Consider the following 144,179-nt stretch of genomic DNA (forward strand, 5'->3'; position numbering starts at 1 on the left):
GTCTTCAGCCCTCAAACATCAATACTCAACTCTCAGTCCTCGTCCTCAATCCACAACACTCAATCCTCAATACTCAACCTTCAATCATCAATATTCAATCTTCAGTCCTCAATCCTCAATCCTCAGTCCTCAATCTTCAATCCTCAATACTCAATATTCAACACTCAATCCTTAATACTTAATCCTCAATCCTCAATCCTCAGTCATCAATACTCAATCCTCAGTCCTGAATCTTCAATCCTCAGTCACAAATCCTCAATCTTCAATCCTCAGTCCTCAATCCTCAATGCTCAATCCCCAATACTCAATCTTCAATCCTCAATACTCAATCTTCAATCCTCAATCCTCAATCCTCAATCCTCAATCCTCAATCCTCAATCGTCAGTCCTCAATCCCCAATCCTCAATCTTCAATCCTCAATACTCAATCTTCTATCCTCAATCCTCAATCCTCAATCCTCAATACTCAATCCTCAACCTTCGATCCTCAATACTCAATCTTCAATCCTCAATCCTAAATTCTCAATCCTCAATCCTCATTCTTCAATCCTCAATACCCAATCCTCAATCTTCAATCCTCAATCCTCAGTCCTCAATTCTCAATCCTCAATCCTCAGTCCTCAGACCTCAAACATCAATACTCAACCCTCAGTCCTCGTCCTCAATCCACAACCCTCAATCCTCAAACCTCAATCGTCAATCCTCAGGCATCAATGCTCAATCCTCAATCGTCAATCCTCAATCCTCAATCTTCAATCCTCAATACTCAATCTTCAATCCTCAATCCTCAGTCCTCATTCCTCAATCTTCAATCCTCAGTCCCTAATCCTCAATCTTCAATCCTCAATAATCAATCCTCAATCCTCAATCCTCAATCCTCAACCTTCAATACCCAATCGTCACTCCTCAGTCCTCAATCCTCAATCCTCAATCCTCCATCCTCAATCATCAATCCTCAATACTCAATCTTCAATCCTCAATCCTCAATTCTCAATCCTCAATACTTAATCCCCAATCGTCAATCCTCAATCCCCAATCCTCAATCTTCAATCCTCAATCCTCAATCCTCAATTCTCAATCCTCAATCCTCAATCATCAATCCTCAATCCTCAATCGTCATCCTTCAATCCTCAATACTCAATCTTCAACCCTCAATCCTCAATCCTCAATCCTCAATCCTCATTCTTCAATCCTCAATACCCAATCCTCAATCTTCAATCCTCAATCCTCAATCCTCAATTCTCAAACCTCAACCCTCAGTCCTCAGTCCTTAAACCTCAATCCTCAGCCATCAGCCCTCATCCTCAATCCTCAATCCTCAATCTTCAATCCTAAATCTTCAATCCTCAATACTCAATCTTCAATCCTCAATACTCAATTTTCAATCCCCGATCCTCAATCCTCAATCCTCAATCATCAGACCTCAAACATCAATACTCAACCCTCAGTCCTCGTCCTCAATCCACAGCCCTCAATACTCAATCCTCAATCTTCAATCCTCAATCCTCAATCCTCAATCCTCAATCCTCAATGTTCAATCCTCAATACCCAATCCTCAATCTTCCATCCTCAATCCTCAATCCTCAACCCTCAATCCTCAGTCCTCAAACCTCAATCCTGAATCCTCAATCCTGTAACCTCAATCTTCAGCCCTGAGTCCTCAACAGTCAGTTGTCAATCCTTAGTCCTCAACAGAATATCCTCAATTCACAGTTTTCAATACTCAATACTCAGCCTGCAATCCTCAAATCTCTATCCACAAACATCAGTTCTCATCACTCAACCCTCAACGCTCGGTCCCCAATCCTCAGTCTTCAATCCTCAATCCTCAATCCTCAATCGTCAATCTTCAATACTCAATCCTCAATACCCAATCCTCAATCCTCAATCCTCATTCTTCAATCCTCAATACCCAATCCACAATCTTCAATCCTCAATCTTCAATCCTCAATACTCAATCTTCAATCCTCAATCCTCAATTCTCAATCCTCAATACTCAATCCTCAATCGTCAGTCCTCAATCCCCAATCCTCAATCTTCAATCCTCAATACTCAATCTTCTATCCTCAATCCTCAATCCTCAATCCTCAATACTCAATCCTCAACCTTCGATCCTCAATACTCAATCTTCAATCCTCAATCCTAAATTCTCAATCCTCAATCCTCATTCTTCAATCCTCAATACCCAATCCTCAATCTTCAATCCTCAATCCTCAGTCCTCAATTCTCAATCCTCAATCCTCAGTCCTCAGACCTCAAACATCAATACTCAACCCTCAGTCCTCGTCCTCAATCCACAACCCTCAATCCTCAAACCTCAATCGTCAATCCTCAGGCATCAATGCTCAATCCTCAATCGTCAATCCTCAATCCTCAATCTTCAATCCTCAATACTCAATCTTCAATCCTCAATCCTCAGTCCTCATTCCTCAATCTTCAATCCTCAGTCCCTAATCCTCAATCTTCAATCCTCAATAATCAATCCTCAATCCTCAATCCTCAATCCTCAACCTTCAATACCCAATCGTCACTCCTCAGTCCTCAATCCTCAATCCTCAATCCTCCATCCTCAATCATCAATCCTCAATACTCAATCTTCAATCCTCAATCCTCAATTCTCAATCCTCAATACTTAATCCCCAATCGTCAATCCTCAATCCCCAATCCTCAATCTTCAATCCTCAATCCTCAATCCTCAATTCTCAATCCGCAATCCTCAATCATCAATCCTCAATCCTCAATCGTCATCCTTCAATCCTCAATACTCAATCTTCAACCCTCAATCCTCAATCCTCAATCCTCAATCCTCATTCTTCAATCCTCAATACCCAATCCTCAATCTTCAATCCTCAATCCTCAATCCTCAATTCTCAACCCTCAACCCTCAGTCCTCAGTCCTTAAACCTCAATCCTCAGCCATCAGCCCTCATCCTCAATCCTCAATCCTCAATCTTCAATCCTAAATCTTCAATCCTCAATACTCAATCTTCAATCCTCAATACTCAATTTTCAATCCCCGATCCTCAATCCTCAATCCTCAATCATCAGACCTCAAACATCAATACTCAACCCTCAGTCCTCGTCCTCAATCCACAGCCCTCAATACTCAATCCTCAATCTTCAATCCTCAATCCTCAATCCTCAATCCTCAATCCTCAATGTTCAATCCTCAATACCCAATCCTCAATCTTCCATCCTCAATCCTCAATCCTCAACCCTCAATCCTCAGTCCTCAATCCTCAATCCTTAATCCTCAATTCTCAATCCTCAATCATCAATCCTCAATACACAATCTTCAATCCTCAATCCACAATCCTCAATCCTCAATTCTCAATCCTCAATCCTCAATCATCAGACCTCAAACCTCAATCCTCAACCCTCAGCCCTCATCCTCAATCCTCAATCCTCAATCCTCAATCCTCAACCATCAATCCTCAACCATCAATCCTCAATACTCAATCTTCAATCCTCAATCCTCAATCCTCAATCCTCAATCCTCGTCCTTCAATCCTCAATACCCAAACCTCAATCTTCAATCCTCAATCCTCAATCCTCAATTCTCAATCATCAATCCTCAATCCTCAGCCCTCAAACATCAATACTCAACGCTCAGTCCTCGTCATCAATCCACAACACTCAATCCTCAATCCTCAACCTTCAATCATCAATATTCAATCTTCAGTCCTCAATCCTCAATCCTCAATCCTTAATCCTCAATCTTCAATCCTCAATCCCCAGTCCTCAATCTTCAATCCTCAATCCTCAATCCTCAATTCTCAATACTCAATCCTCAGTCCTCAGTCCTCAAACCTCAATCCTCAAACCTCAGCCCTCATCCTGAATCCTCAAACCTCAATCCTCAATCCTCAATCGTCAATACTCAATCCTCAATCCTCAACCTACAATACTCAATACTCAATCTTCAATCCTCAATACTCAATCCGCAATCCTCTATCCTCAATCCTCAATCATCAATCCTCAACCTTAAATACACAATCCTCAATCCTCAGTCCTCAATCCTCAATTGTCAATCATCAATACTCAACCATCAATCCTCAATTCTCAATACTCAATAGAATATCGTGAATTCTCAGGATTCAATACCCAAACATCAATCCTCAACCCTCGGCCCTCATCCTCCATCCTCAGCCCTCTATCCTCAATCCTCAATCTTCAATCCTCAATACTCAATCTTCAATCCTCAATCCTTAATACTTAATCCTCAATCCTCAATCCTCATTCATCAATACTCAATCTTCAATACTGAATCCTCAATCCTCAATCCTCAATCCTCAATCCTCAATCCTTAATCCCCAATCCTCAATCCTTAATCCTCAAGCCTCAAACCTCAATCCTCGACCGTCAGTCCTCGTCCTCAATCCTCAAGCCTCAATCCTCAATCCTCAATCTTCAATCATCAATACACAATCTTCAATCCTCATTCCTCAATACTCAATCCTCAATCGTCAATCCTCAATCCCCAATCCTCAATCTTCAATCCTCAATCCTCAATCCTCAATCCTCAATACTCAATCTTCAATCCTGAGTACTCAATCCTCAATCCTCAATCCTCGTCCTTCAATCCTCAATACCCAAACCTCAATCTTCAATCCTCAATCCTCAATCCTCAATTCTCAATCCTCAATCCTCAATCCTCAGCCCTCAAACATCAATACTTGACCCTCAGTCCTCGTCCTCAATCCACAACACTCAATCCTCAATACTAAACCTTCAATCATCAATATTCAATCTTCAGTCCTCAATCCTCAATTCTCAATCCTTAATCCTCAATCTTCAATCCTCAATCCCCAGTCCTCAATCTTCAATCCTCAATCCTCAACCCTCATTCTTCAATCCTCAATACCCAATCCTCAACCTTCAATCCTCAATCCTCAATCCTCAATACTCAATCCTCAATCCTCAGTCCTCAATCCTCAATCCTCAGTCCTGTATCTTCAATCCTCAGTCACAAATCCTCAATCTTCAATCCTCAGTCCTCAGTCCTCAATCCTCAATGCTCAATCCCCAATCCTCAATCTTCAATCCTCAATACTCAATCCTCAATACTCAATCCTCAATCCAAAATCCTCAATCCTCAGTCCTCAATCCTCAATCCTCAATCCTCAAATCTCAATCCTCAACCGTCAGTCCTCGTCCTCAATCCTCAACCCTCAACACTCAGTCATCAATACTCAATCATCTATCCTCAATCCTCAATCCTCAATCCTCAATCCTCAATCCTCAATTCTCAATATTCAACTCACAACCCTCAACCATCAATCCTCAATACTCAACCATCAATCCTGAATTCTCAATACTCAATAGAATATCCTGAATTCTCATGGTTCAATACACAATCCACAATATTCAATAGTCAAGTCTCAATCCTCAAACATCAATTCTTAACACTCAATCCTCAACACTCAGTCCTCTCTCTTCAATCCTGCATCCTCAATCCTCAATCCTCAACCGTCAAGACTCAATCCTCAATCCTCAATAGAACATCCTCAATTCACAGTTTTCAACACTCAATCCCAAATCTTCAATCTTCAAATCTCAATCCACACACATCAACTCTCATCAATCAACCCTCAACACTCAGTCCTCAATCTTCGATCCTCAATCCTCAATCCTCTACCTTCAATCCTCAATACTCAACCTTCAATCCGCAATCCTCAATTCTCAATCCACAATCCTCAATCCTCAATCGTCAATCCTGAAGCTCCAATCCTCAATCTTCAGTCCTCAATCCTCAATCCTCAATCCTCAATCCTCCATCCTCAATACTCAAGCTTCAATCCTCAATCCTCAATCCTAAATTCTCACTCCTCAATCCTCAATCCTCAATCTTCAATCCTCAATAGTCAATCTTCAATCCTCAATCCTCAATCCTCAATCCTCAATCCTCAATCTTCAATCCTCAATACTCAATCTTCAATCCTTAATCCTCAATCCTCAATCCTCAATCCTCAAACCTCAATCCTCAATCCTCAATCTTCAATCCTCAATACTCAATCTTCAATCCTCAATCCTCAATTCTCAATCCTCAATACTCAATCCTCAATCGTCAGTCCTCAATCCCCAATCCTCAATCTTCAATCCTCAATACTCAATCTTCTATCCTCAATCCTCAATCCTCAATCCTCAATACTCAATCCTCAACCTTCGATCCTCAATACTCAATCTTCAATCCTCAATCCTAAATTCTCAATCCTCAATCCTCATTCTTCAATCCTCAATACCCAATCCTCAATCTTCAATCCTCAATCCTCAGTCCTCAATTCTCAATCCTCAATCCTCAGTCCTCAGACCTCAAACATCAATACTCAACCCTCAGTCCTCGTCCTCAATCCACAACCCTCAATCCTCAAACCTCAATCGTCAATCCTCAGGCATCAATGCTCAATCCTCAATCGTCAATCCTCAATCCTCAATCTTCAATCCTCAATACTCAATCTTCAATCCTCAATCCTCAGTCCTCAATCCTCAATCTTCAATCCTCAGTCCCTAATCCTCAATCTTCAATCCTCAATAATCAATCCTCAATCCTCAATCCTCAATCCTCAACCTTCAATACCCAATCGTCACTCCTCAGTCCTCAATCCTCAATCCTCAATCCTCCATCCTCAATCATCAATCCTCAATACTCAACCTTCAATCCTCAATCCTCAATTCTCAATCCTCAATACTTAATCCCCAATCGTCAATCCTCAATCCCCAATCCTCAATCTTCAATCCTCAATCCTCAATCCTCAATTCTCAATCCTCAATCCTCAATCATCAATCCTCAATCCTCAATCGTCATCCTTCAATCCTCAATACTCAATCTTCAACCCTCAATCCTCAATCCTCAATCCTCAATCCTCATTCTTCAATCCTCAATACCCAATCCTCAATCTTCAATCCTCAATCCTCAATCCTCAATTCTCAACCCTCAACCCTCAGTCCTCAGTCCTTAAACCTCAATCCTCAGCCATCAGCCCTCATCCTCAATCCTCAATCCTCAATCTTCAATCCTCAATCTTCAATCCTCAATACTCAATCTTCAATCCTCAATACTCAATTTTCAATCCCCGATCCTCAATCCTCAATCCTCAATCATCAGACCTCAAACATCAATACTCAACCCTCAGTCCTCGTCCTCAATCCACAGCCCTCAATACTCAATCCTCAATCTTCAATCCTCAATCCTCAATCCTCAATCCTCAATCCTCAATGTTCAATCCTCAATACCCAATCCTCAATCTTCCATCCTCAATCCTCAATCCTCAACCGTCAATCCTCAGTCCTCAAACCTCAATCCTGAATCCTCAATCCTGTAACCTCAATCTTCAGCCCTGAGTCCTCAACAGTCAGTTGTCAATCCTCAGTCCTCAACAGAATATCCTCAATTCACAGTTTTCAATACTCAATACTCAGCCTGCAATCCTCAAATCTCTATCCACAAACATCAGTTCTCATCACTCAACCCTCAACGCTCGGTCCCCAATCCTCAGTCTTCAATCCTCAATCCTCAATCCTCAATCGTCAATCTTCAATACTCAATCCTCAATACCCAATCCTCAATCCTCAATCCTCATTCTTCAATCCTCAATACCCAATCCACAATCTTCAATCCTCAGTCCTCAATCCTCAATTCTCAATCCTCAATCCTCGACCCTCAGACCGCAAACATTAATACTCAAACCTCAGCCCTCGTCCTCAATCCACAACCCTCAATCCTCAATCCTTAATCTTCAATCATCAATATTCAATCTTCAACCCTCAATCCTCAATACTCAATCCTCAATCCTCAATCCTCAATGTTCAATCCTCAATACCCAATCCTCAATCTTCAATCCTCAATCCTCAATCCTCAATCCTCAATCCTTAATCCTCAATCCTCAATCCTTAATCCTCAATTCTCAATCCTCAATCATCAATCCTCAATACACAATCTTCAATCCTCAATCCACAATCCTCAATCCTCAATTCTCATTCCTCAATCCTCAATCATCAGACCTCAAACCTCAATCCTCAACCCTCAGCCCTCATCCTCAATCCTCAATCCTCAATCCTCAATCCTCAACCATCAATCCTCAACCATCAATCCTCAATACTCAATCTTCAATCCTCAATCCTCAATCCTCAATCCTCAATCCTCGTCCTTCAATCCTCAATACCCAAACCTCAATCTTCAATCCTCAATCCTCAATCCTCAATTCTCAATCATCAATCCTCAATCCTCAGCCCTCAAACATCAATACTCAACGCTCAGTCCTCGTCATCAATCCACAACACTCAATCCTCAATCCTCAACCTTCAATCATCAATATTCAATCTTCAGTCCTCAATCCTCAATCCTCAATCCTTAATCCTCAATCTTCAATCCTCAATCCCCAGTCCTCAATCTTCAATCCTCAATCCTCAATCCTCAATTCTCAATACTCAATCCTCAGTCCTCAGTCCTCAAACCTCAATGCTCAAACCTCAGCCCTCATCCTGAATCCTCAAACCTCAATCCTCAATCCTCAATCGTCAATACTCAATCCTCAATCCTCAACCTACAATACTCAATACTCAATCTTCAATCCTCAATACTCAATCCGCAATCCTCTATCCTCAATCCTCAATCATCAATCCTCAACCTTAAATACACAATCCTCAATCCTCAGTCCTCAATCCTCAATTGTCAATCATCAATACTCAACCATCAATCCTCAATTCTCAATACTCAATAGAATATCGTGAATTCTCAGGATTCAATACCCAAACATCAATCCTCAACCCTCGGCCCTCATCCTCCATCCTCAGCCCTCTATCCTCAATCCTCAATCTTCAATCCTCAATACTGAATCTTCAATCCTCAATCCTCAATCCTCAATTCTCAAACCTCTATCCTGAATCTTTAATCCTCAGTCCCAAATCCTGAACCTTAAATCCTCAGTCCTCAATCCTCAATGCTCAATCCCCAATCCTCAATCTTCAATCCTCAATACTCAATCTTCAATCCTCAATCCTCAATCCTCAATCCTCAATCCTCAAACCTCAATCATCAATCCTCAATCTTCAATACTCTATCCTCAATCCTCAAATCTCAATCCTCAATACTCAACCATCAATCCTCAATTCCCAATCCTCAATCCTCAATCGTCAATCTTCAATCCTCAATACTCAATCTTCAATCCTCAATCCCCAATCCTCAATCCTTAATCCCCAATCCTCAATCCAAAATCTTCAATCCTCAATACTCAATCTTCAATCCACAATCCTCAATCCTCAATCCTCAATTCTCAAACCTCAATCCTCAATGTTCAATCCTCAATACCCAATCCTCAATCTTCAACCCTCAATCCTCAATCCTCAATCCTGAACACTCAATCCCCAGTCCTCAATCCTCAATCCTGAATCCTCAATCCTGAATCCTCAATCTTAAGCCCTCAGTCCTCAACAATCTGTTGTCAATCCTCAATCCTCAATAGAATATCCTCAATTCACAGTTTTCAATACTCAATCTGCAATCTTCAATCTTCAAATCTCTATCCACAAACATCAATTCTCATCACTCAACCCTCAAATCTCAGACCCCAATCCTCAATCCTCAATGCTCAATCCTCAATCCTCAATCTTCAATCCTCAATCTTCAATCCTCAATACTCATTCTTCAATCCTCAATCCTCAATCCTCAGTCCTCAATCCTCAATCATCAACCCTCAATCTTCAATCCTCAATCCTCAATCCGCAATCCTCAATCCTCAATCCTCAATCCTCAATCCTCAATCCTCAACCATCAATCCTCAACCATCAATCCTCAATACTCAATCTTCAATCCTCAATCCTCAATCCTCAATCCTCAATCCTCGTCCTTCAGTCCTCAATACCCAAACCTCAATCTTCAATCCTCAATCCTCAATCCTCAATTCTCAATCATCAATCCTCAATCCTCAGCCCTCAAACATCAATACTCAACGCTCAGTCCTCGTCATCAATCCACAACACTCAATCCTCAATCCTCAACCTTCAATCATCAATATTCAATCTTCAGTCCTCAATCCTCAATCCTCAATCCTCAATCCTCAATCCTCAATCCTCAATCGTCAATCTTCAATCCTGAATACTCAATCTTCAGTCCACAATCGTCAATCCTCAATCCTCAACCCTCATTCTTCAATCCTCAATACCCAATCCTCAACCTTCAATCCTCAATCCTCAATCCTCAATTCTCAATCCTCAATCCTCAGTCCTCAGTCCTCAATCCTCAATCCTCAACCCTCAGCCCACATCCTCAATCCTCAATACTCAGTCATCAATCCTCAACCTTCAATCCTCAATACTCAATCTTCAATCCACAGTCCTCAATCCTCAATCCTCAATTCTCAAACCTCAATCCTCAATGTTCAATCCTCAATACCCAATCCTCAATCTTCAACCCTCAATCCTCAGGCCTCAATCCTCAACACTCAATCCCCAGTCCTCAAACCTCAATCCTGAATCCTCAATCCTGAATCCTCAACCTTAAGCCCTCAGTCCTCAAGAATCTGTTGTCAATCCTCAATCCTCAATAGAATATCCTCAATTCACAGTTTTCAATACTCAATCTGCAATCTTCAATCTTCAAATCTCTATCCACAAACATCAATTCTCATCACTCAACCCTCAAATCTCAGACCCCAATCCTCAATCCTCAATGCTCAATCCTAAATCCTCAATCTTCAATCCTCAATCTTCAATCCTCAATACTCAGTCTTCAATCCTCAATCCTCAATCCTCAATCCTCAATCCTCAATCATCAACACTCAATCTTCAATACTCAATCCTCAATCCGCAATCCTCAATCCTCAATACTCAATCCTCAATCCTCAATCCTCAACCTTCAATCCTCAATACTCAATCTTCAATCCTCAATCCTCAATCCTCAATCCTCAATCCTCGTCCTTCTATCCTCAATACCCAAACCTCAATCTTCAATCCTCAATCCTCAATCCTCAATTCTCAATCCTCAATCCTCAATCCTTAATCCCCAATACTCAATCCAAAATCTTCAATCCTCATTCCTCAATACTCAATCCTCAATCGTCAATCCTCAATCCCCAATCCTCAATCTTCAATCCTCAATCCTCAATCCTCAATCCTCAATACTCAATCTTCAATCCTCAATCCTCAATCCTCAATCCTCAATCCTCGTCCTTCAATCCTCAATACCCAAACCTCAACCTTCAATCCTCAATCCTCAATCCTCAATTCTCAATCCTCAATCCTCAATCCTCAGCCCTCAAACATCAATACTCAACCCTCAGTCCTCGTCCTCAATCCACAACGCTCAATCCTCAATACTAAACCTTCAATCATCAATATTCAATCTTCAGTCCTCAATCCTCAATCCTCAATCCTCAACCCTCATTCTTCAATCCTCAATACCCAATCCTCAACCTTCAATCCTCAATCCTCAATCCTCAATACTCAATCCTCAATCCTCAGTCCTCAATCCTCAATCCTCAGTCCTGTATCTTCAATCCTCAGTAACAAATCCTCAATCTTCAATCCTCAGTCCTCAATCCTCAATGCTCAATCCCCAATCCTCAATCTTCAATCCTCAATACTCAAACCTCAATCCTCAACAGTCAGGCTTCGTCCTCAATCCTCTACCCTCAATCCTCAACCCTCAATCTTCAATCATCAATACTCAATCTTCAATCCCCATTCCACAATACTCAATCCTCAATCGTCAATCCTCAATCCCCAATCCTCAATCTTCAATCCTCAATCCTCAATCCTCAATCCTCAATCCTCAATCTTCAATCCTCAACACTCAATCTTCAATCCTCAATCCTCAATCCTCAATCCTCAATCCTCAATCCTCATTCTTCAATCCTCAATACCCAATCCTCAATCTTCAATCCTCAATCCTCAATCCTCAATTCTCAACCCTCAACCCTCAGTCCTCAGTCCTTAAACCTCAATCCTCAGCCATCAGCCCTCATCCTCAATCCTCAATCCTCAATCTTCAATCCTCAATCTTCAATCCTCAATACTCAATCTTCAATCCTCAATACTCAATTTTCAATCCCCGATCCTCAATCCTCAATCCTCAATCATCAGACCTCAAACATCAATACTCAACCCTCAGTCCTCGACCTCAATCCACAGCCCTCAATACTCAATCCTCAATCTTCAATCCTCAATCCTCAATCCTCAATCCTCAATCCTCAATGTTCAATCCTCAATACCCAATCCTCAATCTTCCATCCTCAATCCTCAATCCTCAACCGTCAATCCTCAGTCCTCAAACCTCAATCCTGAATCCTCAATCCTGTAACCTCAATCTTCAGCCCTGAGTCCTCAACAGTCAGTTGTCAATCCTCAGTCCTCAACAGAATATCCTCAATTCACAGTTTTCAATACTCAATACTCAGCCTGCAATCCTCAAATCTCTATCCACAAACATCAGTTCTCATCACTCAACCCTCAACGCTCGGTCCCCAATCCTCAGTCTTCAATCCTCAATCCTCAATCCTCAATCGTCAATCTTCAATACTCAATCCTCAATACCCAATCCTCAATCCTCAATCCTCATTCTTCAATCCTCAATACCCAATCCACAATCTTCAATCCTCAGTCCTCAATCCTCAATTCTCAATCCTCAATCCTCGACCCTCAGACCGCAAACATTAATACTCAAACCTCAGCCCTCGTCCTCAATCCACAACCCTCAATCCTCAATCCTTAATCTTCAATCATCAATATTCAATCTTCAACCCTCAATCCTCAATACTCAATCCTCAATCCTCAATCCTCAATGTTCAATCCTCAATACCCAATCCTCAATCTTCAATCCTCAATCCTCAATCCTCAATCCTCAATCCTTAATCCTCAATCCTCAATCCTTAATCCTCAATTCTCAATCCTCAATCATCAATCCTCAATACACAATCTTCAATCCTCAATCCACAATCCTCAATCCTCAATTCTCATTCCTCAATCCTCAATCATCAGACCTCAAACCTCAATCCTCAACCCTCAGCCCTCATCCTCAATCCTCAATCCTCAATCCTCAATCCTCAACCATCAATCCTCAACCATCAATCCTCAATACTCAATCTTCAATCCTCAATCCTCAATCCTCAATCCTCAATCCTCGTCCTTCAATCCTCAATACCCAAACCTCAATCTTCAATCCTCAATCCTCAATCCTCAATTCTCAATCATCAATCCTCAATCCTCAGCCCTCAAACATCAATACTCAACGCTCAGTCCTCGTCATCAATCCACAACACTCAATCCTCAATCCTCAACCTTCAATCATCAATATTCAATCTTCAGTCCTCAATCCTCAATCCTCAATCCTTAATCCTCAATCTTCAATCCTCAATCCCCAGTCCTCAATCTTCAATCCTCAATCCTCAATCCTCAATTCTCAATACTCAATCCTCAGTCCTCAGTCCTCAAACCTCAATGCTCAAACCTCAGCCCTCATCCTGAATCCTCAAACCTCAATCCTCAATCCTCAATCGTCAATACTCAATCCTCAATCCTCAACCTACAATACTCAATACTCAATCTTCAATCCTCAATACTCAATCCGCAATCCTCTATCCTCAATCCTCAATCATCAATCCTCAACCTTAAATACACAATCCTCAATCCTCAGTCCTCAATCCTCAATTGTCAATCATCAATACTCAACCATCAATCCTCAATTCTCAATACTCAATAGAATATCGTGAATTCTCAGGATTCAATACCCAAACATCAATCCTCAACCCTCGGCCCTCATCCTCCATCCTCAGCCCTCTATCCTCAATCCTCAATCTTCAATCCTCAATACTGAATCTTCAATCCTCAATCCTCAATCCTCAATTCTCAAACCTCTATCCTGAATCTTTAATCCTCAGTCCCAAATCCTGAACCTTCAATCCTCAGTCCTCAATCCTCAATGCTCAATCCCCAATCCTCAATCTTCAATCCTCAATACTCAATCTTCAATCCTCAATCCTCAATCCTCAATCCTCAATCCTCAAACCTCAATCATCAATCCTCAATCTTCAATACTCTATCCTCAATCCTCAAATCTCAATCCTCAATACTCAACCATCAATCCTCAATTCCCAATCCTCAATCCTCAATCGTCAATCTTCAATCCTCAATACTCAATCTTCAATCCTCAATCCCCAATCCTCAATCCTTAATCCCCAATCCTCAATCCAAAATCTTCAATCCTCAATACTCAATCTTCAATCCACAATCCTCAATCCTCAATCCTCAATTCTCAAACCTCAATCCTCAATGTTCAATCCTCAATACCCAATCCTCAATCTTCAACCCTCAATCCTCAATCCTCAATCCTGAACACTCAATCCCCAGTCCTCAATCCTCAATCCTGAATCCTCAATCCTGAATCCTCAATCTTAAGCCCTCAGTCCTCAACAATCTGTTGTCAATCCTCAATCCTCAATAGAATATCCTCAATTCACAGTTTTCAATACTCAATCTGCAATCTTCAATCTTCAAATCTCTATCCACAAACATCAATTCTCATCACTCAACCCTCAAATCTCAGACCCCAATCCTCAATCCTCAATGCTCAATCCTCAATCCTCAATCTTCAATCCTCAATCTTCAATCCTCAATACTCATTCTTCAATCCTCAATCCTCAATCCTCAGTCCTCAATCCTCAATCATCAACCCTCAATCTTCAATCCTCAATCCTCAATCCGCAATCCTCAATCCTCAATCCTCAATCCTCAATCCTCAATCCTCAACCATCAATCCTCAACCATCAATCCTCAATACTCAATCTTCAATCCTCAATCCTCAATCCTCAATCCTCAATCCTCGTCCTTCAGTCCTCAATACCCAAACCTCAATCTTCAATCCTCAATCCTCAATCCTCAATTCTCAATCATCAATCCTCAATCCTCAGCCCTCAAACATCAATACTCAACGCTCAGTCCTCGTCATCAATCCACAACACTCAATCCTCAATCCTCAACCTTCAATCATCAATATTCAATCTTCAGTCCTCAATCCTCAATCCTCAATCCTCAATCCTCAATCCTCAATCCTCAATCGTCAATCTTCAATCCTGAATACTCAATCTTCAGTCCACAATCGTCAATCCTCAATCCTCAACCCTCATTCTTCAATCCTCAATACCCAATCCTCAACCTTCAATCCTCAATCCTCAATCCTCAATTCTCAATCCTCAATCCTCAGTCCTCAGTCCTCAATCCTCAATCCTCAACCCTCAGCCCACATCCTCAATCCTCAATACTCAGTCATCAATCCTCAACCTTCAATCCTCAATACTCAATCTTCAATCCACAGTCCTCAATCCTCAATCCTCAATTCTCAAACCTCAATCCTCAATGTTCAATCCTCAATACCCAATCCTCAATCTTCAACCCTCAATCCTCAGGCCTCAATCCTCAACACTCAATCCCCAGTCCTCAAACCTCAATCCTGAATCCTCAATCCTGAATCCTCAACCTTAAGCCCTCAGTCCTCAAGAATCTGTTGTCAATCCTCAATCCTCAATAGAATATCCTCAATTCACAGTTTTCAATACTCAATCTGCAATCTTCAATCTTCAAATCTCTATCCACAAACATCAATTCTCATCACTCAACCCTCAAATCTCAGACCCCAATCCTCAATCCTCAATGCTCAATCCTAAATCCTCAATCTTCAATCCTCAATCTTCAATCCTCAATACTCAGTCTTCAATCCTCAATCCTCAATCCTCAATCCTCAATCCTCAATCATCAACACTCAATCTTCAATACTCAATCCTCAATCCGCAATCCTCAATCCTCAATACTCAATCCTCAATCCTCAATCCTCAACCTTCAATCCTCAATACTCAATCTTCAATCCTCAATCCTCAATCCTCAATCCTCAATCCTCGTCCTTCTATCCTCAATACCCAAACCTCAATCTTCAATCCTCAATCCTCAATCCTCAATTCTCAATCCTCAATCCTCAATCCTTAATCCCCAATACTCAATCCAAAATCTTCAATCCTCATTCCTCAATACTCAATCCTCAATCGTCAATCCTCAATCCCCAATCCTCAATCTTCAATCCTCAATCCTCAATCCTCAATCCTCAATACTCAATCTTCAATCCTCAATCCTCAATCCTCAATCCTCAATCCTCGTCCTTCAATCCTCAATACCCAAACCTCAACCTTCAATCCTCAATCCTCAATCCTCAATTCTCAATCCTCAATCCTCAATCCTCAGCCCTCAAACATCAATACTCAACCCTCAGTCCTCGTCCTCAATCCACAACGCTCAATCCTCAATACTAAACCTTCAATCATCAATATTCAATCTTCAGTCCTCAATCCTCAATCCTCAATCCTCAACCCTCATTCTTCAATCCTCAATACCCAATCCTCAACCTTCAATCCTCAATCCTCAATCCTCAATACTCAATCCTCAATCCTCAGTCCTCAATCCTCAATCCTCAGTCCTGTATCTTCAATCCTCAGTAACAAATCCTCAATCTTCAATCCTCAGTCCTCAATCCTCAATGCTCAATCCCCAATCCTCAATCTTCAATCCTCAATACTCAAACCTCAATCCTCAACAGTCAGGCTTCGTCCTCAATCCTCTACCCTCAATCCTCAACCCTCAATCTTCAATCATCAATACTCAATCTTCAATCCCCATTCCACAATACTCAATCCTCAATCGTCAATCCTCAATCCCCAATCCTCAATCTTCAATCCTCAATCCTCAATCCTCAATCCTCAATCCTCAATCTTCAATCCTCAACACTCAATCTTCAATCCTCAATCCTCAATCCTCAATCCTCAATTCTCAATCCTGAATCCTCAGTCTTCAGCCCTCAAACATCAATACTCAACTCTCAGTCCTCGTCCTCAATCCACAACACTCAATCCTCAATACTCAACCTTCAATCATCAATATTCAATCTTCAGTCCTCAATCCTCAATCCTCAGTCCTCAATCTTCAATCCTCAATACTCAATATTCAACACTCAATCCTTAATACTTAATCCTCAATCCTCAATCCTCAGTCATCAATACTCAATCCTCAGTCCTGAATCTTCAATCCTCAGTCACAAATCCTCAATCTTCAATCCTCAGTCCTCAATCCTCAATGCTCAATCCCCAATACTCAATCTTCAATCCTCAATACTCAATCTTCAATCCTCAATCCTCAATCCTCAATCCTCAATCCTCAATCCTCAATCGTCAGTCCTCAATCCCCAATCCTCAATCTTCAATCCTCAATACTCAATCTTCTATCCTCAATCCTCAATCCTCAATCCTCAATACTCAATCCTCAACCTTCGATCCTCAATACTCAATCTTCAATCCTCAATCCTAAATTCTCAATCCTCAATCCTCATTCTTCAATCCTCAATACCCAATCCTCAATCTTCAATCCTCAATCCTCAGTCCTCAATTCTCAATCCTCAATCCTCAGTCCTCAGACCTCAAACATCAATACTCAACCCTCAGTCCTCGTCCTCAATCCACAACCCTCAATCCTCAAACCTCAATCGTCAATCCTCAGGCATCAATGCTCAATCCTCAATCGTCAATCCTCAATCCTCAATCTTCAATCCTCAATACTCAATCTTCAATCCTCAATCCTCAGTCCTCATTCCTCAATCTTCAATCCTCAGTCCCTAATCCTCAATCTTCAATCCTCAATAATCAATCCTCAATCCTCAATCCTCAATCCTCAACCTTCAATACCCAATCGTCACTCCTCAGTCCTCAATCCTCAATCCTCAATCCTCCATCCTCAATCATCAATCCTCAATACTCAATCTTCAATCCTCAATCCTCAATTCTCAATCCTCAATACTTAATCCCCAATCGTCAATCCTCAATCCCCAATCCTCAATCTTCAATCCTCAATCCTCAATCCTCAATTCTCAATCCTCAATCCTCAATCATCAATCCTCAATCCTCAATCGTCATCCTTCAATCCTCAATACTCAATCTTCAACCCTCAATCCTCAATCCTCAATCCTCAATCCTCATTCTTCAATCCTCAATACCCAATCCTCAATCTTCAATCCTCAATCCTCAATCCTCAATTCTCAAACCTCAACCCTCAGTCCTCAGTCCTTAAACCTCAATCCTCAGCCATCAGCCCTCATCCTCAATCCTCAATCCTCAATCTTCAATCCTAAATCTTCAATCCTCAATACTCAATCTTCAATCCTCAATACTCAATTTTCAATCCCCGATCCTCAATCCTCAATCCTCAATCATCAGACCTCAAACATCAATACTCAACCCTCAGTCCTCGTCCTCAATCCACAGCCCTCAATACTCAATCCTCAATCTTCAATCCTCAATCCTCAATCCTCAATCCTCAATCCTCAATGTTCAATCCTCAATACCCAATCCTCAATCTTCCATCCTCAATCCTCAATCCTCAACCCTCAATCCTCAGTCCTCAAACCTCAATCCTGAATCCTCAATCCTGTAACCTCAATCTTCAGCCCTGAGTCCTCAACAGTCAGTTGTCAATCCTTAGTCCTCAACAGAATATCCTCAATTCACAGTTTTCAATACTCAATACTCAGCCTGCAATCCTCAAATCTCTATCCACAAACATCAGTTCTCATCACTCAACCCTCAACGCTCGGTCCCCAATCCTCAGTCTTCAATCCTCAATCCTCAATCCTCAATCGTCAATCTTCAATACTCAATCCTCAATACCCAATCCTCAATCCTCAATCCTCATTCTTCAATCCTCAATACCCAATCCACAATCTTCAATCCTCAATCTTCAATCCTCAATACTCAATCTTCAATCCTCAATCCTCAATTCTCAATCCTCAATACTCAATCCTCAATCGTCAGTCCTCAATCCCCAATCCTCAATCTTCAATCCTCAATACTCAATCTTCTATCCTCAATCCTCAATCCTCAATCCTCAATACTCAATCCTCAACCTTCGATCCTCAATACTCAATCTTCAATCCTCAATCCTAAATTCTCAATCCTCAATCCTCATTCTTCAATCCTCAATACCCAATCCTCAATCTTCAATCCTCAATCCTCAGTCCTCAATTCTCAATCCTCAATCCTCAGTCCTCAGACCTCAAACATCAATACTCAACCCTCAGTCCTCGTCCTCAATCCACAACCCTCAATCCTCAAACCTCAATCGTCAATCCTCAGGCATCAATGCTCAATCCTCAATCGTCAATCCTCAATCCTCAATCTTCAATCCTCAATACTCAATCTTCAATCCTCAATCCTCAGTCCTCATTCCTCAATCTTCAATCCTCAGTCCCTAATCCTCAATCTTCAATCCTCAATAATCAATCCTCAATCCTCAATCCTCAATCCTCAACCTTCAATACCCAATCGTCACTCCTCAGTCCTCAATCCTCAATCCTCAATCCTCCATCCTCAATCATCAATCCTCAATACTCAATCTTCAATCCTCAATCCTCAATTCTCAATCCTCAATACTTAATCCCCAATCGTCAATCCTCAATCCCCAATCCTCAATCTTCAATCCTCAATCCTCAATCCTCAATTCTCAATCCTCAATCCTCAATCATCAATCCTCAATCCTCAATCGTCATCCTTCAATCCTCAATACTCAATCTTCAACCCTCAATCCTCAATCCTCAATCCTCAATCCTCATTCTTCAATCCTCAATACCCAATCCTCAATCTTCAATCCTCAATCCTCAATCCTCAATTCTCAACCCTCAACCCTCAGTCCTCAGTCCTTAAACCTCAATCCTCAGCCATCAGCCCTCATCCTCAATCCTCAATCCTCAATCTTCAATCCTAAATCTTCAATCCTCAATACTCAATCTTCAATCCTCAATACTCAATTTTCAATCCCCGATCCTCAATCCTCAATCCTCAATCATCAGACCTCAAACATCAATACTCAACCCTCAGTCCTCGTCCTCAATCCACAGCCCTCAATACTCAATCCTCAATCTTCAATCCTCAATCCTCAATCCTCAATCCTCAATCCTCAATGTTCAATCCTCAATACCCAATCCTCAATCTTCCATCCTCAATCCTCAATCCTCAACCCTCAATGCTCAGTCCTCAATCCTCAATCCTTGATCCTCAATTCTCAATCCTCAATCATCAATCCTCAATACACAATCTTCAATCCTCAATCCACAATCCTCAATCCTCAATTCTCAATCCTCAATCCTCAATCATCAGACCTCAAACCTCAATCCTCAACCCTCAGCCCTCATCCTCAATCCTCAATCCTCAATCCTCAATCCTCAACCATCAATCCTCAACCATCAATCCTCAATACTCAATCTTCAATCCTCAATCCTCAATCCTCAATCCTCAATCCTCGTCCTTCAATCCTCAATACCCAAACCTCAATCTTCAATCCTCAATCCTCAATCCTCAATTCTCAATCATCAATCCTCAATCCTCAGCCCTCAAACATCAATACTCAACGCTCAGTCCTCGTCATCAATCCACAACACTCAATCCTCAATCCTCAACCTTCAATCATCAATATTCAATCTTCAGTCCTCAATCCTCAATCCTCAATCCTTAATCCTCAATCTTCAATCCTCAATCCCCAGTCCTCAATCTTCAATCCTCAATCCTCAATCCTCAATTCTCAATACTCAATCCTCAGTCCTCAGTCCTCAAACCTCAATCCTCAAACCTCAGCCCTCATCCTGAATCCTCAAACCTCAATCCTCAATCCTCAATCGTCAATACTCAATCCTCAATCCTCAACCTACAATACTCAATACTCAATCTTCAATCCTCAATACTCAATCCGCAATCCTCTATCCTCAATCCTCAATCATCAATCCTCAACCTTAAATACACAATCCTCAATCCTCAGTCCTCAATCCTCAATTGTCAATCATCAATACTCAACCATCAATCCTCAATTCTCAATACTCAATAGAATATCGTGAATTCTCAGGATTCAATACCCAAACATCAATCCTCAACCCTCGGCCCTCATCCTCCATCCTCAGCCCTCTATCCTCAATCCTCAATCTTCAATCCTCAATACTCAATCTTCAATCCTCAATCCTTAATACTTAATCCTCAATCCTCAATCCTCATTCATCAATACTCAATCTTCAATACTGAATCCTCAATCCTCAATCCTCAATCCTCAATCCTCAATCCTTAATCCCCAATCCTCAATCCTTAATCCTCAAGCCTCAAACCTCAATCCTCGACCGTCAGTCCTCGTCCTCAATCCTCAAGCCTCAATCCTCAATCCTCAATCTTCAATCATCAATACACAATCTTCAATCCTCATTCCTCAATACTCAATCCTCAATCGTCAATCCTCAATCCCCAATCCTCAATCTTCAATCCTCAATCCTCAATCCTCAATCCTCAATACTCAATCTTCAATCCTGAGTACTCAATCCTCAATCCTCAATCCTCGTCCTTCAATCCTCAATACCCAAACCTCAATCTTCAATCCTCAATCCTCAATCCTCAATTCTCAATCCTCAATCCTCAATCCTCAGCCCTCAAACATCAATACTTGACCCTCAGTCCTCGTCCTCAATCCACAACACTCAATCCTCAATACTAAACCTTCAATCATCAATATTCAATCTTCAGTCCTCAATCCTCAATTCTCAATCCTTAATCCTCAATCTTCAATCCTCAATCCCCAGTCCTCAATCTTCAATCCTCAATCCTCAACCCTCATTCTTCAATCCTCAATACCCAATCCTCAACCTTCAATCCTCAATCCTCAATCCTCAATACTCAATCCTCAATCCTCAGTCCTCAATCCTCAATCCTCAGTCCTGTATCTTCAATCCTCAGTCACAAATCCTCAATCTTCAATCCTCAGTCCTCAGTCCTCAATCCTCAATGCTCAATCCCCAATCCTCAATCTTCAATCCTCAATACTCAATCCTCAATACTCAATCCTCAATCCAAAATCCTCAATCCTCAGTCCTCAATCCTCAATCCTCAATCCTCAAATCTCAATCCTCAACCGTCAGTCCTCGTCCTCAATCCTCAACCCTCAACACTCAGTCATCAATACTCAATCATCTATCCTCAATCCTCAATCCTCAATCCTCAATCCTCAATCCTCAATTCTCAATATTCAACTCACAACCCTCAACCATCAATCCTCAATACTCAACCATCAATCCTGAATTCTCAATACTCAATAGAATATCCTGAATTCTCATGGTTCAATACACAATCCACAATATTCAATAGTCAAGTCTCAATCCTCAAACATCAATTCTTAACACTCAATCCTCAACACTCAGTCCTCTCTCTTCAATCCTGCATCCTCAATCCTCAATCCTCAACCGTCAAGACTCAATCCTCAATCCTCAATAGAACATCCTCAATTCACAGTTTTCAACACTCAATCCCAAATCTTCAATCTTCAAATCTCAATCCACACACATCAACTCTCATCAATCAACCCTCAACACTCAGTCCTCAATCTTCGATCCTCAATCCTCAATCCTCTACCTTCAATCCTCAATACTCAACCTTCAATCCGCAATCCTCAATTCTCAATCCACAATCCTCAATCCTCAATCGTCAATCCTGAAGCTCCAATCCTCAATCTTCAGTCCTCAATCCTCAATCCTCAATCCTCAATCCTCCATCCTCAATACTCAAGCTTCAATCCTCAATCCTCAATCCTAAATTCTCACTCCTCAATCCTCAATCCTCAATCTTCAATCCTCAATAGTCAATCTTCAATCCTCAATCCTCAATCCTCAATCCTCAATCCTCAATCTTCAATCCTCAATACTCAATCTTCAATCCTTAATCCTCAATCCTCAATCCTCAATCCTCAAACCTCAATCCTCAATCCTCAATCTTCAATCCTCAATACTCAATCTTCAATCCTCAATCCTCAATTCTCAATCCTCAATACTCAATCCTCAATCGTCAGTCCTCAATCCCCAATCCTCAATCTTCAATCCTCAATACTCAATCTTCTATCCTCAATCCTCAATCCTCAATCCTCAATACTCAATCCTCAACCTTCGATCCTCAATACTCAATCTTCAATCCTCAATCCTAAATTCTCAATCCTCAATCCTCATTCTTCAATCCTCAATACCCAATCCTCAATCTTCAATCCTCAATCCTCAGTCCTCAATTCTCAATCCTCAATCCTCAGTCCTCAGACCTCAAACATCAATACTCAACCCTCAGTCCTCGTCCTCAATCCACAACCCTCAATCCTCAAACCTCAATCGTCAATCCTCAGGCATCAATGCTCAATCCTCAATCGTCAATCCTCAATCCTCAATCTTCAATCCTCAATACTCAATCTTCAATCCTCAATCCTCAGTCCTCAATCCTCAATCTTCAATCCTCAGTCCCTAATCCTCAATCTTCAATCCTCAATAATCAATCCTCAATCCTCAATCCTCAATCCTCAACCTTCAATACCCAATCGTCACTCCTCAGTCCTCAATCCTCAATCCTCAATCCTCCATCCTCAATCATCAATCCTCAATACTCAACCTTCAATCCTCAATCCTCAATTCTCAATCCTCAATACTTAATCCCCAATCGTCAATCCTCAATCCCCAATCCTCAATCTTCAATCCTCAATCCTCAATCCTCAATTCTCAATCCTCAATCCTCAATCATCAATCCTCAATCCTCAATCGTCATCCTTCAATCCTCAATACTCAATCTTCAACCCTCAATCCTCAATCCTCAATCCTCAATCCTCATTCTTCAATCCTCAATACCCAATCCTCAATCTTCAATCCTCAATCCTCAATCCTCAATTCTCAACCCTCAACCCTCAGTCCTCAGTCCTTAAACCTCAATCCTCAGCCATCAGCCCTCATCCTCAATCCTCAATCCTCAATCTTCAATCCTCAATCTTCAATCCTCAATACTCAATCTTCAATCCTCAATACTCAATTTTCAATCCCCGATCCTCAATCCTCAATCCTCAATCATCAGACCTCAAACATCAATACTCAACCCTCAGTCCTCGTCCTCAATCCACAGCCCTCAATACTCAATCCTCAATCTTCAATCCTCAATCCTCAATCCTCAATCCTCAATCCTCAATGTTCAATCCTCAATACCCAATCCTCAATCTTCCATCCTCAATCCTCAATCCTCAACCGTCAATCCTCAGTCCTCAAACCTCAATCCTGAATCCTCAATCCTGTAACCTCAATCTTCAGCCCTGAGTCCTCAACAGTCAGTTGTCAATCCTCAGTCCTCAACAGAATATCCTCAATTCACAGTTTTCAATACTCAATACTCAGCCTGCAATCCTCAAATCTCTATCCACAAACATCAGTTCTCATCACTCAACCCTCAACGCTCGGTCCCCAATCCTCAGTCTTCAATCCTCAATCCTCAATCCTCAATCGTCAATCTTCAATACTCAATCCTCAATACCCAATCCTCAATCCTCAATCCTCATTCTTCAATCCTCAATACCCAATCCACAATCTTCAATCCTCAGTCCTCAATCCTCAATTCTCAATCCTCAATCCTCGACCCTCAGACCGCAAACATTAATACTCAAACCTCAGCCCTCGTCCTCAATCCACAACCCTCAATCCTCAATCCTTAATCTTCAATCATCAATATTCAATCTTCAACCCTCAATCCTCAATACTCAATCCTCAATCCTCAATCCTCAATGTTCAATCCTCAATACCCAATCCTCAATCTTCAATCCTCAATCCTCAATCCTCAATCCTCAATCCTTAATCCTCAATCCTCAATCCTTAATCCTCAATTCTCAATCCTCAATCATCAATCCTCAATACACAATCTTCAATCCTCAATCCACAATCCTCAATCCTCAATTCTCATTCCTCAATCCTCAATCATCAGACCTCAAACCTCAATCCTCAACCCTCAGCCCTCATCCTCAATCCTCAATCCTCAATCCTCAATCCTCAACCATCAATCCTCAACCATCAATCCTCAATACTCAATCTTCAATCCTCAATCCTCAATCCTCAATCCTCAATCCTCGTCCTTCAATCCTCAATACCCAAACCTCAATCTTCAATCCTCAATCCTCAATCCTCAATTCTCAATCATCAATCCTCAATCCTCAGCCCTCAAACATCAATACTCAACGCTCAGTCCTCGTCATCAATCCACAACACTCAATCCTCAATCCTCAACCTTCAATCATCAATATTCAATCTTCAGTCCTCAATCCTCAATCCTCAATCCTTAATCCTCAATCTTCAATCCTCAATCCCCAGTCCTCAATCTTCAATCCTCAATCCTCAATCCTCAATTCTCAATACTCAATCCTCAGTCCTCAGTCCTCAAACCTCAATGCTCAAACCTCAGCCCTCATCCTGAATCCTCAAACCTCAATCCTCAATCCTCAATCGTCAATACTCAATCCTCAATCCTCAACCTACAATACTCAATACTCAATCTTCAATCCTCAATACTCAATCCGCAATCCTCTATCCTCAATCCTCAATCATCAATCCTCAACCTTAAATACACAATCCTCAATCCTCAGTCCTCAATCCTCAATTGTCAATCATCAATACTCAACCATCAATCCTCAATTCTCAATACTCAATAGAATATCGTGAATTCTCAGGATTCAATACCCAAACATCAATCCTCAACCCTCGGCCCTCATCCTCCATCCTCAGCCCTCTATCCTCAATCCTCAATCTTCAATCCTCAATACTGAATCTTCAATCCTCAATCCTCAATCCTCAATTCTCAAACCTCTATCCTGAATCTTTAATCCTCAGTCCCAAATCCTGAACCTTCAATCCTCAGTCCTCAATCCTCAATGCTCAATCCCCAATCCTCAATCTTCAATCCTCAATACTCAATCTTCAATCCTCAATCCTCAATCCTCAATCCTCAATCCTCAAACCTCAATCATCAATCCTCAATCTTCAATACTCTATCCTCAATCCTCAAATCTCAATCCTCAATACTCAACCATCAATCCTCAATTCCCAATCCTCAATCCTCAATCGTCAATCTTCAATCCTCAATACTCAATCTTCAATCCTCAATCCCCAATCCTCAATCCTTAATCCCCAATCCTCAATCCAAAATCTTCAATCCTCAATACTCAATCTTCAATCCACAATCCTCAATCCTCAATCCTCAATTCTCAAACCTCAATCCTCAATGTTCAATCCTCAATACCCAATCCTCAATCTTCAACCCTCAATCCTCAATCCTCAATCCTGAACACTCAATCCCCAGTCCTCAATCCTCAATCCTGAATCCTCAATCCTGAATCCTCAATCTTAAGCCCTCAGTCCTCAACAATCTGTTGTCAATCCTCAATCCTCAATAGAATATCCTCAATTCACAGTTTTCAATACTCAATCTGCAATCTTCAATCTTCAAATCTCTATCCACAAACATCAATTCTCATCACTCAACCCTCAAATCTCAGACCCCAATCCTCAATCCTCAATGCTCAATCCTCAATCCTCAATCTTCAATCCTCAATCTTCAATCCTCAATACTCATTCTTCAATCCTCAATCCTCAATCCTCAGTCCTCAATCCTCAATCATCAACCCTCAATCTTCAATCCTCAATCCTCAATCCGCAATCCTCAATCCTCAATCCTCAATCCTCAATCCTCAATCCTCAACCATCAATCCTCAACCATCAATCCTCAATACTCAATCTTCAATCCTCAATCCTCAATCCTCAATCCTCAATCCTCGTCCTTCAGTCCTCAATACCCAAACCTCAATCTTCAATCCTCAATCCTCAATCCTCAATTCTCAATCATCAATCCTCAATCCTCAGCCCTCAAACATCAATACTCAACGCTCAGTCCTCGTCATCAATCCACAACACTCAATCCTCAATCCTCAACCTTCAATCATCAATATTCAATCTTCAGTCCTCAATCCTCAATCCTCAATCCTTAATCCTCAATCTTCAATCCTCAATCCCCAGTCCTCAATCTTCAATCCTCAATCCTCAATCCTCAATTCTCAATACTCAATCCTCAGTCCTCAGTCCTCAAACCTCAATCCTCAAACCTCAGCCCTCATCCTGAATCCTCAAACCTCAATCCTCAATCCTCAATCGTCAATACTCAATCCTCAATCCTCAACCTACAATACTCAATACTCAATCTTCAATCCTCAATACTCAATCCGCAATCCTCTATCCTCAATCCTCAATCATCAATCCTCAACCTTAAATACACAATCCTCAATCCTCAGTCATCAATCCTCAATTGTCAATCATCAATACTCAACCATCAATCCTCAATTCTCAATACTCAATAGAATATCGTGAATTCTCAGGATTCAATACACAAACATCAATCCTCAACCCTCGGCCCTCATCCTCCATCCTCAGCCCTCTATCCTCAATCCTCAATCTTCAATCCTCAATACTCAATCTTCAATCCTCAATCCTTAATACTTAATCCTCAATCCTCAATCCTCAGTCATCAATACTCAATCTTCAATACTGAATCCTCAATCCTCAATCCTCAATCCTCAATCCTCAATCCCCAGTCCTCAATCTTCAATCCTCAATCCTCAACCCTCATTCATCAATCCTCAATACCCAATCCTCAACCTTCAATCCTCAATCCTCAATCCTCAATACTCAATCCTCAATCCTCAGTCCTCAATCCTCAATCCTCAGTCCTGTATCTTCAATCCTCAGTCACAAATCCTCAATCTTCAATCCTCAGTCCTCAGTCCTCAATCCTCAATCCTTAATCCCCAATCCTCAATCCAAAATCTTCAATCCTCAATACTCAATCCTCAATCCACAATCCTCAATCCCCGGTCCTCAAACCTCAATCCTGAATCCTCAATCCTGAATCCTCAATCTTAAGCCCTCAGTTCTCAACAATCTGTTGTCAATCCTCAATCCTCAATAGAGTATCCTCAATTCACAGTTTTCAATACTCAATCTGCAATCTTCAATCTTCAAATCTCTATCCACAAACATCAATTCTCATCACTCAACCCTCAAATCTCAGACCCCAATCCTCAATCCTCAATGCTCAATCCTCAATCCTCAATCTTCAATCCTCAATCTTCAATCCTCAATACTCAATCTTCAATCCTCAATCCTCAGTCCTCAATCCTCAATCCCCAATCCTCGTTCCTCAAACCTCAATCCTCAACCCTCATACCTCAATCTTCAATCATCAATACTCAATCTTCAATCCTCAGTCCTCAATCCTCAATCGTCAATCTTCAATCCTGAATACTCAATCTTCAGTCCACAATCGTCAATCCTCAATCCTCAACCCTCATTCTTCAATCCTCAATACCCAATCCTCAACGTTCAATCCTCAATGCTCAATCCTCAATTCTCAATCCTCAATCCTCAGTCCTCAGTCCTCAATCCTCAATCCTGAACCCTCAGCCCACATCCTCAATCCTCAATACTCAGTCATCAATCCTCAACCTTCAATCCTCAATACTCAATCTTCAACCCTCAATCCTCAAACCTCAATCCTCAATCCTCAATCCTCAATCCTCAATCGTCAATCTTCAATCCTGAATACTCAATCTTCAGTCCACAATCGTCAATCCTCAATCCTCAACCCTCATTCTTCAATCCTCAATACCCAATCCTCAACCTTCAATCCTCAATCCTCAATCCTCAATTCTCAATCCTCAATCCTCAGTCCTCAGTCCTCAATCCTCAATCCTCAACCCTCAGCCCACATCCTCAATCCTCAATACTCAGTCATCAATCCTCAACCTTCAATCCTCAATACTCAATCTTCAATCCACAGTCCTCAATCCTCAATCCTCAATTCTCAAACCTCAATCCTCAATGTTCAATCCTCAATACCCAATCCTCAATCTTCAACCCTCAATCCTCAGGCCTCAATCCTCAACACTCAATCCCCAGTCCTCAAACCTCAATCCTGAATCCTCAATCCTGAATCCTCAACCTTAAGCCCTCAGTCCTCAAGAATCTGTTGTCAATCCTCAATGCTCAATAGAATATCCTCAATTCACAGTTTTCAATACTCAATCTGCAATCTTCAATCTTCAAATCTCTATCCACAAACATCAATTCTCATCACTCAACCCTCAAATCTCAGACCCCAATCCTCAATCCTCAATGCTCAATCCTAAATCCTCAATCTTCAATCCTCAATCTTCAATCCTCAATACTCAGTCTTCAATCCTCAATCCTCAATCCTCAATCCTCAATCCTCAATCATCAACACTCAATCTTCAATACTCAATCCTCAATCCGCAATCCTCAATCCTCAATACTCAATCCTCAATCCTCAATCCTCAACCTTCAATCCTCAATACTCAATCTTCAATCCTCAATCCTCAATCCTCAATCCTCAATCCTCGTCCTTCTATCCTCAATACCCAAACCTCAATCTTCAATCCTCAATCCTCAATCCTCAATTCTCAATCCTCAATCCTCAATCCTTAATCCCCAATACTCAATCCAAAATCTTCAATCCTCATTCCTCAATACTCAATCCTCAATCGTCAATCCTCAATCCCCAATCCTCAATCTTCAATCCTCAATCCTCAATCCTCAATCCTCAATACTCAATCTTCAATCCTCAATCCTCAATCCTCAATCCTCAATCCTCGTCCTTCAATCCTCAATACCCAAACCTCAACCTTCAATCCTCAATCCTCAATCCTCAATTCTCAATCCTCAATCCTCAATCCTCAGCCCTCAAACATCAATACTCAACCCTCAGTCCTCGTCCTCAATCCACAACGCTCAATCCTCAATACTAAACCTTCAATCATCAATATTCAATCTTCAGTCCTCAATCCTCAATCCTCAATCCTCAACCCTCATTCTTCAATCCTCAATACCCAATCCTCAACCTTCAATCCTCAATCCTCAATCCTCAATACTCAATCCTCAATCCTCAGTCCTCAATCCTCAATCCTCAGTCCTGTATCTTCAATCCTCAGTAACAAATCCTCAATCTTCAATCCTCAGTCCTCAATCCTCAATGCTCAATCCCCAATCCTCAATCTTCAATCCTCAATACTCAAACCTCAATCCTCAACAGTCAGGCTTCGTCCTCAATCCTCTACCCTCAATCCTCAACCCTCAATCTTCAATCATCAATACTCAATCTTCAATCCCCATTCCACAATACTCAATCCTCAATCGTCAATCCTCAATCCCCAATCCTCAATCTTCAATCCTCAATCCTCAATCCTCAATCCTCAATCCTCAATCTTCAATCCTCAACACTCAATCTTCAATCCTCAATCCTCAATCCTCAATCCTCAATTCTCAATCCTGAATCCTCAGTCTTCAGCCCTCAAACATCAATACTCAACTCTCAGTCCTCGTCCTCAATCCACAACACTCAATCCTCAATACTCAACCTTCAATCATCAATATTCAATCTTCAGTCCTCAATCCTCAATCCTCAGTCCTCAATCTTCAATCCTCAATACTCAATATTCAACACTCAATCCTTAATACTTAATCCTCAATCCTCAATCCTCAGTCATCAATACTCAATCCTCAGTCCTGAATCTTCAATCCTCAGTCACAAATCCTCAATCTTCAATCCTCAGTCCTCAATCCTCAATGCTCAATCCCCAATACTCAATCTTCAATCCTCAATACTCAATCTTCAATCCTCAATCCTCAATCCTCAATCCTCAATCCTCAAACCTCAATCATCAATCCTCAATCTTCAATACACTATCCTCAATCCTCAATTCTCAATCCTCAATACTCAACCAACAATCCTCTATTCCCAATCCTCAATCCTCAATCGTGAATCTTCAATCCTCAATACTCAATCTTCAATCCTCAATCCTCAAACCTCAATCCTCAATGTTCAATCCTCAATACCCAATCCTCAATCTTCAATCCTCAATCCTCAACCCTCAATCCTCAATGTTCAATCCTCAATCCTCAATCCAAAATCTTCAATCCTTAATACTCAATCTTCAATCCACAATCCTCAATCCCCAGTCCTCAAACCTCAATCCTGAATCCTCAATCCTGAATCCTCAACCTTAAGCCCTCAGTCCTCAACAATCTGTTGTCAATCCTCAATCCTCAATAGAGTATCCTCAATTCACAGTTTTCAATACTCAATCTGCAATCTTCAATCTTCAAATCTCTATCCACAAGCATCAATTCTCATCACTCAACCCTCAAATCTCAGACCCCAATCCTCAATCCTCAATGCTCAATCCTCAATCCTCAATCTTCAATCCTCATTCCTCAATACTCAATCCTCAATCGTCAATCCTCAATCCCCAATCCTCAATCTTCAATCCTCAATCCTCAATCCTCAATCCTCAATACTCAATCTTCAATCCTCAATCCTCAATCCTCAATCCTCAATCCTCGTCCTTCAATCCTCAATACCCAAACCCCAATCTTCAATCCTCAATCCTCAATCCTCAATTCTCAATCCTCAATCCTCAATCCTCAGCCCTCAAACATCAATACTTAACCCTCAGTCCTCGTCCTCAAACCACAACACTCAATCCTCAATACTAAACCTTCAATCATCAATATTCAATCTTCAGTCCTCAATCCTCAATTCTCAATCCTTAATCCTCAATCTTCAATCCTCAATCCCCAGTCCTCAATCTTCAATCCTCAATCCTCAATCCTCAATTCTCAATCCTCAATCCTCAGTCCTCAGTCCTCAAACCTCAATCCTCAACCCTCAGCCCACATCCTCAATCCTCAATACTCAGTCATCAATCCTCAACCTTCAATCCTCAATACTCAATCTTCAATCCTCAATCCTCAGTCCTCAAGCCTCAATTCTGAATCCTCAACCCTGAATCCTCAATCTTCGGTCCTCAGTCCTCAACAATCAATTGTCAATCCTCAATCCGCAATACAATATCCTCAATTCACAGCTTTCAATACTCAAAGCTCCATCTGCAATATTCAAATGTCTATCCACAAACATCAATTCTCATCACTCTACCCTCAACACTCAGTCCTCAATATTCAATCCTCAATCCTCAATTCTCAATCTTCAATCCCAAATACTGAACCTTCAATCCTCAATACTCAATCCTCAATCCTCAATCCTCAATCCTCAATCCTCAATCTTCAATCCTCAGTCCCCAACCCTTAATCGTCATTCCTCAACCTCAATCCTCAATCCTCAATCCTCAATCCTCAATCCTCAATCCTCAATCCTCAATACTCAATCTTCAATCCTCAATCCTCAGTCCTCAAACCTCAATTCTGAATCCTCAATACTCAATCTTCAACCCTCAATCCTCAGTCCTCAATACTCAACCATCAGTCCTCAATTCTCAATACTCAATAGAATATCCTGAATTGTCAGGATTCAATACTCAAACATCAATCCTCAACCCTCGGCCCTCATCCTCCATCCTCAACCCTCTATCCTCAATCCTCAATCTTCAATCCTCAATACTCAATCTTCAACCCTCAATCCTCAAACCTCAATCCTCAATCCTCAATCCTCAATCCTCAATCCTCAATCCCCAATCCTGAATCCTTAATCCTCAATCCTCAATCCTCAATCCTCAATCCTCAATCCTCAACCTTCAATCCTCAATACCCAGTCCTCAATGTTCAATCCGCAATACCCAATCCTCAATCTTCAATCTTCAATCCTCAATCCTCAATCCTCATCCTACAATCCTCTATACTCAATCTTCAATCCTCAATCCTCAATCCTCAATCCTCAATCCTCAATCCTCAATCATCAATCCTCAACCTTCAATACTCAATCCTCAATCCTCAGTCCTCAATCGTCAATCATCAATACTCAATACTCAATACTCAATCCTCAGTCCTTAATACTCAATCCTCAACCCTCAATCCTCAGTCCTCAAACCTCAATCCCGAATCCTCAATCCTGAATCCTCAATCTTCAGCCCTCAGTCCTCAACAATCAATTGTCAATCCTCAATCCTCAATAGAGTATCCTCAATTCACAGTTTTCAATACTCAATCCCCATTCTTCATTCTTCAAATCTCGATCCACAAACATCAATTCTCATCACTCAACACTCAACACTCAGTCCCCAGTCCTCAATCTTCAATCCTCAGTCGTCAATCCTCAATCCTCAATCCTCAATCTTCAACCCTCAATACTCAATCTTCAATCCTCAATCCTCAATCCTCAATCCTCAATCCTCAATCCTCAATTGTCAGTCTTCAATCCCCAATTCTCAATCTTCAATCCGCAATCCTCAATCCTCAATCCTCAATCCTCATTCCTCAATCCTCAATACCCAATCCTCGATCTTCAATACTCAATCCTCAATCCTCAATACTCAATCCTCAATACTCAGCCATCAATCCTCAATTCTCAATACTCAATAGAATATCCTGAATTCACATGGTACAATACTCAATCCAAAATATTCAGTAATCAAATCTCAATCCTCAAACATCAATTCTCAACACTCAATTCTCCATACTCAGTCCTCTCTCTTCAATCCTCCATCCTTTATCCTCAGTCCTAAACCGTGAATCCTCAATCCTCAATCATCAAACCTCAATCCTCAGTCCTCAAACCTCAATCCCGAATCCTCAATCCTGAATCCTCAATCTTCAGCCCTCAGTCCTCAGCAATCAGTTGTCAATCCTCAATCCTCAATAGAATATTCTCAATTCACGGTTTTCAATACTCAATACTCAATCTGCAACCTCCAAATCTCTATCCACAAACATCAATTCTCATCATTCAGCCCTCAGCACACAGTCCTCAATGTTCAATCCTCAATCCTCAATTCTCAATCTTCAATCCTCAATACTGAATCTTCAATCCTCAATCCTCAATCCTCAATTCTCAAACCTCTATCCTGAATCTTTAATCCTCAGTCCCAAATCCTGAACCTTCAATCCTCAGTCCTCAATCCTCAATGCTCAATCCCCAATCCTCAATCTTCAATCCTCAATACTCAATCTTCAATCCTCAATCCTCAATCCTCAATCCTCAATCCTCAAACCTCAATCATCAATCCTCAATCTTCAATACTCTATCCTCAATCCTCAAATCTCAATCCTCAATACTCAACCATCAATCCTCAATTCCCAATCCTCAATCCTCAATCGTCAATCTTCAATCCTCAATACTCAATCTTCAATCCTCAATCCCCAATCCTGAATCCTCAATCCTGAATCCTCAATCTTAAGCCCTCAGTCCTCAACAATCTGTTGTCAATCCTCAATCCTCAATATAATATCCTCAATTCACAGTTTTCAATACTCAATCTGCAATCTTCAATCTTCAAATCTCTATCCACAAACATCAATTCTCATCACTCAACCCTCAAATCTCAGACCCCAATCCTCAATCCTCAATGCTCAATCCTCAATCCTCAATCTTCAATCCTCAATCTTCAATCCTCAATACTCATTCTTCAATCCTCAATCCTCAATCCTCAGTCCTCAATCCTCAATCATCAACCCTCAATCTTCAATCCTCAATCCTCAATCCGCAATCCTCAATCCTCAATCCTCAATCCTCAATCCTCAATCCTCAACCATCAATCCTCAACCATCAATCCTCAATACTCAATCTTCAATCCTCAATCCTCAATCCTCAATCCTCAATCCTCGTCCTTCAGTCCTCAATACCCAAACCTCAATCTTCAATCCTCAATCCTCAATCCTCAATCCTCAATCATCAATCCTCAACCTTCAATACTCAATCCTCAATCCTCAGTCCTCAATCGTCAATCATCAATACTCAATACTCAATACTCAATCCTCAGTCCTCAATACTCAATCCTCAACCCTCAATCCTCAGTCCTCAAACCTCAATCCCGAATCCTCAATCCTGAATCCTCAATCTTCAGCCCTCAGTCCTCAACAATCAATTGTCAATCCTCAATCCTCAATAGAGTATCCTCAATTCACAGTTTTCAATACTCAATCCCCATTCTTCATTCTTCAAATCTCGATCCACAAACATCAATTCTCATCACTCAACACTCAACACTCAGTCCCCAGTCCTCAATCTTCAATCCTCAGTCGTCAATCCTCAATCCTCAATCCTCAATCTTCAACCCTCAATACTCAATCTTCAATCCTCAATCCTCAATCCTCAATCCTCAATCCTCAATCCTCAATTGTCAGTCTTCAATCCCCAATTCTCAATCTTCAATCCGCAATCCTCAATCCTCAATCCTCAATCCTCATTCCTCAATCCTCAATACCCAATCCTCGATCTTCAATACTCAATCCTCAATCCTCAATACTCAATCCTCAATACTCAGCCATCAATCCTCAATTCTCAATACTCAATAGAATATCCTGAATTCACATGGTACAATACTCAATCCAAAATATTCAGTAATCAAATCTCAATCCTCAAACATCAATTCTCAACACTCAATTCTCAATACTCAGTCCTCTCTCTTCAATCCTCCATCCTTTATCCTCAGTCCTAAACCGTGAATCCTCAATCCTCAATCATCAAACCTCAATCCTCAGTCCTCAAACCTCAATCCCGAATCCTCAATCCTGAATCCTCAATCTTCAGCCCTCAGTCCTCAGCAATCAGTTGTCAATCCTCAATCCTCAATAGAATATTCTCAATTCACGGTTTTCAATACTCAATACTCAATCTGCAACCTCCAAATCTCTATCCACAAACATCAATTCTCATCATTCAGCCCTCAGCACACAGTCCTCAATGTTCAATCCTCAATCCTCAATTCTCAATCTTCAATCCTCAATACTGAATCTTCAATCCTCAATCCTCAATCCTCAATTCTCAAACCTCTATCCTGAATCTTTAGTCCTCAGTCCCAAATCCTGAACCTTCAATCCTCAGTCCTCAATCCTCAATGCTCAATCCCCAATCCTCAATCTTCAATCCTCAATACTCAATCTTCAATCCTCAATCCTCAATCCTCAATCCTCAATCCTCAAACCTCAATCATCAATCCTCAATCTTCAATACTCTATCCTCAATCCTCAAATCTCAATCCTCAATACTCAACCATCAATCCTCAATTCCCAATCCTCAATCCTCAATCGTCAATCTTCAATCCTCAATACTCAATCTTCAATCCTCAATCCCCAATCCTCAATCCTTAATCCCCAATCCTCAATCCAAAATCTTCAATCCTCAATACTCAATCTTCAATCCACAATCCTCAATCCTCAATCCTCAATTCTCAAACCTCAATCCTCAATGTTCAATCCTCAATACCCAATCCTCAATCTTCAACCCTCAATCCTCAATCCTCAATCCTGAACACTCAATCCCCAGTCCTCAATCCTCAATCCTGAATCCTCAATCCTGAATCCTCAATCTTAAGCCCTCAGTCCTCAACAATCTGTTGTCAATCCTCAATCCTCAATAGAATATCCTCAATTCACAGTTTTCAATACTCAATCTGCAATCTTCAATCTTCAAATCTCTATCCACAAACATCAATTCTCATCACTCAACCCTCAAATCTCAGACCCCAATCCTCAATCCTCAATGCTCAATCCTCAATCCTCAATCTTCAATCCTCAATCTTCAATCCTCAATACTCATTCTTCAATCCTCAATCCTCAATCCTCAGTCCTCAATCCTCAATCATCAACCCTCAATCTTCAATCCTCAATCCTCAATCCGCAATCCTCAATCCTCAATCCTCAATCCTCAATCCTCAATCCTCAACCATCAATCCTCAACCATCAATCCTCAATACTCAATCTTCAATCCTCAATCCTCAATCCTCAATCCTCAATCCTCGTCCTTCAGTCCTCAATACCCAAACCTCAATCTTCAATCCTCAATCCTCAATCCTCAATTCTCAATCATCAATCCTCAATCCTCAGCCCTCAAACATCAATACTCAACGCTCAGTCCTCGTCATCAATCCACAACACTCAATCCTCAATCCTCAACCTTCAATCATCAATATTCAATCTTCAGTCCTCAATCCTCAATCCTCAATCCTTAATCCTCAATCTTCAATCCTCAATCCCCAGTCCTCAATCTTCAATCCTCAATCCTCAATCCTCAATTCTCAATACTCAATCCTCAGTCCTCAGTCCTCAAACCTCAATCCTCAAACCTCAGCCCTCATCCTGAATCCTCAAACCTCAATCCTCAATCCTCAATCGTCAATACTCAATCCTCAATCCTCAACCTACAATACTCAATACTCAATCTTCAATCCTCAATACTCAATCCGCAATCCTCTATCCTCAATCCTCAATCATCAATCCTCAACCTTAAATACACAATCCTCAATCCTCAGTCATCAATCCTCAATTGTCAATCATCAATACTCAACCATCAATCCTCAATTCTCAATACTCAATAGAATATCGTGAATTCTCAGGATTCAATACTCAAACATCAATCCTCAACCCTCGGCCCTCATCCTCCATCCTCAGCCCTCTATCCTCAATCCTCAATCTTCAATCCTCAATACTCAATCTTCAATCCTCAATCCTTAATACTTAATCCTCAATCCTCAATCCTCAGTCATCAATACTCAATCTTCAATACTGAATCCTCAATCCTGAATCCTCAATCCTCAATCCTCAATCCCCAGTCCTCAATCTTCAATCCTCAATCCTCAACCCTCATTCTTCAATCCTCAATACCCAATCCTCAACCTTCAATCCTCAATCCTCAATCCTCAATACTCAATCCTCAATCCTCAGTCCTCAATCCTCAATCCTCAGTCCTGTATCTTCAATCCTCAGTCACAAATCCTCAATCTTCAATCCTCAGTCCTCAGTCCTCAATCCTCAATGCTCAATCCCCAATCCTCAATCTTCAATCCTCAATACTCAATCTTCAATCCTCAATCCTCAATCCTCAATCCTCAATCCTCAAACCTCAATCATCAATCCTCAATCTTCAATACACTATCCTCAATCCTCAATTCTCAATCCTCAATACTCAACCATCAATCCTCAATTCCCAATCCTCAATCCTCAATCGTGAATCTTCAATCCTCAATACACAATCTTCAATCCTCAATCCCCAATCCTCAATCCTTAATCCCCAATCCTCAATCCAAAATCTTCAATCCTCAATACTCAATCCTCAATCCACAATCCTCAATCCCCGGTCCTCAAACCTCAATCCTGAATCCTCAATCCTGAATCCTCAATCTTAAGCCCTCAGTTCTCAACAATCTGTTGTCAATCCTCAATCCTCAATAGAGTATCCTCAATTCACAGTTTTCTATACTCAATCTGCAATCTTCAATCTTCAAATCTCTATCCACAAACATCAATTCTCATCACTCAACCCTCAAATCTCAGACCCCAATCCTCAATCCTCAATGCTCAATCCTCAATCCTCAATCTTCAATCCTCAATATTCAATCCTCAATACTCAATCTTCAATCCTCAATCCTCAATACTCAATCCTCAATCCTCAATCATCAATCCTCAATCTTCAATACTCAATCCTCAATCCGCAATCCTCAATCCTCAATCCTCAATCCTCAATCCTCAATCCTCAATCCTCAGTCATCAATCCTCAATCTTCAATACTCAATCGCCAATCCTCAGTCCTCAATCCTCAATCCCCAATCCTCGTTCCTCAAACCTCAATCCTCAACCCTCATTCCTCAATCTTCAATCATCAATACTCAATCTTCAATCCTCAGTCCTCAATCCTCAATCGTCAATCTTCAATCCTGAATACTCAATCTTCAGTCCACAATCGTCAATCCTCAATCCTCAACCCTCATTCTTCAATCCTCAATACCCAATCCTCAACCTTCAATCCTCAATCCTCAATCCTCAATTCTCAATCCTCAATCCTCAGTCCTCAGTCCTCAATCCTCAATCCTCAACCCTCAGCCCACATCCTCAATCCTCAATACTCAGTCATCAATCCTCAACCTTCAATCCTCAATACTCAATCTTCAACCCTCAATCCTCAAACCTCAATCCTCAATCCTCAATCCTCAATCCTCAATCGTCAATCTTCAATCCTGAATACTCAATCTTCAGTCCACAATCGTCAATCCTCAATCCTCAACCCTCATTCTTCAATCCTCAATACCCAATCCTCAACCTTCAATCCTCAATCCTCAATCCTCAATTCTCAATCCTCAATCCTCAGTCCTCAGTCCTCAATCCTCAATCCTCAACCCTCAGCCCACATCCTCAATCCTCAATACTCAGTCATCAATCCTCAACCTTCAATCCTCAATACTCAATCTTCAATCCACAATCCTCAATCCTCAATCCTCAATTCTCAAACCTCAATCCTCAATGTTCAATCCTCAATACCCAATCCTCAATCTTCAACCCTCAATCCTCAGGCCTCAATCTTCAACACTCAATCCCCAGTCCTCAAACCTCAATCCTGAATCCTCAATCCTGAATCCTCAACCTTAAGCCCTCAGTCCTCAAGAATCTGTTGTCAATCCTCAATCCTCAATAGAATATCCTCAATTCACAGTTTTCAATACTCAATCTGCAATCTTCAATCTTCAAATCTCTATCCACAAACATCAATTCTCATCACTCAACCCTCAAATCTCAGACCCCAATCCTCGATCCTCAATGCTCAATCCTAAATCCTCAATCTTCAATCCTCAATCTTCAATCCTCAATACTCAGTCTTCAATCCTCAATCCTCAATCCTCAATCCTCAATCCTCAATCATCAACACTCAATCTTCAATACTCAATCCTCAATCCGCAATCCTCAATCCTCAATACTCAATCCTCAATCCTCAATCCTCAACCTTCAATCCTCAATACTCAATCTTCAATCCTCAATCCTCAATCCTCAATCCTCAATCCTCGTCCTTCTATCCTCAATACCCAAACCTCAATCTTCAATCCTCAATCCTCAATCCTCAATTCTCAATCCTCAATCCTCAATCCTTAATCCCCAATACTCAATCCAAAATCTTCAATCCTCATTCCTCAATACTCAATCCTCAATCGTCAATCCTCAATCCCCAATCCTCAATCTTCAATCCTCAATCCTCAATCCTCAATCCTCAATACTCAATCTTCAATCCTCAATCCTCAATCCTCAATCCTCAATCCTCGTCCTTCAATCCTCAATACCCAAACCTCAACCTTCAATCCTCAATCCTCAATCCTCAATTCTCAATCCTCAATCCTCAATCCTCAGCCCTCAAACATCAATACTCAACCCTCAGTCCTCGTCCTCAATCCACAACGCTCAATCCTCAATACTAAACCTTCAATCATCAATATTCAATCTTCAGTCCTCAATCCTCAATCCTCAATCCTCAACCCTCATTCTTCAATCCTCAATACCCAATCCTCAACCTTCAATCCTCAATCCTCAATCCTCAATACTCAATCCTCAATCCTCAGTCCTCAATCCTCAATCCTCAGTCCTGTATCTTCAATCCTCAGTAACAAATCCTCAATCTTCAATCCTCAGTCCTCAATCCTCAATGCTCAATCCCCAATCCTCAATCTTCAATCCTCAATACTCAAACCTCAATCCTCAACAGTCAGGCTTCGTCCTCAATCCTCTACCCTCAATCCTCAACCCTCAATCTTCAATCATCAATACTCAATCTTCAATCCCCATTCCACAATACTCAATCCTCAATCGTCAATCCTCAATCCCCAATCCTCAATCTTCAATCCTCAATCCTCAATCCTCAATCCTCAATCCTCAATCTTCAATCCTCAACACTCAATCTTCAATCCTCAATCCTCAATCCTCAATCCTCAATTCTCAATCCTGAATCCTCAGTCTTCAGCCCTCAAACATCAATACTCCACTCTCAGTCCTCGTCCTCAATCCACAACACTCAATCCTCAATACTCAACCTTCAATCATCAATATTCAATCTTCAGTCCTCAATCCTCAATCCTCAGTCCTCAATCTTCAATCCTCAATACTCAATATTCAACACTCAATCCTTAATACTTAATCCTCAATCCTCAATCCTCAGTCATCAATACTCAATCCTCAGTCCTGAATCTTCAATCCTCAGTCACAAATCCTCAATCTTCAATCCTCAGTCCTCAATCCTCAATGCTCAATCCCCAATACTCAATCTTCAATCCTCAATACTCAATCTTCAATCCTCAATCCTCAATCCTCAATCCTTAATCCTCAAACCTCAATCATCAATCCTCAATCTTCAATACACTATCCTCAATCCTCAATTCTCAATCCTCAATACTCAACCAACAATCCTCTATTCCCAATCCTCAATCCTCAATCGTGAATCTTCAATCCTCAATACTCAATCTTCAATACTCAATCCTCATTCCTCAATCCTCAATACCCAATCCTCGATCTTCAATACTCAATCCTCAATCCTCAATACTCAATCCTCAATACTCAGCCATCAATCCTCAATTCTCAATACTCAATAGAATATCCTGAATTCACATGGTACAATACTCAATCCAAAATATTCAGTAATCAAATCTCAATCCTCAAACATCAATTCTCAACACTCAATTCTCAATACTCAGTCCTCTCTCTTCAATCCTCCATCCTTTATCCTCAGTCCTAAACCGTGAATCCTCAATCCTCAATCATCAAACCTCAATCCTCAGTCCTCAAACCTCAATCCCGAATCCTCAATCCTGAATCCTCAATCTTCAGCCCTCAGTCCTCAGCAATCAGTTGTCAATCCTCAATCCTCAATAGAATATTCTCAATTCACGGTTTTCAATACTCAATACTCAATCTGCAACCTCCAAATCTCTATCCACAAACATCAATTCTCATCATTCAGCCCTCAGCACACAGTCCTCAATGTTCAATCCTCAATCCTCAATTCTCAATCTTCAATCCTCAATACTGAATCTTCAATCCTCAATCCTCAATCCTCAATTCTCAAACCTCTATCCTGAATCTTCAATCCTCAGTCCCAAATCCTGAACCTTCAATCCTCAGTCCTCAATCCTCAATGCTCAATCCCCAATCCTCAATCTTCAATACTCAATACTCAATCTTCAATCCTCAATCCTCAATCCTCAATCCTCAATCCTCAAACCTCAATCATCCATCCTCAATCTTCAATACTCTATCCTCTGTCCTCAATCCTCAATCCTCAACCGTCAATACTCAATCCTCAATCCTCAACCTACAATACTCAATACTCAATCTTCAATCCTCAATCCTCAATCCTCAATCCTCAATCCTCAATCCTCAATCATCAATCCTCAACCTTCAATACTCAATCCTCAATCCTCAGTCCTCAATCCTCAATCGTCAATCATCAATACTCAATCCTCAATACTCAATCCTCAATCCTCAATCCTCCACACTCAATCCTCAATCCTCAATCCTCAATGTTCAATCCGCAATACCGAATCCTCAATCTTCAATCCTCAATCCTCAATCCTCAATCCTCAGTCCTCAATGCTCAATCCTCAGTCCTCAAACCTCAATCCTGAATCCTCAATCCTGGATCCTCAATGTTCAGACCTCAGTCCTCAACAATCAGCTGTCAATCCTCAATCCTCAATAGAATATCATCAATTCTCTGCTTTCGATACCCAATACTCAATCTGCAATCTTCAAATCTCTATCCACAAACATCAATTCTCATCACTCAACTCTCAACACTCAGTCCCCAATCCTGAATCTTCAATCCTCACTCGTCAATCCTCAATACTCAATCCTCAATCTTCAATCCTCAATCCTCAACCTTCAATCCTCAATCCTCAAACCTCAATCCTCAATCCTCAATCTTCCATCCTCAATACTCAATCTTCAATCCTCAATCCTTAATCCTTAATCCTCAATCCTTAATCCTCAGTCATCAACACTCAACCTTCAGCACTGAATCCTCAATCCTCAATCCTCATTCCTCAAACCTCAATCCTCAACCGTCAGCCAACATCCTCAATCCTCAATACTCAGTCATCAATCCTCTATCTTCAATCCTCAATACTCAATCTTCAATCCTCAATCCTCAGTCCTCAAGCCTCAATTCTGAATCCTCAACCCTGAGTCCTCAATCATCGGTCCTCAGTCCTCAACAATCAATTTTCAATCCTCAATCCGCAATAGAATATCCTCAATTCACAGCTTTCAATACTCAAAGCTCCATCTGCAATATTCAAATGTCTATCCACAAACATCAATTCTCATCACTCTACCCTCAACAATCAGTCCTCAATGTTCAACCCTCAATCCTCAATTCTCAATCTTCAATCCCAAATACTGAATCTTCAATCCTCAATACTCAATCCTCAATCCTCAATCCTCAATCCTCAATTCTCAATCTTCAATCCTCAGTCCTCAATCCTCAGCCCTCAAACATCAATACTCAACCCTCAGTCCTCGTCCTCAATCCACAACACTCAATCCTCAATCCTCAACCTTCAATCATCAATATTCAATCTTCAGTCCTCAATCCTCAATACACAATCCTTAATCCTCAACCTTCGATCCTCAATGCCCAGTCCTCAATGTTCAATCCGCAATACCCAATCCTCAATCTTCAATCCTCAATCCTCAATTCTGAATCCTCAATACTCAATCTTCAACCCTCAATCCTCAGTCCTCAATACTCAACTATCAGTCCTCAATTCTCAATACTCAATAGAATATCCTGAATTCTCAGGATTCAATACTCAAACATCAATCCTCAACCCTCAGCCCTCATCCTCCATCCTCAATCCTCAATCCTCAGTCCTCAATCTTCAATCCTCAATACTCAATCTTCAACCCTCAATCCTTAATACTTAATCCTCAATCCTCAATCCTCAGTCATCAATACTCAATCCTCAGTCGTGAATCTTCAATCCTCAGTCACAAATCCTCAATCTTCAATCCTCAGTCCTCAATCCTCAATGCTCAGTCCCCAATCCTCAATCTTCAATCCTCAATACTCAATCTTCAATCCTCAATCCTCAATCCTCAATCCTCAATCCTCAAACCTCAATCATCAATCCTCAATCTTCAATACACTAACCTCAATCCTCAATTCTCAATCCTCAATACTCAACCATCAATCCTCAATTCCCAATCCTCAATCCTCAATCGTGAATCTTCAATACTCAATACTCAATCTTCAATCCTCAATCCTTAATCCTTAATCCTCAATCCTTAATCCTCAGTCATCAATACACAACCTTCAGCACTGAATCCTCAATCCTCAATCCTCATTCCTCGAACCTCAATCCTCAACCGTCAGCCCACATCCTCAATCCTCAATACTCAGTCATCAATCCTCAATCTTCAATACTCAATACTCAATCTTCAATCCTCAATCCTCCTTCCTCAAGCCTCAATTCTGAATCCTCAACCCTGAATCCTCAATCTTCGGTCCTCAGTCCTCAACAATCAATTGTCAATCCTCAATCCGCAATAGAATATCCTCAATTCACAGCTTTCAATACTCAAAGATCCATCTGCAATATTCAAATGTCTATCCACAAACATCAATTCTCATCACTCTACCCTCAACACTCAGTCCTCAATGTTCAATCCTCAATCCTCAATTCTCAATCTTCAATCCCAAATACTGAATCTTCAATCCTCAATACTCAATCGTCAATCCTCAATCCTCAATCCTCAATCCTCAATCTTCAATCCTCAGTCCCCAACACTTAATCTTCATTCCTCAACCACAATCCTCAATCCACATACCTCAATCCTCAGTCCTCAGTCCTCAAACCTCAATCCTCAAACCTCAGACCACATCCTCAATCCTCAATCCTCAATCCTCAATCCTCAATCCTCAATCTTCAATCCTTAATACTCAATCTTCAATCCTCAATCCTCAGTCCTCAAACCTCAATTCTGAATCCTCAATACTCAATCTTCAACCCTCAATCCTCAGTCCTCAATACTCAACTATCTATCCTCAATTCTCAATACTCAATAGAATATCCTGAATTCTCAGGATTCAATACTCAAACATCAATCCTCAACCCTCAGCCCTCATCCTCCATCCTCAATCATCAATCCTCAATCCTCAGTCCTCAATCTTCAATCCTCAATACTCAATCTTCAACCCTCAATCCTTAATACTTAATCCTCAATCCTCAATCCTCAGTCATCAATACTCAATCCTCAGTCGTGAATCTTCAATCCTCAGTCACAAATCCTCAATCTTCAATCCTCAGTCCTCAATCCTCAATGCTCAATCCCCAATCCTCAATCTTCAATCCTCAATACTCAATCTTCAATCCTCAAACCTCAATCCTCAATCCTCAATCCTCAAACCTCAATCATCAATCCTCAATCTTCAATACACTATCCTCAATCCTCAATTCTCAATCCTCAATACTCAACCATCAATCCTCAATTCCCAATCCTCAATCCTCAATCGTGAATCTTCAATCCTCAATACTCAATCCTCAATCCTCAATCCTCAATCCTCAATCCTCAATACTCAATCTTCAATCCTCAATCCTCAGTCCTCAAACCTCAATTCTGAATCCTCAATACTCAATCTTCAACCCTCAATCCTCAGTCCTCAATACTCAATCATCAGTCCCCAATTCTCAATACTCAATAGAATATCCTGAATTGTCAGGATTCAATACTCAAACATCAATCCTCAACCCTCGGCCCTCATCCTCCATCCTCAACCCTCTATCCTCAATCCTCAATCTTCAATCCTCAATACTCAATCTTCAACCCTCAATCCTCAAACCTCAATCCTCAATCCTCAATCCTCAATCCTCAATCCTCAATCCCCAATCCTGAATCCTTAATCCTCAATCCTCAATCCTCAATCCTCAATCCTCAATCCTCAACCTTCAATACTCAATACCCAGTCCTCAATGTTCAATCCGCAATACCCAATCCTCAATCTTCAATCTTCAATCCTCAATCCTCAATCCTCATCCTACAATCCTCTATACTCAATCTTCAATCCTCAATCCTCAATCCTCAATCCTCAATCCTCAATCCTCAATCATCAATCCTCTACCTTCAATACTCAATCCTCAATCCTCAGTCCTCAATCGTCAATCATCAATACTCAATACTCAATCCTCAGTCCTCAATACTCAATCCTCAACCCTCAATCCTCAGTCCTCAAACCTCAATCCCGAATCCTCAATCCTGAATCCTCAATCTTCAGCCCTCAGTCCTCAACAATCAATTGTCAATCCTCAATCCTCAATAGAGTATCCTCAATTCACAGTTTTCAATACTCAATCCCCATTCTTCATTCTTCAAATCTCGATCCACAAACATCAATTCTCATCACTCAACACTCAACACTCAGTCCCCAGTCCTCAATCTTCAATCCTCAGTCGTCAATCCTCAATCCTCAATCCTCAATCTTCAACCCTCAATACTCAATCTTCAATCCTCAATCCTCAATCCTCAATCCTCAATCCTCAATCCTCAATTGTCAGTCTTCAATCCCCAATTCTCAATCTTCAATCCGCAATCCTCAATCCTCAATCCTCAATCCTCATTCCTCAATCCTCAATACCCAATCCTCGATCTTCAATACTCAATCCTCAATCCTCAATACTCAATCCTCAATACTCAGCCATCAATCCTCAATTCTCAATACTCAATAGAATATCCTGAATTCACATGGTACAATACTCAATCCAAAATATTCAGTAATCAAATCTCAATCCTCAAACATCAATTCTCAACACTCAATTCTCAATACTCAGTCCTCTCTCTTCAATCCTCCATCCTTTATCCTCAGTCCTAAACCGTGAATCCTCAATCCTCAATCATCAAACCTCAATCCTCAGTCCTCAAACCTCAATCCCGAATCCTCAATCCTGAATCCTCAATCTTCAGCCCTCAGTCCTCAGCAATCAGTTGTCAATCCTCAATCCTCAATAGAATATTCTCAATTCACGGTTTTCAATACTCAATACTCAATCTGCAACCTCCAAATCTCTATCCACAAACATCAATTCTCATCATTCAGCCCTCAGCACACAGTCCTCAATGTTCAATCCTCAATCCTCAATTCTCAATCTTCAATCCTCAATACTGAATCTTCAATCCTCAATCCTCAATCCTCAATTCTCAAACCTCTATCCTGAATCTTCAATCCTCAGTCCCAAATCCTGAACCTTCAATCCTCAGTCCTCAATCCTCAATGCTCAATCCCCAATCCTCAATCTTCAATCCTCAATACTCAATCTTCAATCCTCAATCCTCTATCCTCAATCCTCAATCCTCAAACCTCAATCATCCATCCTCAATCTTCAATACTCTATCCTCTATCCTCAATCCTCAATCCTCAACCGTCAATACTCAATCCTCAATCCTCAACCTACAATACTCAATACTCAATCTTCAATCCTCAATCCTCAATCCTCAATCCTCAATCCTCAATCCTCAATCATCAATCCTCAACCTTCAATACTCAATCCTCAATCCTCAGTCCTCAATCCTCAATCGTCAATCATCAATACTCAATCCTCAATACTCAATCCTCAATCCTCAATCCTCCACACTCAATCCTCAATCCTCAATCCTCAATGTTCAATCCGCAATACCGAATCCTCAATCTTCAATCCTCAATCCTCAATCCTCAATCCTCAGTCCTCAATGCTCAATCCTCAGTCCTCAAACCTCAATCCTGAATCCTCAATCCTGGATCCTCAATGTTCAGACCTCAGTCCTCAACAATCAGCTGTCAATCCTCAATCCTCAATAGAATATCATCAATTCTCTGCTTTCGATACCCAATACTCAATCTGCAATCTTCAAATCTCTATCCACAAACATCAATTCTCATCACTCAACTCTCAACACTCAGTCCCCAATCCTCAATCTTCAATCCTCACTCGTCAATCCTCAATACTCAATCCTCAATCTTCAATCCTCAATCCTCAACCTTCAATCCTCAATCCTCAAACCTCAATCCTCAATCCTCAATCTTCCATCCTCAATACTCAATCTTCAATCCTCAATCCTTAATCCTTAATCCTCAATCCTTAATCCTCAGTCATCAACACTCAACCTTCAGCACTGAATCCTCAATCCTCAATCCTCATTCCTCAAACCTCAATCCTCAACCGTCAGCCCACATCCTCAATCCTCAATACTCAGTCATCAATCCTCTATCTTCAATCCTCAATACTCAATCTTCAATCCTCAATCCTCAGTCCTCAAGCCTCAATTCTGAATCCTCAACCCTGAATCTTCAATCATCGGTCCTCAGTCCTCAACAATCAATTTTCAATCCTCAATCCGCAATAGAATATCCTCAATTCACAGCTTTCAATACTCAAAGCTCCATCTGCAATATTCAAATGTCTATCCACAAACATCAATTCTCATCACTCTACCCTCAACAATCAGTCCTCAATGTTCAACCCTCAATCCTCAATTCTCAATCTTCAATCCCAAATACTGAATCTTCAATCCTCAATACTCAATCCTCAATCCTCAATCCTCAATCCTCAATTCTCAATCTTCAATCCTCAGTCCTCAATCCTCAGCCCTCAAACATCAATACTCAACCCTCAGTCCTCGTCCTCAATCCACAACACTCAATCCTCAATCCTCAACCTTCAATCATCAATATTCAATCTTCAGTCCTCAATCCTCAATACACAATCCTTAATCCTCAACCTTCGATCCTCAATGCCCAGTCCTCAATGTTCAATCCGCAATACCCAATCCTCAATCTTCAATCCTCAATCCTCAATCCTCAATCCTCAACCTACAATCCTCTATACTCAATCTTCAATCCTCAATCCTCAATCCTCAATCCTCAATCCTCAATCCTCAATCATCAATCCTCAACCTTCAATACTCAATCCTCAATCCTCAGTCCTCAATCCTCAATCGTCAATCATCAATACTCAACCTTCAATACTCAATCCTCAGTCCTCAATACTCAATCCTCAACCCTCAATCCTCAGTCCTCAAACCTCAATCCCGAATCCTCAATCCTGAATCCTCAATCTTCAGCCCTCAGCCCTCAACAATCAATTGTCAATCCTCAAACCTCAATAGAGTATCCTCAATTCACAGTTTTCAATACTCAATCCCCATTCTTCATTCTTCAAATCTCAGTCCACAAACATCAATTCTCATCACTCAAGCCTCAACACTCAGTCCTCAACCTTCAATCCTCAATCCTCAATCCGCAATCTTCAATCCTCAATACTCAACCTTCAATCCTCAAACCTCAATCCTCAATCCTCAACACTCAATCCTCAATCCTCAATTCTCAATCCTCAATCGTCAATACTCAATCCTCAATCTTCAATCCTCAATCCTCAATCCTCAGCCTTCAATCCTCAATCCTCAGTCCTCAAACCTCAATCCTGAATCCTCAACCTTCAGACCTCAGACCTCAACAATCAGCTGTCAATCCTCAATCCTCAATAGAATATCATCAATTCTCAGCTTTCGATACCCAATACTCAGTCTGCAATCTTCAAATCTCTATCCACAAACATCAATTCTCATCACTCAACTCTCAACACTCAGTCCCCAATCCTCAATCTTCAATCCTCACTCGTCAATCCTCAAAACTCAATCCTCAATCTTCAATCCTCAATCCTCAATCTTCAATCCTCAATCTTCAATCCTCAATCTTCAATCCTCAATCCTCAATCCTCAACCTTCCATCCTCAATACTCAATCTTCAATCCTCAATCCTTAATCCTTAATCCTCAATCCTTAATCCTCAGTCATCAATACTCAACCTTCAGCACCTAATCCTCAATCCTCAATCCTCATTCCTCAAACCTCAATCCTCAACCGTCAGCCCACATGCTCAATCCTCAATACTCAGTCATCAATCCTCAATCTTCAATCCTCAATACTCAATCTTCAATCCTCAATCCTCCTTCCTCATGCCTCAATTCTGAATCCTCAACCCTCAATCCTCAATCTTCGGTCCTCAGTCCTCTACAATCAATTGTCAATCCTCAATCCGCAATAGAATATCCTCAATTCACAGCTTTCAATACTCAAAGCTCCATCTGCAATATTCAAACGTCTATCCACAAACATCAATTCTCATCACTCTACCCTCAACACTCAGTCCTCAATGTTCAATCCTCAATCCTCAATTCTCAATCTTCAATCCCAAATACTGAATCCTCAATCCTCAATACTCAATCCTCAGTCCTCAATCCTCAATCCTCAATCCTCAATCTTCAATCCTCAGTCCCCAACACTTTATCTTCATTCCTCAACCACAATCCTCAATCCACATACATCAATCCTCAGTCCTCAGTCCTCAAACCTCAATCCTCAAACCTCAGACCACATCCTCAATCCTCAATCCTCAAACCTCAATCCTCAATCTTCAATCCTTAATGCTCAATCTTCAATCCTCAATCCTCAGTCCTCAAACCTCAATTCTGAATCCTCAATACTCAATCTTCAACCCTCAATCCTCAGTCCTCAATACTCAACTATCAGTCCTCAATTCTCAATACTCAATAGAATATCCTGAATTCTCAGGATTCAATACTCAAACATCAATCCTCATCCCTCAGCCCTCATCCTCCATCCTCAATCCTCAATCCTCAGTCCTCAATCTTCAATCCTCAATACTCAATCTTCAACCCTCAATCCTTAATACTTAATCCTCAATCCTCAATCCTCAGTCATCAATACTCAATCCTCAGTCGTGAATCTTCAATCCTCAGTCACAAATCCTCAATCTTCAATCCTCAGTCCTCAATCCTCAATGCTCAGTCCCCAATCCTCAATCTTCAATCCTCAATACTCAATCTTCAATCCTCAATCCTCAATCCTCAATCCTCAATCCTCAAACCTCAATCATCAATCCTCAATCTTCAATACACTAACCTCAATCCTCAATTCTCAATCCTCAATACTCAACCATCAATCCTCAATTCCCAATCCTCAATCCTCAATCGTGAATCTTCAATACTCAATACTCAATCTTCAATCCTCAATCCTTAATCCTTAATCCTCAATCCTTAATCCTCAGTCATCAATACACAACCTTCAGCACTGAATCCTCAATCCTCAATTCTCATTCCTCGAACCTCAACCCTCAACCGTCAGCCCACATCCTCAATCCTCAATACTCAGTCATCAATCCTCAATCTTCAATACTCAATACTCAATCTTCAATCCTCAATCCTCCTTCCTCAAGCCTCAATTCTGAATCCTCAACCCTGAATCCTCAATCTTCGGTCCTCAGTCCTCAACAATCAATTGTCAATCCTCAATCCGCAATAGAATATCCTCAATTCACAGCTTTCAATACTCAAAGATCCATCTGCAATATTCAAATGTCTATCCACAAACAGCAATTCTCATCACTCTACCCTCAACACTCAGTCCTCAATGTTCAATCCTCAATCCTCAATTCTCAATCTTCAATCCCAAATACTGAATCTTCAATCCTCAATACTCAATCCTCAATCCTCAATCCTCAATCCTCAATCCTCAATCTTCAATCCTCAGTCCCCAACACTTAATCTTCATTCCTCAACCACAATCCCCAATGCACATACCTCAATCCTCAGTCCTCAGTCCTCAAACCTCAATCCTCAAACCTCAGACCACATCCTCAATCCTCAATCCTCAATCCTCAATCCTCAATCTTCAATCCTTAATACTCAATCTTCAATCCTCAATCCTCAGTCCTCAAACCTCAATTCTGAATCCTCAATACTCAATCTTCAACCCTCAATCCTCAGTCCTCAATACTCAACTATCAATCCTCAATTCTCAATACTCAATAGAATATCCTGAATTCTCAGGATTCAATACTCAAACATCAATCCTCAACCCTCAGCCCTCATCCTCCATCCTCAATCATCAATCCTCAATCCTCAGTCCTCAATCTTCAATCCTCAATACTCAATCTTCAACCCTCAATCCTTAATACTTAATCCTCAATCCTCAATCCTCAGTCATCAATACTCAATCCTCAGTCGTGAATCTTCAATCCTCAGTCACAAATCCTCAATCTTCAATCCTCAGTCCTCAATCCTCAATGCTCAATCCCCAATCCTCAATCTTCAATCCTCAATACTCAATCTTCAATCCTCAAACCTCAATCCTCAATCCTCAATCCTCAAACCTCAATCATCAATCCTCAATCTTCAATACACTATCCTCAATCCTCAATTCTCAATCCTCAATACTCAACCATCAATCCTCAATTCCCAATCCTCAATCCTCAATCGTGAATCTTCAATCCTCAATACTCAATCTTCAATCCTCAATCCCCAATCCTCAATCCTTAATCCCCAATCCTCAATCCAAGCTCTTCAATCGTCAATACTCAATCTTCAATCCACAATCCTCAATCCTCAATCCTCAATTCTCAAACCTCAATCCTCAATGTTCAATCCTCAGTACCCAATCCTCAATCTTCAATCCTCAATCCTCAACCCTCAATCCTCAACCCTCAATCCCCAGTCCTCAAACCTCAATCCTGAATCCTCAATACTCAATTCTCAATCCTCAACCCTCAAACCTCAATCTTCAATCCTCAATAATCAATCTCCAATCCTAGATCCTCAATCCCCAATCCTCTATCCTTAATCCTCAATCTTCAACCCTCAATCCCCAGTCCTTAATCTTCAATCCTCAATGCTCAAACCTCAGTCCTCAATCCTCATTCCTCAATCCTCAAACCTCAATCCCCAACCGTCAGTCCTCGTCCTCAATCCTCAGCGCTCAATACTCAATCATCAATACTCAATCTTCAATCCTCAATCCTCAATCCTCAACCCTCAATCATCAATCCTCAATATTCAAAACACAACCCTCAACCATCAATCCTCAATACTCAACCATCAATCCTCAATTCTCAATACTCAATAGAATATCCTGAATTCTCATGGTACAATACTCAATCCACAATATTCAATAATCAAATCTCAATCCTCAAACATCAATTCTCAACACTCAATCCTCAACACTCAGTCCTCTCTCTTCGATCCTCCATCCTCAATCCTCAATCCTCTATCGTCAATCCTCAATCCTCAACCCTCAACCCTCAATCCTCAGTCCTCAAACCTCAAACCCGAACCTCAATCCTGTATCCTCAGTCTTCAGCCCTCAGTCCTCAACAATCAATTGTCAACCCTAATCCTCAATCCTCAATAGAATATCCTCAATTCACAGTTTTCAGTACTCAATCCCCATTCTTCAATCCTCAAATCTCAATCCACAAACATCAGTTCTCATCAATCAACCCTCAACGCTGAGTCCTCAATCTTCGATCCTCAATCCTCAATCCTCAACCTTCAATCCTCAAACCTCAACCCTCAATCCTCAATCATCAATACTCAATCTTCAATCCTCAATCTTCAATGCTCAATACTCAATCTTCAATCCTCAATCCTCGATTCTCAATCCTCAATACTCAATTTTCAATCGTCAATCCTCAATCCCCAATCCTCAATCTTCAATCCTCAATCCTCAATCCTCAATCCTCAATCCTCAATCTTCAATCCTCAATACTCAATCTTCAATCCTCAATCCTCAACACTCAGCCCTCATCCTCCATCCTCAATCCTCAATCCTCAATCCTCAATCTTCAATCAACAATACACAAACATCAATCCTCAATCCTCAATCCTCAATCCTCAATCCTCAATCCTCAATCTTCAATCCTCAGTACTCAATCTTCCATCCTCAATCCTCAATAATCAATCACCAATCCTAGATCCTCAATCCCCAATCCTCAATCCTTAACCCTCAGTCCTCATCCTCAATTCTCAAATCTCAAACCTCAACCCTCAATCCTCAATCGTCAACCCTCAAGAATCAATCTCCAATCCTAGATCCTCAATCCCCAATCCTCAATCCCTAATCCTCAATCTTCAATCCTCAATCCCCAGTCCTCAATCTTCAATCCTCAATGCTCAATCCTCAATCCTATATCCTCAGTCCTCAATCCTCAGTCCTCAATCCTCAAACCTCAATCCTGCACCGTCAGAGCTCGTCCTCAATCCACAACCCTCAATCATCAATCCTCAATCATAAATCGTCAATATTCAATCTTCAATCCTCAATCCTCATTCCTCAATCCTCAACCCTCAATCCTCAATCTTCAATCCTCAATCCCCAGTCCTCAATCTTCAATCCTCAATGCTCAATCCTCAATCCTCTATCCTCAGCCCTCAATCGTCAATCCTCAACCCTCAAACCTCAATCCTAAGCCGTGAGTCCGCGTCCTCAATCCACAGCCCTCAATCATCAAACCTCAATCTTCAATCATCAATATTCAATCTTCAATTCTCAATCCTCTATCCTCCATCCTCAATCCTCAATCCTCAATGTTCAATCCTCAATACCCAATCCTCAATCCTCAATCCTCAATCCTCAATCCTCAATCCTTAATCCTCAATCCTCAGTCCTCAAACCTCAATCCTGAATCCTCAATCCTCAGTCCTCAAACCTCAATCCTGAGTCCTCAATCCTGAATACTCAATCTTCAGCCCTGAGCCCTCAACAATCAGTTGTCAATCCTCAGTCCTCAGTAGAATATCCTCAAATTCACAGTTTTCAATACTCAATACTCAATCTGCAATCTCCAAATCTCTATCCACAAACATCAACTCTCATCACTCAACCCTCAACACTCAGTCCCCAATCCTCAATCTTCAATCCTCAATCCTCAATCCTCAATCCTCGTGCCTCAAACCTCAATCCTCAGCCCTCAGTCCTCATCCTCAATTCTCAATTCTCAATCCTCAATCCGCAATCCTCAATCTTCAATCCTCAATAATCAATCTCCAATCCTAGATCCTCAATCCCCAATTCTCAATCCTTAATCCTCAATCTTCAACCCTCAATCCCCAGTCCTTAATCCTCAATCCTCAATGCTCAATACTCAGTCCTCAATCCTCAATCCTCAACCCTCAATCCTCAATCCTCAATCCTCAATCCTCAATCCTCAATCCTCAATCCTCAATCCTCAATCTTCCATCCTCAATACTCAATCTTCTATCCTCAATCCTCAATCCTCAATCCTCAATCCTGAACCCTCAATCACCAACCCTCAATCTTCACTACTCAATACTCAATCCTCAATTCTCAATCCTCAATACTCAACCGTCAATCATCAATTCACAATACACAATAGAATATCCTGAATTCGCAGGTTGCAATACTCAAACGTCAATCCTCAAACCTCAGCCCTCATCCTCCATACTCGATCCTCAATCCTCAATCCTCAACCTTCAATCCTCAATACTCAATCTTCAATCTTCAATCCTCAATCCTCAATCCTCAAACTTCAATCCTCAATAATCAATCTTCAATCCTCAATCCTCAATCCTCAATCCTCCACCCTCAATACTCAATCCTCAATCTTCAATCCTCAATACTCAATCTTCAGTCCTCAAGCCTCAATCCTCAATCCTCAATCCTCAATCCTCAATCTTCAATTCTCAATACAAAATCCTCAATCTTCAATCCTCAATCCTCAGTCCACAATCGTCGGTCCTCAATCCTCAGTCCCCAAACCTCAATCCTGAATCCTCAATCCTGAATCCTCAATCTTCAGCCCTGAGTCCTCAACAATCCTGTTGTCAATCCTCAGTTCTCAATAGAATATCCTCAATTCACAGTTTTCAATACTCAATACTCAATCTGCAATCTTCAGATCTCTCTCCACAGACATCAATTCTCATCACTCAACCCTCAACACTCAGTCCCCAATCCTCAATCTTCAATCCTCAATTCTCAATCCTCAATCCTCAATCTTCAAACTTCAATCCTCAATACTCAATCTTCAATCCTCCATCCTCAATCCCCAATACTCAATCCTCAATCCTCAATCCTCAGTCATCAATCCTCAATACTCAATCTTCAATCCACAATCCTCATTCTTCAATCCTCAATCCTCAATCCTCAATTCTCAATCCTCAACCCTCAGACCTCAGTCCTCAAACCTCAATCCTCAACCCTCAGCCCTCATCCTCAATCCTCAACCCTCAATCCTCAATCCTCAATGTTCAATCCTCAATACCCAATCCTCAATCCTCAATCCTCAATCCTCAATCCTCAATCCTTAATCCTCAATCCTCAGTCCTCAAACCTCAATCCTGAATCCTCAATCCTCAGTCCTCAAACCTCAATCCTGAGTCCTCAATCCTGAATACTCAATCTTCAGCCCTGAGCCCTCAACAATCAGTTGTCAATCCTCAGTCCTCAGTAGAATATCCTCAAATTCACAGTTTTCAATACTCAATACTCAATCTGCAATCTCCAAATCTCTATCCACAAACATCAACTCTCATCACTCAACCCTCAACACTCAGTCCCCAATCCTCAATCTTCAATCCTCAATCCTCAATCCTCAATCCTCGTGCCTCAAACCTCAATCCTCAGCCCTCAGTCCTCATCCTCAATTCTCAATTCTCAATCCTCAATCCGCAATCCTCAATCTTCAATCCTCAATAATCAATCTCCAATCCTAGATCCTCAATCCCCAATTCTCAATCCTTAATCCTCAATCTTCAACCCTCAATCCCCAGTCCTTAATCCTCAATCCTCAATTCTCAATACTCAGTCCTCAATCCTCAATCCTCAACCCTCAATCCTCAATCCTCAATCCTCAATCCTCAATCCTCAATCCTCAATCCTCAATCCTCAATCTTCCATCCTCAATACTCAATCTTCTATCCTCAATCCTCAATCCTCAATCCTCAATCCTGAACCCTCAATCACCAACCCTCAATCTTCACTACTCAATACTCAATCCTCAATTCTCAATCCTCAATACTCAACCGTCAATCATCAATTCACAATACACAATAGAATATCCTGAATTCGCAGGTTGCAATACTCAAACGTCAATCCTCAAACCTCAGCCCTCATCCTCCATACTCGATCCTCAATCCTCAATCCTCAACCTTCAATCCTCAATACTCAATCTTCAATCTTCAATCCTCAATCCTCAATCCTCAAACTTCAATCCTCAATAATCAATCTTCAATCCTCAATCCTCAATCCTCAATCCTCCACCCTCAATACTCAATCCTCAATCTTCAATCCTCAATACTCAATCTTCAGTCCTCAAGCCTCAATCCTCAATCCTCAATCCTCAATCCTCAATGTTCAATTCTCAATACAAAATCCTCAATCTTCAATCCTCAATCCTCAGTCCACAATCGTCGGTCCTCAATCCTCAGTCCCCAAACCTCAATCCTGAATCCTCAATCCTGAATCCTCAATCTTCAGCCCTGAGTCCTCAACAATCCTGTTGTCAATCCTCAGTTCTCAATAGAATATCCTCAATTCACAGTTTTCAATACTCAATACTCAATCTGCAATCTTCAGATCTCTCTCCACAGACATCAATTCTCATCACTCAACCCTCAACACTCAGTCCCCAATCCTCAATCTTCAATCCTCAATTCTCAATCCTCAATCCTCAATCTTCAAACTTCAATCCTCAATACTCAATCTTCAATCCTCCATCCTCAATCCCCAATCCTCAATCCTCAATCCTCAATCCTCAGTCATCAATCCTCAATACTCAATCTTCAATCCACAATCCTCATTCTTCAATCCTCAATCCTCAATCCTCAATTCTCAATCCTCAACCCTCAGACCTCAGTCCTCAAACCTCAATCCTCAACCCTCAGCCCTCATCCTCAATCCTCGACCCTCAATCCTCAATCCTCAATGTTCAATCCTCAATACCCAATCCTCAATCCTCAATCCTCAATCCTCAATCCTCAATCCTTAATCCTCAATCCTCAGTCCTCAAACCTCAATCCTGAATCCTCAATCCTCAGTCCTCAAACCTCAATCCTGAGTCCTCAATCCTGAATACTCAATCTTCAGCCCTGAGCCCTCAACAATCAGTTGTCAATCCTCAGTCCTCAGTAGAATATCCTCAAATTCACAGTTTTCAATACTCAATACTCAATCTGCAATCTCCAAATCTCTATCCACAAACATCAACTCTCATCACTCAACCCTCAACACTCAGTCCCCAATCCTCAATCTTCAATCCTCAATCCTCAATCCTCAATCCTCGTGCCTCAAACCTCAATCCTCAGCCCTCAGTCCTCATCCTCAATTCTCAATTCTCAATCCTCAATCCGCAATTCTCAATCTTCAATCCTCAATAATCAATCTCCAATCCTAGATCCTCAATCCCCAATTCTCAATCCTTAATCCTCAATCTTCAACCCTCAATCCCCAGTCCTTAATCCTCAATCCTCAATGCTCAATACTCAGTCCTCAATCCTCAATCCTCAACCCTCAATCCTCAATCCTCAATCCTCAATCCTCAATCCTCAATCCTCAATCCTCAATCCTCAATCCTCAATCTTCCATCCTCAATACTCAATCTTCTATCCTCAATCCTCAATCCTCAATCCTCAATCCTGAACCCTCAATCACCAACCCTCAATCTTCACTACTCAATACTCAATCCTCAATTCTCAATCCTCAATACTCAACCGTCAATCATCAATTCACAATACACAATAGAATATCCTGAATTCGCAGGTTGCAATACTCAAACGTCAATCCTCAAACCTCAGCCCTCATCCTCCATACTCGATCCTCAATCCTCAATCCTCAACATTCAATCCTAAATACTCAATCTTCAATCTTCAATCCTCAATCCTCAATCCTCAAACTTCAATCCTCAATAATCAATCTTCAATCCTCAATCCTCAATCCTCAATCCTCCACCCTCAATACTCAATCCTCAATCTTCAATCCTCAATACTCAATCTTCGGTCCTCAAGCCTCAATCCTCAATCCTCAATCCTCAATCCTCAATGTTCAGTTCTCAATACAAAATCCTCAATCTTCAATCCTCAATCCTCAGTCCACAATCGTCGGTCCTCAATCCTCAGTCCCCAACCCTCAATCCTGAATCCCCAATCCTGAATCCTCAATCTTCAGCCCTGAGTCCTCAACAATCCTGTTGTCAATCCTCAGTTCTCAATAGAATATCCTCAATTCACAGTTTTCAATACTCAATACTCAATCTGCAATCTTCAGATCTCTCTCCACAGACATCAATTCTCATCACTCAACCCTCAACACTCAGTCCCCAATCCTCAATCTTCAATCCTCAATTCTCAATCCTCAATCCTCAGTCTTCAACCTTCAATCCTCAATACTCAATCTTCAATCCTCCATCCTCAATCCCCAATCCTCAATCCTCAATCCTCAATCCTCAGTCATCAATCCTCAATACTCAATCTTCAATCCACAATCCTCATTCTTCAATCCTCAATCCTCAATCCTCAATTCTCAATCCTCAACCCTCAGACCTCAGTCCTCAAACCTCAATCCTCAACCCTCAGCCCTCATCCTCAATCATCAACCCTCAATCATCAATCCTCAATCTTCAATCCCCAATACTCAATCTTCACTCCTCAATCCTCAATACTCAATCCTCAATCCTCAATCCTCAATCCTCAATCCTCAATCCTCAATCCTCAATCCTCAATACTCAATCTTCAATCCTCAATCCTCAATAGTCAATCACCAATCCTAGATCCTCAATCCCCAATCCTCAATCCTTAACCCTCAATCTTCAATTCTCAATCCCCAGTCCTCAATCTTCAATCCTCAATGTTCAATCCTCAATCATCAATCCTGAATCCTCAGTCCTTAATCCTCAATTCTCAATCCTCAATCTTCAAACCTCAATCCTCAATTATCAAACCTCAATCCTCAATCCTCAATCCTCAGTCATCAATCCTCAATATTCAATACTCAATCGTCAATCCGCTGTCCTCAATCCTTAACCCTCAATCCTCGTGCCTCAAACCTCAATCCTCAACCCTCAGCCCTCATCCTCAATACACAATTCTCAATCCTCAATCCTCAAACCTCAATCTTCAATCCTCAATAATCAATCTCCAATCCTAGATCCTCAATCCCCAATCCTCTATCCTTAATCCTCAATCTTCAACCCTCAATCCCCAGTCCTTAATCTTCAATCCTCAATGCTCAATCCTCAGTCCTCAATCCTCAATCCTCAATCCTCAAACCTCAATCCCCAACCGTCAGTCCTCGTCCTCAATCCTCAGCGCTCAATACTCAATCATCATTACTCAATCTTCAATCCTCAATCCTCAATCCTCAAACCTCAATCATCAATCATCAATATTCAAAACACAACCCTCAACCATCAATCCTCAATTCTCAATACTCAATAGAATATCCTGAATTCTCATGGTTCAATACTCAATCCACAATATTCAATAAACAAATCTCAATCCTCAAACATCAATTCTCAACACTCAACCCTCAACACTCAGTCCTCTCTCTTCGATCCTCCATCCTCAATCCTCAATCCTCTATCGTCAATCCTCAATCCTCAACCCTCAACCCTCAATCCTCAGTCCTCAAACCTCAAACCCGAACCTCAATCCTGAATCCTCAGTCTTCAGCCCTCAGGCCACAGCAATCAATTGTCAACCCTAATCCTCAATCCTCAATAGAATATCCTCAATTCACGGTTTTCAATTCTCAATCCCCAATCTTCAATCCTCAAATCTCAATCCACAAACATCAGTTCTCATCAATCAACCCTCAACGCTCAGTCCTCAATCTTCGATCCTCAATCCTCAATCCTCAACCTTCAATCCTCAAACCTCAACCCTCAATCCTCAATCATCAATACTCAATCTTCAATCCTCAATCTGCAATCCTCAATACTCAATCTTCAATCCCCAATCCTCGATTCTCAATCCTCAATACTCAATTTTCAATCGTCAATCCTCAATCCCCAATCCTCAATCATCAATCCTCAATCCTCAATCCTCAATCCTCAATCCTCAATCTTCAATCCTCAATACTCAATCTTCAATCCACAATCCTCAACCCTCAGCCCTCATCCTCCATCCTCAATCCTCAATCCTCAATCCTCAATCTTCAATCCTCAATACACAAACATCAATCCTCAATCCTCAATCCTCAATCCTCAATAATCAATCCACAATCTTCAATACTCAATCCTCAATCCTCAATCCTCAATCCTCAATACTCAACCATCAATCCTCAATTCTCAATACTCAATAGAATATCCTGAATTCGCAGGATTCAATACTCAATCCTCAAGCCTCAAACCTCAGCCCTCATCCTCCATTCTCGATCGTCAATCCTAAATCCTCAACCTTCAATCCTCAATACTCAATCTTCAATCCTCAATCCTCAATCCTCAATCCTCAATCCTCAGTCCTCAATCCTCAATCCTCAATCCTCAATCCTCAACCCTCAATCCTCAATCTTCCATCCTCAATACTCAATCTTCAATCCTCAATCCTCAATCCCCAATCCTCAATCCTCAATCCTCAATCTTCAATCCTCAATACACAATCATCAATCCTCAGTCCACAATCCTCAATCCTCAATCCTCAATCTTTAGTCATGAATACTCAATCTTCCATACTGAATTCTCAATCCTCAATCCTCGATCCTCAATCCTCAATCCTCAACTCACATTTTTCAAACCTCAATCCTCAACCCTCAGTCCTCATCCTCAATTCTCAAATCTCAAACCTCAACCCTCAATCCTCAATCTTCAACCCTCAAGAATCAAACTCCAATCCTAGATCCTCAATCCCCAATCCTCGATCCCTAATCCTCAATCTTCAATCCTCAATCCCCAGTCCTCAATCCTCAATCCTCAACCCTCAATCCTCAATCCTCAATCCTCAATCCTCAATCCTCAATCCTCAATCCTCAATCCTCAATCTTCCATCCTCAATACTCAATCTTCTATCCTCAATCCTCAATCCTCAATCCTCAATCCTGAACCCTCAATCACCAACCCTCAATCTTCACTACTCAATACTCAATCCTCAATTCTCAATCCTCAATACTCAACCGTCAATCATCAATTCACAATACACAATAGAATATCCTGAATTCGCAGGTTGCAATACTCAAACGTCAATCCTCAAACCTCAGCCCTCATCCTCCATACTCGATCCTCAATCCTCAATCCTCAACCTTCAATCCTCAATACTCAATCTTCAATCTTCAATCCTCAATCCTCAATCCTCAAACTTCAATCCTCAATAATCAATCTTCAATCCTCAATCCTCAATCCTCAATCCTCCACCCTCAATACTCAATCCTCAATCTTCAATCCTCAATACTCAATCTTCAGTCCTCAAGCCTCAATCCTCAATCCTCAATCCTCAATCCTCAATGTTCAATTCTCAATACAAAATCCTCAATCTTCAATCCTCAATCCTCAGTCCACAATCGTCGGTCCTCAATCCTCAGTCCCCAAACCTCAATCCTGAATCCTCAATCCTGAATCCTCAATCTTCAGCCCTGAGTCCTCAACAATCCTGTTGTCAATCCTCAGTTCTCAATAGAATATCCTCAATTCACAGTTTTCAATACTCAATACTCAATCTGCAATCTTCAGATCTCTCTCCACAGACATCAATTCTCATCACTCAACCCTCAACACTCAGTCCCCAATCCTCAATCTTCAATCCTCAATTCTCAATCCACAATCCTCATTCTTCAATCCTCAATCCTCAATCCTCAATTCTCAATCCTCAACCCTCAGACCTCAGTCCTCAAACCTCAATCCTCAACCCTCAGCCCTCATCCTCAATCCTCAACCCTCAATCATCAATCCTCAATCTTCAATCCCCAATACTCAATCTTCACTCCTCAATCCTCAATACTCAATCCTCAATCCTCAATCCTCAATCCTCAATCCTCAATCCTCAATCCTCAATCCTCAATACTCAATCTTCAATCCTCAATCCTCAATAATCAATCACCAATCCTAGATCCTCAATCCCCAATCCTCAATCCTTAACCCTCAATCTTCAATTCTCAATCCCCAGTCCTCAATCTTCAATCCTCAATGTTCAATCCTCAATCATCAATCCTGAATCCTCAGTCCTTAATCCTCAATTCTCAATCCTCAATCTTCAAACCTCAATCCTCAATTATCAAACCTCAATCCTCAATCCTCAATCCTCAGTCATCAATCCTCAATATTCAATACTCAATCGTCAATCCGCTGTCCTCAATCCTTAACCCTCAATCCTCGTGCCTCAAACCTCAATCCTCAACCCTCAGCCCTCATCCTCAATACACAATTCTCAATCCTCAATCCTCAAACCTCAATCTTCAATCCTCAATAATCAATCTCCAATCCTAGATCCTCAATCCCCAATCCTCTATCCTTAATCCTCAATCTTCAACCCTCAATCCCCAGTCCTTAATCTTCAATCCTCAATGCTCAATCCTCAGTCCTCAATCCTCAATCCTCAATCCTCAAACCTCAATCCCCAACCGTCAGTCCTCGTCCTCAATCCTCAGCGCTCAATACTCAATCATCATTACTCAATCTTCAATCCTCAATCCTCAATCCTCAAACCTCAATCATCAATCATCAATATTCAAAACACAACCCTCAACCATCAATCCTCAATTCTCAATACTCAATAGAATATCCTGAATTCTCATGGTTCAATACTCAATCCACAATATTCAATAAACAAATCTCAATCCTCAAACATCAATTCTCAACACTCAACCCTCAACACTCAGTCCTCTCTCTTCGATCCTCCATCCTCAATCCTCAATCCTCTATCGTCAATCCTCAATCCTCAACCCTCAACCCTCAATCCTCAGTCCTCAAACCTCAAACCCGAACCTCAATCCTGAATCCTCAGTCTTCAGCCCTCAGGCCACAGCAATCAATTGTCAACCCTAATCCTCAATCCTCAATAGAATATCCTCAATTCACGGTTTTCAATTCTCAATCCCCAATCTTCAATCCTCAAATCTCAATCCACAAACATCAGTTCTCATCAATCAACCCTCAACGCTCAGTCCTCAATCTTCGATCCTCAATCCTCAATCCTCAACCTTCAATCCTCAAACCTCAACCCTCAATCCTCAATCATCAATACTCAATCTTCAATCCTCAATCTGCAATCCTCAATACTCAATCTTCAATCCCCAATCCTCGATTCTCAATCCTCAATACTCAATTTTCAATCGTCAATCCTCAATCCCCAATCCTCAATCATCAATCCTCAATCCTCAATCCTCAATCCTCAATCCTCAATCTTCAATCCTCAATACTCAATCTTCAATCCACAATCCTCAACCCTCAGCCCTCATCCTCCATCCTCAATCCTCAATCCTCAATCCTCAATCTTCAATCCTCAATACACAAACATCAATCCTCAATTCTCAATCCTCAATCCTCAATAATCAATCCACAATCTTCAATACTCAATCCTCAATCCTCAATCCTCAATCCTCAATACTCAACCATCAATCCTCAATTCTCAATACTCAATAGAATATCCTGAATTCGCAGGATTCAATACTCAATCCTCAAGCCTCAAACCTCAGCCCTCATCCTCCATTCTCGATCGTCAATCCTAAATCCTCAACCTTCAATCCTCAATACTCAATCTTCAATCCTCAATCCTCAATCCTCAATCCTCAATCCTCAGTCCTCAATCCTCAATCCTCAATCCTCAATCCTCAACCCTCAATCCTCAATCTTCCATCCTCAATACTCAATCTTCAATCCTCAATCCTCAATCCCCAATCCTCAATCCTCAATCCTCAATCTTCAATCCTCAATACACAATCATCAATCCTCAGTCCACAATCCTCAATCCTCAATCCTCAATCTTTAGTCATGAATACTCAATCTTCCATACTGAATTCTCAATCCTCAATCCTCCATCCTCAATCCTCAATCCTCAACTCACATTTTTCAAACCTCAATCCTCAACCCTCAGTCCTCATCCTCAATTCTCAAATCTCAAACCTCAACCCTCAATCCTCAATCTTCAACCCTCAAGAATCAATCTCCAATCCTAGATCCTCAATCCCCAATCCTCGATCCCTAATCCTCAATCTTCAATCCTCAATCCCCAGTCCTCAATCTTCAATCCTCAATGCTCAATCCTCAATCCTATATCCTCAGTCCTCAATCCTCAGTCCTCAAACCTCAAACCTCAATCCTGCACCGTCAGTGCTCGTCCTCAATCCACAACCCTCAATCATCAATCCTCAATCATAAATTGTCAATATTCAATATTGAATCCTCAATCCTCATTCCTCAATCCTCAACCCTCAATCCTCAATCTTCAATCCTCAATCCCCAGTCCTCAATCTTCAATCCTCAATGCTCAATCCTCAATCCTCTATCCTCAGCACTCAATCGTCAATCCTCAACCCTCAAACATCAATCCTCAGCCGTGAGTCCTCGTCCTCAATCCACAGCCCTCAATCATCAAACCTCAATCTTCAATCATCAATATTCAATCTTCAATCCTCAATCCTCTATCCTCCATCCTCAATCCTCAATCCTCAATGTTCAATCCTCAATACCCAATCCTCAATCTTCAATCCTCAATCCTCAATCCTCAATCCTTGGTCCTCAATCCTCAGTCCTCAAACCTCAATCCTGAATCCTCAATCCTCAGTCCTCAAATCTCAATCCTGAATCCTCAATACTGAATACTCAATCTTCAGCCCTGAGCCCTCAACAATCAGTTGTCAATCCTCATAGCCATAGCAGCCATAGCCATAGCCATAGCCATTGCAGCCGTAGCCATAGCCATAGCAGCCATAGTAGACATAGCCAAAGCCACAGCAGCCATAGCCATAGCCATAGCAGTCGTAGCCATAGCCGTAGCAGCCATATCCATAGCCTTAGCCATAGCAGCCATAACCATAGCCAAAGCAGCCATAGCCATTGCAGCCGCAGCCATAGCCATAGCCATAGCAGCCATAGCCAAGCCATAGCAGCCTTAGCCATAGACATAGCCATAGAAGCCATAGCCATAGCCATAGCAGTCATAGCCGTAGCGATAGCCATAAAAGCCATAGCCATAGCAGCCGCAGCCATAGCCATAGCCATAGCAGCCATAGCGAAGCCATAGCCATATCAGCCATAACCATAGCCATAGCAGCCATAGCCATAGCCATAGCAGCCATAGCCATGGTCATAGCCATAGCAGCCATAGCTGTAGCCATGGCGGTAGCCAGAGCAGCCATAGCCATAGCCATAGCAGCCTTAACCATAGCAGCCATAGCCATTGCCATAGCCATAGCATACATAGCCATAGCAGCCATAGCCATAGCCATAGCAGCCAAAGCCATTGCCATAGCAGCCATACCCATAGCCATAGCCATAGCAGCCATAACCATAGCCATAGCAGACATAGCCGAAGCCATAGCCATAGCCATAGCAGCCATAGCCATAGCCATTGCCATATCAGCCATTGCCATAGCCACAGCAGCCATACCCATAGCCATAGCCATTGCAGCCATAGCCATAGTCTTAGCCATCATAGCTATTTCTATAGCAGCCATAGCGATACCCACAGCCATAGCAGCCATAGACATAGACATAGCCACAGCAGCCAATCCAGCTATAGCCATAGCCAAAGCAGCCAGAGCCACAGCCATAGCAGCCATAGACATAGCCATAGCCACAGCAGCCAATGCAGCTATAGCCGTAGCCAATGCAGCCACAGCCATAGCCACAGCAGCCTTAGCCATAGCCATAGCCATAGCAGCCATACCGAGAGCCACAGCAGCCGTAGCCATAGCCACAGCAGTCATAGCCATAGCGATAGCCATAGAAGCCATAGCCATAAAAGGCATAGCCATGGCAGCCATAGCCATAGCCATAGCAGTCATAGCCATGGCCATAGTAGCCATTGCCATAGCCATTGCAGCCACAGCCATAGCCATAGCCATAGCAGCCATAGCCATAGCCATAGCAGACATAGCCATAGCCATAGCGATATCCATAGCAGCCATAGGCATGGCCATAGCAGCCATAGCCATAACCATAGCCATAGCAGCCGTAGCCATAGCCATTGCAGCCATAGACATTTTCATACCCATAGCAGCCATAGCAGTAGCCATAGCGATAGCCATAGCAGCCATAGGCATAGCCATAGCAGCCATGGCCACAGTCATAGCATACATAGCCATAGCAGCCATAGCCATAGCCATAGCAGCCATAGCCATAGCAGCCATAGCCATAGCAGCAATGGCCATAGCAGCCATAGCCATAGCCATGGCAGCCAAAGCCATAGCCATAGCCATAGTAGCCATAGCAGCCATAGCCATAGCAGCCATAGCCATAGCCATTGCCATAGAAGCCATAGCCATAGCAGCCATGGCCATTGCCATAGCCATAGCAGCCATAGCCATAGCCATAGCCATAGCAGCTATAGCCATAGCCAAACCAGTCACCGCCATAGTCATAGCACGCGTAGCCATTGTCATGGCGGCTATAGCCATAGCCATAGCAGCCATAGCCATAGCAGACGCAGCGATAGCCATAGCCATAGCAGACGTAGACATAGCCATAGCAGCCATAGCCATAGCGATAGCCATAGCAGCCAGAGCCATAGCTATAGCCATAGCAGTCCTCGCGGTAGCCGTAGCAGCCATAGCCAAAGCCATAGCAGCCATAGCCATAGCCATAGCAGCCATAGCCATAGCCATAGCAGACATAGCCATGGCCATACCAGACATAGCCGTAGCCATAGAAGCCATATCCATAGCCATAGCAATAGCAGCCATAGCCATAGCCATAGCAGCCATAGTAGCCATAGCCAAAGCCACAGCAGCCATAGCCATAGCCATAGCAGTCATAGCCATAGCCATAGCAGCCATATCCAAAGCCATAGCCATAGCAGCCATAACCATAGCCAAAGCAGCCATAGCCATTGCAGCCGCAGCCATAGCCATAGCCATAGCAGCCATTGCCTTAGCCATGGTGGCCCTAGCAGCCATAGCCGTAGCCATAGCCATTGCCATAGCAGCCATAGCAATAGCCACAGCAGCCATGGCCATGGCCATACCAGCCATAGCCTTAGCCATAGCCATATCAGCAATAGCCACAGCCACAGCAGCCATAGCAATAGCCATAGCCATAGCAGCTATAGCCATAGCCATAGCCGCCATAGATATTTCCATAGCAGACATAGCCATAGCCACAGCCATAGCAGCCATAGACATAGCCATAGCCATAGCAGCCAATGCAGCTATAGCCATAGCGATATCGGCCATAGTTATTTCCATAGAAGCCATAGTCATAACCACAGCCATAGCAGCCATAGACATAGCCATAGCCACAGCAGCCAATGCAGCTATAGCCATAGCCATAGCAGCCATAGCCAAGCCATAGCAGCCATAGCCAATCCATAGCAGCCTTAGCCATAGACATAGCCATATAAGCCATATCCACAGCCATAGCCATAGCAGATAGACGCAATAGCCACTGCAACCACAACCATAGCCATAGCAGCCACAGCCATAGCCATAGCAGACATAGCCATTGCCATACCCATAGCAGCCATAGCCATAGCAATAGCCATAGCAGTCATAGCCATAGCGATAGCCATAAAAGCCATAGCCATAGAAGCCATAGCCATAGCAGCCATAGCCGTAGCCATAGCCATAGCAGCCATAGCCATAGCAGCCATAGCCATAGCCATAGCAGCCATAGCCATAGCAGCCATAGCCATAGCCATAGCAGCCATTGCCATAGCCATAGCAGCCATAGCCATAGCCATAGCCATAGCAGCCATAGCCATAGCCATAGCTGCCACATCTACTTCCATAGCAGCCATAGCCATAGCCGGAGCCATAGCAGCCATAGACATAGCCATAGCCACAGCAGCCAATGCAGCTATAGCCATAGCCAATGCAGCCATAGCCATAGCAGCCATAGACATAGCCATAGCAGCCGTATCCATAGCCATAGTAGCCATAGCAGCCGTATCCATAGCCATAGTAGCCATAGTCATTGCCATAGCAGCCATAGTAGACATAGCCATAGCCATACCAGACATAGCCATAGCCATAGCAGCCATAGCCATAGCCATAGCAGCCATAGCCATAGTCATTGCCATAGCAGCCATCGTAGACATAGCCATAGCCATACCAGACATAGCCATAGCCGTAGCAGCCATAGCCAAAGCCATAGCAGCCATAGCCATAGCCATAGCAGCCGTAGCCATGGCCATACCAGACATAGCCGTAGCCATAGCAGCCATATCCGTATCCATAGCCATAGCAGCCATAGCCATAGCCATAGCAGCCATAGTAGCCATAGCCAAAGCCACAGCAGCCATAGCCACAGCCATAGCAGTCATAGCCATAGCCATAGCAGCCATATCCATAGCCATAACCATTGCAGACATAGCCATAGCCATAGCCAGAGCAGCCGCATCCATAGCCATAGTAGCAATAGCCATAGCACTAACAGCCATAGTAGCAATAGCCAAAGCCACAGCAGCCATAGCCATAGCCATAGCAGCCATAGCCATAGCCAGAGCAGCCATAGCCATAGCCATAGCAGCAGTAACCACAGCCATAGCAGCCATAGCCATAGCCACAGCAGCCATAGCCATAGCAGCCACAGCCATTGTCATAGCGATAGCAGCCAGAGCAATAGCAGCCATAGCCATAGCACGAGCAGCCATAGCCATAGCAGCCATAGCCATAGCCATAGCAGTCAAAGCCAGAGCCACAGCCATAGCAGCCATAGACATAGCCACAGCCATAGCAGCCATAGACATTGACATAGCCACAGCAGACAATGCAGCTATAGCCATAGACAAAGCAGCCAGAGCCGCAGCCATAGCAGCCATAGACATAGCCATAGCCACAGCAGCGAATGCAGCTATAGCCATAGCCAATGCAGCTATAGCCATAGCCACAGCAGCCAATGCAGCTATAGCCATATCCAAAGCAGCCATAGCAATAGCCATAGCAGCCTTAGCCATAGACATAGCCATAGAAGCCATAGCCATAGCCATAGCAGCTATAGCCATAACCATAGCCATAGCAGCCATAGCCATAGCCATAGCCATATCAGCCATAGCAACAGCCACAGCAGCCATAGCCATAGCCATAGCAATAGCAGCCATAGACATAGCCACAGCTACAGCAGCCAATGCAGCTAAAGCCATAGCCAAAGCAGCCATAGCCATAGCGATAGCCATGGCAGCCATAGCCATAGCCATAGCAGACATAGCCATAGCCATAGCCAGAGCAGCCGTATCCATAGCCATAGTAGCCATAGCCATAGCAATAACAGCCATAGTAGCCATAGCCAAAGCCAGAGCAGCCATAGCCATAGCCATAGCAGACATAGCCATAGCCAGAGCAGCCATAGACATAGCCATAGAAGCCGTAACCACAGCCATAGCAGCCATAGCCATAGCCACAGCAGCCACAGCCATAGCAGCCATAGCCATTGCCATAGCCATTGCAGCCAGAGCAATAGCAGCCATAGCCATAGCCCTAGAAGCCATAGCTATAGCAGCCATAGCCATAGCCATAGCAGTCATAGCCATGGCCATAGTAGCCATTGCCATAGCCATAGCAGCCATACACGTAGCCATAGACATATCAGCAATAGCCACAGCCACAGCAGCCATAGCCATAGCCATAGCCATAGCAGCTATAGCCATAGCCATAGACGCCATAGATATTTCCATAGCAGCCATAGCCATAGCCACAGCCATAGCAGCCATAGACATAGCCATAGCCATAGCAGCCAATGCAGCTATAGCCATAGCGATATCCGCCATAGTTATTTCCATAGAAGCCATAGTCATAACCACAGCCATAGCAGCCATAGACATAGCCATAGCCACAGCAGCCAATGCAGCTATAGCCATAGCCATAGCAGCCATAGCCAAGCCATAGCAGCCATAGCCAAGCCATAGCAGCCTTAGCCATAGACATAGCCATAGCAGCCATAACCATAGCCAAAGGAGCCATAGCCATTGCAGCCGCAGCCATAGCCATAGCCATAGCAGCCATTGCCTTAGCCATGGTGGCCCTAGCAGCCATAGCCGTAGCCATAGCCATTGCCATAGCAGCCATAGCAATAGCCACAGCAGCCATGGCCATGGCCATACCAGCCATAGCCTTAGCCATAGCCATATCAGCAATAGCCACAGCCACAGCAGCCATTGCAATAGCCATAGCCATAGCAGCTATAGCCATAGCCATAGCCGCCATAGATATTTCCATAGCAGACATAGCCATAGCCACAGCCATAGCAGCCATAGACATAGCCATAGCCATAGCAGCCAATGCAGCTATAGCCATAGCGATATCCGCCATAGTTATTTCCATAGAAGCCATAGTCATAACCACAGCCATAGCAGCCATAGACATAGCCATAGCCACAGCAGCCAATGCAGCTATAGCCATAGCCATAGCAGCCATAGCCAAGCCATAGCAGCCATAGCCAAGCCATAGCAGCCTTAGCCATAGACATAGCCATAGCAGCCATAACCATAGCCAAAGCAGCCATAGCCATAGCAGCCATACCCATAGCCATAGCCACATCAGCCATAGCCAAAGCCATAGCAGCCATAGCCATAGCTATAGCCATAGCAGCCATAGCCATTGCCATACCTGCCGTAGCTATATCCATAGCACGCATAGTCATAGCCATAGCTGCCATAGCTATATCCATAGCAGCCATAGCCAGAGCCACAGCCATAGCAGCCATAGACATAGCCATAGCCACAGCAACCAATGCAGCTATAGCCCTGGCGAAAGCAGCCATAGCCATAGCCATAGCAGCCATAGCCATAGCAGCCGCAGCTATAGCCATAGCCAAAGCACCCATAGCCATAGCCATAGCAGCCGTAGCCATAGCCATAGCCAGAGCAGCCGTATCCATAGCCATAGTAGCCATAGCCATAGCAATAACAGCCATAGTAGCCATAGCCAAAGCCAGAGCAGCCATAGCCATAGCCATAGCAGACATAGCCATAGCCAAAGCAGCCATAGACATAGCCATAGAAGCCGTAACCACAGCCATAGCAGCCATAGCCATAGCCACAGCAGCCACAGCCATAGCAGCCATAGCCATTGCCATAGCCATTGCAGCCAGAGCAATAGCAGCCATAGCCATAGCCCTAGAAGCCATAGCTATAGCAGCCACAGCCATAGCCATAGCAGTCATAGCCATGGCCATAGTAGCCATTGCCATAGCCATAGCAGCCGTACACGTAGCCATAGACATATCAGCAATAGCCACAGCCACAGCAGCCATAGCCATAGCCATAGACGCCATAGATATTTCCATAGCAGCCATAGCCATAGCCACAGCCATAGCAGCCATAGACATAGCCAAGGCCATAGCAGCCAATGCAGCTATAGGCATAGCGATATCCGCCATAGTTATTTCCATAGAAGCCATAGTCATAACCACAGCCATAGCAGCCATAGACATAGCCATAGCCACAGCAGCCAATGCAGCTATAGCCATAGCCATAGCAGCCTTAGCCATAGACATAGCCATAGAAGCCATATCCACAGCCATAGCCATAGCAGATAGACGCAATAGCCATTGCAACCACAACCATAGCCTTAGCAGCCACAGCCATAGCCATAGCAGACATAGCCATTGCCATAGCCATAGCAGCCATAGCCATAGCATTAGCCATAGCAGTCATAGCCATAGCGAAAGCCATAAAAGCCATAGCCATAGAAGCCATAGACATAGCAGCCATTGCCATAGCCATAGCAGCCATAGCCATAGCCATAGCCATAGCAGCCAGAGCCATAGCCATAGCTGCCATAGCTACTTCCTTAGCAGCCATAGCCGTAGCCACAGCCATAGCAGCCATAGACATAGCCATAGCCACAGCAGCCAATGCAGCTATAGCCCTGGCCAAAGCAGCCATAGCCATAGCCATAGCAGCCATAGCCATAGCAGCCGCAGCTATAGCCATAGCCAAAGCACCCATAGCCATAGCCATAGCAGCCATAGCCATAGCCATAGCAGCCATAGATATTTTCATAGCCATAGCAGCCATAGCAGTATCCATAGCGATAGCCATAGCAGCCATAGGCATAGCCATAGCAGCCATGGCCATAGCCATAGCATATATAGCCATAGCAGCCATAGCCATAGCCATAGCAACCATAGCCATAGCAGCCATAGGCATAGCAGCAATGGCCATAGCAGCCATAGCCATAGACACAGCAGCCAAAGCCATAGCCATAGCCATAGTAGCCATAGCAGCCATAGCCATAGCAGCCATAGCCATAGCCATAGCCATAGAAGACATAGCCACAGCAGCCATAGCCGTTGCCATAGCCATAGCAGCAATAGCCATAGCCATAGCCATAGCAGCTATAGCCATAGCCAAACCAGTCACGGCCATAGCCATAGCACGCATAGCCATTGTCATGGCGGCCATAGCCATAGCCATAGCAGACATACCTATAGCAGACGCAGCGATAGCCATAGCCATTGCAGACGTAGACATAGCCATAGCAGCCATAGAGGCGGCCATAGAACCTATAGCCACAGCCACAGTAATAGCCATAGCAGCCGTATCCATAGCCATAGTAGCCATAGCCATAGAAGCCATAGCCATAGCCATAGACAAAGCAGACATAACCATAGCCATAGCCATAGCAGCCATAGCCATAGGCATAGCCATAGCAGTCGTCGCGGTAGCCGTAGCAGCCATAGCCATGGCCATACCAGACATAGCCGTAGCCATTGCAGCCATATCCATAGCCATAGCCATAGCAGCCATAGCCATAGACATAGCAGCCATAGCCAAAGCCATAGCAGCCATAGCCTTAGCCATAGCCATATCAGCAATAGCCACAGCCACAGCAGCCATAGCCATAGCCATAGCCATAGCAGCTATAGCCATAGCCATAGCCGCCATAGATATTTCCATAGCAGCCATAGCCATAGCCACAGCCATAGCAGCCATAGACATAGCCATAGCCATAGCAGCCAATGCAGCTATAGCCGTAGCGATATCCGCCATAGTTATTTCCATACAAGCCATAGCCATAACCACAGCCATAGCAGCCATAGACATAGCCATAGCCACAGCAGCCAATGTAGCTATAGCCATAGCCATAGCAGCCATAGCCAACCCATAGCAGCCTTAGCCATAGACATAGCCATAGAAGCCATATCAACAGCCATAGCCATAGCAGATAGACGCAATAGCCATTGCAACCACAACCATAGCCATAGCAGCCATAGGCATAGCCGTAGCATACATAGCCATTGCCATAGCCATAGCAGCCATAGCCATAGCCATAGCAGCAATAGCCATAGCCATAGCAGCCATAGCCATAGCCATAGCCATAGCAGCCATAGCCGTAGCCATAGCCATAGCCATAGCAGCCATAGCCATAGCCATAGTCATATCAGCCATAGCAACAGCCACAGCAGCCATAGCCATAGCCATAGCAATAGCAGCCATAGACATAGCCACAGCTACAGCAGCCAATGCAGCTAAAGCCATAGCCAAAGCAGCCATAGCCATAGCGATAGCCATAGAAGCCATAGCCACAAAAGGCATAGCCATGGCAGCCATAGCCATAGCCATAGCAGACATAGCCATAGCCATAGCCATAGCCATAGCAGACATAGCCATAGCCATAGCCAGAGCAGCCGTATCCATAGCCATAGTAGCCATAGCCATAGCAATAACAGCCATAGTAGCCATAGCCAAAGCCAGAGCAGCCATAGCCATAGCCATAGCAAACATAGCCATAGCCAGAGCAGCCATAGACATAGCCATAGAAGCCGTAACCACAGTCATAGCAGCCATAGCCATAGCCACAGCAGCCACAGCCATAGCAGCCATAGCCATTGCCATAGCCATTGCAGCCAGAGCAATAGCAGCCATAGCCATAGCCCTAGAAGCCATAGCTATAGCAGCCATAGCCATAGCCATAGCAGTCATAGCCATGGCCATAGTAGCCATTGCCATAGCCATAGCAGCCATATACGTAGCCATAGACATATCAGCCATAGCCAAAGCCATAGCAGCCATAGCCATAGCCATAGCAGCCATAGCCATAGCCATAGCGATATCCATAGCAGCCATAGGCATGGCCACAGCAGCCATAGCCATAACCATAGCCATAGCAGCCATAGCCATAGCAGCAATAGCCGTAGCAGCCATAACCATAGCCATAGCAGCCGCAACCATAGCAGCCATAACCATTGCCATAGCCATAGCATACATAGCCATAGCAGCCATAGCCATAGCCATAGCAGCCATAGCCATAGCAGCCATGGCCATAGCCACAGCAGCTATAGCCATACCCATAGCCATAGCAGCCATAGCCATAGCCATAGCAGCCATAGCCATGGCCATAGTAGCCATTGCCATAGCCATTGCAGCCATAGCCAGGGCCATAGCCACAGCAGCTATAGCCATACCCACAGCCATAGCAGCCATAGCCATAGCCATAGCAGTCATAGCCATGGCCATAGTAGCCATTGCCATAGCCATAGCAGCCATGGCCATAGCCATAGCAGCCAAAGCCATAGCCATAGCAGCCGTACCCATAGCCATAGACATAGCAGCCATAACCATAGCCATAGCAGACATAGCCGAAGCCATAGCCATAGCCATAGCAGCCATAGCCATAGCCATTGCCATATCAGCCATTGCCATAGCCACAACAGCCATACGCATAGCCATAGCCATTGCAGCCATAGCCATAGCCTTAGCCGCCATAGCTATTTCTATAGCAGCCATAGCGATAACCACAGCCATAGCAGCCATAGACATAGACATAGCCACAGCAGCCAATCCAGCTATAGCCATAGCCAAAGCAGCCAGAGCCACAGCCATAGCAGCCGTAGACATAGCCACAGCAGTCTTAGCCATAGTCATAGCCATAGCAGCCATAGCGAGAGCCACAGCATCCGTAGCCATAGCCACAGCAGTCATAGCCATAGCGATAGCCATAGAATCCATAGCCATAAAGGGCATAGCCATAGCAGCCGTATCCATAGCTATAGCAGCTGTAGCCATTGCAATAGCCATAGAAGCCATACCCATAAAAGGCACAGCCATGGCAGCCATAGCTATAGCCATAGCAGTCATAGCCATGGCCATAGTAGCCATTGCCATAGCCATTGCAGCCATAGCCATAGCCATAGCCACAGCAGCCATAGCCATAGCCACAGCAGCCATAGCCATAACCATAGCCATAGCAGCCATAGCCATAGCCATAGCCATAGAAGCCATAGCCATAGCAGCCATAGCCATTGCCATAGCCATAGCAGCCATAGCCATAGCCATAGCCATAGCAGCTATTGCCATAGCCAAACCAGTCACGGCCATAGCAATAGCACGCGTAGCCATTGTCATGGCGGCTATAGCCATAGCCATAGCAGCCATAGCCATAGGAGACGCAGCGATAGCCATAGCCATAGCAGACGTAGACATAGCCATAGCAGCCATAGCCATAGCAATAGCCATAGCAGACATAGCCATAGCCATAGCCATAGCAGTCATCGCGGTAGCCGTAGCAGCCATAGCCATTGCAGCCGCAGACATAGCCATAGCCATAGCAGCCATTGCCTTAGCCATGGTGGCCCTAGCAGACATAGCCGTATCCATAGCCATGGCCATACCAGACATAGCCATAGCCGTAGCAGCCATAGCCAAAGCCATAGCAGCCATAGCCATAGCCATAGCAGCCGTAGCCATGGCCATACCAGACATAGCCGTAGCCATAGCAGCCATATCCGTATCCATAGCCATAGCAGCCATAGCCATAGCCATAGCAGCCATAGTAGCCATAGCCAAAGCCACAGCAGCCATTGCCACAGCCATAGCAGTCATAGCCATAGCCATAGCAGCCATATCCATAGCCATAGCCATTGCAGACATAGCCATAGCCATAGCCAGAGCCGCCGCATCCATAGCCATAGTAGCAATAGCCATAGCAATAACAGCCATAGTAGCAATAGCCAAAGCCACAGCAGCCATAGCCAAAGCCATAGCAGCCATAGCCATAGCCAGAGCAGCCATAGCCATAGCCATAGCAGCAGTAACCACAGCCATAGCAGCCATAGCCATAGCCACAGCAGCCATAGCCATAGCAGCCACAGCCATTGTCATAGCGATAGCAGCCAGAGCAATAGCAGCCATAGCCATAGCACGAGCAGCCATAGCCATAGCAGCCATAGCCATAGCCATAGCAGTCAAAGCCAGAGCCACAGCCATAGCAGCCATAGACATAGCCACAGCCATAGCAGCCATAGACATTGACATAGCCACAGCAGACAATGCAGCTATAGCCATAGACAAAGCAGCCAGAGCCGCAGCCATAGCAGCCATAGACATAGCCATAGCCACAGCAGCGAATGCAGCTATAGCCATAGCCAATGCAGCTATAGCCATAGCCACAGCAGCCAATGCAGCTATAGCCATATCCAAAGCAGCCATAGCAATAGCCATAGCAGCCTTAGCCATAGACATAGCCATAGAAGCCATAGCCATAGCCATAGCAGCTATAGCCATAACCATAGCCGTAGCAGCCATAGCCATAGCCATAGCCATATCAGCCATAGCAACAGCCACAGCAGCCATAGCCATAGCCATAGCAATAGCAGCCATAGACATAGCCACAGCTACAGCAGCCAATGCAGCCAAAGCCATAGCCAAAGCAGCCATAGCCATAGCGATAGCCATAGAAGCCATAGCCACAAAAGGCATAGCCATGGCAGCCATAGCCATAGCCATAGCAGACATAGCCATAGCCATAGCCAGAGCAGCCGTATCCGTAGCCATAGTAGCCATAGCCATAGCAATAACAGCCATAGTAGCCATAGCCAAAGCCAGAGCAGCCATAGCCATAGCCATAGCAGACATAGCCATAGCCAGAGCAGCCATAGACATAGCCATAGAAGCCGTAACCACAGCCATAGCAGCCATAGCCATAGCCACAGCAGCCACAGCCATAGCAGCCATAGCCATTGCCATAGCCATTGCAGCCAGAGCAATAGCAGCCATAGCCATAGCCCTAGAAGCCATAGCTATAGCAGCCATAGCCATAGCCATAGCAGTCATAGCCATGGCCATAGTAGCCATTGCCATAGCCATAGCAGCCATACACGTAGCCATAGACATATCAGCAATAGCCACAGCCACAGCAGCCATAGCCATAGCCATAGCCATAGCAGCTATAGCCATAGCCATAGACGCCATAGATATTTCCATAGCAGCCATAGCCATAGCCACAGCCATAGCAGCCATAGACATAGCCATAGCCATAGCAGCCAATGCAGCTATAGGCATAGCGATATCCGCCATAGTTATTTCCATAGAAGCCATAGTCATAACCACAGCCATAGCAGCCATAGACATAGCCATAGCCACAGCAGCCAATGCAGCTATAGCCATAGCCATAGCAGCCATAGCCAAGCCATAGCAGCCATAGCCAAGCCATAGCAGCCTTAGCCATAGACATAGCCATAGCAGCCATAACCATAGCCAAAGCAGCCATAGCCATTGCAGCCGCAGCCATAGCCATAGCCATAGCAGCCATTGCCTTAGCCATGGTGGCCCTAGCAGCCATAGCCGTAGCCATAGCCATTGCCATAGCAGCCATAGCAATAGCCACAGCAGCCATGGCCATGGCCATACCAGCCATAGCCTTAGCCATAGCCATATCAGCAATAGCCACAGCCACAGCAGCCATTGCAATAGCCATAGCCATAGCAGCTATAGCCATAGCCATAGCCGCCATAGATATTTCCATAGCAGACATAGCCATAGCCACAGCCATAGCAGCCATAGACATAGCCATAGCCATAGCAGCCAATGCAGCTATAGCCATAGCGATATCCGCCATAGTTATTTCCATAGAAGCCATAGTCATAACCACAGCCATAGCAGCCATAGACATAGCCATAGCCACAGCAGCCAATGCAGCTATAGCCATAGCCATAGCAGCCATAGCCAAGCCATAGCAGCCATAGCCAAGCCATAGCAGCCTTAGCCATAGACATAGCCATAGCAGCCATAACCATAGCCAAAGCAGCCATAGCCATAGCAGCCATACCCATAGCCATAGCCACATCAGCCATAGCCAAAGCCATAGCAGCCATAGCCATAGCTATAGCCATAGCAGCCATAGCCATTGCCATACCTGCCGTAGCTATATCCATAGCAATCATAGTCATAGCCATAGCTGCCATAGCTATATCCATAGCAGCCATAGCCAGAGCCACAGCCATAGCAGCCATAGACATAGCCATAGCCACAGCAACCAATGCAGCTATAGCCCTGGCGAAAGCAGCCATAGCCATAGCCATAGCAGCCATAGCCATAGCAGCCGCAGCTATAGCCATAGCCAAAGCACCCATAGCCATAGCCATAGCAGCCATAGCCATAGCCACAGCCAGAGCAGCCGTATTCATAGCCATAGTAGCCATAGCCATAGCAATAACAGCCATAGTAGCCATAGCCAAAGCCAGAGCAGCCATAGCCATAGCCATAGCAGACATAGCCATAGCCAAAGCAGCCATAGACATAGCCATAGAAGCCGTAACCACAGCCATAGCAGCCATAGACATAGCCATAGCCACAGCAGCCAATGCAGCTATAGCCATAGCCATAGCAGCCTTAGCCATAGACATAGCCATAGAAGCCATATCCACAGCCATAGCCATAGCAGATAGACGCAATAGCCATTGCAACCACAACCATAGCCTTAGCAGCCACAGCCATAGCCATAGCAGACATAGCCATTGCCATAGCCATAGCAGCCATAGCCATAGCATTAGCCATAGCAGTCATAGCCATTGCCATAGCCATAGCAGCCATAGCCATAGCCATAGCCATAGCAGCCAGAGCCATAGCCATAGCTGCCATAGCTACTTCCTTAGCAGCCATAGCCGTAGCCACAGCCATAGCAGCCATAGACATAGCCATAGCCACAGCAGCCAATGCAGCTATAGCCCTGGCCAAAGCAGCCATAGCCATAGCCATAGCAGCCATAGCCATAGCAGCCGCAGCTATAGCCATAGCCAAAGCACCCATAGCCATAGCCATAGCAGCCATAGCCATAGCCATAGCAGCCATAGATATTTTCATAGCCATAGCAGCCATAGCAGTATCCATAGCGATAGCCATAGCAGCCATAGGCATAGCCATAGCAGCCATGGCCATAGCCATAGCATATATAGCCATAGCAGCCATAGCCATAGCCATAGCAACCATAGCCATAGCAGCCATAGGCATAGCAGCAATGGCCATAGCAGCCATAGCCATAGACACAGCAGCCAAAGCCATAGCCATAGCCATAGTAGCCATAGCAGCCATAGCCATAGCAGCCATAGCCATAGCCATAGCCATAGAAGACATAGCCACAGCAGCCATAGCCGTTGCCATAGCCATAGCAGCAATAGCCATAGCCAGAGCCATAGCAGCTATAGCCATAGTCAAACCAGTCACGGCCATAGCCATAGCACGCATAGCCATTGTCATGGCGGCCATAGCCATAGCCATAGCAGACATACCTATAGCAGACGCAGCGATAGCCATAGCCATTGCAGACGTAGACATAGCCATAGCAGCCATAGAGGCGGCCATAGAACCTATAGCCACAGCCACAGTAATAGCCATAGCAGCCGTATCCATAGCCATAGTAGCCATAGCCATAGAAGCCATAGCCATAGCCATAGCCATAGCAGACATAACCATAGCCATGGCCATACCAGACATAGCCGTAGCCATTGCAGCCATATCCATAGCCATAGCCATAGCAGCCATAGCCATAGACATAGCAGCCATAGCCAAAGCCATAGCAGCCATAGCCTTAGCCATAGCCATATCAGCAATAGCCACAGCCACAGCAGCCATAGCCATAGCCATAGCCATAGCAGCTGTAGCCATAGCCATAGCCGCCATAGATATTTCCATAGCAGCCATAGCCATAGCCACAGCCATAGCAGCCATAGACATAGCCATAGCCATAGCAGCCAATGCAGCTATAGCCGTAGCGATATCCGCCATAGTTATTTCCATACAAGCCATAGCCATAACCACAGCCATAGCAGCCATAGACATAGCCATAGCCACAGCAGCCAATGTAGCTATAGCCATAGCCATAGCAGCCATAGCCAAGCCATAGCAGCCTTAGCCATAGACATAGCCATAGAAGCCATATCCACAGCCATAGCCATAGCAGATAGACGCAATAGCCATTGCAACCACAACCATAGCCATAGCAGCCATAGGCATAGCCGTAGCAGACATAGCCATTGCCATAGCCATAGCAGCCATAGCCATAGCCATAGCAGCAATAGCCATAGCCATAGCAGCCATAGCCATAGCCATAGCCATAGCAGCCATAGCCGTAGCCATAGCCATAGCCATAGCAGCCATAGCCATAGCCATAGTCATATCAGCCATAGCAACAGCCACAGCAGCCATAGCCATAGCCATAGCAATAGCAGCCATAGACATAGCCACAGCTACAGCAGCCAATGCAGCTAAAGCCATAGCCAAAGCAGCCATAGCCATAGCGATAGCCATAGAAGCCATAGCCACAAAAGGCATAGCCATGGCAGCCATAGCCATAGCCATAGCAGACATAGCCATAGCCATAGCCATAGCCATAGCAGACATAGCCATAGCCATAGCCAGAGCAGCCGTATCCATAGCCATAGTAGCCATAGCCATAGCAATAACAGCCATAGTAGCCATAGCCAAAGCCAGAGCAGCCATAGCCATAGCCATAGCAAACATAGCCATAGCCAGAGCAGCCATAGTCATAGCCATAGAAGCCGTAACCACAGTCATAGCAGCCATAGCCATAGCCACAGCAGCCACAGCCATAGCAGCCATAGCCATTGCCATAGCCAATGCAGCCAGAGCAATAGCAGCCATAGCCATAGCCCTAGAAGCCATAGCTATAGCAGCCATAGCCATAGCCATAGCAGTCATAGCCATGGCCATAGTAGCCATTGCCATAGCCATAGCAGCCATATACGTAGCCATAGACATATCAGCCATAGCCAAAGCCATAGCAGCCATAGCCATAGCCATAGCAGCCATAGCCATAGCCATAGCGATATCCATAGCAGCCATAGGCATGGCCACAGCAGCCATAGCCATAACCATAGCCATAGCAGCCATAGCCATAGCAGCAATAGCCGTAGCAGCCATAGCCATAGCCATAGCAGCCGCAACCATAGCAGCCATAACCATTGCCATAGCCATAGCATACATAGCCATAGCAGCCATAGCCATAGCCATAGCAGCCATAGCCATAGCAGCCATGACCATAGCCACAGCAGCTATAGCCATACCCATAGCCATAGCAGCCATAGCCATAGCCATAGCAGTCATAGCCATGGCCATAGTAGCCATTGCCATAGCCATTGCAGCCATAGCCAGGGCCATAGCCACAGCAGCTATAGCCATATCCACAGCCATAGCAGCCATAGCCATAGCCATAGCAGTCATAGCCATGGCCATAGTAGCCATTGCCATAGCCATAGCAGCCATGGCCATAGCCATAGCAGCCAAAGCCATAGCCATAGCAGCCGTACCCATAGCCATAGACATAGCAGCCATAACCATAGCCATAGCAGACATAGCCGAAGCCATAGCCATAGCCATAGCAGCCATAGCCATAGCCATTGCCATATCAGCCATTGCCATAGCCACAACAACCATACGCATAGCCATAGCCATTGCAGCCATAGCCATAGCCTTAGCCGCCATAGCTATTTCTATAGCAGCCATAGCGATAACCACAGCCATAGCAGCCATAGACATAGACATAGCCACAGCAGCCAATCCAGCTATAGCCATAGCCAAAGCAGCCAGAGCCACAGCCATAGCAGCCGTAGACATAGCCACAGCAGTCTTAGCCATAGTCATAGCCATAGCAGCCATAGCGAGAGCCACAGCATCCGTAGCCATAGCCACAGCAGTCATAGCCATAGCGATAGCCATAGAATCCATAGCCATAAAGGGCATAGCCATAGCAGCCGTATCCATAGCTATAGCAGCTGTAGCCATTGCAATAGCCATAGAAGCCATACCCATAAAAGGCACAGCCATGGCAGCCATAGCCATAGCCATAGCAGTCATAGCCATGGCCATAGTAGCCAATGCCATAGCCATTGCAGCCATAGCCATAGCCATAGCCACAGCAGCCATAGCCATAGCCACAGCAGCCATAGCCATAACCATAGCCATAGCAGCCATAGCCATAGCCATAGCCATAGAAGCCATAGCCATAGCAGCCATAGCCATTGCCATAGCCATAGCAGCCATAGCCATAGCCATAGCCATAGCAGCTATTGCCATAGCCAAACCAGTCACGGCCATAGCAATAGCACGCGTAGCCATTGTCATGGCGGCTATAGCCATAGCCATAGTAGCAATAGCCATAGGAGACGCAGCGATAGCCATAGCCATAGCAGACGTAGACATAGCCATAGCAGCCATAGCCATAGCAATAGCCATAGCAGACATAGCCATAGCCATAGCCATAGCAGTCATCGCGGTAGCCGTAGCAGCCATAGCCATTGCAGCCGCAGACATAGCCATAGCCATAGCAGCCATTGCCTTAGCCGTGGTGGCCCTAGCAGACATAGCCGTATCCATAGCCATGGCCATACCAGACATAGCCATGGCCGTAGCAGCCATAGCCAAAGCCATAGCAGCCATAGCCATAGCCATAGCAGCCGTAGCCATGGCCATACCAGACATAGCCGTAGCCATAGCAGCCATATCCGTATCCATAGCCATAGCAGCCATAGCCATAGCCATAGCAGCCATAGTAGCCATAGCCAAAGCCACAGCAGCCATTGCCACAGCCATAGCAGTCATAGCCATAGCCATAGCAGCCATATCCATAGCCATAGCCATTGCAGACATAGCCATAGCCATAGCCAGAGCCGCCGCATCCATAGCCATAGTAGCAATAGCCATAGCAATAACAGCCATAGTAGCAATAGCCAAAGCCACAGCAGCCATAGCCATAGCCATAGCAGCCATAGCCATAGCCAGAGCAGCCATAGCCATAGCCATAGCAGCAGTAACCACAGCCATAGCAGCCATAGCCATAGCCACAGCAGCCATAGCCATAGCAGCCACAGCCATTGTCATAGCGATAGCAGCCAGAGCAATAGCAGCCATAGCCATAGCACGAGCAGCCATAGCCATAGCAGCCATAGCCATAGCCATAGCAGTCAAAGCCAGAGCCACAGCCATAGCAGCCATAGACATAGCCACAGCCATAGCAGCCATAGACATTGACATAGCCACAGCAGACAATGCAGCTATAGCCATAGACAAAGCAGCCAGAGCCGCAGCCATTGCAGCCATAGACATAGCCATAGCCACAGCAGCGAATGCAGCTATAGCCATAGCCAATGCAGCTATAGCCATAGCCACAGCAGCCAATGCAGCTATAGCCATATCCAAAGCAGCCATAGCAATAGCCATAGCAGCCTTAGCCATAGACATAGCCATAGAAGCCATAGCCATAGCCATAGCAGCTATAGCCATAACCATAGCCGTAACAGCCATCGCCATAGCCATAGCCATATCAGCCATAGCAACAGCCACAGCAGCCATAGCCATAGCCATAGCAATAGCAGCCATAGACATAGCCACAGCTACAGCAGCCAATGCAGCTAAAGCCATAGCCAAAGCAGCCATAGCCATAGCGATAGCCATAGAAGCCATAGCCACAAAAGGCATAGCCATGGCAGCCATAGCCATAGCCATAGCAGACATAGCCATAGCCATAGCCAGAGCAGCCGTATCCATAGCCATAGTAGCCATAGCCATAGCAATAACAGCCATAGTAGCCATAGCCAAAGCCAGAGCAGCCATAGCCATAGCCATAGCAGACATAGCCATAGCCAGAGCAGCCATAGACATAGCCATAGAAGCCGTAACCACAGCCATAGCAGCCATAGCCATAGCCACAGCAGCCACAGCCATAGCAGCCATAGCCATTGCCATAGCCATTGCAGCCAGAGCAATAGCAGCCATAGCCATAGCCCTAGAAGCCATAGCTATAGCAGCCATAGCCATAGCCATAGCAGTCATAGCCATGGCCATAGTAGCCATTGCCATAGCCATAGCAGCCATACACGTAGCCATAGACATATCAGCAATAGCCACAGCCACAGCAGCCATAGCCATAGCCATAGCCATAGCAGCTATAGCCATAGCCATAGACGCCATAGATATTTCCATAGCAGCCATAGCCATAGCCACAGCCATAGCAGCCATAGACATAGCCATAGCCATAGCAGCCAATGCAGCTATAGGCATAGCGATATCCGCCATAGTTATTTCCATAGAAGCCATAGTCATAACCACAGCCATAGCAGCCATAGACATAGCCATAGCCACAGCAGCCAATGCAGCTATAGCCATAGCCATAGCAGCCATAGCCAAGCCATAGCAGCCATAGCCAAGCCATAGCAGCCTTAGCCATAGACATAGCCATAGCAGCCATAACCATAGCCAAAGCAGCCATAGCCATTGCAGCCGCAGCCATAGCCATAGCCATAGCAGCCATTGCCTTAGCCATGGTGGCCCTAGCAGCCATAGCCGTAGCCATAGCCATTGCCATAGCAGCCATAGCAATAGCCACAGCAGCCATGGCCATGGCCATACCAGCCATAGCCTTAGCCATAGCCATATCAGCAATAGCCACAGCCACAGCAGCCATTGCAATAGCCATAGCCATAGCAGCTATAGCCATAGCCATAGCCGCCATAGATATTTCCATAGCAGACATAGCCATAGCCACAGCCATAGCAGCCATAGACATAGCCATAGCCATAGCAGCCAATGCAGCTATAGCCATAGCGATATCCGCCATAGTTATTTCCATAGAAGCCATAGTCATAACCACAGCCATAGCAGCCATAGACATAGCCATAGCCACAGCAGCCAATGCAGCTATAGCCATAGCCATAGCAGCCATAGCCAAGCCATAGCAGCCATAGCCAAGCCATAGCAGCCTTAGCCATAGACATAGCCATAGCAGCCATAACCATAGCCAAAGCAGCCATAGCCATAGCAGCCATACCCATAGCCATAGCCACATCAGCCATAGCCAAAGCCATAGCAGCCATAGCCATAGCTATAGCCATAGCAGCCATAGCCATTGCCATACCTGCCGTAGCTATATCCATAGCACGCATAGTCATAGCCATAGCTGCCATAGCTATATCCATAGCAGCCATAGCCAGAGCCACAGCCATAGCAGCCATAGACATAGCCATAGCCACAGCAACCAATGCAGCTATAGCCCTGGCGAAAGCAGCCATAGCCATAGCCATAGCAGCCATAGCCATAGCAGCCGCAGCTATAGCCATAGCCAAAGCACCCATAGCCATAGCCATAGCAGCCATAGCCATAGCCATAGCCAGAGCAGCCGTATCCATAGCCATAGTAGCCATAGCCATAGCAATAACAGCCATAGTAGCCATAGCCAAAGCCAGAGCAGCCATAGCCATAGCCATAGCAGACATAGCCATAGCCAAAGCAGCCATAGACATAGCCATAGAAGCCGTAACCACAGCCATAGCAGCCATAGCCATAGCCACAGCAGCCACAGCCATAGCAGCCATAGCCATTGCCATAGCCATTGCAGCCAGAGCAATAGCAGCCATAGCCATAGCCCTAGAAGCCATAGCTATAGCAGCCACAGCCATAGCCATAGCAGTCATAGCCATGGCCATAGTAGCCATTGCCATAGCCATAGCAGCCGTACACGTAGCCATAGACATATCAGCAATAGCCACAGCCACAGCAGCCATAGCCATAGCCATAGCCATAGCAGCTATAGCCATAGCCATAGACGCCATAGATATTTCCATAGCAGCCATAGCCATAGCCACAGCCATAGCAGCCATAGACATAGCCAAGGCCATAGCAGCCAATGCAGCTATAGGCATAGCGATATCCGCCATAGTTATTTCCATAGAAGCCATAGTCATAACCACAGCCATAGCAGCCATAGACATAGCCATAGCCACAGCAGCCAATGCAGCTATAGCCATAGCCATAGCAGCCTTAGCCATAGACATAGCCATAGAAGCCATATCCACAGCCATAGCCATAGCAGATAGACGCAATAGCCATTGCAACCACAACCATAGCCTTAGCAGCCACAGCCATAGCCATAGCAGACATAGCCATTGCCATAGCCATAGCAGCCATAGCCATAGCATTAGCCATAGCAGTCATAGCCATAGCGAAAGCCATAAAAGCCATAGCCATAGAAGCCATAGACATAGCAGCCATTGCCATAGCCATAGCAGCCATAGCCATAGCCATAGCCATAGCAGCCAGAGCCATAGCCATAGCTGCCATAGCTACTTCCATAGCAGCCATAGCCGTAGCCACAGCCATAGCAGCCATAGACATAGCCATAGCCACAGCAGCCAATGCAGCTATAGCCCTGGCGAAAGCAGCCATAGCCATAGCCATAGCAGCCATAGCCATAGCAGCCGCAGCTATAGCCATAGCCAAAGCACCCATAGCCATAGCCATAGCAGCCATAGCCATAGCCATAGCAGCCATAGATATTTTCATAGCCATAGCAGCCATAGCAGTATCCATAGCGATAGCCATAGCAGCCATAGGCATAGCCATAGCAGCCATGGCCATAGCCATAGCATATATAGCCATAGCAGCCATAGCCATAGCCATAGCAGACATACCTATAGCAGACGCAGCGATAGCCATAGCCATTGCAGACGTAGACATAGCCATAGCAGCCATAGAGGCGGCCATAGAACCTATAGCCACAGCCACAGTAATAGCCATAGCAGCCGTATCCATAGCCATAGTAGCCATAGCCATAGAAGCCATAGCCATAGCCATAGCCATAGCAGACATAACCATAGCCATAGCCATAGCAGCCATAGCCATAGGCATAGCCATAGCAGTCGTCGCGGTAGCCGTAGCAGCCATAGCCATGGCCATACCAGACATAGCAGTAGCCATTGCAGCCATATCCATAGCCATAGCCATAGCAGCCATAGCCATAGACATAGCAGCCATAGCCAAAGCCATAGCAGCCATAGCCTTAGCCATAGCCATATCAGCAATAGCCACAGCCACAGCAGCCATAGCCATAGCCATAGCCATAGCAGCTATAGCCATAGCCATAGCCGCCATAGATATTTCCATAGCAGCCATAGCCATAGCCACAGCCATAGCAGCCATAGACATAGCCATAGCCATAGCAGCCAATGCAGCTATAGCCGTAGCGATATCCGCCATAGTTATTTCCATACAAGCCATAGCCATAACCACAGCCATAGCAGCCATAGACATAGCCATAGCCACAGCAGCCAATGTAGCTATAGCCATAGCCATAGCAGCCATAGCCAAGCCATAGCAGCCTTAGCCATAGACATAGCCATAGAAGCCATATCCACAGCCATAGCCATAGCAGATAGACGCAATAGCCATTGCAACCACAACCATAGCCATAGCAGCCATAGGCATAGCCGTATCAGACATAGCCATTGCCATAGCCATAGCAGCCATAGCCATAGCCATAGCAGCAATAGCCATAGCCATAGCAGCCATAGCCATAGCCATAGCCATAGCAGCCATAGCCGTAGCCATAGCCATAGCCATAGCAGCCATAGCCATAGCCATAGTCATATCAGCCATAGCAACAGCCACAGCAGCCATAGCCATAGCCATAGCAATAGCAGCCATAGACATAGCCACAGCTACAGCAGCCAATGCAGCTAAAGCCATAGCCAAAGCAGCCATAGCCATAGCGATAGCCATAGAAGCCATAGCCACAATAGGCATAGCCATGGCAGCCATAGCCATAGCCATAGCAGACATAGCCATAGCCATAGCCAGAGCAGCCGTATCCATAGCCATAGTAGTCATAGCCATAGCAATAACAGCCATAGTAGCCATAGCCAAAGCCAGAGCAGCCATAGCCATAGCCATAGCAGACATAGCCATAGCCAGAGCAGCCATAGACATAGCCATAGAAGCCGTAACCACAGTCATAGCAGCCATAGCCATAGCCACAGCAGCCACAGCCATAGCAGCCATAGCCATTGCCATAGCCATTGCAGCCAGAGCAATAGCAGCCATAGCCATAGCCCTAGAAGCCATAGCTATAGCAGCCATAGCCATAGCCATAGCAGTCATAGCCATGGCCATAGTAGCCATTGCCACAGCCATAGCAGCCATATACGTAGCCATAGACATATCAGCCATAGCCAAAGCCATAGCAGCCATAGCCATAGCCATAGCAGCCATAGCCATAGCCATAGCGATATCCATAGCAGCCATAGGCATGGCCACAGCAGCCATAGCCATAACCATAGCCATATCAGCCATAGCCATAGCAGCAATAGCCGTAGCAGCCATAGCCATAGCCATAGCAGCCGCAACCATAGCAGCCATAACCATTGCCATAGCCATAGCATACATAGCCATAGCAGCCATAGCCATAGCCATAGCAGCCATAGCCATAGCAGCCATGGCCATAGCCACAGCAGCTATAGCCATACCCACAGCCATAGCAGCCATAGCCATAGCCATAGCAGTCATAGCCATGGCCATAGTAGCCATTGCCATAGCCATTGTAGCCTTAGCCAGGGCCATAGCCACAGCAGCTATAGCCATACCCACAGCCATAGCAGCCATAGCCATAGCCATAGCCATTGTAGCCTTAGCCAGGGCCATAGCCACAGCAGCTATAGCCATACCCACAGCCATAGCAGCCATAGCCATAGCCATAGCAGTCATAGCCATGGCCATAGTAGCCATTGCCATAGCCATAGCAGCCATGGCCATAGCCATAGCAGCCAAAGCCGTAGCCATAGCAGCCGTACCCATAGCCATAGTCATAGCAGCCATAACCATAGCCATAGCAGACATAGCCGAAGCCATAGCCATAGCCATAGCAGCCATAGCCATAGCCATTGCCATATCAGCCATTGCCATAGCCACAACAGCCATACGCATAGCCATAGACATTGCAGCCATAGCCATAGCCTTAGCCGCCATAGCTATTTCTATAGCAGCCATAGCGATAGCCACAGCCATAGCAGCCATAGACATAGACATAGCCACAGCAGCCAATCCAGCTATAGCCATAGCCAAAGCAGCCAGAGCCACAGCCATAGCAGCCATAGACATAGCCACAGCAGTCTTAGCCATAGCCATAGCCATAGCAGCCATAGCGAGAGCCACAGCAGCCGTAGCCATAGCCACAGCTGTCATAGCCATAGCGATAGCCACAGAATCCATAGCCATAAAGGGCATAGCCATAGCAGCCGTATCCATAGCCATAGCAGCTGTAGCCATTGCGATAGCCATAGAAGCCATAGCCATAGAAGGCACAGCCATGGCAGCCATAGCCATAGCCATAGCAGTCATAGCTATGGCCATAGTAGCCATTGCCATAGCCATTGCAGCCATAGCCATAGCCATAGCCATAGCAGCCATAGCCAAAGCCATAGCAGCCATAGCCATAGCCATAGCGATATCCATAGCAGCCATAGGCATGTCCACAGCAGCCATAGCCATAACCATAGCCATAGCAGCCATAGCCATAGCCATAGCCATAGAAGCCGCAGCCATAGCAGCCATAGCCATTGCCATAGCCATAGCAGCCATAGATATTTTCATAGCCATAGCAGCCATAGCAGTATCCATAGCGATAGCCATAGCAGCCATAGGCATAGCCATAGCAGCCATGGCCATAGCCATAGCATATATAGCCATAGCAGCCATAGCCATAGCAGACATACCTATAGCAGACGCAGCGATAGCCATAGCAGACATACCTATAGCAGACGCAGCGATAGCCATAGCCATTGCAGACGTAGACATAGCCATAGCAGCCATAGAGGCGGCCATAGAACCTATAGCCACAGCCACAGTAATAGCCATAGCAGCCGTATCCATAGCCATAGTAGCCATAGCCATAGAAGCCATAGCCATAGCCATAGCCATAGCAGACATAACCATAGCCATAGCCATAGCAGCCATAGCCATAGGCATAGCCATAGCAGTCGTCGCGGTAGCCGTAGCAGCCATAGCCATGGCCATACCAGACATAGCCGTAGCCATTGCAGCCATATCCATAGCCATAGCCATAGCAGCCATAGCCATAGACATAGCAGCCATAGCCAAAGCCATAGCAGCCATAGCCTTAGCCATAGCCATATCAACAATAGCCACAGCCACAGCAGCCATAGCCATAGCCATAGCCATAGCAGCTATAGCCATAGCCATAGCCGCCATAGATATTTCCATAGCAGCCATAGCCATAGCCACAGCCATAGCAGCCATAGACATAGCCATAGCCATAGCAGCCAATGCAGCTATAGCCGTAGCGATATCCGCCATAGTTATTTCCATACAAGCCATAGCCATAACCACAGCCATAGCAGCCATAGACATAGCCATAGCCACAGCAGCCAATGTAGCTATAGCCATAGCCATAGCAGCCATAGCCAAGCCATAGCAGCCTTAGCCATAGACATAGCCATAGCCACAGCAGCCAATGTAGCTATAGCCATAGCCATTGCAACCACAACCATAGCCATAGCAGCCATAGGCATAGCCGTAGCAGACATAGCCATTGCCATAGCCATAGCAGCCATAGCCATAGCCATAGCAGCAATAGCCATAGCCATAGCAGCCATAGCCATAGCCATAGCCATAGCAGTCATAGCCGTAGCCATAGCCATAGCCATAGCAGCCATAGCCATAGCCATAGTCATATCAGCCATAGCAACAGCCACAGCAGCCATAGCCATAGCCATAGCAATAGCAGCCATAGACATAGCCACAGCTACAGCAGCCAATGCAGCTAAAGCCATAGCCAAAGCAGCCATAGCCATAGCGATAGCCATAGAAGCCATAGCCACAAAAGGCATAGCCATGGCAGCCATAGCCATAGCCATAGCAGACATAGCCATAGCCATAGCCAGAGCAGCCGTATCCATAGCCATAGTAGTCATAGCCATAGCAATAACAGCCATAGTAGCCATAGCCAAAGCCAGAGCAGCCATAGCCATAGCCATAGCAGACATAGCCATAGCCAGAGCAGCCATAGACATAGCCATAGAAGCCGTAACCACAGTCATAGCAGCCATAGCCATAGCCACAGCAGCCACAGCCATAGCAGCCATAGCCATTGCCATAGCCATTGCAGCCAGAGCAATAGCAGCCATAGCCATAGCCCTAGAAGCCATAGCTATAGCAGCCATAGCCATAGCCATAGCAGTCATAGCCATGGCCATAGTAGCCATTGCCACAGCCATAGCAGCCATATACGTAGCCATAGACATATCAGCCATAGCCAAAGCCATAGCAGCCATAGCCATAGCCATAGCAGCCATAGCCATAGCCATAGCGATATCCATAGCAGCCATAGGCATGGCCACAGCAGCCATTGCCATAACCATAGCCATATCAGCCATAGCCATAGCAGCAATAGCCGTAGCAGCCATAGCCATAGCCATAGCAGCCGCAGCCATAGCAGCCATAACCATTGCCATAGCCATAGCATACATAGCCATAGCAGCCATAGCCATAGCCATAGCCATAGCCATAGCAGCAATAGCCATAGCCATAGCAGCCATAGCCATAGCCATAGCCATAGCAGCCATAGCCGTAGCCATAGCCATAGCCATAGCAGCCATAGCCATAGCCATAGTCATATCAGCCATAGCAACAGCCACAGCAGCCATAGCCATAGCCATAGCAATAGCAGCCATAGACATAGCCACAGCTACAGCAGCCAATGCAGCTAAAGCCATAGCCAAAGCAGCCATAGCCATAGCGATAGCCATAGAAGCCATAGCCACAAAAGGCATAGCCATGGCAGCCATAGCCATAGCCATAGCAGACATAGCCATAGCCATAGCCAGAGCAGCCGTATCCATAGCCATAGTAGTCATAGCCATAGCAATAACAGCCATAGTAGCCATAGCCAAAGCCAGAGCAGCCATAGCCATAGCCATAGCAGACATAGCCATAGCCAGAGCAGCCATAGACATAGCCATAGAAGCCGTAACCACAGTCATAGCAGCCATAGCCATAGCCACAGCAGCCACAGCCATAGCAGCCATAGCCATTGCCATAGCCATTGCAGCCAGAGCAATAGCAGCCATAGCCATAGCCCTAGAAGCCATAGCTATAGCAGCCATAGCCATAGCCATAGCAGTCATAGCCATGGCCATAGTAGCCATTGCCACAGCCATAGCAGCCATATACGTAGCCATAGACATATCAGCCATAGCCAAAGCCATAGCAGCCATAGCCATAGCCATAGCAGCCATAGCCATAGCCATAGCGATATCCATAGCAGCCATAGGCATGGCCACAGCAGCCATAGCCATAACCATAGCCATATCAGCCATAGCCATAGCAGCAATAGCCGTAGCAGCCATAGCCATAGCCATAGCAGCCGCAACCATAGCAGCCATAACCATTGCCATAGCCATAGCATACATAGCCATAGCAGCCATAGCCATAGCCATAGCAGCCATAGCCATAGCAGCCATGGCCATAGCCACAGCAGCTATAGCCATACCCACAGCCATAGCAGCCATAGCCATAGCCATAGCAGTCATAGCCATGGCCATAGTAGCCATTGCCATAGCCATTGTAGCCTTAGCCAGGGCCATAGCCACAGCAGCTATAGCCATACCCACAGCCATAGCAGCCATAGCCATAGCCATAGCCATTGTAGCCTTAGCCAGGGCCATAGCCACAGCAGCTATAGCCATACCCACAGCCATAGCAGCCATAGCCATAGCCATAGCAGTCATAGCCATGGCCATAGTAGCCATTGCAATAGCCATAGCAGCCATGGCCATAGCCATAGCAGCCAAAGCCGTAGCCATAGCAGCCGTACCCATAGCCATAGTCATAGCAGCCATAACCATAGCCATAGCAGACATAGCCGAAGCCATAGCCATAGCCATAGCAGCCATAGCCATAGCCATTGCCATATCAGCCATTGCCATAGCCACAACAGCCATACGCATAGCCATAGACATTGCAGCCACAGCCATAGCCTTAGCCGCCATAGCTATTTCTATAGCAGCCATAGCGATAGCCACAGCCATAGCAGCCATAGACATAGACATAGCCACAGCAGCCAATCCAGCTATAGCCATGGCCAAAGCAGCCAGAGCCACAGCCATAGCAGCCATAGACATAGCCACAGCAGTCTTAGCCATAGCCATAGCCATAGCAGCCATAGCGAGAGCCACAGCAGCCGTAGCCATAGCCACAGCTGTCATAGCCATAGCGATAGCCATAGAATCCATAGCCATAAAGGGCATAGCCATAGCAGCCGTATCCATAGCCATAGCAGCTGTAGCCATTGCGATAGCCATAGAAGCCATAGCCATAAAAGGCACAGCCATGGCAGCCATAGCCATAGCCATAGCAGTCATAGCCATGGCCATAGTAGCCATTGCCATAGCCATTGCAGCCATAGCCATAGCCATAGCCATAGCAGCCATAGCCAAAGCCATAGCAGCCATAGCCATAGCCATAGCGATATCCATAGCAGCCATAGGCATGGCCACAGCAGCCATAACTATTTCTATAGCAGCCATAGCGATAGCCACAGCCATAGCAGCCATAGACATAGACATAGCCACAGCAGCCAATCCAGCTATAGCCATAGCCAAAGCAGCCAGAGCCACAGCCATAGCAGCCATAGCCATAGCCATAGCAGCCATAGCCATAGCCATAGCGATATCCATAGCAGACATAGGCATGGCAGCCTTAGCCATTGCCATAGCCATAGCATACATAGCCATAGCAGCCATAGCCATAGCCATAGCAGCCATAGCCATAGCCATAGCAGCCATAGCCATAGCAGCCATAGCCATAGCAGCCATAGCCATAGCCATAGCCATAGCAGCCATAGCCATAGCAGCCATAGCCATAGCCATAGCAGCCAAAGCCATAGCAGCCATAGACATAGCCATAGTAGCCATAGTCATTGCCATAGCAGCCATAGTAGACATAGCCATAGCCATAGCAGTCATAGCCATGGCCATAGTAGCCATTGCCATAGCCATTACAGCCATAGCCATGGCCATAGCCACAGCAGCTATAGCCGTACCCACAGCCATAGCAGCCATAGCCATAGCCATAGCAGTCATAGCCATGGCCATAGTAGCCATTGCCATAGCCATAGCAGCCGTGGCCATAGCCATAGCAGCCAAAGCCATAGCCATAGCAGCCGTACTCATAGCCATAGTAATAGCAGCCATAACCATGGCCATAGCAGACATAGCCGAAGCCATAGCCATAGCCATAGCAGCCATAGCCATAGCCATTGCCATATCAGCCATTGCCATACCCACAACAGTCATACCCATAGCCACAGCCATTGCAGCCATGCCATAGCCTTAGCCGCCATAACTATTTCTATAGCAGCCATAGCGATAGCCACAGCCATAGCAGCCATAGACATAGACATAGCCACAGCAGCCAATCCAGCTATAGCCATAGCCAAAGCAGCCAGAGCCACAGCCATAGCAGCCATAGCCATAGCCATAGCAGCCATAGCCATAGCCATAGCGATATCCATAGCAGACATAGGCATGGCAGCCTTAGCCATTGCCATAGCCATAGCATACATAGCCATAGCAGCCATAGCCATAGCCATAGCAGCCATAGCCATAGCCATAGCAGCCATAGCCATAGCAGCCATAGCCATAGCAGCCATAGCCATAGCCATAGCCATAGCAGCCATAGCCATAGCAGCCATAGCCATAGCCATAGCAGCCAAAGCCATAGCAGCCATAGACATAGCCATAGTAGCCATAGTCATTGCCATAGCAGCCATAGTAGACATAGCCATAGCCATAGCAGTCATAGCCATGGCCATAGTAGCCATTGCCATAGCCATTACAGCCATAGCCATGGCCATAGCCACAGCAGCTATAGCCGTACCCACAGCCATAGCAGCCATAGCCATAGCCATAGCAGTCATAGCCATGGCCATAGTAGCCATTGCCATAGCCATAGCAGCCGTGGCCATTGCCATAGCAGCCAAAGCCATAGCCATAGCAGCCGTACCCATAGCCATAGTCATAGCAGCCATAACCATAGCCATAGCAGACATAGCCGAAGCCATAGCCATAGCCATAGCAGCCATAGCCATAGCCATTGCCATATCAGCCATTGCCATAGCCACAACAGTCATACCCATAGCCATAGCCATTGCAGCCATGCCATAGCCTTAGCCGCCATAACTATTTCTATAGCAGCCATAGCGATAGCCGCAGCCATAGCAGCCATAGACATAGACATAGCCACAGCAGCCAATCCAGCTATAGCCATAGCCAAAGCAGCCAGAGCCACAGCCATAGCAGCCATAGACATAGCCACAGCAGTCTTAGCCATAGCCATAGCCATAGCAGCCATAGGTAAAGCCGCAGCAGCCATAGCCAAAGCAGCCACAGACGTAGCCATTGCCATAGCAGCCATAGCCATAGACATAGCAGCCATAGCCATAGCCATAGCAGCCATAGCCTTAGCCATAGCCATATCAGCAATAGCCACAGCCACAGCAGCCATAGCCATAGCCATAGCCATAGCAGCTATAGCCATAGCCATAGCCGCCATAGATATTTCCATAGCAGCCATAGCCATAGCCACAGCCATAGCAGCCATAGACATAGCCATAGCCATAGCAGCCAATGCAGCCATAGCCGTAGCGATATCCGCCATAGTTATTTCCATACAAGCCATAGCCATAACCACAGCCATAGCAGCCATAGACATAGCCATAGCCACAGCAGCCAATGTAGCTATAGCCATAGCCATAGCAGCCATAGCCAAGCCATAGCAGCCTTAGCCATAGACATAGCCATAGAAGCCATATCCACAGCCATAGCCATAGCAGATAGACGCAATGGCCATTGCAACCACAACCATAGCCATAGCAGCCATAGGCATAGCCGTAGCAGACATAGCCATTGCCATAGCCATAGCAGCCATAGCCATAGCCATAGCAGCAATAGCCATAGCCATAGCAGCCATAGCCATAGCCATAGCCATAGCAGCCATAGCCGTAGCCATAGCCATAGCCATAGCAGCCATAGCCATAGCCATAGTCATATCAGCCATAGCAACAGCCACAGCAGCCATAGCCATAGCCATAGCAATAGCAGCCATAGACATAGCCACAGCTACAGCAGCCAATGCAGCTAAAGCCATAGCCAAAGCAGCCATAGCCATAGCGATAGCCATAGAAGCCATAGCCACAAAAGGCATAGCCATGGCAGCCATAGCCATAGCCAGAGCAGCCGTATCCATAGCCATAGTAGTCATAGCCATAGCAATAACAGCCATAGTAGCCATAGCCAAAGCCAGAGCAGCCATAGCCATAGCCATAGCAGACATAGCCATAGCCAGAGCAGCCATAGACATAGCCACAGAAGCCGTAACCACAGTCATAGCAGCCATAGCCATAGCCACAGCAGCCACAGCCATAGCAGCCATAGCCATTGCCATAGCCATTGCAGCCAGAGCAATAGCAGCCATAGCCATAGCCCTAGAAGCCATAGCTATAGCAGCCATAGCCATAGCCATAGCAGTCATAGCCATGGCCATAGTAACCATTGCCACAGCCATAGCAGCCATATACGTAGCCATAGACATATCAGCCATAGCCAAAGCCATAGCAGCCGTAGCCATAGCCATAGCAGCCATAGCCATAGCCATAGCGATATCCATAGCAGCCATAGGCATGGCCACAGCAGCCATAGCCATAACCATAGCCATATCAGCCATAGCCATAGCAGCAATAGCCGTAGCAGCCATAGCCATAGCCATAGCAGCCGCAACCATAGCAGCCATAACCATTTCCATAGCCATAGCATACATAGCCATAGCAGCCATAGCCATAGCCATAGCAGCCATAGCCATAGCAGCCATGGCCATAGCCACAGCAGCTATAGCCATACCCACAGCCATAGCAGCCATAGCCATAGCCATAGCAGTCATAGCCATGGCCATAGTAGCCATTGCCATAGCCATTGTAGCCTTAGCTAGGACCATAGCCACAGCAGCTATAGCCATACCCACAGCCATAGCAGCCATAGCCATAGCCATAGCAGCCATAGCCATGGCCATAGTAGCCATTGCCATAGCCATAGCAGCCATGGCCATAGCCATAGCAGCCAAAGCCATAGCCATAGCAGCCGTACCCATAGCCATAGTCATAGCAGCCATAACCATAGCCATAGCAGACATAGCCGAAGCCATAGCCATAGCCATAGCAGCCATAGCCATAGCCATTGCCATATCAGCCATTGCCATAGCCACAACAGCCATACGCATAGCCATAGACATTGCAGCCATAGCCATATCAGCCATTGCCATAGCCACAACAGCCATACGCATAGCCATAGACATTGCAGCCATAGCCATAGCCTTAGCCGCCATAGCTATTTCTATAGCAGCCATAGCGATAGCCACAGCCATAGCAGCCATAGACATAGACATAGCCACAGCAGCCAATCCAGCTATAGCCATAGCCAAAGCAGCCAGAGCCACAGCCATAGCAGCCATAGACATAGCCACAGCAGTCTTAGCAATAGCCATAGCCATAGCAGCCATAGCGAGAGCCACAGCAGCCGTAGCCATAGCCACAGCTGTCATAGCCATAGCGATAGCCATAGAATCTATAGCCATAAAGGGCATAGCCATAGCAGCCGTATCCATAGCCATAGCAGCTGTAGCCATTGCGATAGCCATAGAAGCCATAGCCATAAAAGGCACAGCCATGGCAGCCATAGCCATAGCCATAGCAGTCATAGCCATGGCCATAGTAGCCATTGCCATAGCCATTGCAGCCATAGCCATAGCCATAGCCATAGCAGCCATAGCCAAAGCCATAGCAGCCATAGCCATAGCCATAGCGATATCCATAGCAGCCATAGGCATGGCCACAGCAGCCATAGCCATAACCATAGCCATAGCAGCCATAGCCATAGCCATAGCCATAGAAGCCGCAGCCATAGCAGCCATAGCCATTGCCATAGCCATAGCAGCCATAGCCATAGCCATAGCCATAGCAGCTATTGCCATAGCCAAACCAGTCACGGCCATAGCAATAGCACGCGTAGCCATTGTCATGGCGGCTATAGCCATAGCCATAGCAGCCATAGCCATAGGAGACGCAGCGATAGCCATAGCCATAGCAGACGTAGACATAGCCATAGCAGCCATAGCCATAGCAATAGCCATAGCAGACATAGCCATAGCCATAGCCATAGCAGTCATCGCGGTAACCGTAGCAGCCATAGCCATAGCCATAGCAGCCATAGTAGCCATAGCCAAAGCCACAGCAGCCATAGCCATAGCCATAGCAGTCATAGCCATAGCCATAGCAGCCATATCCATAGCCATAGCAATAGCAGCCATAACCATAGCCAAAGCAGCCATAGCCATTGCAGCTGCAGCCATAGCCATAGCCATAGCAGCCATTGCCTTAGCCATGGCGGCCCTAGCAGACATAGCCGTATCCATAGCCATTGCCATAGCAGCCATAGCAATAGCCATAGCAGCCATGGCCATAGCCATAGCAGCCATAGCCTTAGCCATAGTCATATCAGCCATAGACATAGCCATAGCCATAGCAGGCAATGCAGCTATTGCCATACCGATATCCGCCATAGTTATTTCCATAGAAGACATAGCCATAACCACAGCCATAGCAGCCATAGACATAGCCATAGCCACAGCAGCCAATGCAGCTATAGCCATAGCCATAGCAGCCATAGCCAAGCCATAGCAGCCTTTGGAATAGACATAGCCATAGAAGCCATGTCCACAGCCATAGCCATAGCAGATAGACGCAATAGCCATTGCAACCACAACCATAGCCATAGCAGCCATAGCCATAGCCATAGCAGACATAGCCATAGCCATAGCGATATCCATAGCAGCCATAGGCATGGCCACAGCAGCCATAGCCATAACCATAGCCATAGCAGCCATAGCCATAGCAGCAATAGCCGTAGCAGCCATAGCCATAGCCATAGTCATATCAGCCATAGCAACAGCCACAGCAGCCATAGCCATAGCCATAGCAATAGCAGCCATAGACATAGCCACAGCTACAGCAGCCAATGCAGCTAAAGCCATAGCCAAAGCAGCCATAGCCATAACGATAGCCATAGAAGCCATAGCCACAAAAGGCATAGCCATGGCAGTCATAGCCATAGCCATAGCAGACATAGCCATAGCCATAGCCAGAGCAGCCGTATCCATAGCCATAGTAGCCATAGCCATAGCAATAACAGCCATAGTAGCCATAGCCAAAGCCAGAGCAGCCATAGCCATAGCCATAGCAAACATAGCCATAGCCAGAGCAGCCATAGACATAGCCATAGAAGCCGTAACCACAGTCATAGCAGCCATAGCCATAGCCACAGCAGCCACAGCCATAGCAGCCATAGCCATTGCCATAGCCATTGCAGCCAGAGCAATAGCAGCCATAGCCATAGCCCTAGAAGCCATAGCTATAGCAGCCATAGCCATAGCCATAGCAGTCATAGCCATGGCCATAGTAGCCATTGCCATAGCCATAGCAGCCATATACGTAGCCATAGACATATCAGCCATAGCCAAAGCCATAGCAGCCATAGCCATAGCCATAGCAGCCATAGCCATAGCCATAGCGATATCCATAGCAGCCATAGGCATGGCCACAGCAGCCATAGACATAACCATAGCCATAGCAGCCATAGCCATAGAAGCCATAGCCATAGCAGCCATGGCCATTGCCATAGCCATAGCAGCCATAGCCATAGCCATAGCCATAGCAGCTATTGCCATAGCCAAACCAGTCACGGCCATAGCAATAGCACGCGTAGCCATTGTCATGGCGGCTATAGCCATAGCCATAGCAGCCATAGCCATAGGAGACGCAGCGATAGCCATAGCCATAGCAGACGTAGACATAGCCATAGCAGCCATAGCCATAGCAATAGCCATAGCAGACATAGCCATAGCCATAGCCATAGCAGTCATCGCGGTAGCCGTAGCAGCCATAGCCATTGCAGCCGAAGACATAGCCATAGCCATAGCAGCCATTGCCTTAGCCATGGTGGCCCTAGCAGACATAGCCGTATCCATAGCCATGGCCATACCAGACATAGCCGTAGCCATAGCAGCCATAGCCATAGCCATAGCAGCCATAGTAGCCATAGCCAAAGCCACAGCAGCCATAGCCATAGCCATAGCAGTCATAGCCATAGTCATAGCAGCCATATCCATAGCTATAGCAATAGCAGCCATAACCATAGCCAAAGCAGCCATAGCCATTGCAGCCGCAGACATAGCCATAGCCATAGCAGCCATTGCCTTAGCCATGGTGGCCCTAGCAGACATAGCCGTATCCATAGCCATTGCCATAGCAGCCATAGCAATAGCCATAGCAGCCATGGCCATAGCCATAGCAGCCATAGCCTTAGCCATAGCCATATCAGCCATAGACATAGCCATAGCCATAGCAGCCAATGCAGCTATAGCCATACCGATATCCGCCATAGTTATTTCCATAGAAGCCATAGCCATAACCACAGCCATAGCAGCCATAGACATAGCCATAGCCACAGCAGCCAATGCAGCTATAGCCATAGCCATAGCAGCCATAGCCAAGACATAGCAGCCTTTGGCATAGACATAGCCATAGAAGCCATATCCACAGCCATAGCCATAGCAGATAGACGCAATAGCCATTGCAACCACAACCATAGCCATAGCAGCCATAGCCATAGCCATAGCAGACATAGCCATTGCCATAGCCATAGCAGCCATAGCCATAGCAATTGCCATAGCAGTCATAGCCATAGCGATAACCATAAGAGCCATAGCCATAGAAGCCATAGCCATAGCAACCATAGCCATAGCCATAGCCATAGCAGCCATAGCCATAGCAGCCATAGCCATAGCCATAGCAGCCATAGCCATAGCAGCCATAGCCATAGCCATAGCAATCATTGCAATAGCCATAGCAGCCGTAGCCATAGCCATAGGCATAGCCGCCGTAGCCATAGCCATAGCTGCCATAGCTACTTCCATAGCAGCAATAGCCATAGCCACAGCCATAGCAGCCATAGACATAGGCATAGCCACAGCAGCCAATGCAGCTATAGCCATACACAAAGCAGCCAGAGCCACAGCCATAGCAGCCATAGACATAGCCATAGACACAGCAGCCAATGCAGCTATAGCCATAGCCAATGCAGCCATAGCCATAGCAGCCATAGACATAGCCATAGCAGCCATAGCCATAGCCATAGCAGCCATAGCCATTGCAGCCATAGCCATAGCCATAGCAGCCATAGCCATAGCAGCCATAGCCATAGCCATAGCAGCGACAGCCATAGCCATAGCCATAGCAGCCATAGCCATAACCATAGCCATAGCAGCCATAGCCATAGCAATAGCCATAGTAGCCATAGCAGCCATAGCCATAGCAGCCAGTGCCATAGCCATAGCAGCCATAGCCATAGCCATAGCAGCCATAGCCATAGCCATAGCCATAGCAGTCAACGCGGTAGCCGCAGCAGCCATAGCCAAAGCCATAGCAGCCATAGCCATAGCCATAGCAGCCATAGCCATGGCCATACCAGACATAGCCGTAGCCATAGCAGCCATATCCATAGCCATAGCCATAGCAGCCATAACCATAGCCATAGCAGCCATAGTAGCCATAGCCAAAGCCACAGCAGCCATAGCCATAGCCATAGCAGTCGTAGCCATAGCCGTAGCAGCCATATCCATAGCCATAGCCATAGCAGCCATAGCCATTGCCATAGCCATAGCAGCCATAGCCATAGCCATAGCCATAGCAGCTATTGCCATAGCCAAACCAGTCACGGCCATAGCAATAGCACGCGTAGCCATTGTCATGGCGGCTATAGCCATAGCCATAGCAGCCATAGCCATAGGAGACGCAGCGATAGCCATAGCCATAGCAGACGTAGACATAGCCATAGCAGCCATAGCCATAGCAATAGCCATAGCAGACATAGCCATAGCCATAGCAGCCATAGTAGCCATAGCCAAAGCCACAGCAGCCATAGCCATAGCCATAGCAGTCATAGCCATAGTCATAGCAGCCATATCCATAGCTATAGCAATAGCAGCCATAACCATAGCCAAAGCAGCCATAGCCATTGCAGCCGCAGACATAGCCATAGCCATAGCAGCCATTGCCTTAGCCATGGTGGCCCTAGCAGACATAGCCGTATCCATAGCCATTGCCATAGCAGCCATAGCAATAGCCATAGCAGCCATGGCCATAGCCATAGCAGCCATAGCCTTAGCCATAGCCATATCAGCCATAGACATAGCCATAGCCATAGCAGGCAATGCAGCTATAGCCATACCGATATCCGCCATAGTTATTTCCATAGAAGACATAGCCATAACCACAGCCATAGCAGCCATAGACATAGCCATAGCCACAGCAGCCAATGCAGCTATAGCCATAGCCATAGCAGCCATAGCCAAGCCATAGCAGCCTTTGGAATAGACATAGCCATAGAAGCCATGTCCACAGCCATAGCCATAGCAGATAGACGCAATAGCCATTGCAACCACAGCCATAGCCATAGCAGCCATAGCCATAGCCATAGCAGACATAGCCATTGCCATAGCCATAGCAGCCATAGCCATAGCAATAGCCATAGCAGTCATAGCCATAGCTATAACCATAAGAGCCATAGCCATAGAAGCCATAGCCATAGCAACCATAGCCATAGCCATAGCAGCCATAGTAGCCATAGCAAAGCCACAGCAGCCATAGCCATAGCCATAGCAGCCATAGCCATAGCCAGAGCAGCCATAGCCATAGCCATAGCAGCCATAGCCATAGCCATAGCCATAGCAGCCATAGGCAAAGCCATAGCAGCCACAGACGTAGCCACAGTCAGAACAGCCATAGCCATAGCCATAGCAGCCATAGCCATAGCCATAGCAGCCATAGGCAAAGCCGCAGCAGCCATAGCCAAAGCAGCCACAGACGTAGCCATTGCCATAGCAGCCATAGCCATAGACATAGCAGCCATAGCCATAGCCATAGCAGCCATAGCCTTAGCCATAGCCATATCAGCAATAGCCACAGCCACAGCAGCCATAGCCATAGCCATAGCCATAGCAGCTATAGCCATAGCCATAGCCGCCATAGATATTTCCATAGCAGCCATAGCCATAGCCACAGCCATAGCAGCCATAGACATAGCCATAGCCATAGCAGCCAATGCAGCCATAGCCGTAGCGATATCCGCCATAGTTATTTCCATACAAGCCATAGCCATAACCACAGCCATAGCAGCCATAGACATAGCCATAGCCACAGCAGCCAATGTAGCTATAGCCATAGCCATAGCAGCCATAGCCAAGCCATAGCAGCCTTAGCCATAGACATAGCCATAGAAGCCATATCCACAGCCATAGCCATAGCAGATAGACGCAATAGCCATTGCAACCACAACCATAGCCATAGCAGCCATAGGCATAGCCGTAGCAGACATAGCCATTGCCATAGCCATAGCAGCCATAGCCATAGCCATAGCAGCAATAGCCATAGCCATAGCAGCCATAGCCATAGCCATAGCCATAGCAGCCATAGCCGTAGCCATAGCCATAGCCATAGCAGCCATAGCCATAGCCATAGTCATATCAGCCATAGCAACAGCCACAGCAGCCATAGCCATAGCCATAGCAATAGCAGCCATAGACATAGCCACAGCTACAGCAGCCAATGCAGCTAAAGCCATATCCAAAGCAGCCATAGCCATAGCGATAGCCACAGAAGCCATAGCCACAAAAGGCATAGCCATGGCAGCCATAGCCATAGCCATAGCAGACATAGACATAGCCATAGCCAGAGCAGCCGTATCCATAGCCATAGTAGTCATAGCCATAGCAACAACAGCCATAGTAGCCATAGCCAAAGCCAGAGCAGCCATAGCCATAGCCATAGCAGACATAGCCATAGCCAGAGCAGCCATAGACATAGCCATAGAAGCCGTAACCACAGTCATAGCAGCCATAGCCATAGCCATAGCAGTCATAGCCATGGCCATAGTAGCCATTGCCATAGCCATAGCAGCCATATACGTAGCCATAGACATATCAGCCATAGCCAAAGCCATAGCAGCCATAGCCATAGCCATAGCAGCCATAGCCATAGCCATAGCGATATCCATAGCAGCCATAGGCATGGCCACAGCAGCCATAGACATAACCATAGCCATAGCAGCCATAGCCATAGCAGCAATAGCCGTAGCAGCCATAGCCATAGCCATAGCAGCCGCAACCATAGCAGCCATAACCATTGCCATAGCCATAGCATACATAGCCATAGCAGCCATAGCCATAGCCATAGCAGCCATAGCCATAGCAGCCATGGCCATAGCCACAGCAGCTATAGCCATACCCATAGCCATAGCAGCCATAGCCATAGCCATATCAGTCATAGCCATGGCCATAGTAGCCATTGCCATAGCCATTGCAGCCATAGCCAGGGCCATAGCCACAGCAGCTATAGCCATACCCACAGCCATAGCAGCCATAGCCATAGCCATAGCAGTCATAGCCATGGCCATAGTAGCCATTGCCATAGCCATAGCAGCCATGGCCATAGCCATAGCAGCCAAAGCCATAGCCATAGCAGCCGTACCCATAGCCATAGACATAGCAGCCATAACCATAGCCATAGCAGACATAGCCGAAGCCATAGCCATAGCCATAGCAGCCATAGCCATAGCCATTGCCATATCAGCCATTGCCATAGCCACAACAGCCATACGCATAGCCATAGCCATTGCAGCCATAGCCATAGCCTTAGCCGCCATAGCTATTTCTATAGCAGCCATAGCGATAACCACAGCCATAGCAGCCATAGACATAGACATAGCCACAGCAGCCAATCCAGCTATAGCCATAGCCAAAGCAGCCAGAGCCACAGCCATAGCAGCCATAGACATAGCCACAGCAGTCTTAGCCATAGCCATAGCCATAGCAGCCATAGCGAGAGCCACAGCATCCGTAGCCATAGCCACAGCAGTCATAGCCATAGCGATAGCCATAGAATCCATAGCCATAAAGGGCATAGCCATAGCAGCCGTATCCATAGCTATAGCAGCTGTAGCCATTGCAATAGCCATAGAAGCCATACCCATAAAAGGCACAGCCATGGCAGCCATAGCCATAGCCATAGCAGTCATAGCCATGGCCATAGTAGCCATTGCCATAGCCATTGCAGCCATAGCCATAGCCATAGCCACAGCAGCCATAGCCATAGCCACAGCAGCCATAGCCATAACCATAGCCATAGCAGCCATAGCCATAGCCATAGCCATAGAAGCCATAGCCATAGCAGCCATAGCCATTGCCATAGCCATAGCAGCCATAGCCATAGCCATAGCCATAGCAGCTATTGCCATAGCCAAACCAGTCACGGCCATAGCAATAGCACGCGTAGCCATTGTCATGGCGGCTATAGCCATAGCCATAGCAGCCATAGCCATAGGAGACGCAGCGATAGCCATAGCCATAGCAGACGTAGACATAGCCATAGCAGCCATAGCCATAGCAATAGCCATAGCAGACATAGCCATAGCCATAGCCATAGCAGTCATCGCGGTAGCCGTAGCAGCCATAGCCATTGCAGCCGAAGACATAGCCATAGCCATAGCAGCCATTGCCTTAGCCATGGTGGCCCTAGCAGACATAGCCGCATCCATAGCCATGGCCATACCAGACATAGCCGTAGCCATAGCAGCCATAGCCATAGCCATAGCAGCCATAGTAGCCATAGCCAAAGCCACAGCAGCCATAGCCATAGCCATAGCAGTCATAGCCATAGTCATAGCAGCCATGCCCATAGCTATAGCAATAGCAGCCATAACCATAGCCAAAGCAGCCATAGCCATTGCAGCCGCAGACATAGCCATAGCCATAGCAGCCATTGCCTTAGCCATGGTGGCCCTAGCAGACATAGCCGTATCCATAGCCATTGCCATAGCAGCCATAGCAATAGCCATAGCAGCCATGGCCATAGCCATAGCAGCCATAGCCATAGCAGCCATAGCCATAGCCATAGCAGCCATAGCCATAGCAGCCATAACCATTGCCATAGCCATAGCATACATAGCCATAGCAGCCATAGCCATAGCCATAGCAGCCATAGCCATAGCAGCCATGGCCATAGCCACAGCAGCTATAGCCATACCAACAGCCATAGCAGCCATAGCCATAGCCATAGCAGTCATAGCCATGGCCATAGTAGCCATTGCCATAGCCATTGTAGCCTTAGCTAGGGCCATAGCCACAGCAGCTATAGCCATACCCACAGCCATAGCAGCCATAGCCATAGCCATAGCAGCCATAGCCATGGCCATAGTAGCCATTGCCATAGCCATAGCAGCCATGGCCATAGCCATAGCAGCCAAAGCCATAGCCATAGCAGCCATATCCATAGCCATAGCAATAGCAGCCATAACCATAGCCAAAGCAGCCATAGCCATTGCAGCCGCAGCCATAGCCATAGCCATAGCAGCCATTGCCTTAGCCATGGCGGCCCTAGCAGACATAGCCGTATCCATAGCCATTGCCATAGCAGCCATAGCAATAGCCATAGCAGCCATGGCCATAGCCATAGCAGCCATAGCCTTAGCCATAGCCATATCAGCCATAGACATAGCCATAGCCATAGCAGCCAATGCAGCTATAGCCATACCGATATCCGCCATAGTTATTTCCATAGAAGCCATAGCCATAACCACAGCCATAGCAGCCATAGACATAGCCATAGCCACAGCAGCCAATGCAGCTATAGCCATAGCCATAGCAGCCATAGCCAAGACATAGCAGCCTTTGGCATAGACATAGCCATAGAAGCCATATCCACAGCCATAGCCATAGCAGATAGACGCAATAGCCATTGCAACCACAACCATAGCCATAGCAGCCATAGCCATAGCCATAGCAGACATAGCCATTGCCATAGCCATAGCAGCCATAGCCATAGCAATTGCCATAGCAGTCATAGCCATAGCGATAACCATAAGAGCCATAGCCATAGAAGCCATAGCCATAGCAACCATAGCCATAGCCATAGCCATAGCAGCCATAGCCATAGCAGCCATAGCCATAGCCATAGCAGCCATAGCCATAGCAGCCATAGCCATAGCCATAGCAATCATTGCAATAGCCATAGCAGCCGTAGCCATAGCCATAGGCATAGCCGCCGTAGCCATAGCCATAGCTGCCATAGCTACTTCCATAGCAGCAATAGCCATAGCCACAGCCATAGCAGCCATAGACATAGGCATAGCCACAGCAGCCAATGCAGCTATAGCCATACACAAAGCAGCCAGAGCCACAGCCATAGCAGCCATAGACATAGCCATAGACACAGCAGCCAATGCAGCTATAGCCATAGCCAATGCAGCCATAGCCATAGCAGCCATAGACATAGCCATAGCAGCCATAGCCATAGCCATAGCAGCCAGAGCCATTGCAGCCATAGCCATAGCCATAGCAGCCATAGCCATAGCAGCCATAGCCATAGCCATAGCAGCGACAGCCATAGCCATAGCCATAGCAGCCATAGCCATAACCATAGCCATAGCAACCATAGCCATAGCAATAGCCATAGTAGCCATAGCAGCCATAGCCATAGCAGCCAGTGCCATAGCCATAGCAGCCATAGCCATAGCCATAGCAGCCATAGCCATAGCCATAGCCATAGCAGTCAACGCGGTAGCCGCAGCAGCCATAGCCAAAGCCATAGCAGCCATAGCCATAGCCATAGCAGCCATAGCCATGGCCATACCAGACATAGCCGTAGCCATAGCAGCCATATCCATAGCCATAGCCATAGCAGCCATAACCATAGCCATAGCAGCCATAGTAGCCATAGCCAAAGCCACAGCAGCCATAGCCATAGCCATAGCAGTCGTAGCCATAGCCGTAGCAGCCATATCCATAGCCATAGCCATAGCAGCCATAGCCATTGCCATTGCCATAGCAGCCATAGCCATAGCCATAGCCATAGCAGCTATTGCCATAGCCAAACCAGTCACGGCCATAGCAATAGCACGCGTAGCCATTGTCATGGCGGCTATAGCCATAGCCATAGCAGCCATAGCCATAGGAGACGCAGCGATAGCCATAGCCATAGCAGACGTAGACATAGCCATAGCAGCCATAGCCATAGCAATAGCCATAGCAGACATAGCCATAGCCATAGCCATAGCAGTCATCGCGGTAGCCGTAGCAGCCATAGCCATTGCAGCCGCAGACATAGCCATAGCCATAGCAGCCATTGCCTTAGCCATGGTGGCCCTAGCAGACATAGCCGTATCCATAGCCATGGCCATACCAGACATAGCCGTAGCCATAGCAGCCATATCCATAGCCATAGCCACAGCAGCCATAGCCATAGCCATAGCAGCCATAGTAGCCATAGCCAAAGCCACAGCAGCCATAGCCATAGCCATAGCAGTCATAGCCATAGTCATAGCAGCCATATCCATAGCTATAGCAATAGCAGCCATAACCATAGCCAAAGCAGCCATAGCCATTGCAGCCGCAGACATAGCCATAGCCATAGCAGCCATTGCCTTAGCCATGGTGGCCCTAGCAGACATAGCCGTATCCATAGCCATTGCCATAGCAGCCATAGCAATAGCCATAGCAGCCATGGCCATAGCCATAGCAGCCATAGCCTTAGCCATAGCCATATCAGCCATAGACATAGCCATAGCCATAGCAGACATAGCCATAGCCATAGCGATATCCATAGCAGCCATAGGCATGGCCACAGCAGCCATAGCCATAACCATAGCCATAGCAGCCATAGCCATAGCAGCAATAGCCGTAGCAGCCATAGCCATAGCCATAGTCATATCAGCCATAGCAACAGCCACAGCAGCCATAGCCATAGCCATAGCAATAGCAGCCATAGACATAGCCACAGCTACAGCAGCCAATGCAGCTAAAGCCATAGCCAAAGCAGCCATAGCCATAACGATAGCCATAGAAGCCATAGCCACAAAAGGCATAGCCATGGCAGTCATAGCCATAGCCATAGCAGACATAGCCATAGCCATAGCCAGAGCAGCCGTATCCATAGCCATAGTAGCCATAGCCATAGCAATAACAGCCATAGTAGCCATAGCCAAAGCCAGAGCAGCCATAGCCATAGCCATAGCAAACATAGCCATAGCCAGAGCAGCCATAGACATAGCCATAGAAGCCGTAACCACAGTCATAGCAGCCATAGCCATAGCCACAGCAGCCACAGCCATAGCAGCCATAGCCATTGCCATAGCCATTGCAGCCAGAGCAATAGCAGCCATAGCCATAGCCCTAGAAGCCATAGCTATAGCAGCCATAGCCATAGCCATAGCAGTCATAGCCATGGCCATAGTAGCCATTGCCATAGCCATAGCAGCCATATACGTAGCCATAGACATATCAGCCATAGCCAAAGCCATAGCAGCCATAGCCATAGCCATAGCAGCCATAGCCATAGCCATAGCGATATCCATAGCAGCCATAGGCATGGCCACAGCAGCCATAGACATAACCATAGCCATAGCAGCCATAGCCATAGAAGCCATAGCCATAGCAGCCATGGTCATTGCCATAGCCATAGCAGCCATAGCCATAGCCATAGCCATAGCAGCTATTGCCATAGCCAAACCAGTCACGGCCATAGCAATAGCACGCGTAGCCATTGTCATGGCGGCTATAGCCATAGCCATAGCAGCCATAGCCATAGGAGACGCAGCGATAGCCATAGCCATAGAAGACGTAGACATAGCCATAGCAGCCATAGCCATAGCAATAGCCATAGCAGACATAGCCATAGCCATAGCCATAGCAGTCATCGCGGTAGCCGTAGCAGCCATAGCCATTGCAGCCGAAGACATAGCCATAGCCATAGCAGCCATTGCCTTAGCCATGGTGGCCCTAGCAGACATAGCCGTATCCATAGCCATGGCCATACCAGACATAGCCGTAGCCATAGCAGCCATAGCCATAGCCATAGCAGCCATAGTAGCCATAGCCAAAGCCACAGCAGCCATAGCCATAGCCATAGCAGTCATAGCCATAGTCATAGCAGCCATATCCATAGCTATAGCAATAGCAGCCATAACCATAGCCAAAGCAGCCATAGCCATTGCAGCCGCAGACATAGCCATAGCCATAGCAGCCATTGCCTTAGCCATGGTGGCCCTAGCAGACATAGCCGTATCCATAGCCATTGCCATAGCAGCCATAGCAATAGCCATAGCAGCCATGGCCATAGCCATAGCAGCCATAGCCTTAGCCATAGCCATATCAGCCATAGACATAGCCATAGCCATAGCAGCCAATGCAGCTATAGCCATACCGATATCCGCCATAGTTATTTCCATAGAAGCCATAGCCATAACCACAGCCATAGCAGCCATAGACATAGCCATAGCCACAGCAGCCAATGCAGCTATAGCCATAGCCATAGCAGCCATAGCCAAGACATAGCAGCCTTTGGCATAGACATAGCCATAGAAGCCATATCCACAGCCATAGCCATAGCAGATAGACGCAATAGCCATTGCAACCACAACCATAGCCATAGCAGCCATAGCCATAGCCATAGCAGACATAGCCATTGCCATAGCCATAGCAGCCATAGCCATAGCAATTGCCATAGCAGTCATAGCCATAGCGATAACCATAAGAGCCATAGCCATAGAAGCCATAGCCATAGCAACCATAGCCATAGCCATAGCCATAGCAGCCATAGCCATAGCAGCCATAGCCATAGCCATAGCAGCCATAGCCATAGCAGCCATAGCCATAGCCATAGCAATCATTGCAATAGCCATAGCAGCCGTAGCCATAGCCATAGGCATAGCCGCCGTAGCCATAGCCATAGCTGCCATAGCTACTTCCATAGCAGCAATAGCCATAGCCACAGCCATAGCAGCCATAGACATAGGCATAGCCACAGCAGCCAATGCAGCTATAGCCATACACAAAGCAGCCAGAGCCACAGCCATAGCAGCCATAGACATAGCCATAGACACAGCAGCCAATGCAGCTATAGCCATAGCCAATGCAGCCATAGCCATAGCAGCCATAGACATAGCCATAGCAGCCATAGCCATAGCCATAGCAGCCATAGCCATTGCAGCCATAGCCATAGCCATAGCAGCCATAGCCATAGCAGCCATAGCCATAGCCATAGCAGCGACAGCCATAGCCATAGCCATAGCAGCCATAGCCATAACCATAGCCATAGCAGCCATAGCCATAGCAATAGCCATAGTAGCCATAGCAGCCATAGCCATAGCAGCCAGTGCCATAGCCATAGCAGCCATAGCCATAGCCATAGCAGCCATAGCCATAGCCATAGCCATAGCAGTCAACGCGGTAGCCGCAGCAGCCATAGCCAAAGCCATAGCAGCCATAGCCATAGCCATAGCAGCCATAGCCATGGCCATACCAGACATAGCCGTAGCCATAGCAGCCATATCCATAGCCATAGCCATAGCAGCCATAACCATAGCCATAGCAGCCATAGTAGCCATAGCCAAAGCCACAGCAGCCATAGCCATAGCCATAGCAGTCGTAGCCATAGCCGTAGCAGCCATATCCATAGCCATAGCCATAGCAGCCATAGCCATTGCCATAGCCATAGCAGCCATAGCCATAGCCATAGCCATAGCAGCTATTGCCATAGCCAAACCAGTCACGGCCATAGCAATAGCACGCGTAGCCATTGTCATGGCGGCTATAGCCATAGCCATAGCAGCCATAGCCATAGGAGACGCAGCGATAGCCATAGCCATAGCAGACGTAGACATAGCCATAGCAGCCATAGCCATAGCAATAGCCATAGCAGACATAGCCATAGCCATAGCAGCCATAGTAGCCATAGCCAAAGCCACAGCAGCCATAGCCATAGCCATAGCAGTCATAGCCATAGTCATAGCAGCCATATCCATAGCTATAGCAATAGCAGCCATAACCATAGCCAAAGCAGCCATAGCCATTGCAGCCGCAGACATAGCCATAGCCATAGCAGCCATTGCCTTAGCCATGGTGGCCCTAGCAGACATAGCCGTATCCATAGCCATTGCCATAGCAGCCATAGCAATAGCCATAGCAGCCATGGCCATAGCCATAGCAGCCATAGCCTTAGCCATAGCCATATCAGCCATAGACATAGCCATAGCCATAGCAGGCAATGCAGCTATAGCCATACCGATATCCGCCATAGTTATTTCCATAGAAGACATAGCCATAACCACAGCCATAGCAGCCATAGACATAGCCATAGCCACAGCAGCCAATGCAGCTATAGCCATAGCCATAGCAGCCATAGCCAAGCCATAGCAGCCTTTGGAATAGACATAGCCATAGAAGCCATGTCCACAGCCATAGCCATAGCAGATAGACGCAATAGCCATTGCAACCACAGCCATAGCCATAGCAGCCATAGCCATAGCCATAGCAGACATAGCCATTGCCATAGCCATAGCAGCCATAGCCATAGCAATAGCCATAGCAGTCATAGCCATAGCTATAACCATAAGAGCCATAGCCATAGAAGCCATAGCCATAGCAACCATAGCCATAGCCATAGCAGCCATAGTAGCTATAGCAAAGCCACAGCAGCCATAGCCATAGCCATAGCAGCCATAGCCATAGCCAGAGCAGCCATAGCCATAGCCATAGCAGCCATAGCCATAGCCATAGCCATAGCAGCCATAGGCAAAGCCATAGCAGCCACAGACGTAGCCACAGTCAGAACAGCCATAGCCATAGCCATAGCAGCCATAGCCATAGCCATAGCAGCCATAGGCAAAGCCGCAGCAGCCATAGCCAAAGCAGCCACAGACGTAGCCATTGCCATAGCAGCCATAGCCATAGACATAGCAGCCATAGCCATAGCCATAGCAGCCATAGCCTTAGCCATAGCCATATCAGCAATAGCCACAGCCACAGCAGCCATAGCCATAGCCATAGCCATAGCAGCTATAGCCATAGCCATAGCCGCCATAGATATTTCCATAGCAGCCATAGCCATAGCCACAGCCATAGCAGCCATAGACATAGCCATAGCCATAGCAGCCAATGCAGCCATAGCCGTAGCGATATCCGCCATAGTTATTTCCATACAAGCCATAGCCATAACCACAGCCATAGCAGCCATAGACATAGCCATAGCCACAGCAGCCAATGTAGCTATAGCCATAGCCATAGCAGCCATAGCCAAGCCATAGCAGCCTTAGCCATAGACATAGCCATAGAAGCCATATCCACAGCCATAGCCATAGCAGATAGACGCAATAGCCATTGCAACCACAACCATAGCCATAGCAGCCATAGGCATAGCCGTAGCAGACATAGCCATTGCCATAGCCATAGCAGCCATAGCCATAGCCATAGCAGCAATAGCCATAGCCATAGCAGCCATAGCCATAGCCATAGCCATAGCAGCCATAGCCGTAGCCATAGCCATAGCCATAGCAGCCATAGCCATAGCCATAGTCATATCAGCCATAGCAACAGCCACAGCAGCCATAGCCATAGCCATAGCAATAGCAGCCATATACATAGCCACAGCTACAGCAGCCAATGCAGCTAAAGCCATATCCAAAGCAGCCATAGCCATAGCGATAGCCACAGAAGCCATAGCCACAAAAGGCATAGCCATGGCAGCCATAGCCATAGCCATAGCAGACATAGACATAGCCATAGCCAGAGCAGCCGTATCCATAGCCATAGTAGTCATAGCCATAGCAACAACAGCCATAGTAGCCATAGCCAAAGCCAGAGCAGCCATAGCCATAGCCATAGCAGACATAGCCATAGCCAGAGCAGCCATAGACATAGCCATAGAAGCCGTAACCACAGTCATAGCAGCCATAGCCATAGCCACAGCAGCCACAGCCATAGCAGCCATAGCCATTGCCATAGCCATTGCAGCCAGACCAATAGCAGCCATAGCCATAGCCCTAGAAGCCATAGCTATAGCAGCCATAGCCATAGCCATAGCAGTCATAGCCATGGCCATAGTAGCCATTGCCACAGCCATAGCAGCCATATACGTAGCCATAGACATATCAGCCATAGCCAAAGCCATAGCAGCCGTAGCCATAGCCATAGCAGCCATAGCCATAGCCATAGCGATATCCATAGCAGCCATAGGCATGGCCACAGCAGCCATAGCCATAAGCATAGCCATATCAGCCATAGCCATAGCAGCAATAGCCGTAGCAGCCATAGCCACAGCCATAGCAGCCGCAACCATAGCAGCCATAACCATTGCCATAGCCATAGCATACATAGCCATAGCAGCCATAGCCATAGCCATAGCAGCCATAGCCATAGCAGCCATGGCCATAGCCACAGCAGCTATAGCCATACCAACAGCCATAGCAGCCATAGCCATAGCCATAGCAGTCATAGCCATGGCCATAGTAGCCATTGCCATAGCCATTGTAGCCTTAGCTAGGGCCATAGCCACAGCAGCTATAGCCATACCCACAGCCATAGCAGCCATAGCCATAGCCATAGCAGCCATAGCCATGGCCATAGTAGCCATTGCCATAGCCATAGCAGCCATGGCCATAGCCATAGCAGCCAAAGCCATAGCCATAGCAGCCGTACCCATAGCCATAGTCATAGCAGCCATAACCATAGCCATAGCAGACATAGCCGAAGCCATAGCCATAGCCATAGCAGCCATAGCCATAGCCATTGCCATATCAGCCATTGCCATAGCCACAACAGCCATACGCATAGCCATAGACATTGCAGCCATAGCCATAGCCTTAGCCGCCATAGCTATTTCTATAGCAGCCATAGCGATAGCCACAGCCATAGCAGCCATAGACATAGACATAGCCACAGCAGCCAATCCAGCTATAGCCATAGCCAAAGCAGCCAGAGCCACAGCCATAGCAGCCATAGACATAGCCACAGCAGTCTTAGCCATAGCCATAGCCATAGCAGCCATAGCGAGAGCCACAGCAGCCGTAGCCATAGCCACAGCTGTCATAGCCATAGCGATAGCCATAGAATCCATAGCCATAAAGGGCATAGCCATAGCAGCCGTATCCATAGCCATAGCAGCTGTAGCCGTTGCGATAGCCATAGAAGCCATAGCCATAAAAGGCACAGCCATGGCAGCCATAGCCATAGCCATAGCAGTCATAGCCATGGCCATAGTAGCCATTGCCATAGCCATTGCAGCCATAGCCATAGCCATAGCCATAGCAGCCATAGCCAAAGCCATAGCAGACATAGCCATAGCCATAGCGATATCCATAGCAGCCACAGGCATGGCCACAGCAGCCATAGCCATAACCATAGCCATAGCACCCATAGCCATAGCCATAGCCATAGAAGCCGCAGCCATAGCAGCCATAGCCATTGCCATAGCCATAGCAGCCATAGCCATAGCCATAGCCATAGCAGCTATTGCCATAGCCAAGCCAGTCACGGCCATAGCAATAGCACGCGTAGCCATTGTCATGGCGGCTATAGCCATAGCCATAGCAGCCATAGCCATAGGAGACGCAGCGATAGCCATAGCCATAGCAGACATAGACATAGCCATAGCAGCCGTAGCCATAGCAATAGCCATAGCAGACATAGCCATAGCCATAGCCATAGCAGTCATCGCGGTAGCCGTAGCAGCCATAGCCATAGCCATAGCAGCCATAGCCATGGCCATACCAGACATAGCCGTAGCCATAGCAGCCATATCCATAGCCATAGCCATAGCAGCCATAACCATAGCCATAGCAGCCATAGTAGCCATAGCCAAAGCCACAGCATCCATAGCCATAGCCATAGCAGTCATAGCCATAGCCATAGCAGCCATATCCATAGCCATAGCAATAGCAGCCATAACCATAGCCAAACCAGCCATAGCCATTGCAGCTGCAGCCATAGCCATAGCCATAGCAGCCATTGCCTTAGCCATGGCGGCCCTAGCAGACATAGCCGTATCCATAGCCATTGCCATAGCAGCCATAGCAATAGCCATAGCAGCCATGGCCATAGCCATAGCAGCCATAGCCTTAGCCATAGTCATATCAGCCATAGACATAGCCATAGCCATAGCAGGCAATGCAGCTATAGCCATACCGATATCCGCCATAGTTATTTCCATAGAAGACATAGCCATAACCACAGCCATAGCAGCCATAGACATAGCCATAGCCACAGCAGCCAATGCAGCTATAGCCATAGCCATAGCAGCCATAGCCAAGCCATAGCAGCCTTTGGAATAGACATAGCCATAGAAGCCATGTCCACAGCCATAGCCATAGCAGATAGACGCAATAGCCATTGCAACCACAACCATAGCCATAGCAGCCATAGCCATAGCCATAGCAGACATAGCCATAGCCATAGCGATATCCATAGCAGCCATAGGCATGGCCACAGCAGCCATAGCCATAACCATAGCCATAGCAGCCATAGCCATAGCCACAGCTACAGCAGCCAATGCAGCTAAAGCCATAGCCAAAGCAGCCATAGCCATAACGATAGCCATAGAAGCCATAGCCACAAAAGGCATAGCCATGGCAGCCATAGCCATAGCCATAGCAGACATAGCCATAGCCATAGCCAGAGCAGCCGTATCCATAGCCATAGTAGCCATAGCCATAGCAATAACAGCCATAGTAGCCATAGCCAAAGCCAGAGCAGCCATAGCCATAGCCATAGCAAACATAGCCATAGCCAGAGCAGCCATAGACATAGCCATAGAAGCCGTAACCACAGTCATAGCAGCCATAGCCATAGCCATAGCAGTCATAGCCATGGCCATAGTAGCCATTGCCATAGCCATAGCAGCCATATACGTAGCCATAGACATATCAGCCATAGCCAAAGCCATAGCAGCCATAGCCATAGCCATAGCAGCCATAGCCATAGCCATAGCGATATCCATAGCAGCCATAGGCATGGCCACAGCAGCCATAGACATAACCATAGCCATAGCAGCCATAGCCATAGCAGCAATAGCCGTAGCAGCCATAGCCATAGCCATAGCAGCCGCAACCATAGCAGCCATAACCATTGCCATAGCCATAGCATACATAGCCATAGCAGCCATAGCCATAGCCATAGCAGCCATAGCCATAGCAGCCATGGCCATAGCCACAGCAGCTATAGCCATACCCATAGCCATAGCAGCCATAGCCATAGCCATATCAGTCATAGCCATGGCCATAGTAGCCATTGCCATAGCCATTGCAGCCATAGCCAGGGCCATAGCCACAGCAGCTATAGCCATACCCACAGCCATAGCAGCCATAGCCATAGCCATAGCAGTCATAGCCATGGCCATAGTAGCCATTGCCATAGCCATAGCAGCCATGGCCATAGCCATAGCAGCCAAAGCCATAGCCATAGCAGCCGTACCCATAGCCATAGACATAGCAGCCATAACCATAGCCATAGCAGACATAGCCGAAGCCATAGCCATAGCCATAGCAGCCATAGCCATAGCCATTGCCATATCAGCCATTGCCATAGCCACAACAGCCATACGCATAGCCATAGCCATTGCAGCCATAGCCATAGCCTTAGCCGCCATAGCTATTTCTATAGCAGCCATAGCGATAACCACAGCCATAGCAGCCATAGACATAGACATAGCCACAGCAGCCAATCCAGCTATAGCCATAGCCAAAGCAGCCAGAGCCACAGCCATAGCAGCCATAGACATAGCCACAGCAGTCTTAGCCATAGCCATAGCCATAGCAGCCATAGCGAGAGCCACAGCATCCGTAGCCATAGCCACAGCAGTCATAGCCATAGCGATAGCCATAGAATCCATAGCCATAAAGGGCATAGCCATAGCAGCCGTATCCATAGCTATAGCAGCTGTAGCCATTGCAATAGCCATAGAAGCCATACCCATAAAAGGCACAGCCATGGCAGCCATAGCCATAGCCATAGCAGTCATAGCCATGGCCATAGTAGCCATTGCCATAGCCATTGCAGCCATAGCCATAGCCATAGCCACAGCAGCCATAGCCATAGCCACAGCAGCCATAGCCATAACCATAGCCATAGCAGCCATAGCCATAGCCATAGCCATAGAAGCCATAGCCATAGCAGCCATAGCCATTGCCATAGCCATAGCAGCCATAGCCATAGCCATAGCCATAGCAGCTATTGCCATAGCCAAACCAGTCACGGCCATAGCAATAGCACGCGTAGCCATTGTCATGGCGGCTATAGCCATAGCCATAGCAGCCATAGCCATAGGAGACGCAGCGATAGCCATAGCCATAGCAGACGTAGACATAGCCATAGCAGCCATAGCCATAGCAATAGCCATAGCAGACATAGCCATAGCCATAGCCATAGCAGTCATCGCGGTAGCCGTAGCAGCCATAGCCATTGCAGCCGAAGACATAGCCATAGCCATAGCAGCCATTGCCTTAGCCATGGTGGCCCTAGCAGACATAGCCGCATCCATAGCCATGGCCATACCAGACATAGCCGTAGCCATAGCAGCCATAGCCATAGCCATAGCAGCCATAGTAGCCATAGCCAAAGCCACAGCAGCCATAGCCATAGCCATAGCAGTCATAGCCATAGTCATAGCAGCCATGCCCATAGCTATAGCAATAGCAGCCATAACCATAGCCAAAGCAGCCATAGCCATTGCAGCCGCAGACATAGCCATAGCCATAGCAGCCATTGCCTTAGCCATGGTGGCCCTAGCAGACATAGCCGTATCCATAGCCATTGCCATAGCAGCCATAGCAATAGCCATAGCAGCCATGGCCATAGCCATAGCAGCCATAGCCATAGCAGCCATAGCCATAGCCATAGCAGCCATAGCCATAGCAGCCATAACCATTGCCATAGCCATAGCATACATAGCCATAGCAGCCATAGCCATAGCCATAGCAGCCATAGCCATAGCAGCCATGGCCATAGCCACAGCAGCTATAGCCATACCAACAGCCATAGCAGCCATAGCCATAGCCATAGCAGTCATAGCCATGGCCATAGTAGCCATTGCCATAGCCATTGTAGCCTTAGCTAGGGCCATAGCCACAGCAGCTATAGCCATACCCACAGCCATAGCAGCCATAGCCATAGCCATAGCAGCCATAGCCATGGCCATAGTAGCCATTGCCATAGCCATAGCAGCCATGGCCATAGCCATAGCAGCCAAAGCCATAGCCATAGCAGCCATATCCATAGCCATAGCAATAGCAGCCATAACCATAGCCAAAGCAGCCATAGCCATTGCAGCCGCAGCCATAGCCATAGCCATAGCAGCCATTGCCTTAGCCATGGCGGCCCTAGCAGACATAGCCGTATCCATAGCCATTGCCATAGCAGCCATAGCAATAGCCATAGCAGCCATGGCCATAGCCATAGCAGCCATAGCCTTAGCCATAGCCATATCAGCCATAGACATAGCCATAGCCATAGCAGCCAATGCAGCTATAGCCATACCGATATCCGCCATAGTTATTTCCATAGAAGCCATAGCCATAACCACAGCCATAGCAGCCATAGACATAGCCATAGCCACAGCAGCCAATGCAGCTATAGCCATAGCCATAGCAGCCATAGCCAAGACATAGCAGCCTTTGGCATAGACATAGCCATAGAAGCCATATCCACAGCCATAGCCATAGCAGATAGACGCAATAGCCATTGCAACCACAACCATAGCCATAGCAGCCATAGCCATAGCCATAGCAGACATAGCCATTGCCATAGCCATAGCAGCCATAGCCATAGCAATTGCCATAGCAGTCATAGCCATAGCGATAACCATAAGAGCCATAGCCATAGAAGCCATAGCCATAGCAACCATAGCCATAGCCATAGCCATAGCAGCCATAGCCATAGCAGCCATAGCCATAGCCATAGCAGCCATAGCCATAGCAGCCATAGCCATAGCCATAGCAATCATTGCAATAGCCATAGCAGCCGTAGCCATAGCCATAGGCATAGCCGCCGTAGCCATAGCCATAGCTGCCATAGCTACTTCCATAGCAGCAATAGCCATAGCCACAGCCATAGCAGCCATAGACATAGGCATAGCCACAGCAGCCAATGCAGCTATAGCCATACACAAAGCAGCCAGAGCCACAGCCATAGCAGCCATAGACATAGCCATAGACACAGCAGCCAATGCAGCTATAGCCATAGCCAATGCAGCCATAGCCATAGCAGCCATAGACATAGCCATAGCAGCCATAGCCATAGCCATAGCAGCCAGAGCCATTGCAGCCATAGCCATAGCCATAGCAGCCATAGCCATAGCAGCCATAGCCATAGCCATAGCAGCGACAGCCATAGCCATAGCCATAGCAGCCATAGCCATAACCATAGCCATAGCAACCATAGCCATAGCAATAGCCATAGTAGCCATAGCAGCCATAGCCATAGCAGCCAGTGCCATAGCCATAGCAGCCATAGCCATAGCCATAGCAGCCATAGCCATAGCCATAGCCATAGCAGTCAACGCGGTAGCCGCAGCAGCCATAGCCAAAGCCATAGCAGCCATAGCCATAGCCATAGCAGCCATAGCCATGGCCATACCAGACATAGCCGTAGCCATAGCAGCCATATCCATAGCCATAGCCATAGCAGCCATAACCATAGCCATAGCAGCCATAGTAGCCATAGCCAAAGCCACAGCAGCCATAGCCATAGCCATAGCAGTCGTAGCCATAGCCGTAGCAGCCATATCCATAGCCATAGCCATAGCAGCCATAGCCATTGCCATTGCCATAGCAGCCATAGCCATAGCCATAGCCATAGCAGCTATTGCCATAGCCAAACCAGTCACGGCCATAGCAATAGCACGCGTAGCCATTGTCATGGCGGCTATAGCCATAGCCATAGCAGCCATAGCCATAGGAGACGCAGCGATAGCCATAGCCATAGCAGACGTAGACATAGCCATAGCAGCCATAGCCATAGCAATAGCCATAGCAGACATAGCCATAGCCATAGCCATAGCAGTCATCGCGGTAGCCGTAGCAGCCATAGCCATTGCAGCCGCAGACATAGCCATAGCCATAGCAGCCATTGCCTTAGCCATGGTGGCCCTAGCAGACATAGCCGTATCCATAGCCATGGCCATACCAGACATAGCCGTAGCCATAGCAGCCATATCCATAGCCATAGCCACAGCAGCCATAGCCATAGCCATAGCAGCCATAGTAGCCATAGCCAAAGCCACAGCAGCCATAGCCATAGCCATAGCAGTCATAGCCATAGTCATAGCAGCCATATCCATAGCTATAGCAATAGCAGCCATAACCATAGCCAAAGCAGCCATAGCCATTGCAGCCGCAGACATAGCCATAGCCATAGCAGCCATTGCCTTAGCCATGGTGGCCCTAGCAGACATAGCCGTATCCATAGCCATTGCCATAGCAGCCATAGCAATAGCCATAGCAGCCATGGCCATAGCCATAGCAGCCATAGCCTTAGCCATAGCCATATCAGCCATAGACATAGCCATAGCCATAGCAGGCAATGCAGCTATAGCCATACCGATATCCGCCATAGTTATTTCCATAGAAGACATAGCCATAACCACAGCCATAGCAGCCATAGACATAGCCATAGCCACAGCAGCCAATGCAGCTATAGCCATAGCCATAGCAGCCATAGCCAAGCCATAGCAGCCTTTGGAATAGACATAGCCATAGAAGCCATGTCCACAGCCATAGCCATAGCAGATAGACGCAATAGCCATTGCAACCACAGCCATAGCCATAGCAGCCATAGCCATAGCCATAGCAGACATAGCCATTGCCATAGCCATAGCAGCCATAGCCATAGCAATAGCCATAGCAGTCATAGCCATAGCTATAACCATAAGAGCCATAGCCATAGAAGCCATAGCCATAGCAACCATAGCCATAGCCATAGCAGCCATAGTAGCCATAGCAAAGCCACAGCAGCCATAGCCATAGCCATAGCAGCCATAGCCATAGCCAGAGCAGCCATAGCCATAGCCATAGCAGCCATAGCCATAGCCATAGCCATAGCAGCCATAGGCAAAGCCATAGCAGCCATAGCCATAGCAGCCACAGACGTAGCCACAGTCAGAACAGCCATAGCCATAGCCATAGCAGCCATAGCCATAGCCATAGCAGCCATAGGCAAAGCCGCAGCAGCCATAGCCAAAGCAGCCACAGACGTAGCCATTGGCATAGCAGCCATAGCCATAGACATAGCAGCCATAGCCATAGCCATAGCAGCCATAGCCTTAGCCATAGCCATATCAGCAATAGCCACAGCCACAGCAGCCATAGCCATAGCCATAGCCATAGCAGCTATAGCCATAGCCATAGCCGCCATAGATATTTCCATAGCAGCCATAGCCATAGCCACAGCCATAGCAGCCATAGACATAGCCATAGCCATAGCAGCCAATGCAGCCATAGCCGTAGCGATATCCGCCATAGTTATTTCCATACAAGCCATAGCCATAACCACAGCCATAGCAGCCATAGACATAGCCATAGCCACAGCAGCCAATGTAGCTATAGCCATAGCCATAGCAGCCATAGCCAAGCCATAGCAGCCTTAGCCATAGACATAGCCATAGAAGCCATATCCACAGCCATAGCCATAGCAGATAGACGCAATAGCCATTGCAACCACAACCATAGCCATAGCAGCCATAGGCATAGCCGTAGCAGACATAGCCATTGCCATAGCCATAGCAGCCATAGCCATAGCCATAGCAGCAATAGCCATAGCCATAGCAGCCATAGCCATAGCCATAGCCATAGCAGCCATAGCCGTAGCCATAGCCATAGCCATAGCAGCCATAGCCATAGCCATAGTCATATCAGCCATAGCAACAGCCACAGCAGCCATAGCCATAGCCATAGCAATAGCAGCCATAGACATAGCCACAGCTACAGCAGCCAATGCAGCTAAAGCCATATCCAAAGCAGCCATAGCCATAGCGATAGCCACAGAAGCCATAGCCACAAAAGGCATAGCCATGGCAGCCATAGCCATAGCCATAGCAGACATAGCCATAGCCATAGCCAGAGCAGCCGTATCCATAGCCATAGTAGTCATAGCCATAGCAACAACAGCCATAGTAGCCATAGCCAAAGCCAGAGCAGCCATAGCCATAGCCATAGCAGACATAGCCATAGCCAGAGCAGCCATAGACATAGCCATAGAAGCCGTAACCACAGTCATAGCAGCCATAGCCATAGCCACAGCAGCCACAGCCATAGCAGCCATAGCCATTGCCATAGCCATTGCAGCCAGAGCAATAGCAGCCATAGCCATAGCCCTAGAAGCCATAGCTATAGCAGCCATAGCCATAGCCATAGCAGTCATAGCCATGGCCATAGTAGCCATTGCCACAGCCATAGCAGCCATATACGTAGCCATAGACATATCAGCCATAGCCAAAGCCATAGCAGCCGTAGCCATAGCCATAGCAGCCATAGCCATAGCCATAGCGATATCCATAGCAGCCATAGGCATGGCCACAGCAGCCATAGCCATAAGCATAGCCATATCAGCCATAGCCATAGCAGCAATAGCCGTAGCAGCCATAGCCACAGCCATAGCAGCCGCAACCATAGCAGCCATAACCATTGCCATAGCCATAGCATACATAGCCATAGCAGCCATAGCCATAGCCATAGCAGCCATAGCCATAGCAGCCATGGCCATAGCCACAGCAGCTATAGCCATACCAACAGCCATAGCAGCCATAGCCATAGCCATAGCAGTCATAGCCATGGCCATAGTAGCCATTGCCATAGCCATTGTAGCCTTAGCTAGGGCCATAGCCACAGCAGCTATAGCCATACCCACAGCCATAGCAGCCATAGCCATAGCCATAGCAGCCATAGCCATGGCCATAGTAGCCATTGCCATAGCCATAGCAGCCATGGCCATAGCCATAGCAGCCAAAGCCATAGCCATAGCAGCCGTACCCATAGCCATAGTCATAGCAGCCATAACCATAGCCATAGCAGACATAGCCGAAGCCATAGCCATAGCCATAGCAGCCATAGCCATAGCCATTGCCATATCAGCCATTGCCATAGCCACAACAGCCATACGCATAGCCATAGACATTGCAGCCATAGCCATAGCCTTAGCCGCCATAGCTATTTCTATAGCAGCCATAGCGATAGCCACAGCCATAGCAGCCATAGACATAGACATAGCCACAGCAGCCAATCCAGCTATAGCCATAGCCAAAGCAGCCAGAGCCACAGCCATAGCAGCCATAGACATAGCCACAGCAGTCTTAGCCATAGCCATAGCCATAGCAGCCATAGCGAGAGCCACAGCAGCCGTAGCCATAGCCACAGCTGTCATAGCAATAGCGATAGCCATAGAATCCATAGCCATAAAGGGCATAGCCATAGCAGCCGTATCCATAGCCATAGCAGCTGTAGCCATTGCGATAGCCATAGAAGCCATAGCCATAAAAGGCACAGCCATGGCAGCCATAGCCATAGCCATAGCAGTCATAGCCATGGCCATAGTAGCCATTGCCATAGCCATTGCAGCCATAGCCATAGCCATAGCCATAGCAGCCATAGCCAAAGCCATAGCAGACATAGCCATAGCCATAGCGATATCCATAGCAGCCACAGGCATGGCCACAGCAGCCATAGCCATAACCATAGCCATAGCAGCCATAGCCATAGCCATAGCCATAGAAGCCGCAGCCATAGCAGCCATAGCCATTGCCATAGCCATAGCAGCCATAGCCATAGCCATAGCCATAGCAGCTATTGCCATAGCCAAGCCAGTCACGGCCATAGCAATAGCACGCGTAGCCATTGTCATGGCGGCTATAGCCATAGCCATAGCAGCCATAGCCATAGGAGACGCAGCGATAGCCATAGCCATAGCAGACATAGACATAGCCATAGCAGCCATAGCCATAGCAATAGCCATAGCAGACATAGCCATAGCCATAGCCATAGCAGTCATCGCGGTAGCCGTAGCAGCCATAGCCATAGCCATAGCAGCCATAGCCATGGCCATACCAGACATAGCCGTAGCCATAGCAGCCATATCCATAGCCATAGCCATAGCAGCCATAACCATAGCCATAGCAGCCATAGTAGCCATAGCCAAAGCCACAGCAGCCATAGCCATAGCCATAGCAGTCATAGCCATAGCCATAGCAGCCATATCCATAGCCATAGCAATAGCAGCCATAACCATAGCCAAAGCAGCCATAGCCATTGCAGCTGCAGCCATAGCCATAGCCATAGCAGCCATTGCCTTAGCCATGGCGGCCCTAGCAGACATAGCCGTATCCATAGCCATTGCCATAGCAGCCATAGCAATAGCCATAGCAGCCATGGCCATAGCCATAGCAGCCATAGCCTTAGCCATAGTCATATCAGCCATAGACATAGCCATAGCCATAGCAGGCAATGCAGCTATAGCCATACCGATATCCGCCATAGTTATTTCCATAGAAGACATAGCCATAACCACAGCCATAGCAGCCATAGACATAGCCATAGCCACAGCAGCCAATGCAGCTATAGCCATAGCCATAGCAGCCATAGCCAAGCCATAGCAGCCTTTGGAATAGACATAGCCATAGAAGCCATGTCCACAGCCATAGCCATAGCAGATAGACGCAATAGCCATTGCAACCACAACCATAGCCATAGCAGCCATAGCCATAGCCATAGCAGACATAGCCATAGCCATAGCGATATCCATAGCAGCCATAGGCATGGCCACAGCAGCCATAGCCATAACCATAGCCATAGCAGCCATAGCCATAGCCACAGCTACAGCAGCCAATGCAGCTAAAGCCATAGCCAAAGCAGCCATAGCCATAACGATAGCCATAGAAGCCATAGCCACAAAAGGCATAGCCATGGCAGCCATAGCCATAGCCATAGCAGACATAGCCATAGCCATAGCCAGAGCAGCCGTATCCATAGCCATAGTAGCCATAGCCATAGCAATAACAGCCATAGTAGCCATAGCCAAAGCCAGAGCAGCCATAGCCATAGCCATAGCAAACATAGCCATAGCCAGAGCAGCCATAGACATAGCCATAGAAGCCGTAACCACAGTCATAGCAGCCATAGCCATAGCCATAGCAGTCATAGCCATGGCCATAGTAGCCATTGCCATAGCCATAGCAGCCATATACGTAGCCATAGACATATCAGCCATAGCCAAAGCCATAGCAGCCATAGCCATAGCCATAGCAGCCATAGCCATAGCCATAGCGATATCCATAGCAGCCATAGGCATGGCCACAGCAGCCATAGACATAACCATAGCCATAGCAGCCACAGCCGTAGCAGCAATAGCCGTAGCAGCCATAGCCATAGCCATAGCAGCCGCAACCATAGCAGCCATAACCATTGCCATAGCCATAGCATACATAGCCATAGCAGCCATAGCCATAGCCATAGCAGCCATAGCCATAGCAGCCATGGCCATAGCCACAGCAGCTATAGCCATACCCATAGCCATAGCAGCCATAGCCATAGCCATATCAGTCATAGCCATGGCCATAGTAGCCATTGCCATAGCCATTGCAGCCATAGCCAGGGCCATAGCCACAGCAGCTATAGCCATACCCACAGCCATAGCAGCCATAGCCATAGCCATAGCAGTCATAGCCATGGCCATAGTAGCCATTGCCATAGCCATAGCAGCCATGGCCATAGCCATAGCAGCCAAAGCCATAGCCATAGCAGCCGTACCCATAGCCATAGACATAGCAGCCATAACCATAGCCATAGCAGACATAGCCGAAGCCATAGCCATAGCCATAGCAGCCATAGCCATAGCCATTGCCATATCAGCCATTGCCATAGCCACAACAGCCATACGCATAGCCATAGCCATTGCAGCCATAGCCATAGCCTTAGCCGCCATAGCTATTTCTATAGCAGCCATAGCGATAACCACAGCCATAGCAGCCATAGACATAGACATAGCCACAGCAGCCAATCCAGCTATAGCCATAGCCAAAGCAGCCAGAGCCACAGCCATAGCAGCCATAGACATAGCCACAGCAGTCTTAGCCATAGCCATAGCCATAGCAGCCGTAGCGAGAGCCACAGCATCCGTAGCCATAGCCACAGCAGTCATAGCCATAGCGATAGCCATAGAATCCATAGCCATAAAGGGCATAGCCATAGCAGCCGTATCCATAGCTATAGCAGCTGTAGCCATTGCAATAGCCATAGAAGCCATACCCATAAAAGGCACAGCCATGGCAGCCATAGCCATAGCCATAGCAGTCATAGCCATGGCCATAGTAGCCATTGCCATAGCCATTGCAGCCATAGCCATAGCCATAGCCACAGCAGCCATAGCCATAGCCACAGCAGCCATAGCCATAACCATAGCCATAGCAGCCATAGCCATAGCCATAGCCATAGAAGCCATAGCCATAGCAGCCATAGCCATTGCCATAGCCATAGCAGCCATAGCCATAGCCATAGCCATAGCAGCTATTGCCATAGCCAAACCAGTCACGGCCATAGCAATAGCACGCGTAGCCATTGTCATGGCGGCTATAGCCATAGCCATAGCAGCCATAGCCATAGGAGACGCAGCGATAGCCATAGCCATAGCAGACGTAGACATAGCCATAGCAGCCATAGCCATAGCAATAGCCATAGCAGACATAGCCATAGCCATAGCCATAGCAGTCATCGCGGTAGCCGTAGCAGCCATAGCCATTGCAGCCGAAGACATAGCCATAGCCATAGCAGCCATTGCCTTAGCCATGGTGGCCCTAGCAGACATAGCCGCATCCATAGCCATGGCCATACCAGACATAGCCGTAGCCATAGCAGCCATAGCCATAGCCATAGCAGCCATAGTAGCCATAGCCAAAGCCACAGCAGCCATAGCCATAGCCATAGCAGTCATAGCCATAGTCATAGCAGCCATATCCATAGCTATAGCAATAGCAGCCATAACCATAGCCAAAGCAGCCATAGCCATTGCAGCCGCAGACATAGCCATAGCCATAGCAGCCATTGCCTTAGCCATGGTGGCCCTAGCAGACATAGTCGTATCCATAGCCATTGCCATAGCAGCCATAGCAATAGCCATAGCAGCCATGGCCATAGCCATAGCAGCCATAGCCATAGCAGCCATAGCCATAGCCATAGCAGCCATAGCCATAGCAGCCATAACCATTGCCATAGCCATAGCATACATAGCCATAGCAGCCATAGCCATAGCCATAGCAGCCATAGCCATAGCAGCCATGGCCATAGCCACAGCAGCTATAGCCATACCAACAGCCATAGCAGCCATAGCCATAGCCATAGCAGTCATAGCCATGGCCATAGTAGCCATTGCCATAGCCATTGTAGCCTTAGCTAGGGCCATAGCCACAGCAGCTATAGCCATACCCACAGCCATAGCAGCCATAGCCATAGCCATAGCAGCCATAGCCATGGCCATAGTAGCCATTGCCATAGCCATAGCAGCCATGGCCATAGCCATAGCAGCCAAAGCCATAGCCATAGCAGCCGTACCCATAGCCATAGTCATAGCAGCCATAACCATAGCCATAGCAGACATAGCCGAAGCCATAGCCATAGCCATAGCAGCCATAGCCATAGCCATTGCCATATCAGCCATTGCCATAGCCACAACAGCCATACGCATAGCCATAGACATTGCAGCCATAGCCATAGCCTTAGCCGCCATAGCTATTTCTATAGCAGCCATAGCGATAGCCACAGCCATAGCAGCCATAGACATAGACATAGCCACAGCAGCCAATCCAGCTATAGCCATAGCCAAAGCAGCCAGAGCCACAGCCATAGCAGCCATAGACATAGCCACAGCAGTCTTAGCCATAGTCATAGCCATAGCAGCCATAGCGAGAGCCACAGCAGCCGTAGCCATAGCCACAGCTGTCATAGCCATAGCGATAGCCATAGAATCCATAGCCATAAAGGGCATAGCCATAGCAGCCGTATCCATAGCCATAGCAGCTGTAGCCATTGCGATAGCCATAGAAGCCATAGCCATAAAAGGCACAGCCATGGCAGCCATAGCCATAGCCATAGCAGTCATAGCCATGGCCATAGTAGCCATTGCCATAGCCATTGCAGCCATAGCCATAGCCATAGCCATAGCAGCCATAGCCAAAGCCATAGCAGACATAGCCATAGCCATAGCGATATCCATAGCAGCCACAGGCATGGCCACAGCAGCCATAGCCATAACCATAGCCATAGCAGCCATAGCCATAGCCATAGCCATAGAAGCCGCAGCCATAGCAGCCATAGCCATTGCCATAGCCATAGCAGCCATAGCCATAGCCATAGCCATAGCAGCTATTGCCATAGCCAAGCCAGTCACGGCCATAGCAATAGCACGCGTAGCCATTGTCATGGCGGCTATAGCCATAGCCATAGCAGCCATAGCCATAGGAGACGCAGCGATAGCCATAGCCATAGCAGACATAGACATAGCCATAGCAGCCATAGCCATAGCAATAGCCATAGCAGACATAGCCATAGCCATAGCCATAGCAGTCATCGCGGTAGCCGTAGCAGCCATAGCCATAGCCATAGCAGCCATAGCCATGGCCATACCAGACATAGCCGTAGCCATAGCAGCCATATCCATAGCCATAGCCATAGCAGCCATAACCATAGCCATAGCAGCCATAGTAGCCATAGCCAAAGCCACAGCAGCCATAGCCATAGCCATAGCAGTCATAGCCATAGCCATAGCAGCCATATCCATAGCCATAGCAATAGCAGCCATAACCATAGCCAAAGCAGCCATAGCCATTGCAGCTGCAGCCATAGCCATAGCCATAGCAGCCATTGCCTTAGCCATGGCGGCCCTAGCAGACATAGCCGTATCCATAGCCATTGCCATAGCAGCCATAGCAATAGCCATAGCAGCCATGGCCATAGCCATAGCAGCCATAGCCTTAGCCATAGTCATATCAGCCATAGACATAGCCATAGCCATAGCAGGCAATGCAGCTATAGCCATACCGATATCCGCCATAGTTATTTCCATAGAAGACATAGCCATAACCACAGCCATAGCAGCCATAGACATAGCCATAGCCACAGCAGCCAATGCAGCTATAGCCATAGCCATAGCAGCCATAGCCAAGCCATAGCAGCCTTTGGAATAGACATAGCCATAGAAGCCATGTCCACAGCCATAGCCATAGCAGATAGACGCAATAGCCATTGCAACCACAACCATAGCCATAGCAGCCATAGCCATAGCCATAGCAGACATAGCCATAGCCATAGCGATATCCATAGCAGCCATAGGCATGGCCACAGCAGCCATAGCCATAACCATAGCCATAGCAGCCATAGCCATAGCCACAGCTACAGCAGCCAATGCAGCTAAAGCCATAGCCAAAGCAGCCATAGCCATAACGATAGCCATAGAAGCCATAGCCACAAAAGGCATAGCCATGGCAGCCATAGCCATAGCCATAGCAGACATAGCCATAGCCATAGCCAGAGCAGCCGTATCCATAGCCATAGTAGCCATAGCCATAGCAATAACAGCCATTGTAGCCATAGCCAAAGCCAGAGCAGCCATAGCCATAGCCATAGCAAACATAGCCATAGCCAGAGCAGCCATAGACATAGCCATAGAAGCCGTAACCACAGTCATAGCAGCCATAGCCATAGCCATAGCAGTCATAGCCATGGCCATAGTAGCCATTGCCATAGCCATAGCAGCCATATACGTAGCCATAGACATATCAGCCATAGCCAAAGCCATAGCAGCCATAGCCATAGCCATAGCAGCCATAGCCATAGCCATAGCGATATCCATAGCAGCCATAGGCATGGCCACAGCAGCCATAGACATAACCATAGCCATAGCAGCCATAGCCATAGCAGCAATAGCCGTAGCAGCCATAGCCATAGCCATAGCAGCCGCAACCATAGCAGCCATAACCATTGCCATAGCCATAGCATACATAGCCATAGCAGCCATAGCCATAGCCATAGCAGCCATAGCCATAGCAGCCATGGCCATAGCCACAGCAGCTATAGCCATACCCATAGCCATAGCAGCCATAGCCATAGCCATATCAGTCATAGCCATGGCCATAGTAGCCATTGCCATAGCCATTGCAGCCATAGCCAGGGCCATAGCCACAGCAGCTATAGCCATACCCACAGCCATAGCAGCCATAGCCATAGCCATAGCAGTCATAGCCATGGCCATAGTAGCCATTGCCATAGCCATAGCAGCCATGGCCATAGCCATAGCAGCCAAAGCCATAGCCATAGCAGCCGTACCCATAGCCATAGACATAGCAGCCATAACCATAGCCATAGCAGACATAGCCGAAGCCATAGCCATAGCCATAGCAGCCATAGCCATAGCCATTGCCATATCAGCCATTGCCATAGCCACAACAGCCATACGCATAGCCATAGCCATTGCAGCCATAGCCATAGCCTTAGCCGCCATAGCTATTTCTATAGCAGCCATAGCGATAACCACAGCCATAGCAGCCATAGACATAGACATAGCCACAGCAGCCAATCCAGCTATAGCCATAGCCAAAGCAGCCAGAGCCACAGCCATAGCAGCCATAGACATAGCCACAGCAGTCTTAGCCATAGCCATAGCCATAGCAGCCATAGCGAGAGCCACAGCATCCGTAGCCATAGCCACAGCAGTCATAGCCATAGCGATAGCCATAGAATCCATAGCCATAAAGGGCATAGCCATAGCAGCCGTATCCATAGCTATAGCAGCTGTAGCCATTGCAATAGCCATAGAAGCCATACCCATAAAAGGCACAGCCATGGCAGCCATAGCCATAGCCATAGCAGTCATAGCCATGGCCATAGTAGCCATTGCCATAGCCATTGCAGCCATAGCCATAGCCATAGCCACAGCAGCCATAGCCATAGCCACAGCAGCCATAGCCATAACCATAGCCATAGCAGCCATAGCCATAGCCACAGCCATAGAAGCCATAGCCATAGCAGCCATAGCCATTGCCATAGCCATAGCAGCCATAGCCATAGCCATAGCCATAGCAGCTATTGCCATAGCCAAACCAGTCACGGCCATAGCAATAGCACGCGTAGCCATTGTCATGGCGGCTATAGCCATAGCCATAGCAGCCATAGCCATAGGAGACGCAGCGATAGCCATAGCCATAGCAGACGTAGACATAGCCATAGCAGCCATAGCCATAGCAATAGCCATAGCAGACATAGCCATAGCCATAGCCATAGCAGTCATCGCGGTAGCCGTAGCAGCCATAGCCATTGCAGCCGAAGACATAGCCATAGCCATAGCAGCCATTGCCTTAGCCATGGTGGCCCTAGCAGACATAGCCGCATCCATAGCCATGGCCATACCAGACATAGCCGTAGCCATAGCAGCCATAGCCATAGCCATAGCAGCCATAGTAGCCATAGCCAAAGCCACAGCAGCCATAGCCATAGCCATAGCAGTCATAGCCATAGTCATAGCAGCCATATCCATAGCTATAGCAATAGCAGCCATAACCATAGCCAAAGCAGCCATAGCCATTGCAGCCGCAGACATAGCCATAGCCATAGCAGCCATTGCCTTAGCCATGGTGGCCCTAGCAGACATAGCCGTATCCATAGCCATTGCCATAGCAGCCATAGCAATAGCCATAGCAGCCATGGCCATAGCCATAGCAGCCATAGCCATAGCAGCCATAGCCATAGCCATAGCAGCCATAGCCATAGCAGCCATAGCCATAGCCATAGCAATCATTGCCATAGCCATAGCAGCCGTAGCCGTAGCCATAGCCATAGCCGCCGTAGCCATAGCCATAGCTGCCATAGCTACTTCCATAGCAGCAATAGCCATAGCCACAGCCATAGCAGCCATAGACATAGGCATAGCCACAGCAGCCAATGCAGCTATAGCCATACACAAAGCAGCCAGAGCCACAGCCATAGCAGCCATAGACATAGCCATAGACACAGCAGCCAATGCAGTTATAGCCATAGCCAATGCAGCCATAGCCATAGCAGCCATAGACATAGCCATAGCAGCCATAGCCATAGCCATAGCAGCCATAGCCATTGCAGCCATAGCCATAGCCATAGCAGCCATAGCCATAGCAGCCATAGCCATAGCCATAGCAGCGACAGCCATAGCCATAGCCATAGCAGCCATAGCCATAACCATAGCCATAGCAGCCATAGCCATAGCAATAGCCATAGTAGCCATAGCAGCCATAGCCATAGCAGCCAGTGCCATAGCCATAGCAGCCATAGCCATAGCCATAGCAGCCATAGCCATAGCCATAGCCATAGCAGTCAACGCGGTAGCCGCAGCAGCCATAGCCAAAGCCATAGCAGCCATAGCCATAGCAGCCATAGCCATGGCCATACCAGACATAGCCGTAGCCATAGCAGCCATATCCATAGCCATAGCCATAGCAGCCATAACCATAGCCATAGCAGCCACAGTAGCCATAGCCAAAGCCACAGCAGCCATAGCCATAGCCATAGCAGTCGTAGCCATAGCCGTAGCAGCCATATCCATAGCCATAGCCATAGCAGCCATAGCCATTGCCATAGCCATAGCAGCCATAGCCATAGCCATAGCCATAGCAGCTATTGCCATAGCCAAACCAGTCACGGCCATAGCAATAGCACGCGTAGCCATTGTCATGGCGGCTATAGCCATAGCCATAGCAGCCATAGCCATAGGAGACGCAGCGATAGCCATAGCCATAGCAGACGTAGACATAGCCATAGCAGCCATAGCCATAGCAACAGCCATAGCAGACATAGCCATAGCCATAGCCATAGCAGTCATCGCGGTAGCCGTAGCAGCCATAGCCATTGCAGCCGCAGACATAGCCATAGCCATAGCAGCCATTGCCTTAGCCATGGTGGCCCTAGCAGACATAGCCGTATCCATAGCCATGGCCATACCAGACATAGCCGTAGCCATAGCAGCCATATCCATAGCCATAGCCACAGCAGCCATAGCCATAGCCATAGCAGCGATAGTAGCCATAGCCAAAGCCACAGCAGCCATAGCCATAGCCATAGCAGTCATAGCCATAGTCATAGCAGCCATATCCATAGCTATAGCAATAGCAGCCATAACCATAGCCAAAGCAGCCATAGCCATTGCAGCCGCAGACATAGCCATAGCCATAGCAGCCATTGCCTTAGCCATGGTGGCCCTAGCAGACATAGCCGTATCCATAGCCATTGCCATAGCAGCCATAGCAATAGCCATAGCAGCCATGGCCATAGCCACAGCAGCCATAGCCTTAGCCATAGCCATATCAGCCATAGACATAGCCATAGCCATAGCAGCCAATGCAGCTATAGCCATACCGATATCCGCCATAGTTATTTCCATAGAAGCCATAGCCATAACCACAGCCATAGCAGCCATAGACATAGCCATAGCCACAGCAGCCAATGCAGCTATAGCCATAGCCATAGCAGCCATAGCCAAGCCATAGCAGCCTTTGGCATAGACATAGCCATAGAAGCCATATCCACAGCCATAGCCATAGCAGATAGACGCAATAGCCATTGCAACCACAACCATAGCCATAGCAGCCATAGCCATAGCCATAGCAGCCATAGACATAGGCATAGCCACAGCAGCCAATGCAGCTATAGCCATACACAAAGCAGCCAGAGCCACAGCCATAGCAGCCATAGACATAGCCATAGACACAGCAGCCAATGCAGCTATAGCCATAGCCAATGCAGCCATAGCCATAGCAGCCATAGACATAGCCATAGCAGCCATAGCCATAGCCATAGCAGCCATAGCCATTGCAGCCATAGCCATAGCCATAGCAGCCATAGCCATAGCAGCCATAGCCATAGCCATAGCAGCGACAGCCATAGCCATAGCCATAGCAGCCATAGCCATAACCATAGCCATAGCAGCCATAGCCATAGCAATAGCCATAGTAGCCATAGCAGCCATAGCCATAGCAGCCGGTGCCATAGCCATAGCAGCCATAGCCATAGCCATAGCAGCCATAGCCATAGCCATAGCCATAGCAGTCAACGCGGTAGCCGCAGCAGCCATAGCCAAAGCCATAGCAGCCATAGCCATAGCCATAGCAGCCATAGCCATGGCCATACCAGACATAGCCGTAGCCATAGCAGCCATATCCATAGCCATAGCCATAGCAGCCATAACCATAGCCATAGCAGCCATAGTAGCCATAGCCAAAGCCACAGCAGCCATAGCCATAGCCATAGCAGTCGTAGCCATAGCCGTAGCAGCCATATCCATAGCCATAGCCATAGCAGCCATACCCATAGCCATAGTCATAGCAGCCATAACCATAGCCATAGCAGACATAGCCGAAGCCATAGCCATAGCCATAGCAGCCATACCCATAGCCATAGTCATAGCAGCCATAACCATAGCCATAGCAGACATAGCCGAAGCCATAGCCATAGCCATAGCAGCCATAGCCATAGCCATAGCCATATCAGCCATTGCCATAGCCAAAGCAGCCATATCCATAGCCATAGCCATTGCAGCCATAGCCATAGCCTTAGCCGCCATAGCTATTTCTATAGCAGCCATAGCGATAGCCACAGCCATAGCAGCCATAGACATAGACATAGCCACAGCAGCCAATCCAGCTATAGCCATAGCCAAAGCAGCCAGAGCCACAGCCATAGCAGCCATAGACATAGTCATAGCCACAGCAGCCAATGCAGCTATAGCCGTAGCCAATGCAGCCATAGCCATAGCCACAGCTGCCTTAGCCATAGCCATAGCCATAGCAGCCATAGCCATTGCAGCCATAGCCATAGCCATAGCAGCCATAGCCATAGCAGCCATAGCCATAGCCATAGCAGCGACAGCCATAGCCATAGCCATAGCAGCCATAGCCATAACCATAGCCATAGCAGCCATAGCCATAGCAATAGCCATAGTAGCCATAGCAGCCATAGCCATAGCAGCCAGTGCCATAGCCATAGCAGCCATAGCCATAGCCATAGCAGCCATAGCCATAGCCATAGCCATAGCAGTCAACGCGGTAGCCGCAGCAGCCATAGCCAAAGCCATAGCTGCCATAGCCATAGCCATAGCAGCCATAGCCATGGCCATACCAGACATAGCCGTAGCCATAGCAGCCATATCCATAGCCATAGCCATAGCAGCCATAACCATAGCCATAGCAGCCATAGTAGCCATAGCCAAAGCCACAGCAGCCATAGCCATAGCCATAGCAGTCGTAGCCATAGCCGTAGCAGCCATATCCATAGCCATAGCCATAGCAGCCATACCCATAGCCATAGTCATAGCAGCCATAACCATAGCCATAGCAGACATAGCCGAAGCCATAGCCATAGCCATAGCAGCCATACCCATAGCCATAGTCATAGCAGCCATAACCATAGCCATAGCAGACATAGCCGAAGCCATAGCCATAGCCATAGCAGCCATAGCCATAGCCATAGCCATATCAGCCATTGCCATAGCCAAAGCAGCCATATCCATAGCCATAGCCATTGCAGCCATAGCCATAGCCTTAGCCGCCATAGCTATTTCTATAGCAGCCATAGCGATAGCCACAGCCATAGCAGCCATAGACATAGACATAGCCACAGCAGCCAATCCAGCTATAGCCATAGCCAAAGCAGCCAGAGCCACAGCCATAGCAGCCATAGACATAGTCATAGCCACAGCAGCCAATGCAGCTATAGCCGTAGCCAATGCAGCCATAGCCATAGCCACAGCTGCCTTAGCCATAGCCATAGCCATAGCAGCCATAGCCATTGCAGCCATAGCCATAGCCATAGCAGCCATAGCCATAGCAGCCATAGCCATAGCCATAGCAGCGACAGCCATAGCCATAGCCATAGCAGCCATAGCCATAACCATAGCCATAGTAGCCATAGCCATAGCAATAGCCATAGTAGCCATAGCAGCCATAGCCATAGCAGCCAGTGCCATAGCCATAGCAGCCATAGCCATAGCCATAGCAGCCATAGCCATAGCCATAGCCATAGCAGTCAACGCGGTAGCCGCAGCAGCCATAGCCAAAGCCATAGCAGCCATAGCCATAGCCATAGCAGCCATAGCCATGGCCATACCAGACATAGCCGTAGCCATAGCAGCCATATCCATAGCCATAGCCATAGCAGCCATAACCATAGCCATAGCAGCCATAGTAGCCATAGCCAAAGCCACAGCAGCCATAGCCATAGCCATAGCAGTCGTAGCCATAGCCGTAGCAGCCATATCCATAGCCATAGCCATAGCAGCCATAGCCATTGCCATAGCCATAGCAGCCATAGCCATAGCCATAGCCATAGCAGCTATTGCCATAGCCAAACCAGTCACGGCCATAGCAATAGCACGCGTAGCCATTGTCATGGCGGCTATAGCCATAGCCATAGCAGCCATAGCCATAGGAGACGCAGCGATAGCCATAGCCATAGCAGACGTAGACATAGCCATAGCAGCCATAGCCATAGCAATAGCCATAGCAGACATAGCCATAGCCATAGCCATAGCAGTCATCGCGGTAGCCGTAGCAGCCATAGCCATTGCAGCCGCAGACATAGCCATAGCCATAGCAGCCATTGCCTTAGCCATGGTGGCCCTAGCAGACATAGCCGTATCCATAGCCATGGCCATACCAGACATAGCCGTAGCCATAGCAGCCATATCCATAGCCATAGCCACAGCAGCCATAGCCATAGCCATAGCAGCCATAGTAGCCATAGCCAAAGCCACAGCAGCCATAGCCATAGCCATAGCAGTCATAGCCATAGTCATAGCAGCCATATCCATAGCTATAGCAATAGCAGCCATAACCATAGCCAAAGCAGCCATAGCCATTGCAGCCGCAGACATAGCCATAGCCATAGCAGCCATTGCCTTAGCCATGGTGGCCCTAGCAGACATAGCCGTATCCATAGCCATTGCCATAGCAGCCATAGCAATAGCCATAGCAGCCATGGCCATAGCCATAGCAGCCATAGCCTTAGCCATAGCCATATCAGCCATAGACATAGCCATAGCCATAGCAGCCAATGCAGCTATAGCCATACCGATATCCGCCATAGTTATTTCCATAGAAGCCATAGCCATAACCACAGCCATAGCAGCCATAGACATAGCCATAGCCACAGCAGCCAATGCAGCTATAGCCATAGCCATAGCAGCCATAGCCAAGCCATAGCAGCCTTTGGCATAGACATAGCCATAGAAGCCATATCCACAGCCATAGCCATAGCAGATAGACGCAATAGCCATTGCAACCACAACCATAGCCATAGCAGCCATAGCCATAGCCATAGCAGACATAGCCATTGCCATAGCCATAGCAGCCATAGCCATAGCAATTGCCATAGCAGTCATAGCCATAGCGATAACCATAAGAGCCATAGCCATAGAAGCCGTAGCCATAGCAACCATAGCCATAGCCATAGCCATAGCAGCCATAGCCATAGCAGCCATAGCCATAGCCATAGCAGCCATAGCCATAGCAGCCATAGCCATAGCCATAGCAATCATTGCCACAGCCATAGCAGCCGTAGCCATAGCCATAGCCATAGCCGCCGTAGCCATAGCCATAGCTGCCATAGCTACTTCCATAGCAGCAATAGCCATAGCCACAGCCATAGCAGCCATAGACATAGGCATAGCCACAGCAGCCAATGCAGCTATAGCCATACACAAAGCAGCCAGAGCCACAGCCATAGCAGCCATAGACATAGCCATAGACACAGCAGCCTATGCAGCTATAGCCATAGCCAATGCAGCCATAGCCATAGCAGCCATAGACATAGCCATAGCAGCCATAGCCATAGCCATAGCAGCCATAGCCATTGCAGCCATAGCCATAGCCATAGCAGCCATAGCCATAGCAGCCATAGCCATAGCCATAGCAGCGACAGCCATAGCCATAGCCATAGCAGCCATAGCCATAACCATAGCCATAGCAGCCATAGCCATAGCAATAGCCATAGTAGCCATAGCAGCCATAGCCATAGCAGCCAGTGCCATAGCCATAGCAGCCATAGCCATAGCCATAGCAGCCATAGCCATAGCCATAGCCATAGCAGTCAACGCGGTAGCCGCAGCAGCCATAGCCAAAGCTATAGCAGCCATAGCCATAGCCATAGCAGCCATAGCCATGGCCATACCAGACATAGCCGTAGCCATAGCAGCCATATCCATAGCCATAGCCATAGCAGCCATAACCATAGCCATAGCAGCCATAGTAGCCATAGCCAAAGCCACAGCAGCCATAGCCATAGCCATAGCAGTCGTAGCCATAGCCGTAGCAGCCATATCCATAGCCATAGCCATAGCAGCCGTACCCATAGCCATAGTCATAGCAGCCATAACCATAGCCATAGCAGACATAGCCGAAGCCATAGCCATAGCCATAGCAGCCATACCCATAGCCATAGTCATAGCAGCCATAACCATAGCCATAGCAGACATAGCCGAAGCCATAGCCATAGCCATAGCAGCCATAGCCATAGCCATAGCCATATCAGCCATTGCCATAGCCACAGCAGCCATACCCATAGCCATAGCCATTGCAGCCATAGCCATAGCCTTAGCCGCCATAGCTATTTCTATAGCAGCCATAGCGATAGCCACAGCCATAGCAGCCATAGACATAGACATAGCCACAGCAGCCAATCCAGCTATAGCCATAGCCAAAGCAGCCAGAGCCACAGCCATAGCAGCCATAGACATAGTCATAGCCACAGCAGCCAATGCAGCTATAGCCGTAGCCAATGCAGCCATAGCCATAGCCACAGCTGCCTTAGCCATAGCCATAGCCATAGCAGTCATAGCGAGAGCCACAGCAGCCGTAGCCATGGCCACAGCAGTCATAGCCATAGCGATAGCCATAGAAGCCATAGCTATAAAGGGCATAGCCATAGCAGCCGTATCCATAGCCATAGCAGCTGTATCCATAGCGATAGCCATAGAAGCCATAGCCATAAAAGGCATAGCCATGGCAGCCATAGCCATAGCCATAGCAGTCATAGACATGGCCATAGTAGCCATTGCCATAGCCATAGCAGCCATAGCCATAGCCATAGCCATAGCAGCCATAGCCATAGCCATAGCCATAGCAGCCATAGCCATAGCCATAGCAGCCATAGCCATAGCCATAGCGATATCCATAGCAGACATAGGCATGGCAGCCTTAGCCATTGCCATAGCCATAGCATACATAGCCATAGCAGCCATAGCCATAGCCACAGCAGCCATAGCCATAGCCATAGCAGTCATAGCCATAGCCATAGCAGCCATATCCATAGCCATAGCAATAGCAGCCATAACCATAGCCAAAGCAGCCATAGCCATTGCAGCCGCAGCCATAGCCATAGCCATAGCAGCCATTGCCTTAGCCATGGCGGCCCTAGCAGACATAGCCGTATCCATAGCCATTGCCATAGCAGCCATAGCAATAGCCATAGCAGCCATGGCCATAGCCATAGCAGCCATAGCCTTAGCCATAGCCATATCAGCTATAGACATAGCCATAGCCATAGCAGGCAATGCAGCTATAGCCATACCGATATCCGCCATAGTTATTTCCATAGAAGACATAGCCATAACCACAGCCATAGCAGCCATAGACATAGCCATAGCCACAGCAGCCAATGCAGCTATAGCCATAGCCATAGCAGCCATAGCCAAGCCATAGCAGCCTTTGGAATAGACATAGCCATAGAAGCCATGTCCACAGCCATAGCCATAGCAGATAGACGCAATAGCCATTGCAACCACAACCATAGCCATAGCAGCCATAGCCATAGCCATAGCAGACATAGCCATTGCCATAGCCATAGCAGCCATAGCCATAGCAACCATAGCCATAGCCATAGCAGCCATAGTAGCCATAGCAACCATAGCCATAGCCATAGCAGCCATAGTGGCCATAGCAAAGCCACAGCAGCCATAGCCATAGCCATAGCAGCCATAGCCATAGCCAGAGCAGCCATAGCCATAGCCATAGCAGCCATAGCCATAGCCATAGCCATAGCAGCCATAGGCAAAGCCATAGCAGCCATAGCCATAGCAGCCACAGACGTAGCCATAGTCAGAACAGCCATAGCCACAGCCAAAGCAGCCATAGACATAGCAGCCATAGCCATAGCCATAGCAGCCATAGCCATAGCAGCCATAGCCATAGCCATAGCAATCATTGCCATAGCCATAGCAGCCGTAGCCGTAGCCATAGCCATAGCCGCCGTAGCCATAGCCATAGCTGCCATAGCTACTTCCATAGCAGCAATAGCCATAGCCACAGCCATAGCAGCCATAGACATAGGCATAGCCACAGCAGCCAATGCAGCTATAGCCATACACAAAGCAGCCAGAGCCACAGCCATAGCAGCCATAGACATAGCCATAGACACAGCAGCCAATGCAGCTATAGCCATAGCCAATGCAGCCATAGCCATAGCAGCCATAGACATAGCCATAGCAGCCATAGCCATAGCCATAGCAGCCATAGCCATTGCAGCCATAGCCATAGCCATAGCAGCCATAGCCATAGCAGCCATAGCCATAGCCATAGCAGCGACAGCCATAGCCATAGCCATAGCAGCCATAGCCATAACCATAGCCATAGCAGCCATAGCCATAGCAATAGCCATAGTAGCCATAGCAGCCATAGCCATAGCAGCCAGTGCCATAGCCATAGCAGCCATAGCCATAGCCATAGCAGCCATAGCCATAGCCATAGCCATAGCAGTCAACGCGGTAGCCGCAGCAGCCATAGCCAAAGCCATAGCAGCCATAGCCATAGCCATAGCAGCCATAGCCATGGCCATACCAGACATAGCCGTAGCCATAGCAGCCATATCCATAGCCATAGCCATAGCAGCCATAACCATAGCCATAGCAGCCATAGTAGCCATAGCCAGAGCCACAGCAGCCATAGCCATAGCCATAGCAGTCGTAGCCATAGCCGTAGCAGCCATATCCATAGCCATAGCCATAGCAGCCATAGCCATTGCCATAGCCATAGCAGCCATAGCCATAGCCATAGCCATAGCAGCTATTGCCATAGCCAAACCAGTCACGGCCATAGCAATAGCACGCGTAGCCATTGTCATGGCGGCTATAGCCATAGCCATAGCAGCCATAGCCATAGGAGACGCAGCGATAGCCATAGCCATAGCAGACGTAGACATAGCCATAGCAGCCATAGCCATAGCAATAGCCATAGCAGACATAGCCATAGCCATAGCCATAGCAGTCATCGCGGTAGCCGTAGCAGCCATAGCCATTGCAGCCGCAGACATAGCCATAGCCATAGCAGCCATTGCCTTAGCCATGGTGGCCCTAGCAGACATAGCCGTATCCATAGCCATGGCCATACCAGACATTGCCGTAGCCATAGCAGCCATATCCATAGCCATAGCCACAGCAGCCATAGCCATAGCCATAGCAGCCATAGTAGCCATAGCCAAAGCCACAGCAGCCATAGCCATAGCCATAGCAGTCATAGCCATAGTCATAGCAGCCATATCCATAGCTATAGCAATAGCAGCCATAACCATAGCCAAAGCAGCCATAGCCATTGCAGCCGCAGACATAGCCATAGCCATAGCAGCCATTGCCTTAGCCATGGTGGCCCTAGCAGACATAGCCGTATCCATAGCCATTGCCATAGCAGCCATAGCAATAGCCATAGCAGCCATGGCCATAGCCATAGCAGCCATAGCCTTAGCCATAGCCATATCAGCCATAGACATAGCCATAGCCATAGCAGCCAATGCAGCTATAGCCATACCGATATCCGCCATAGTTATTTCCATAGAAGCCATAGCCATAACCACAGCCATAGCAGCCATAGACATAGCCATAGCCACAGCAGCCAATGCAGCTATAGCCATAGCCATAGCAGCCATAGCCAAGCCATAGCAGCCTTTGGCATAGACATAGCCATAGAAGCCATATCCACAGCCATAGCCATAGCAGATAGACGCAATAGCCATTGCAACCACAACCATAGCCATAGCAGCCATAGCCATAGCCATAGCAGACATAGCCATTGCCATAGCCATAGCAGCCATAGCCATAGCAATTGCCATAGCAGTCATAGCCATAGCGATAACCATAAGAGCCATAGCCATAGAAGCCATAGCCATAGCAACCATAGCCATAGCCATAGCCATAGCAGCCATAGCCATAGCAGCCATAGCCATAGCCATAGCAGCCATAGCCATAGCAGCCATAGCCATAGCCATAGCAATCATTGCCATAGCCATAGCAGCCGTAGCCGTAGCCATAGCCATAGCCGCCGTAGCCATAGCCATAGCTGCCATAGCTACTTCCATAGCAGCAATAGCCATAGCCACAGCCATAGCAGCCATAGACATAGGCATAGCCACAGCAGCCAATGCAGCTATAGCCATACACAAAGCAGCCAGAGCCACAGCCATAGCAGCCATAGACATAGCCATAGACACAGCAGCCAATGCAGCTATAGCCATAGCCAATGCAGCCATAGCCATAGCAGCCATAGACATAGCCATAGCAGCCATAGCC

This window comes from Calliopsis andreniformis, unplaced genomic scaffold (genome assembly GCF_051401765.1).
Source record: "Calliopsis andreniformis isolate RMS-2024a unplaced genomic scaffold, iyCalAndr_principal scaffold0047, whole genome shotgun sequence".
In the NCBI taxonomy this organism is placed as follows: Eukaryota; Metazoa; Arthropoda; class Insecta; order Hymenoptera; family Andrenidae; genus Calliopsis; species Calliopsis andreniformis.